General features: G+C 38.3%; 8 protein-coding genes, 1 long non-coding RNA gene, 2 other non-coding genes and 2 pseudogenes across 17 annotated transcripts; 5 read left to right on the forward strand and 8 right to left on the reverse strand.

Annotated features, from left to right (window-relative positions):
* Window positions 1–3724: 3724 nt before the first annotated feature.
* LOC131324164 (pentatricopeptide repeat-containing protein At1g63330-like) lies at window positions 3725–7397 on the reverse strand. Its single transcript, XM_058356012.1, has 2 exons — window positions 5462–7397; window positions 3725–5100 (listed from the first exon to the last, which is right to left on the reverse strand). The coding sequence occupies exon 1, from the start codon at window positions 7395–7397 to the stop codon at window positions 5502–5504; it is 1896 nt and encodes a 631-aa protein (XP_058211995.1). The 3' UTR covers window positions 3725–5100; window positions 5462–5501.
* Window positions 7398–12156: 4759 nt separating this feature from the next.
* LOC131324922 (small nucleolar RNA snoR100) lies at window positions 12157–12264 on the reverse strand. Its single transcript, XR_009199507.1, has one exon. It is a non-coding gene; the product is annotated as a small nucleolar RNA snoR100 (small nucleolar RNA).
* A 7702-nt stretch (window positions 12265–19966) lies between these two features.
* Window positions 19967–27052, reverse strand: LOC131323979 (uncharacterized). Its single transcript, XM_058355812.1, has 2 exons — window positions 24477–27052; window positions 19967–20051 (listed from the first exon to the last, which is right to left on the reverse strand). Exons 1-2 carry the CDS (start codon window positions 27050–27052, stop codon window positions 19967–19969), a joined length of 2661 nt encoding a protein of 886 aa, XP_058211795.1.
* A 14725-nt stretch (window positions 27053–41777) lies between these two features.
* Window positions 41778–46344, forward strand: LOC131323980 (disease resistance protein RPV1-like). The gene is made up of 5 exons (XM_058355813.1): window positions 41778–42346; window positions 42708–43809; window positions 43913–44347; window positions 44432–45334; window positions 45430–46344. The coding sequence occupies exons 1-5, from the start codon at window positions 41778–41780 to the stop codon at window positions 46108–46110; spliced, it is 3690 nt and encodes a 1229-aa protein (XP_058211796.1). The 3' UTR covers window positions 46111–46344.
* A 2208-nt stretch (window positions 46345–48552) lies between these two features.
* On the reverse strand, window positions 48553–49571 carry LOC131324165 (pentatricopeptide repeat-containing protein At3g22470, mitochondrial-like; annotated as a pseudogene).
* A 2477-nt stretch (window positions 49572–52048) lies between these two features.
* Window positions 52049–58107, reverse strand: LOC131324170 (transketolase, chloroplastic-like). Of its 2 annotated transcripts, XR_009199248.1 has the most exons (5): window positions 56326–58107; window positions 54717–54865; window positions 54476–54629; window positions 53945–54160; window positions 52049–53847 (listed from the first exon to the last, which is right to left on the reverse strand). XR_009199248.1 is itself a non-coding variant. In XM_058356020.1 (4 exons), exons 1-4 carry the CDS (start codon window positions 56326–56328, stop codon window positions 54065–54067), a joined length of 402 nt encoding a protein of 133 aa, XP_058212003.1. In that variant the 5' UTR covers window positions 56329–58107; the 3' UTR covers window positions 52049–54064. The 2 variants fall into 2 exon arrangements, 1 of the variants encoding a protein (XP_058212003.1); XM_058356020.1 differs by having other exon boundaries at window positions 52049–54160.
* On the forward strand, window positions 55527–55634 carry LOC131324912 (small nucleolar RNA snoR100). Its single transcript, XR_009199498.1, has one exon. It is a non-coding gene; the product is annotated as a small nucleolar RNA snoR100 (small nucleolar RNA).
* A 249-nt stretch (window positions 58108–58356) lies between the features above and the next one.
* Window positions 58357–83124, reverse strand: LOC131324167 (pentatricopeptide repeat-containing protein At1g63330-like). Of its 5 annotated transcripts, none has more exons than XR_009199246.1 (2): window positions 78535–83124; window positions 58357–60892 (listed from the first exon to the last, which is right to left on the reverse strand). XR_009199246.1 is itself a non-coding variant. In XM_058356018.1 (2 exons), the coding sequence occupies exon 1, from the start codon at window positions 83080–83082 to the stop codon at window positions 81250–81252; it is 1833 nt and encodes a 610-aa protein (XP_058212001.1). In that variant the 5' UTR covers window positions 83083–83118; the 3' UTR covers window positions 72592–73178; window positions 81208–81249. The 5 variants fall into 5 exon arrangements, 3 of the variants coding, with proteins under 3 accessions (XP_058212001.1, XP_058211999.1, XP_058212000.1); XR_009199247.1 differs by lacking the exon at window positions 58357–60892 and adding an exon at window positions 72592–73122; XM_058356018.1 differs by lacking the exon at window positions 58357–60892 and adding an exon at window positions 72592–73178 and having other exon boundaries at window positions 81208–83118.
* Window positions 59815–76024, reverse strand: LOC131324166 (pentatricopeptide repeat-containing protein At1g63330-like). Of its 2 annotated transcripts, none has more exons than XM_058356015.1 (3): window positions 75883–76024; window positions 62277–64089; window positions 59815–60948 (listed from the first exon to the last, which is right to left on the reverse strand). In XM_058356015.1, the coding sequence occupies exons 1-2, from the start codon at window positions 75941–75943 to the stop codon at window positions 62294–62296; spliced, it is 1857 nt and encodes a 618-aa protein (XP_058211998.1). In that variant the 5' UTR covers window positions 75944–76024; the 3' UTR covers window positions 59815–60948; window positions 62277–62293. The 2 variants fall into 2 exon arrangements, with proteins under 2 accessions (XP_058211998.1, XP_058211997.1); XM_058356014.1 differs by having other exon boundaries at window positions 59815–60973.
* Window positions 72592–75402, reverse strand: LOC131324168 (pentatricopeptide repeat-containing protein At5g16640, mitochondrial-like). The gene has a single exon (XM_058356019.1). The coding sequence runs from the start codon at window positions 75088–75090 to the stop codon at window positions 74494–74496; it is 597 nt and encodes a 198-aa protein (XP_058212002.1). The 5' UTR covers window positions 75091–75402; the 3' UTR covers window positions 72592–74493.
* Window positions 83125–83493: 369 nt separating the features above from the next.
* Window positions 83494–86344, forward strand: LOC131324171 (uncharacterized). The gene is made up of 4 exons (XR_009199249.1): window positions 83494–83714; window positions 83848–83978; window positions 84126–84223; window positions 85663–86344. It is a non-coding gene; the product is annotated as an uncharacterized LOC131324171 (long non-coding RNA).
* A 4755-nt stretch (window positions 86345–91099) lies between these two features.
* On the forward strand, window positions 91100–103615 carry LOC131324172 (ureidoglycolate hydrolase). The gene is made up of 12 exons (XM_058356021.1): window positions 91100–91513; window positions 93258–93343; window positions 97056–97130; window positions 98357–98485; window positions 99784–99870; window positions 100174–100376; window positions 100735–100837; window positions 101418–101509; window positions 101659–101721; window positions 102218–102458; window positions 103063–103103; window positions 103413–103615. Exons 1-12 carry the CDS (start codon window positions 91301–91303, stop codon window positions 103508–103510), a joined length of 1431 nt encoding a protein of 476 aa, XP_058212004.1. The 5' UTR covers window positions 91100–91300; the 3' UTR covers window positions 103511–103615.
* An 8237-nt stretch (window positions 103616–111852) lies between these two features.
* Window positions 111853–117136, forward strand: LOC131324173 (protein WVD2-like 3; annotated as a pseudogene).
* The last annotated feature ends 10180 nt before the right edge of the window (window positions 117137–127316 follow it).

Below are 127316 nucleotides of genomic sequence, written 5' to 3' on the forward strand. Positions count from 1 at the left end.
GCTTGAGACCTTTTCCCTGTGAACTCAAGGCCATAGGTGACGTTTTCTTTAAGAAATAGGCCCATCTATTACTTGGGCCTAAACTTGAAGAGCATCATAGGCCTCTTCTCTTTGTAAGCCATGCGAGCCCAAGTCTGGAAAGAAAACTTGGGCTTTAACTGATTTAGGCCCACTTAGAAGGCCTTATTATCTCTAAGAACTGGCCTAGGCCTAGATAAAATACTCAGATCTAATGGGTCAACCCAAATCTTTGGCCAATCTCGGGCTTGGGCTTGAGATAACGAAATCTTAGGCATAAATTGGCCCAGGCCTTTGAAAACTCAACTCGATCAGTGGTGTTCAAATCGGCTCGATTTCGTGGATGACCGATTATGAGGCTTTTTAGCGCCTGAGACCTTCATTCAAGGCCTTCTTCTAACCACAAATTGATTTTCTGAATTTTGGCCAAAAATAGGTGTAAACACATGTAAATATTAAATACATGTGCATGGAGAGAGAGAGAGAGAGAGAGAGAGAGAGAGAGTCTTCTGGTGCTGTGAAATTGACGGGGAAGGCCAAATGGGTCTCTGCCGGAGACCTGTCTTTGGGTTTGGCTGAGCAACCCAGTACCATTTTGGAACTGTGAACTGTGAGATTTGGGTTTGGCTGAGCAACCCGGTACCATTTTGGAACTGTGAGCTGTGAGATACAGACGAGGAAGAAGGGGATATACATACACATACATATATGGGTTTGGTTTCGCTCACAAAACATTTGACACAACACTAATCGGAGCTCCACGCAAATAATCAGAACATACCGTTTAATTTGTTTAAAACATGTTAAGAAATCAACTCATTCGGATATTGTTAAAGACTTGATCAGCTCATTCAAAATTATGCTGTCAAATTTGACAATAACCAACTGAATGAACCGATCAAGTACTTACCGATATCCGAATGAGTTGATTTTTTATGAGAACTCTTAAAAATAGGTTTTAAACAAATTGAATGATTCCGATCATTTGCGTGGGACTTCAAAATAAATTCCTCAAAAAACTTGTGTCCAATATTGTGTCAGTAGAACCGGCTCCTACCCTACATATAATAGCCTTCAATTGGCAGTTGATGGAAGACATAAGCCCCTACCCTACATATAATAGCCTTCAATTGGTAGTTGAAGGAAGACATAACATACTGCATGGATAGATTTTGAGACCCCAAAATAAATAAGGCGTAATTTACTCGGGAACAATGAAAGAGACCATTTTTTTTGATTGAATCAGATCATCCCAATATTACTAACGAACCCAACCAAAGCAAACACAATATAATAAGAGGGAACACTACCGGTCCCAATATACAGAAACTAACAAAATAAAATAAAATACAACAAAATCAAAAAAAGTAAAGCCGTCTGAAACCATGACGCTGGAGCCGGACCCGTCGAACACACTCATGAAGAGGGGTTGGAGAGGCCGAAGTTTAGAGGCCATGTATGAACACAAAGCAAATTCTCTTGGATGACCCGTCGCCCCAACTCGATCTCGTCCCGCCGCAGACTGGATGTAGAAGCCGCTACAGATGCCATCTTTGTCACTGGTGAACTGATTCCAAAAAGCAAGGTCTAGAACCCCAAACCAGGCTCCTGAGTCTAAAAATGAATGGGAGAGTGAGAAATCTCAACTCCTAAAGGAAAGAGTCTCAACCATCTCACAACATTGGGCTCGGCAAAAAGAGAGAAGGAGAGGAGGGAGGCCGAAAGTGGAGGATTAAGAGAAGAGGAGGAAGGAAGAGGGTGGGAGAGAGGGCCGAAGGGGGGGGGGGCGGGGGGAGGAGGAACCCACCCCGACTCTCTCTCTACACTGCTTTCTTTCTACGCGTATCTACTCCCGAAAGAGACCATTTTGATTTCCCTGTTCAACTTTCAGTCTTTCTTTCATTTTTCTTCTGAAATTGTCCTTTTCTATTTCTTCCATCCTCCCTGCCTTACCCCTTTTACAATCTTGGGCAAAGAGATAAATCAAATGTTTATAATAGTTTATATCCTTTTTCCATGCTTCAATAGTTCAACTTCGAAATTTTCTTGCCAAAAAAACAAAAGAGTACATTATAACATGGAAAAGCATATAGTTTCTTTGCTCTTGCCAACATATGACAAAAAAAAATAAACAAAACAAAAGTTCCCTCCACAACTTCAAATACAGCTTAAAAATAACCAAAACTTTGAACATATGGCTTATCCAGGCGAATAACACTTGACTCGTCAACTAAGCTCAAAAATAACCAAAACTTTGAACATATGGCTTATCCAGGCGAATAACACTTGACTCGTCAACTAATCTCATCGCGCAACTCAATTGTTGCTTCAGAACACAATTGTTATTTGAGAACTCCACAATGCCATTAATTCTTGGGTGGAAATATTTCCCATATGCAAAACCTTCGACCTCAAATTCCTAACATCACTAATTTCATACTCCGTATAAGTTAACTTAAGAAAGAGAAACTTCTTCGACTATATTCAGAGAAAGACTATCCTTACACGTAACTGTTTCCAATTATAGTAGGTACAGTTGAAAGTAAAACGTACGTGAGACTGCCATGAAGTCAACTAGGTCTGAGTCATAATTGGTTAATGAAGATCAGCGCTAAGCCATTACCAACATTGCACGCCAGAAAACCACAATTATAACCCTAAGGAAACTCTCACAATAGGACACATATTGACTAGACATTCAAATAACAACGGAAGGGCTTCTTCCAGTTCTAGATTACTTTGGCTATAAAAATCGGTCTCCTGTAACCTATAGCTAGAAGCATAATTCAAGGTCCAAATTGAAACCCATTCAAAAAATGGGAATGCAGAAAATTGCAGGATTAAGGAGATTTGAGATTACATTTACTATAATCCGGAAACACAACTAGCTTGAATTCAAATAATGGATTCACCTTATTTTTCTTGTTGATCCATGTTACAAGAAATGATAGGTTCATGAAGCTTGACTCAAAAGATGAGGCACGCCTCCACTTTTTCATTTTTTGACAAAGAAGTGTCCATGCGGAAACTAACAACGATTTCAAATAATTTTTTTTTTTACCAACATGCAGTAACAGAGGCAGGAAAGAGGATGCCAAGAAAAACTGGAGAGTACAGTGGAATGTTCTCCGATTGTACCAGATGCAAACCTAGTCTTGACTTTTAGTCTACCTTAACAGCTTGATCCAACACCTCCCAAAGGGAAATCAACCAGAAATCTTCCAGATTTATTATTCCTTCTCCTCTTGACTTTCCTTCTCCTCCTGTACTTTCTGACTTGCTCGTCGGAGGGTCATTCCGCCAGACAACCAGATTGACCTTTAGGCGAGACTTTCCCTGTGTAGATCAGCGAAGAGCTAGGTGAACCCAGTAACCGAACCAGAGGCTTAGAGAGGTGACCAGATCTTGATCAACGACCCCACAAAAAGTACGCTTATATACTCCCCGAAAGTACACTGGACAAATCCACCTAGGGGCTAAGCGAAGCAGCACCCTGGCGCCATCAATGGGCCCTGGGCGCGCGACATGAGAGGATATTTTTGGGCTCACACACGAATAGAGCACGGAGCAGTGCCCAGGCGCCTCTGGCGTGCCAAGCGGACTGGACCATCTCTTCGAAAAATATCTTAGACAAAAAAACTGCTCTACCCAACCAATGCCTTGGACAACGAAATAGCCTTACTAAAGATCAAGCATGAAAGACTAGTGCAAAAATGCTCAAGAGATGATTATACCCTTTTCTCCAACGAATAAATTGCATAGCATCACAAACAATAAGGAATCTTCAATCAGTGGGCAGAGCATCTAAAGATTAAAACGACCTCCCGCCAAACCCAAATGAAACGAAGATAGATACAGACACCAATAGTATGTTTTGAGCCGGAAAAGTCCAACTAACTAACATATACAGATCAGGATGAGGGCCCAGTCCAACATGGTGTTGAACAGTTTCATTGCTTCATCCATTTAGCCTTGCTAGCAATATCCATCCATCAGAGAATTTTATGTGACTACATCAGGATCCACAATGGTAAGTATCTGGGCCCTTCAACAAAATGTCCTGCACCTTACTCTACAAATGGAAAATATCAGAAAGCAACAAAAAAACCAGGGGAGTACTCGGGCAATAATTGAATATGATATTCTCGAAGTGCATAAAGAAAGCAATCATACATTGACATTTATACCACAATCACAGTGAAATGGCCATACCAGAAGACAGAACATCAAAAAATTATGCTAGTATGTGCAACATGTGAATTACAATAGAGCAAAGTGCCATAGAAAAAAGTCCACAATAATATATACAGTAGTCTACTCGGACCAGAAATTTTCTAAAAAGGTAGCAACAAGTCTGAAAAAGACAGTCCAACACATTTGGAAACTAGAACAATAGTGTCTGCAAAGTCATCAAATTCAAAGATTAATGTGTCCATAAATATACAATGATCAAGAGAATTGAGACGAAATTCATATAAACCTTTCAACACTTCAACAATAGGCCATAGGGGTCAAAAAAGTTTCAAGCAATGGTCCAATTCGAAGTTTTAGCCAAAGAAGAGTCTGAAAAATCAAGTTTGCATTGCAAGTCTGAGGAGAGCAAAGGGAGAGAGAAGAGAGGATAATTGATGTTTACAAACTTTCATCATATGGTGCTCCAACTCCAACTATGATTGATTTACTGCACCAACTCTGTTGATGCTGCTAGTCTGTGCCTAAGGTTATGAATTTTGGAGGCTCCCTTTAATGTTCTGCTGCTTATGGAGGATTTCTGAGATTACTCGTTCAATGCAACGCTGGATTTTGCTATTATAATCCCCTGATGTTCTGCTAGATTTTGTTGCTGTGATTCCCTGATCTATTCTGCTGGATTCTGTGCTGGGATTCCCACTCTTTGCTTCACCTGGATTCGGTGTTTCTTTTCTCGTGGCTTTAGGCTCATTCAATCTTTCATTGGATGTTTTTTTTCTTTTCTTTTTCTTTTCTCTCCTTTTGACCTTTTACTGTGCCTCTTCCTTGTGGCCTGTAATTTGGTCTTATCCTCGATCTACCAATTGTTGAGTTTTAATAAAATTTTGTTGCCTATCAAAAAAAAAAAAAAAAAGTCAAAGGAGAGTAACACAGTGTCATATTGTAAGATGGACAGCGTACATCAATTTTTTGGTTCATTGGACGGTTTAAGCTAAAAATATCAGCAAGTAAAAAATTTAGATGAAGCAAGAGATGCAACTAATAAATAAGCAGAGAAGGAGCATCTAGAAAGTAAATACAAGGGGTGTCGAGGGTAAATATTGCTTATCCAGAGCTTCCCCAAAAGAACAGAGATATTTATGGATGTAAATTTTACAGTCAAGAAACATAAGATCATACAGTAAAATTACGTACAAGGCTATTTTTACTCGCTACAAGAGGTTCTACTTTCTGGTATAAACGCTAACTTTACCTTCAAAGCCGAATGACTAATTCCATCTCTGCATTCCCTATCAAGCATTTGGCATGAACCGCTTTATTACTTCTTGGAGAGAAGGATCTTGTCCAATAGTTGACATTAGATTCACAATCCAGGAAACTGTAGATACATCTGCTGAAAACCCCTTCGCAACCATTTCCTCGTGGAGTACCAAGGCCTCAGAGTACTTCTGCCTTGCAAGAAATCCTCGGATGAAAACATTGTAAGTGCCACCATTTGGAAAGCAACCATTTTGTTCCATTTCCACGAAAAATTCTTTAGCTTCATCCAACTGTCCTTGTGCACAAAAACCTCCTATCATGATGGTGTATGTCTTGACATTAGGATGTAATCCCTTGGAAGAAAGTTTCTTGAAAAGATCCCTTGCATGGTCCATCTTTTTAGCCTTGCAAAATGCATCAATGAGGATACTGTACTTAACAACATCAATATCAAACCCGTTCCTTTCCATTGTTTTAAATAAGGACAATGCCAGAGCAATATTACCATTTTTGCAAAGGCCATCCAGCAAGATACCAAAGGTTAGCGTATCTGGAATTATGCCTGCAGCTTGCATCTCATTAAAAAGACAGTGAGCTTGTGCACATCTACCAATTCGAAACAAACCCTGTAACATAGTGCTAAAAGTTTGAACATTAGGTTTCAACCCCCTCTGAGGCATTTCTCTAAAGAGCTGCATAGCCTCGTCTATTTTCCTCTTCTTGCAATATCCGTTGATCAATATACTATAGCAAAAAATGTTAGGCTGAATGCCCTTGTCCGCCATTTTATTGAACACTCTCACTGCTTCATCCATTTGGCCTTGCAAACAATATCCATCCATTAAACTACTGTATGTGACTACATCAGGACCCACCCCTCTTTCTATCATCACTTCAAGTACCTCCTCTGCTTCCTTTGCCTTCCCTTCCTTGGAAAGTGTATCCACCAACACATTGAATGTATAAACATTTGGATAAATGCCAGTATTTAGCATCTCTCTGAACATTCTTGTAGCCTCCTTCGACTTGCCAAAACTAAAAAGGCCATGAATCACAGAGGTATAAGTAACGACGTTTATAAGAATACCTTTTTCATTCATTTCTAAAAGGAGCCTCACAGCATCGTCGACCATCCTATCCTTGCAAAGACTGTCAATGATCATGGAAAACACTACAGTGTTAGGTTTACAACTTTCCTTTTCCATTATCCTGAGCAACCTAATAGCCGTGATAGTGTTGCCTGTTTTGCAAATCCCATTGATAATCGTTCCATACATAGCCACGTCCGGCTCAATGTCTCTATTCCTCACTAATTTCTTAAATAACTCGACGGCTTCAGCAGTTCTATCTTCGATAATAAGTCCATTTATGAGAGTGCAGAAGGTAACAACACTAGGTGTACAACCGCGTTTGAAAAGACCCCCTAAAAGTGAGAAACCAAAATCAGATCGATTGAGGTGGCAGTAGCAGTTAGTTGCAATGTTCAGGGTGTACAGATCTACCTCAATGCCCAGAAACTGCAACTTGTCGAAATGAGAAAGAGCCGTGATGTAATTACCCAATTTCGCAATGCTCCCTAAGGCTTTATTGATTTGGAAAATGGGTGGAAATGGTCGCATTTGGGTCATCCGATTGAGAAACTTCTCAGCGTCTTGAACATCACTGGGCCCCAAATTTTGGTGTTTTCTTGGCACCATTTGGTGATTTTCTTGGGTTGTTTCAGGAGGAGGAGAATTAGGGTTTCTAGATTTTGAGTGAGTATGAACCAAACGAAAGCTCCGAGTAGGAAAGAGAAGAAGAGTACCTTTCTTTGTGTGATTTTCAGATTTCACGCCTCTGATTAATGCACCAATCTTTGCCATCTTCTCTCTCTCTCTCTCTCCCTCTCTGGGTTTCACTGCCAAGCCAAGAGTAGTTGTTTGGAACATGAGGAAGTAACTAATGGAAGGAAAAGAAAAAAGGAAATAATTTTTTTTTTCGAATTGATTTTCACACTTTTTTTTTTTGAACTTTTGGTTGTTTAATCTCATTGACAAATTAATAGAATCTTATGCAATGAATGACGGTGAATCCTCAATCTTCTATTTTTTAATAAAACTAGTGTTTGTCTGTGCCTACGGCACTATGTACTCCGGTTAAAATTATCCGTATCTACGGCACTTGCTAGCTAATGGCTCAAACATTAGGGCCCGATTGGATGCCGTATAAGTTTTGGGTGTATTATTTATAAAAGGGATAAAATAGTAAGAGGTATTAGTTAAGAAATGATGACCCACATTGATGTGACATTTATGGAAGGATGATAAAATAATACTTGATTTGGATAAAGGATAAATTGATGGTATAAGGAAAGATGTATGATGTAAAAAGTTGTTAAATGACTCATTTGCCCTTATGCAGTATGAAATTAGATTATTCATTATACAATAACAAAATTCAGTAAAATTAATTTCTTTTCACAATTTAAGGAACAATAATTTAGGTTACAAATAAAAATAATTAATTTAATATTTATAAATAATAAAAAATCAATTTCAATTGTATTTAATTCAATTTGTGGTTTGTTTAATATGAAAAATGTACAATTGTTAAGTTGAATTAATTTTTTGTTATAAGTTATTTTATTTGTCAATTATTAGTACTGTATTACTTTTTCATAATTAAGCAATACTCCCACATGCACCAAATCATTTTTCTCTTTTTGGTCACACGACTCCACCTGCACCAAATCATTTTTCTCTTCTTGGTCACACGACTCATACCTGCGCCAAATCATTTTTCCTTCATCTCTTCTTGTTTTTATCGTCTTTTAAAAGAGAGAGAGAGAGAGAGAGAGAGAGAGAGAGAAAGAGAGAAAGAAAGAAACGGTAGAAGAGAGAGAGAAGAAGCTACTGCTGCTGCTCTCCGATCATGGTGAACCCTTTTCTCTCTCTCTCTCCCCGATCTGTTGTTGATGTTCGTCTTCTTCTTCTTATTTCTTTTCACTGTTCATCTCTCTGAAATTTAGGGTTTGAAATTCGAAATTGGGGGTTTGTGGTGGTGGCGGTTTGTGGTGGTTCTGATGGTTTGGGTGTGTATTTTTGTGTATGTGTGGTGGTGATCTCCTCTTCTTCTTCTTCTTCTCTGTTAACAGAGAAAGAGAGCCGTTGGGGAGGGGTATGAGAAGGGGTGTTTTGGTCAAAAAGCAGGTGTATTAGGCCGGCTAAATTATGGAGAGCTCAAGGGGTGGCAATAATTTAACACCTCATACACCGGATTGAGGTGTATAAGCGAAGAAGGGGGAGAGTCCAATACAGGTGGAAATTGGCTTGCCAAAGCAAGCTAAATCAGTCCCATCATCCCTTATCCGTGTGTATTGTGGAATACACCCAGTTAAAACAACATCCAATCGGGCCCTTAGTGTGTAATATGTGATCTTCTTCTTAGTGACAAGAAAATTTAAGAATGACAACATATGCAGAAATCAATTCAATCTCAATCTGAAGGATTTATTCAGCCCTTGCATTGTTGAATACTCCACAATCAATCTCAATAAATAAACTAAGTCGAACTCATGTGTGCTAAAATTTGATTGCAATATAGGATGCAAAATCACATGTCTTAGTCCATCTAACATACTTCTTTCTTAAGATAGGAAACCTATGTAAATCAATATGGTATACTTTAAGGAAATGAGAAACTGAAGTTTGTATTCTTGTAATTTAATCCCAATAATGTACCCATCTTTACCATAAAAATCAAATTAGGTTTCCTTCATTTTGAAAAAAAAAAAAAAGATTTTCCTTTATCTCCACCATTCGTGCCTCAATCAATAAGCTCAGTATAGTTGTTTTCCATTATTGAATAGTTAGCCCCAGGATTGCACACTATTTACAAAACATACCATTAGCTTGTATGTGAAGGGTAGAAAAATCTGGACCGTTGAATTTATTTATATGAATAGATAAAATGAGAAATCTGAACCGTTGAAGAGAATATTCCTATTCTCTTTAGGAATATTCTCAAAGGCCCTTCTGTTTTATAAGATAGATTATGATTATGATTTTCAGTATTGTATTTTGGTTTCTAAAACTTTTGTTAGTTTTCACATCAATTTTTTCAGATAAAAGTCTAAAATCTAAACAAATTCTAACCGAAAGTTAAAAAAAATTCACTACAAACAATTTAAAAAAGATAAGTTTGTTGCGTCTTTTTTCATTTTTTGTATTGGAGTGTCTTTTTTTCATTTTTTGTATTTTTTGATTTCTTTCAATTTCAATCGATATTTTACATTTCTAATTTATTTCAGTTTTCTTTTTATTTGCTGTAAGACATCTTCCACGTCAATCTAATAGAGGTCCCATCCATCCAAGCCAACCAATACCAGAAAATTAGAACCAAAAAAAAAAAAGGAATTTGGTTTGTTTTGATAAGCAAAGAAAGGTTTTCATATGATTAAAAATGATACAAAAAAGAAACCTTATAATGACAAACCAGGGAGCATCATACACAATGGTAGTACCTCACATATCACTACAGAACACCTAAAAGAAACCAGCCCAAACTGGATAATTAGAGAGAGAGGGGGGGGGGGGGGGGGGGGGGGGGGGGGGGGGGGGCAGGCGCCCCCGTCGCCCCCAGATGGAGACAGTTGTCGGAAGTTTTTAGAGAGAGAGGTCAGAACATAATGTTCTTAGATATTTAAAAAAAAAAGTAATTTGTTGCCGTTTTCTTTGTCCTATTAATCTTTGTAACAACTTCAGAGATTAATGAAATTTCTTTTCCCATTCAAAAAAAATTAAAAAGGATAATTTTAAGTCAAGATCAACAAAAAAAAAAATTTACCGAACCAACAACAATCCTAACCATGCACCAACAGTTTCCAAACGATGGCTTTGCTTTGGTCAAAATAAAAAAAAAAGATGGCTTTCCAAGGTCGAAACTTACATATTTTGAGACAAATGAGTTTCGGTTATGGGTTGCAATTGTATTTTTCAAGATAAATATGTTTCGAATTAAAATTATCTGATCAACTTGATTTTTGGCACATCTGATGTCGTTGATGAACTCTAAAAATCGAACGGTTCCGAGTATCAATGTTGGCCCGAACAAGGCTCAAATTGAACTGCGACCTTATCTACTTGAGAGGATTCAATTCCTTGCACTATTACACCAGCTTCTGTTCAATTTGGATATTGTTTTAATACCGTTCTCACATACCCATGCACAAAAAGGAATTTCCAGTCGGTACTGACAATTCAGTTCCTACGAGAACTGTAGGCCTCTGAAGCACACATAACCAACACACTTGCAATTGCCATGGAATTTCGGCAAAGGCTAAGCAGAATAAAATAGAGTAACATGCGATTTAGGGCTATAACAGTAAACAAGTTGAGTTGAGGCTTGGTTTTGGAAGTAAATACAGAAAGACAAGACTGTGCGAAATATCGGACGAAATCAGAGTTACTGCCATCTCGCCTAAGATCTTCCGGAACCACCGGTACTCTCCAATAAGCACAAGTATTGAAGCCGGGACAGAATTTGAGGGGCACGTTACTGGATACTCACAAAACCCGTATGGGATTGAAAACCTTGCAACTAGCATCCAACCATCCTCTACTGTATTGCAATAACGTCCCCATCCCAATTTCGAAATTACATTTGCAACTAGGAAAATTCGATTAGGAAAAATAGCCCCATAAGCAACTAGGAAAATAACACCATCTCAGAGAGCAAAAGCTTCAGCAACATTTGAGCTATGAATGCATTTCTGAGAATTGACAACCATTTGCACTACCCTTGCAAACCCCCAGTGGTGCCGCAATCACATAAAATAAATTACAGTTTCGGCATTAAAATTAGAACAAAAAAAAATACACTACACCCTTCCTCCCAAAAAATTGTGTATCTCAACTGAGCAGTTTGGAGGTCCGGGTGTCTGGCCGTGGGAAGATTGAAAGCTGCAGCTTGAATGACAAGGTTATAAGTGACCTTGAATGATCAAACGGTTTCTGTAGACCTGTAGAAGTAGATATAAGCTTCAAACTACATCCAATCCATTTCTGGTGTTCTTAACTCGAATGTATCCTTAATCAGGGAAAAAAGAAACACCTTGAACATATCCATCTCTTTTAAGTACTAATGAGCTTAATTTCTGAGGTTTCACGGGTACGAGTGATCAGAGGAACTGGCGGGGGACACGATGTCATAATTGATGTACATTGTTTCTAGGTGGATTTCACTGGAAGGACCCGACAATAATGAATTTTCGAGAAAATAGATTTCCAGTGCCAGAATATTCGATGATATGAGTTTTCAACGCCAACAAAATAGTATCTGGAATGTGAGAAGCGGGTATACAAGGCTCTAAGCAAGACTTTCAAAAGTAGGAGAGAAAGCAATAAAAAAACTTTTAACATCTATTGCCACATTCCACAAGGCAGTTGAGGAAGCTCTGAACTTATTTGACATGAAGATGTAGAGACCAATTGCGCGTCGCTTGGCCAACATGGCTTGTAAATCATCTAAAAATTACAACAACATAGCAAAACCCATCTAGTCTCCAATCATTGGAGATATGGGCGGGCATAATTTGAGACAGACCTAATTTTTGACAATATATGCATAAAGTGACTGCTTTCGGAATACTAGTGAGACAGTGGCCCTCTTAAACCTCCAAGAATCGAGGAGCTATAGAGCTATAGAGACATTTTTGTTGTAGAACCATGCCCCCAAATTAAAGCCAAATGACATCAAAGAAGGCAGGCCTAGAGACCCAAATCAATTTATGTGCACATTACCGTGCTTCCTTCATTGATAGTTCAGAGCATCGGGGGAGAGTTCGGATTTTACGGAGAAAAAAATTGAGATCTTGGGTTTCCATTTTAAGATCTAACCCACTAGGCTACCACCATCTCCTCCCCTCCACATGCAGCCGCAACTTTCCACTCCGGCTAGTCGCGTTCTCCCCCTTACACAGCACAGCGACGCCCCCAAATGCCCTCCTTGACCAGTACTAGCCCCCTTTTCGCACACCAAACCTCATCAGAGAGAGAGAGGGATGAACGTACAAGTGAGATTTGGGGAAAAGCTAGGTTTGGAGGCCCCATCAGCATTAATGGCATTTTGGGGGGTTTGTCGGTGTCAATAGCGTTTGGGTTACTTGGGGTCGGGGGTGGGTTTTTTTTCTCCCAGGTTGTGTTTTGCCTCCATTTTGAAAATTTTGGGTGGAGCCCCCTTCCACCTTAGGGTTGTACACCTTCGGTACAAAATAAGGTGTAGTACCCATAGCAAATTTGGGCTGACAGAAGTAGATGGTAGAAAATGAAGAGTATGAAAATGGAGGGAATCATTCATATTGTAAAAGAGAAATGGAAAGTGTGGAGGAATTCAAGATAAGTAGATGGTAGAAAAAAGTGTATGAAAATGGAGGGAAGCATTCAAAGTGTCATTTAGCCAAAGTGAAAAGAGGAAAAGTTTTCCAAAAGCAAAAGAGAGAGGTATAAATTAAGTTAAATTAAATTAAATTTTATTTATATATATATATATATATATATATAAGCAGGACCCTCTTATTAATTATTGGGTATTGGCCCATTTGCACTCAAGCTTTATAATTTCTTTCTAAACAAAATTATGAGCAATAATATAGTGATCATGACTAAGTATCACATTTTGGATACCATGTGAGGTGTTACCATTGCATTGGTAGAATGTGCTTTACTACATGACAAATAAGGCACATTCTACCAATACAGTTATGACACATCACATGGTACTCAGAATATGATACTTAGAGGTATGGTCACCAAAGCATCAGTGCACCACAATTATTGACATTTTTGTCGATATATGTAACCTTCAAAAAACAATGTCGTCCTTTAATCGCCAACATATTAGGAAAGTGATATACGAATTTTCTCTACTACAATGTCCTTCACTCTCGATTTCGACTCACTATCATTGATCGGTCCTCTAAATAAGTTCACGGTTTTTAATCGACTCACTATCATTAATCGACTCACTCTCGATTTCTCCCAGGTTGTGTTTTGCCTCCATTTTGAAAATTTTGGGTGGAGCCCCCTTCCACCTTAGGGTTGTACACCTTCGGTACAAAATAAGGTGTAGTACCCATAGCAAATTTGGGCTGACAGAAGTAGATGGTAGAAAATGAAGAGTATGAAAATGGAGGGAATCATTCATATTGTAAAAGAGAAATGGAAAGTGTGGAGGAATTCAAGATAAGTAGATGGTAGAAAAAAGTGTATGAAAATGGAGGGAAGCATTCAAAGTGTCATTTAGCCAAAGTGAAAAGAGGAAAAGTTTTCCAAAAGCAAAAGAGAGAGGTATAAATTAAGTTAAATTAAATTAAATTTTATTTATATATATATATATATATATATATATATATATATATATATATATATATATATATATATATAAGCAGGACCCTCTTATTAATTATTGGGTATTGGCCCATTTGCACTCAAGCTTTATAATTTCTTTCTAAACAAAATTATGAGCAATAATATAGTGATCATGACTAAGTATCACATTTTGGATACCATGTGAGGTGTTACCATTGCATTGGTAGAATGTGCTTTACTACATGACAAATAAGGCACATTCTACCAATACAGTTATGACACATCACATGGTACTCAGAATATGATACTTAGAGGTATGGTCACCAAAGCATCAGTGCACCACAATTATTGACATTTTTGTCGATATATGTAACCTTCAAAAAACAATGTCGTCCTTTAATCGCCAACATATTAGGAAAGTGATATACGAATTTTCTCTACTACAATGTCCTTCACTCTCGATTTCGACTCACTATCATTGATCGGTCCTCTAAATAAGTTCACGGTTTTTATGTAGTAAAATCTTGTACAAACATCCATGGTGCCTTGACATGCAGATACAAAGCAATGACTTAATTCGTCCCTAGTTCAGAAAAAAAATGTGGTCATTGAACGTCTTCCGAGTGTCTTCACCTCTAAAGCTCAAAAACACATGCATGATAACTACAAGGAGAAGATGGAGAGGAGGCTTCTTGGGATTTAACAGTAGTCATTGGAACAAAGCTCAAAAGAGGGACTAAGGAGACCAATCAAATAATTAACTTTTCATTCCTAGTTCTTAAGCTAGCTTTATCCTTGCTTATGGGTCTGGCTCTTCTAATGTGTGCAATTCTTTTTCTAAGTTTTTTTTTTTCTTTCTTTCCTCCCTAATCTATGGCCCTGTTAAAAGACTCAAAGTTTAAGATGTGAAAAAGGAAGGAGAAAGTGAGAAAAAAAGATTAAATCCCCATTCCACTAAGCACTAAAAGTATTTTTAGAACTTTTTTTTAAAAATTTTTGTCCTTATTTGAATTTTTTCTCTTTTGTTAGTTTTGCACCAAATTTTCTTGAATCTTTAATTCGGGAAAAATAAATTTTTTTATTTTTATCCAAATATTTTTGAGAAATAACCACTTTTAAGAAGAAGAAAAAAAAAGTCAACTTTTTTATTTTTTATTTTTTGCTAAAAAGTTGTTATTTCCCAAAATATTTGGGTAAAAGTAATTTTTTAAAGTTTTCCGATTCATCTCATCGAATCAATAATCTATAAAAGTTTGGCGTAAAACGAACAATCGCAAATTTTATTTTAAATAAGGACAAAAAGTTCTTAGCGAAATGGTTAAATCTGGACGGGGAGATTCATTACTTTCCCCTTCCTTTTTTTTGTTGTCCGCTACCAAACTCCTTCTCTCTTTCCTTTTTCTTCACATTTTTCTCTACTAGCTCCTCAATCCAAACATAGCATTAAGGCTTGGGATGAAGAATTTTGGAATGGAGCTGTAGATGGAAAAGAAAAGAAAGACGAGGGAATGACTAAGAGCATCTCCTGCAGAAAATTTAAGCAAGAAAAAATGCAAATTTTCATTATGGCTAGCCACTAAATCCATAGAGCTACCAACAGCCTCCTCAAACACTCTAGCCATTTAAAAAGAATAATAAATCATCTTGGTGGGTCCCTCCACTAACCTCAAACAAACACAACAAATTTTTTTCTCTCTCACCATCCCTGTCCGCCATTGTTACACACCTCTCTCTCTCTCTCTCTCAAACACACATACTCTCAAACCCACCAAACCTCTACCTCTCTCACACACACGCATCCCTTCTCACCCATTTCCAGATTTCCTTTCTCTAGACACCGGTGATTGATCCGTACCACCGGCGATCGGAAGACCCCCTATTGGAAAACCCACAACTGAAAAAAACCCACAACCAGGGCCGGCCGAGGGGTAAGCCCTGCAAGCCCGCCGGCTAGGGCAACCCCCGGGCAAGGGGCAACAAAAAAAAAATTGTATATATATTAAAAAAAATTGAAATCCAACAGAAAAAAATGTAGGGGCATAATCCAATTTTTTTTTTTTCAAATTCAAAAAAAAATTGTAAAGATGTATAGTTTCCAATAAAATTATAATACTTGAAAAAATTAGGAGGGCAAACAAAGAGTTTTCTATGCCTGGGGTAAATAAGAGAGAAAAAGAAAATTAAGAAGACAAAAATTAAGAAGGCAAATTAAAAGGGCATTATATACCAGATATAAGAAGAAGAAAAAAGAGAAGGGACGTGAAATGGGAATCAAAAGGGATGAGACTTCATTTGCCCCAAATCTTTCATACCTCGTTCAAACCTAATTTTCAAGAAGAAAAAAATACCCAAGTCGCTGACGCCAATCAAAGAGCCAAGAGCAAGAGGCAAGAACAGATTCAACTTCAATTTGCCGACGCCGAGTTGCCTGCTGATCAAAGTCTTCTCAGTTCTCATCTCGCCTTGGACCCTCTCCCCTCGGTAGTAACGACTAAAGAGTCTAAGACTCCAACAGTAAGTGAACTTCACTTCTTTCTTCTTGATTTGAATAATAATTGAATCGTTTATTTATTCTTTGATTTTTTTGTTCGGTTGAATTGGTTAGTGGAGGAGGAGTGGAGACTAAATTAATATAAAAATAGTAGTGGGGCATCAACGCATAATGACTTCTTTTTTTTCCATACCTATTTATGCATAATAAATTCAGAACATAAGTATAAAATGTGACTGTCTTTTTTTAGTCTCATAGTTGGACTGATTTAGTGATTTGGTAATTAGTAGGATTAAAGATTACTTGTATTGGGTTTTTGATTGACGAGGTGTACTAATATAGGTACCATGACGAACAACGAGAATGACAAGAATAGAGTGAGAGTGCGCAAACAAAAATCCGGGTCTCAAAATAGAAAAGTGAGGCAACGAAAAGATGAAATGGAAAAATCACTAGTGGGTTCAATATCTAGTCTATTTAATGCGAAAGAACAAAAATCTCTTCTTTCAAGTCAAGTTGAAGAAGCAAGTGATAAAGAATTTGGGAAGGATGATGTGAATAATGATCTTAGAGATAAAGGTGTTAATGAAGAAGCTAGTGGCGCAAATACGGGTGACATTCATGAGGAACATATGAGTGAAGATGTTGATGTAGCAAATGAAGAATTTAGAGAGGGGCATAATGAAGGCCTTACTCCTATGAATGAAAAGGTTGGGAATGAAGAACATGAGAGTATGCTTGACCTTGAGAAAGATGTTGATGTGAACTACGATCCGGAATTGTGGGGAAATTAATGATTCTAAGAGGATAATGTTAGTTCTACAAAGTCCAATTAAGATCGTAAGAGAGAATGATGCATTTCCAAAAGAAGGTACTCGTGGGAGACACTTTTCTTCCCATCTTTACATTTGTGATCTTCCAAATGGTGAGAAGCAAGAAAGGAAGTGGCTTGTGTATTCAAATGAGTTGAACAAGGTCTTTTGTTTTTGTTGCAAGTTATTCAAGCATAAAACAATGACAACTAGTTTGGCCGGAGAGGGAACTAATGATTGGTATAACCTTCCTACAAAGCTTAGAGACCATGAAAGGAATGTAGAACATATCACCAATGTCGTGAGGTGGGTGGACTTGCAAAAGGGACTTCAACAAAAAGCAACAATTGACAAGAAAATGGAAGATCTAATCGACAAAGAGAGAGAGAGAGTTGGAAGATGATACTAGTTCGAATAATTGGGGTTGTGAAGACTCTTTCTCGAAATAGTTTGTCATTCCGTGGAACTAATGAGAAGATTTATGAGAAGAATAATGGACTTTTTTGTCAACGTATTGAATTTGTTGCGGAGTTTGATCCTATCATGCAAGAGCACCTTCGACGTGTGGTAGATAAAGAGATTCAAAATCATTATCTTAGCCACAAAATTCAAAATGAATTGATAAGCTTGTTGGCGAAATAGATTAAAGATAAAATCTTGAAGAAGATTTTAAAAGCAAAGTACTTTTCGGTTATCCTGGATTGTACTCCTGATATTAGTCATGATGAGCAAATGTCGATTGCTATAAGATGTGTGGATGTTGAGGATGAAAGTAAAGTCAAGGTGGAGGAATTCTTTCTTGGATTTATTAAGGTTCTTGACACGTCGGGGCTTGAGCTTTCAAGCGATTTAAAGGAGCTTTGGTTGATCTTAAACTCAACATTGATGATATAAGAGGACAAGGTTATGACAATGGCTCAAATATGAAAGGTAAAAATCAAGGTGTACAAAAAAGGCTACTTGATGTAAATCCCAAAGCATTTTATATTCCATGTGGTTGTCATAGTTTAAACCTTGCACTATGTGATGTGGCAAAATCTAGTGCGAAAGCAAAAGACTTTTTTGGATATGTGCAAAAAGTTTATACTTTGTATTCGGGTTCAACACAACGGTGGGATATTCTTAGAGCATATGTGAAGGGTTTGACACCAAAGGCATTGTCAGTTACTCGTTGGGAAAGTCATGTTGAGAGTGTTAGAGCAATAAGAAATCAAGCACCGGAATTAAGAGATGCATTGATTGAAATTGCAAATGTTTCTAAAGAAGATATTGTGTTTTCAGAAGCTAAAGGCTTGTGCAAGAATGCTTTGGAGGATCTTGAGTTCTTGATTAGCTTATGTATTTGGTATAAAATCTTAGACAAAATTAATCAAGTTAGCAAAATTCTTCAACGAGAAGAGATGGATATTGAAGATGCAATTACAAGGATAAAAGAGTTGATTTTATTCTTTGAAGAGCTTAGAGAAGATGGTTTTGAAGACTTGATGAAGGAAGCCAAAGAACTTGCTCATGATATTGGTTTTGAACCGGTATTTGCAAAAAAAAGAGTTGTTCAAAGAAAAAAGCAATTTGATGAGGATGTGGTAGAGGATGCCCACGGCAGTCAATCACCGGAAGAGTGTTTTAGAACTTCTTATCTCCTCCTCATCATAGATCAAGCTCTTGCATCACTTAAGGACCGGTTTAAGCAATTTGAACTTTATGACTCAATTTTTGGATTTTTGTTTAATGTGAAATTCAATAGTGTTAGTGAAGAGCAATTGATAAAACATTACACTAAATTAGAAAGTTTATTGGAATACAAACAACGTGGTGATATTTATGGGAATGAGTTATTCCAAGAACTTAGACATTTGAAAACAATATGGCCGAGAGAAGTAACTAAATCAATCGACATCCTTGATTTTATAAAGTCTTATTGGAAAGATGGCGGTTTCCAAATGGTTTAGGTTGCTTATCGAATTTTGTTGACAATTCCGGTCACAGTTGCTTCGGCGGAGAGGAGCTTTTCGAAGTTGAAGTTGATAAAAACATATCTTCGGACTACCATGTCACAGGAGAGATTAAGTGGATTGGCTATGATCTCAATTGAAAATGAGTACTTGGATAAGTTAGAGTTCGATGATTTAATTGAAAAATTTGCTTTAAAAAATGCAAGGAGGAGTTGTTTTCTTTGAATTAGATTGTGCTAATCATAAGCACTATAACCGAGTTTTATTTTGATTTTGAATTTTTGATGTAATTGAAGCTAAAGGCACAATATAATCTTTTTTTTGTTATTGTAAGTTTTTTTTCTTCTATGGTTTTTTTTTACTTAAAATACTACGTGGGCAACCAAGCTTGAGGTCGGGCTTGGGCAACTCAAATGTCGGGGTCGGCACTGCATGTCAGAAAAAACCCATTCACCCCTTCCACTTTCTAGCTCTCTCTCTCTCTCTCTCTCTCTCTCTCACACACACACACACACACACACACACCCCAATCGAGCTCTCTCTCTCTCTCTCTCTTACTCTGTGACCAAATTAGTACATCATGCTCCTGTGGACGATGGCAACGCTGTTAAACTCAAGAATATCGTGGCGGCGACTGACCGAGTTATAAGCCCACATATCAGTAAGAGCTGGGTCATGTTTGGTGGGTTTAATTTTTGTCGAAATGTAAGATACAAGTCCATACTATGATCTGGGTCTCTCTCTCTCTCTCTCTCGTTGCGACTGACCCGGAAACCCAGTTTAGCAAAATACTGGACGAAATTCCCGGTAACGATATCTCGGCTGAGATTCACCGAATTTTCTGGTACTGACCGGCAAGCGCTCGTATTGGCGCCGAAACGGTATCAGATGGTCAACTTACTGGTTTCTCACAAATCCAGTATGTACCAACCGGTACGGAACGGGATTCGCAACCTTGACATAGCCATAGGACAGAAACAAACTGAAAAAGAAGATCACCGGGCTTGTTCGTTTAGAATGCTCAAAATTCATGTGCACAATTTTCAATAAATTTTATCTATCTATTTCTCTCTTCACTATTTACACTTTAAAACTTCCTTCAAAACGCAAACCAAATAAGATTCAAAAGAGCTAGCCATTCTGTTTGGTGGAGCTTTGATAAGCGCGTAAATGTTCACATTAGCGCCCCCTAATTTATCTTTGTTAAGTCCTATTTATATTATTACTTGGAGATTTATGCTTAACTTGTGTATTGTAGATATTTGAAGGATTTGGTACAAAAAGAGCGCAAAGTCGAAATATTAAATTGTGTTTGAAGTTGCTTTGTTTGGATTCAATCAAGTGGAGTGCCCGAATTGCAAGTCGAGAGTTCGGCACTGGATTTAATTAATCTATAATCGGAGACCCTTGTCTTTTAATGGGCCTGATAAGTATTTGTTATTGTGACCAAAGGTAGGCCTAATGCTTATTGCTCCATGGTTGATTAAAGTGGTGGGGCCAAGTGAAAGAAGGAGAAAAACCAATTCTCAGCAGTTACCGTGGCCCACGGCTCTCGGGCAGAATAGGGTTGTTATATTTTTACAAAAGTGAAGCTGATAGAGCAGCTTTTGGGGGACGAAAGAAAAGAAAAAAGGGGAAACGCAGAAACGACGACAGTGAAAAGAAGAAAAAGATAAAAAGGCTGCGGCATCTACACGGAGATCTGATCATCGGGGAGAAACGTAGCAGCAGTTTTTCTAATTGCGTCGTTATTGGAGAGTTCCTTTTCCTTTCAAATTTTATTTGAAGTTTCGTTCGATTACTTGCATTCCGGTAATTTATTTTAATTTCTGTTTTTTAAAAAAGTTATTCGTTGGTTTTTTTGTTTAACTTAGATCTTTTGTTTATTTTTCATCTCGCGTTATAAAAGCATGATTAATTATAGGGTTTCTTCTATTTTTTATGCAATGATTAGTGAGTAGTCGTCGGGGTAAGGTCGTGGGGTGATTAGTACACTGTGGCCGGATTGGATGCGTTCTGCTCCTATTTCGAAATAAAAAATGCAAGAAAAATAATTTTAGATGTGTAAAATACTTCCCGTGGACGAACCTGGGCATTGTCGGAGCCCATGTTAACGGGGGAATGAGGGTCCAAAACTCATTTTCCGCTGCGCATGGGTAAACGGCGACCATAAGGGTTTGCATCTTGCGGGGTATCTTTTCAGTCTAAAATCAAACGTTTTAAAGAACACAGATTGGAGCAAATGAGTCTGGGCCAGTTGCGAGTGCTATGAACCCTACGACCATACCTTCTTTTAATTATCTGAAAAGTTCAATCAATTTCTAAGTTTTAGTTAATCTCAATCAAAACGACAAGGGGTGGCTACCTAAGAGTCCGTTAAATTAGTAATAACCCGAGTTTTTAGTCAGCACACATCACCGTCTTTGTGGATTTGACTCCGGTCTTACCGGGTATTGTGCTACGTCGATCTCCGCCCTACGCTTGGGGCAACCCATTAATTTTTAGGACTAGAAAATCGGTCAAGCAAGCTTGAATTAATAGGTGTCCCCACTATAGGTTATATTCCTAGAGCCTAGAGGTGGTTCCATATTACAATTGGAAACCAACTACAATACCAGCAAGCAACAACCAGGAACGGATTCGAGAATGTAGCTTAGTGGGGGCACATATTAATCATAATAGCAAAAGTTTATTTTTTTAGTTAACCATAGTAAGATCATAAAAAATTAACATACGAATTACTAACTATAAAAATTTATAAGGCATACTTTAAGTTAAATTAAGTAAAGATGAGCACAAAATCTTAGAAAACAATTTAAAGTATGTTTTAAACGAACATCGATAAGTTTCAGAATGATCAAGCTAATATTGTTAATGATTTTATTTTAAAATCTTTCTCTCAGACAGTTAAAAATAAAGAGAATCAATAAAAAATTTGCTCCAAATAGACAAAAAGCTCGTAAAGCAAGAAGTATAAATACACCATATGATGAAATTCAGACATAAAACTAATTATACAAGTACATTTTGAGATATATGCAAGTGTGTATATTTATATAATAGCACACTTTCATAATTATGTTAATTTATACAAAATATAACAAATTTATTTTACTTTCGAATGGAAGCACGAGTTCTAGTGGGGCCACGTGCCCCATGTAAATCCGTCCTGCCAACAACAAAGTAGGAAACAGAGGAGGAGCAAGCAACATTAAAGATGGGCGCTGCTATTCGCAGCCCTTTATTTTCTCCCATAGCCCGTTAAAAATTTTCAATGATACTCGACAGTTAGTTACCGAAATTGAGATATATTTTCAGCATCTAATTACCGAAATATAATATTTTTTTCAACAACTATTTACCGAAAATGTATGTTCGGCAGTTGTTTACCGAAAGTTAAACATATTTTCGACATGTAGTAACCGAAATATAATCTTTTTTTCAATAGCTATTTACCTAAATGTTATTTATGATTTTCAACAATCATTTACCGAAATGTAGTGGGCTATGAGAGAAAATAAATGGCTGCAAACAGCAGCGCCCTTAAAGTTCCTTTTCACTTTGAAATCAAATCCATTAAAAAAATAAAAAGGACCTACCCATTTCGCAAGAGAGTGTGAAAAACAATAATGCTCCATTCACAAATTTAACGGCCAAGATAACCCTCCAAATACACACATTTAATTGTGATTTCCCTTAGTATTTGTCATGGGGCGGGCTTTGCACTAATTTTATTCTTTTTTTGTTTTTTTGTTTTTGATTTTTGTATTCTAAGCCCTTAGACTTGGAGGTTTTAAAATAAAATTTACTTATTTTGCTATTATTTTTTTGTTTTTTTTCCCCCTATTTTGGTAACCTGAATTTGCTAACATATGAAGCAAAAATATATTTTATTCCCTTTTTAAATTCTTGTAATGAATAATGATACTTTTATAGATCCATTTATAAAGAGATTTGCTTTGTTTGTTAATAATGTAAAATTTTCAACAACAAAAAAAATCATATTTAAAATTTATTTCGGTGTTTCAAACCACTTTCACACGTATCCATAATTTTTTTCAAGAATGTCGTCACTTTTCTTGCCTACCTATCAAGGATAACTACCCCTCGTTAGACGGATTTACTTTTCTTTTTCCTAATCTTCCTATTACATAAGGCGTCGAAACCTTAACAGTAGGCTTCGGCACGTCATGAACAATAGGGCTTGTAAATGAGTGTCTCTCTTCCGGGGTCGACAGGATCCTAAGCTCATCGTCCTTCAAAACCCCTATGGAGCTAGGGACCCTCGATCGATTCTTTCCCATTATCCACTCCAACATGGTCAAATTCAACCGGTTTTTTCAAAAGAATGAAGACTCATTGAAATTCTTTCGCTTTCTCCACATTTTCCGTTCCTGTTATATGTGAAAGCTATCCTCCATTTTCCAAACGTCCCAAAAGTCTCACGTGGGTTGGTATGAAACGGGAGAGCCGGCCTTGAGCTAAAACAAGTGTCGCAGCCGCTTGAGTCCTTCAAAAAATACTGAATTGTAAAGATCCCTCATTCTTTTTAATCTCTTATATTATAGTCTAATAATACAAGAGACAATGGCCTTGTTTGTTTAACATAGTTACTTTGTTTTAACTTTATTTTTCAATTATTACCCTATATCTTTCTTCAATCATTACCCTATTTCTCTAATTATTAATTTCATTTCTCTCTCTATCTCTCTCCAATCATTATCCTATTTCTCTCTCCACCTACTACCAAAACTAAAATACGCAAAGTTACTAAACGAACAAGGCCCTTATTTTTTATTTTCTCTTTAAGCCTCCGAAAAGTCAGAACTGACAAAAATGGTCCATAGTTAGAGCATCTCTAGGAGCCTCGCTCTAGCTCAGAATTTGACGAGATTGGCGAGAAAACCGTGAATTCTCAAACCCAGAAGACTCGCTCCAGCCTCGCCTATATGCTTGGGAGCTACAGTACCTAGCCCCACCGGACGAGGTTTTTCAGCCTCGCTTGGCTCTCTCTCTCTCTCTCTCTCTCTCTCTCTCTCTCTCTCTCTCTCTCTCTCTCTCTCTCTCTCTCTCCGCTGCAGCCTCGTCATCAGAAGACAGATAGGAGATCGGTGCTGGGTTGTGGGCAGTGCCGGCCCCGACATTTGGGTTGCCCAATCCCGACCTCAAGCTTGGTTGCCCGCGTAGTATTTTAAGTAAAAAAAAAAAAAAAACCATACAAGAAAAAAAACTTACAATAACAAAAACAAGATTATATTGTGCCTTTAGCTTCAATTACATCAAAAATTCAAAATTAAAATAAAACTTGGTTATAGTGTTTTATGATTAGCACAATCTAATTCAAAGAAAACAATTTTTCCTTGCATTTTTTAAAGCAAATTCTTCAATTAAATCATCGTACTCTAACTTATCTAAGTACTCATTTTCAATTGAGATCATAGCAAATCCACTTAATCTCTCTTGTGACATGGTAGTCCGAAGATATGTTTTTATCAACTTCAACTTCGAAAAGCTCCTCTCCGCCGAAGCAACTGTGACTGGAATAGTCAACAAAATTCGATAAGCAACCCAAACCATTTGGAAACCGCCATCTTTCCAATAAGACTTTATAAAATCAAGGATGTCGATCGATTTAGTTACTTCTCTCGGCAATATTGTTTTCAAATGTCTAAGTTCTTGGAATAACTCATTCCCATAAATATCACCACGTTGTTTGTATTCCAAGAAACTTTCTAATTTAGTGTAATGCTCTATCAATTGCTCTTCACTAACACTCTTGAATTTCGCATTATACAAAAATCCAAAGATTAAGTCATAAAGTTCAAATTGCTTAAACTGGTCCTTAAGTGATGCAAAAGCTTGATCTATGATGAGGAGGAAATAAGAAGTTCTAAAACACTCTTCCAGTAATTGACTTCCGTGGGCATCCTCTACCACATCCTCATCAAATTGCTTTTTTCTTTTAACAACTCTTTTTTTTGCAAATACCGGTTCAAAACCAACATCATGAGCAAGTTCTTTGGCTTCCTTCATCAAGTCTTCAAAACCATCTTCTCTAAGCTCTTCAAAGAATAAAATCAACTCTTTTATCCTTGTAATTGCATCTTCAATATCCATCTCTTCTCGTTGAAGAATTTTGCTAACTTGATTAATTTTGTCTAAGATTTTGTACCAAATACATAAGCTAATCAAGAACTCAAGAACCTCCAAAGCATTCTTGCACAAGCCTTTAGCTTCTGAAAACACAATATCTTCTTTAGAAACATTTGCAATTTCGATCAATGCATCTCTTAATTCCGGTGCTTGATTTCTTATTGCTCTAACACTCTCAACATGACTTTCCCAACGAGTAACTGACAATGCCTTTGGTGTCAAACCCTTCACATATGCTCTAAGAATATCCCACCATTGTGTTGAACCCGAATACAAAGTATAAACTTTTTGCACATATCCAAAAAAGTCTCTTGCTTTCGCACTAGATTTTGCCACATCACATAGTGCAAGGTTTAAACTATGACAACCACATTGAATATAGAATGCTTTGGGATTTACATCAAGTAGCCTTTTTTGTACACCTTGATTTTTACCTTTCATATTTGAGCTATTGTCATAACCTTGTCCTCTTATATCATCAATGTTGAGTTTAAGATCAACCAAAGCTCCTTCAAGTCGCTTGAAAAGCCCAAGCCCCGACGTGTCATGAACCTTAATAAATCCAAGAAAGAATTCCTCCACCTTGACTTTACTTTCATCCTCAACATCCACACATCTTATAGCAATTGACATTTGCTCATCATGACTAAGATCAGGAGTACAATCAAGGATAACTGAAAAGTACTTTGCTTTTAAAATCTTCTTCAAGATTTTATCTTTAATCTCTTTCGCCAACAAGCTTATCAATTCATTTTGAATTTTGTGGCTAAGATAATGATTTTGAATCTCTTTATCTACCACACGTCGAAGGTGCTCTTGCATGATAGGATCAAACTCCGCAACAAATTCAATAAGTTGACCAAAAAGTCCATTATTCTTCTCATAAATCTTCTCATTAGTTCCACGGAATGGCAAACTATTTCGAGAAAGAGTCTTCACAACCCCAATTATTCGAACTAGTATCATCTTCCAACGAACTCTCTCTTTGTCGATTAGATCTTCCATTTTCTTGTCAATTGTTGCTTTTTGTTGAAGTCCTTTTTGCAAGTCCACCCACCTCACGACATTGGTGATATGTTCTACATTCCTTTCATGGACTCTAAGCTTTGTAGGAAGGTTATGCCAATCACTAGTTCCCTCTCCGGCCAAACTAGTTGTCATTGTTTTATGCTTGAATAACTTGCAACAAAAACAAAAGACCTTGTTCAACTCATTTGAATACACAAGCCACTTCCTTTCTTGCTTCTCACCATTTGGAAGATCACAAATGTAAAGATGGGAAGAAAAGTGTCTCCCATGAGTACCTTCTTTTGGAAATGCATCATTCTCTCTTACGATCTTAATTGGACCTCGTAGAACTAACATTATCCTCTTAGAATCATTAATGCTTCCCCACAATCCCGGATCGTAGTTCACATCAACATCTTTCTCAAGGTCAAGCATACTCTCATTTTCTTCATTCCCAACATTTTCATTCATAGGAGTAGGGCCTTCATTATGCCCCTCTCTAAATTCTTCATTTGCTACATCAACATCTTCACTCATAGGTTCCTCATGAACGTCACCCGTATTTGCGCCACTAGCTTCTTCATTAACACCTTTATCTCTAAGATCATTATTCACGTCATCCTCCCCAAATTCTTTATCACTTGCTTCTTCAACTTGACTTGAAAGAAGAGATTTTTGTTCTTTCGCATTAAATAGACTATATATTGAACCCACTAGTGATTTTTCCATTTCATCTTTTCGTTGCCTCACTTTTCTATTTTGAGACCCGGATTTTTGTTTGCGCACTCTCACTCTATTCTTGTCATTCTCGTTGTTCGTCATGGTGCCTATATTAGTACACCTCGTCAATCAAAAACCCAATACAAGTAATCTTTAATCCTACTAATTACCAAATCACTAAATCAGTCCAACTATGAGACTAAAAAAAGACAGTCACATTTTATACTTATGTTCTGAATTTATTATGCATAAATAGGTGTGGAAAAAAAAAAACAGTCACAATCCCTATGAATTTATTATGCATTGATGCCCCACTACTATTTTTATATTAATTTAGTCTCCACTCCTCCTCCACTAACCAATTCAACCGAACAAAAAATCAAAGAATAAATAAACGATTCAATTATTATTCAAATCAAGAAGAAAGAAGTGAAGTTCACTTATTGTTGGAGTCTTAGACTCTTTAGTCGTTACTACCGAGGGGAGAGGGTCCAAGGCGAGATGAGAACTGAGAAGACTTTGATCAGCAGGCAACTCGGCGTCGGCAAATTGAAGTTGAATCTGTTCTTGCCTCTTGCTCTTGGCTCTTTGATTGGCGTCAGCGACTTGGGTATTTTTTTCTTCTTGAAAATTAGGTTTGAACGAGGTATGAAAGATTTGGGGCAAATGAAGTCTCATCCCTTCTGATTCCCATTTCACGTCCCTTCTCTTTTTTCTTCTTCTTATATCTGGTATATAATGCCCTTTTAATTTGCCTTCTTAATTTTTGTCTTCTTAATTTTCTTTTTCTCTCTTATTTACCCCAGGCATAGAAAACTCTTTGTTTGCCCTCCTAATTTTTTCAAGTATCATAATTTTATTGGAAACTATACGTCTTTACAATTTTTTTTTGAATTTGTAAAAAACAAAAAATCGAATTATGCCCCTACATTTTTTTCTGTTGGATTTCAATTTTTTTTAATATATATACAATTTTTTTTTTTGTTGCCCCTTGCCGGGGGGTTGCCCGAGCCGGCGGGCTTGCGGGGCTTACCCCTCGGCCGGCCGGCCGGCCTTGCTGACATGGGAAAGTGGGTTTTGCCCGACGGGTAATCTATTTATAGAGTGTTTTTCTTTTCTTTTCTTTTTTTCTTGGATTTGTAAGGAAAATAATGAATTTAAGTCAATTATGTGGATTTTGTTGTCTTAATATATTTATTTTATGATGAATTGCATGATATGGAGAATTTTTTGAATTAGAATTATACATAATTATTATATATATTATAATTGCGGTAAATTTGAAACGTTACTCGGTACCTGACCGGTACCGATATGTACTATACCAGTAAAATAACTGGTACTCTGTCCGAAATGGTATTCAGAACCTTGGGCGATGTGAATGGGAAGCAATCAGGCTCCGTTCCGGAACCAAAAAAAAGTCCTTATTTTTTAAGAAAGCAATTTCAAGCTCAAAAATTATAGGCTTATTGAAATATAAAAATATGCATTATGGATCTTGTTTGGAAGATCTCGATGAGATCTTTTATACGATGCAAAAAAAATGAAAAAAAAAAAAGACTTTTTAAAAAAAAAATTCTAAGAAGTTGTTATTTCCCAAAATATTTGGGTAAAAGTAATTTTTTTTAGTTTTCCGATTCGTCTCGTCAAATCAATAATCCATAAAAGTTTGGCGTAAAACGAACAGTCACGATTTTTTTTTTGAAGAAGGACAAAAAGTTCTTAGCGGAATGGTTAATCAATAGTCCTTTTTTTTTTGTTAATCAATAGTCCTTCTCTCTTTCCTTTTGCTTCACATTTTTCTCTACTAGCTCCTCAATCCAAACACAGCATTAAGGCTTGGGATGAAGAATTTTGGAATGGAGCTGTAGATGGAAAAGAAAAGCAAGACAAGGGAATGACTAACTATATATGAACTGTTTTTTTCGGTCTTGACTTTTCGGAGGCTTAAAGGCGAAAATGAAAAATAAGGTCACTTGAGTTATTAGACTATAATAAGGGATTAAAAAGTAGGAGGGACCCTTACAAATTCAGTATTTTTTGGAGGACTAAAGCGGCCGCAACACTTACTTTAGCTCAGGGCTGGCTCTCCCGTTTCATCTCCCGTTTCATACCAACCCACGTGAGACGTTTGGGACGTTTGGAAAACGGAGGATAGCTTTCACATATAACAAGAACAGAAAATGTGGAGAAAGCGAAAGACTTTCAACGAGTCTTCATTCTTTTGAAAAAAACGGTTGAATTTGACCATGTTGGAGTGGATACTGGGAAAGGAATCGATTGAGGGTCCCTAGCTCCAAAGGGGTTTTGAAGGAGGACTAGCTTAGGATCGTGTCGACCCCGGAAGAGAGACACTCATTTACAAGCCCTATTGCTCATGACACGCTGCGAAACCTTATGTAATAAAGAGTCGAGGTGAGGCAAGCGAGATCCACACATATGAGGCTTCTATATCAAAGATGGAAAAGAGGATCAATAGATGTAATAGGAAGATTAGGAAAAAGAAAAGTAAATCCGTCTAACGAGGGGTAGTTATCCTCGATAGGAAGGCAAGAAAAGTGACAACATTCTGAAAAATATTATGGATACGTGTGAAAGTGGTTTGAAACATTTGATTTTTTTTTTTGAAAATTTTACATTATTAACAAACAAAGTGAATCTCTTTATAAATGGATATTTATAAAAGTATCATTATTCATTACAAGAATTTAAAAAGGGAATAAAACATATTTTTGCTTCATTTGTTAGCAAATTCAGGTTAACAAAATAGGAAAAAAAAACAAAAAAATAAAGTTTAATAGGTGTAAAATAAGTAAATTTTATTTTAAAACCTCCAAGTCTAAGGGCTTAGAATACAAAAAACAAAAACAAAAAAACAAAAAAGAGAATAAAATTAGTGCAAAGCCCGCCCCATGACAAATACTAAGGGAAATCACAATTAAATGTGTGTATTTGGAGGGTTATCTTGGCCGTTAAATTTGTGAATGGAGCATTATTGTTTTTCACACTCTCTTGCGAAATGGGTAGGTCCTTTTTATTTTTTTTAATGGATTTGATTTCAAAGTGGTAAGGTTCTTTAATGTTGCTTGCTCCTCCTCTGTTTCCTACTTTGTTGTTGGCAAGGACGGATTTACACGGGGCACGTGGCCCCACTAGAACGCGTGCTTCCATTCGAAATTAAAATAAATTTGTTATATTTTTGTATAAATTAACATAATTATGAAAGTGTGCTATTATATAAATTTACACACTTGCATATATCTCCAAAATGTACATATATAATTAGTTTTATGCCTGAATTTCATCATATGGTGCATTTATACTTGTTGCTTTACGAGCTGTTTGTCTATTTGGAGCTAATTCTTTCTTGATTCTCTTTATGTTTAACTGTCTGGGAGAAACATTTTAAAATGAAGTCATTAACAATATTAGCTCGATCATTCTGAAACTTGTCAATGGTCATTTAAAACATTTGATCATTCTGAAACTTGTCAATGTTCATTTAAAACATACTTTAAATTGTTTTCTGAGATTTTGTGCTCATCTTTACTTAATTTAACTTATAGTACAGCGTTATAAATTTTTGTAGTTAGTAATGCATGCCTTAATTTTGTACGATCTTACTGTGGTTAACTAAAAAATGAACATTCGCTATTATAATGAATAGGTGCCCCCACTAAGCTATATTCCTGAATCCGTCTCTGGTTGTTGGTTGGTATTGTAGTTGGTTTCCAATTGTAATATGGAACCACCTCTAGGCTCTAGAAATATAACCTAGTCGGGGCACCTATTAATCCAGGCTCTAGCAAACAGAATGGCTAGCTCTTTTGGATCTTGCTTGGTTTGGGTTTTGAAGGAGGTTTTAAAGTGTAACAAGTGGAGACAAATAGATAAAAATTATTGAAAATTGTGCACATAAATTTTGAGTACCCCAAACGAACAAGCCCGGTGATCTTTTTCTGTTTGTTTCTTTCCTATGGGCTATGTGGACGGGAAGCAATCAGTCCGTCTTTTCGGGCAACCCTTTCGGGCGAGAAATTTTTCAGTGCCGAGCGGGCACCAGCTACGTGGTGCCGAGCACACATTTTAGGCGTCCAAACGTGTTTTGGACGGTCCAGATTTGTTTGGGCTTGAGGAGGTATTTTGATAATTTTACACTTAAAAATTACCCAAACAGATCTGGACCGTCCAAAACACGTTTGGACAGTCGAAATGGTGCTCGGCATCACGTGGCCGGTGCCCACCCGGCACTGAAAACTTCTCCTTTCGGGCCTTTTGCTTTTGGGAAAATGACGGCTAAGGACGTGTTTGATAATTAATATCAACCAAGGACATTTTCAGTATTAACAAATGTTCTCAGCATGTCCTTGGCGGGTATTAATTATCAAAACACGTCCTGGGCCGTAATTTTCCCTTTGCTTTTTGAATTTTGCCCTGTCCACGTTAGGGATGTGTGGGCCATTGGTCATGAATCAACCCTTCGACAAATTAAGGTGGTTGTTACAATTAATTTAAGGTGGTTGTAAAAAACAGACAAATTAAGGTTGTTGTAAAAGAAAAAATCGACAAATTGACTGGCCGGTTTGAAACTTTGAATCTATTGGCATTTGGTGTTACTATACCCTTGACTCATTGACCTGGACTCAAACAATACTAGATAGTGCTCAAGTATTCAAATATATAGCACAATTGTTCGAAAGAATCAAAGTTTAAGATGTGAAAAAAGGAAAAAAGGGAAATTTTCCACCGCACGTTCTGTTTGACCAACAAAATTCGCAAACAATGATGGAAAGAGAGAATTTTATTCGACTTTCATCTAGGAGTATTTGATATTAGTAAGACCGGAGGTGAAGTGTGTTGTGCGTGTGCAAGTAGATCGAGACTATGAAAGCATATTTTCTGATTACATAAATATGAAAAATATAAAAGAAAACATCGATCAATTTGAAATACCTTAATTACGTCACAATCTCTATATTCTTAACTAGGCCACCCATATCTGTGTTTATTTGGGAACTCCATTTTCAAACACAAAGGAAAATGCCTGGAGTTTGTGTTGAGTGTTTTTTTTTCAAGCAAGAGAGATATGAGGGGAACAATGGATATTCTGATTCTGATGCATGCAATTGGATAAAAAAATCTGGAACCGGTTAAGAGTTGGTTAGTTATGAAGGGAGAGAGAGAGAGAGAGAGAGAGGGGGGGGGAATGGGGAACGTGGCGTGGAATGTGGTTGTAATTCTTCTACTATTTGAAATAGGTGTAATAACATTTTTTGAGAGGGACGAAAGTGAAAACCACTTTTGTGACACGGCTTCACAAAGATTACATCAAAAGGGATTCTCTCTTTATATATTAAAATTAGAATAGATAGATAGATAAGTAACTGTGGGGCCCGTGGCAACTTGAGTTATTTAGAGACATATGTGCACTATGTAATTATTTACGTATGCCATTGTCTTTGTATATGCTCCCTCTGTCCCAATTTAGTTGTCTAATATTGAGAATCTAACTTATTTAGAGCATCTACAGTGGATAGGGGGTGTGTGCTGTGCAGCTTCGTGCTGCACAGCGTGCTGCACGGCCTCCGGTGAAGCTTTTCCGGCATCGGTCCGACGATCGGACACGTTCATCGCGTAGAGCTCGTCGAGTTCTACATGTGCACCAAAAATCAGCTTGATCAAATATCGTTAAGGTTCTCATCCGAACATATATAACTTCAAAAAAATGGATTTAGTGGTTTTTATCCAGTGTTCGTATCCATTAGGATTCATTTTTTTTCAAGTTATATATGTTCGGATGAGGCCTTTAACGATATTTGATCGAGCTGATTTTTGGTGCACATGTAGAACTCGACAAGCTCTACGCGGTGAACGTCTCCGATCGTCGGACCGATGCCGGAAAATCCTCGCCGGAGGCCGTGCAGCACGCTGTGCAGCACGAAGCTGCACAACACACACCCTCTGTCCATCTCCAGTGGTATAATCAAAACAAAAAGATTTAAAAGGTTAGCAACATTTGCTCAAAAAGAGCTCACATTGAAATAATCAAACTTAAAAACATCTTAGCAACTCATCAAATTTTGGCCTTTGGATAATCAAAACTACAAGCTTTTTGCCAATAATGAAATTTAATTGTCTTCACATTTTCTCAATCAAATACACCATCATTACACAAAACTTTATTTCTTTCATTTTCAACATGTTTATAACAAAAATACTTTTAAAAACAGTTTTTATTTTTTTGCAAAAACAGTTTTTTTATTAAAACTGTTTTTCCCAAATTTTTTAAACAGTTTTATTTGAAAATAGTTTTTTTATTAAAACGTGTTTTCTCAAAAACTGATCTTTTGAAAAGAAAAAAAAATTCTATTCAAAAACTGTATTTTTTAAAACTTTTTCCCGAAAACTGTTTTTCTTTAATCAAAGTTTTCAAAAAACTATTCTCTCTTTTTCTACTAACCTATTTTTATAGTTTGAAACTATTTAAAAAAAATTATTTTCTATGTCACAATTTCTAGATTTTTATAAGTTAAAAAGGTGATATGGCAAGTTTTGGTTATTCAATTTAAATTGTACCATTGTAGACCTCTACATTGCTAACCTTAACAACCCCTCAAATGAATAATCAAAAGATAATGTGGCAACTTTTGATTATTCCACTATGGATGCTCTTAGGGAGCATAATAATTACACTTAAAAGTAGTTTACTTTCCAACATTTACCCTTCACCTTTTTTTAAAAGTGACTTTATTTCAAAAAAGTAAGGGCAAAAAGAGAATTTTATCCATTTGAAAGTTAAATGGACAAACAAATTGGGACAAGGCAAAATTAAAAAGTTGACAAACAAATCGGGACGGAGAGATTATTTTTAAAAAGCATTTTTGGGATAATTCAGTAATTTGTGATTGTGGAGGTTATTTGTCCAAAAGCTGCAGAAATTGCAGTTGTTACTTGTGACGTTATTGTAGGATTACACGTTTATCGCGCGATCAATAGCTCACATCTGCTCGGTAATGGACGGCTCAGATCTTGCATCTCGGCTGTTGATTGCATGGCATGAACGGCCCAGATAGAGCCCATATGCATATTGTCCCCCAATTCGTGTTTATTCCCGGTAAACAAAGAAAAATTATCTGCAAGTTTCGATGATATATTTATGAGAAATCCGAGCGTGACACCTAGCTAGCTAGCAAAGTCTCAATGCCAAGACATGCAGTAGTCTATGTTTATCGCGGAGGATATGGTAGAAGCTAACCAGAAAAGAAAATTAAGGCAAAAGGAAGAGGAAAATGAGAGCATGCATAAATATATACTAGAATTAATGTATTTACTAATTTTGTTGGCATGCAGACAAATTAAAGTATATGCCATATATATGCAGGCCGTGTGAGACGATTGAAAAGAAGGAGAATTATACGTAGCATTCATATTGTCCAGAAAGCTATGTGGAAGCAGATCGAGGATTCTTTTAGGCATCCATGCAGAAGTCAAATTAAATACTCCGTACTACGTAATTTGGTGGCTGACTGTTGTGAACACGTACTGTACTAACTAGCTAGGAGGTGATGAAGCAGTGAACACTCCCGATCCCTTGTGGCTTTGCTTGCCTATATAAAGACTGGCAAACCTCACCTCATTTGCACCTAAGATCATTGTAAGAAACACAGAGAGAGAAGAAAGAAAGAGAGTAACGAAAGAAAGAAAGAAAAAAAGAAGGTAATTAATGAGAATATATTCCAACTATTCTGGAAGAACATATATATTTATTTTCACGAGTATTATTAAGTGTTCAATGGAGTATATATTTGTCTTACTTTCGTGCCAACTTTTATTAATTGTATACGTCTTTTATCTGTCTTAATTTTATAACAGAAAGAAATTAAAGCGAGAGAGACCCGTTGGAGGGGGCATACATTCTACTACTCATCACCTCGAAGGGTTAGTACGTACCTAGATCTGATTTTTGCTGATTTGGTGTGGGTTTGCTTCCTAGCTAGAGGTACTTTAAATTGCTCGTTTATCCTTTTTTGCTAGCTGTGCTTTGCTGGATTATTTGTTAATTTGGTTGATCTGCTAGCTGTTTTTGTTACAACTATATATTGTATTGAAAATCACAGAAATATTCATCATCAACGACGGATCGATGATAGTATATTATGAAAATATATAGCAAGTAGCTAGGAAATTAAGTAAGAAGATCTCTCGCCTGTGAGAATGAGAGGCGTACGTGCATGTTAAGAGCACTATCCTAGATAAGACTAATGTTCCTTGTGAAGGTTCAAACGGAGTGCACTAGTCCCAAGATACAACATCCCAAGCACTCGATCACAAGTCTTTCTCATCCAATGTTCATGACCACTGGAGGATTTGAACGACTCATGCACGAACCAAGTTGCCAACATTAATTAGAAAAACCAATGTAAAGCAATCTATTCCAGAAGCTCTTTCCATCTATTTTATGATTAATTTCCAATGTATCTCTATCTCTAACTCTCTTGTAGAAAAGAAAATTGAACGGCTCCGATCATTAGCGTGAAGATCCCACGAAAATGTTGTGTTAAATATTTTGAAAGCGGAACCAGTCCCATATATGTAATATGTATAGTAACCAAGTATATCTCATTGTAATTGTAATGGTCAAATTCCATAATAATATATACATGCACACTTTTAATTTTGTAACGAAAAGAGATTAACTATTCAATCATTTTGTAACATTCAAATAATTAGAGAATAATTTCAGTCTGTATTTTATTTTGATTAAAAATCTCCAACAATCCCCCACTTTTAAATAAAAATAAAATAGCCTTTCATTTGGTTTTACATATATGACAAGACTTTTCAAAAATATCAAATATAGGAAGAAATTTGGGCAACTATATACTACGTGATAGGTGTAAGAGTCTTTCGGACTTGAACCACCCTTAGTGTTAACAGTTTTCCTGTGAAGGATCATAGAAGGCCTATACCTTGAACTAGACCTTTTAAGCCAAAGTTTAACCCCATCACACACACAATACCAGTGTTGGACATTAGTTAGCTGATTAGTGTCATTAATGGCCATGCACTAGTAGCGGTCAGCCCAAGCCTCATAGTCGCGGCCTCACGACGACCCCCACTTGGGTGAATCCTCAAGGGTATCGCAACGGAATGTACCTCGCGAAAGAAAGCCCGCCTTGAATTCATTCAGGGTTACACTCTTCCTCAAAACACTCACTTTTCCTAAGCATTGTGTCTTAGTGATGAGCAAGAGAGCAACTCTGTAGTGGTTTCTCTGAATAAATTGCTAGAATCAAGTCACACAATATGAATTTTTTCTACCCGTTGAACCTCCTTCGTGGGATCTCCAGTCACAAGCAGACGGGTGATCTCCTTAGGTGAATTCCTATGCGCTGAAGCTCATCTCCCTCAGCAGATAAAGGATCTAGCTAGCCTCTGCGCTAGTCCAGCCCCACTTGTAAGGTTTCTTTTAGTATGGATCTAATCTCAGGACTAGTCTGGGGCAATTGCTTGAGCATAAGCAGTTGTAATTTGGATCTAAATTTTTGATCCAACTCTTTAAACCGAGACAACATGAAATATCGGTATATTATTATATCCATTAATTACGGGTCTGCCACAAGAATTTACTCAAGCCAACATTTTTGCATTCTACGCAGCAACCTTGCTACTAGGAATCACAAGTTAGTGACCAATAGCCCACCACTTAGAACAACGTATGGTGCCCAGTTGTCTTGTTAGAGCATCTCCGATCAAGCTCTTAAACTTCAAAATGGAGAATGAATATGATATAGTGAAGAGAGATTCCGGTAATTTATCCTCTCTTTTTTTCATTTTTTGGAGAAATTTTGAATTTGGGATATAAGGCTTGGTTTGGTTTGGAGAAATTTTGGAGGCACCCATTATCCTTTTAAGGGATTTGGTCTCTAAATTTACTTTTGGGTCTTCAAATATGAAGATCACACTTCTATTTTGGAGGCCAAATCTTCAAAAGGGACGATGAATCTTTTCAAAATTCTCTCAAAAAATAAAAAATAAAAAAATGAATAAAATAAAAAATAAATTACAAAATCTTCTTTTAATGTCATACCCATCCTCCATTTTAGAGTTTTATATAACTTGCCTGGAGATGCTCATGATCCACTAAACCACTTTGTTTGATTTTATGATCTTGAAACCATCGCTTTCAAGCAGGGTCTTCTACTTTTCATTTCGCTAGTGGTCTCAAACCCAATAGGAGGAGAAATTTTTCGGTGGTGGGTATGTCTCGCGTAATATCCGTTCGGCACATCTAAACCATCCAATATACTTTTGGATAAAGATTGTGATTTTGATACTGTAAAAATTGATTGAGGAATTGCAAAATTGAATTGTGTTGATACATAAAATAATGTTATTTTGAAACTCCTCTATCAATTTTTAAAAGGAAAAATCTAACATCAGCCTTTAGGGCTGACAATAGTGGGTGCACGCGCGAGTCCACGCGCCCATTTGAGAGCTGTTTGTGAGTTCCAATGCATGACGTTACCCATTGAAACTGATTGAAATTTTTGGGCCAAACGACAATGTTAACCCTCATCCCACTTCTCTCACGCAGACCAGTTTCCAGAACCAAAAACCTTTTTAGATCGAAATTGCAACCGACTTGCAAATCCATCGCCGGCTGAAAAAATCGGCAACTCCGTGATAGCAAATATTATCGTGTACTGATTCTAAGACAATTCACTCACAAAAACCCGGAAACCCCCCTCTCTCTCTCTCTCTCTCTCTCTCTCTCTCTCTCTGGCTTCCCCCTCTTTGAAATTTTGTATTCTTCAGTTTCTGAACTTCGATTATGAGTCAATGGCAGAGGTTGAAGACAAAGCAGTGTTGAAGAGAGAGAAGAGCGCGTGTCTCATCCTTGGATGGAAACCGAACTGTAACAATTTGCCCAATATTTACTGACCCTCTGTCTCCTCCAAAGAACAAGTCTTTGAGCTTTTTTCAAATACTCTTCTTGTTCACTACAGTTTGGTGGGTTTATCTATTTTTGCTCCTAGTTTTCTCTTGATCGGCTTTTTTTTGCTCCTAGTTGCTTTCGGAATTACCTACTAGTATTTAATTTAATCACCCCTTTCCGAGTAAAAAAACAACAGCGAAGAAACCCATTTTCCCCCAATCACACACACACACACACACACCATCCGAGGCAATATAATTTTTTTCTAATTGTTTTCCGATTTGCTAGTCGCAATTATGAACTGATTGTGGGCAATTTAGCTCTATAATTCGACTATCTCACAGTTCTGAAAGGATTTGGGGGGAAAAATTAGAATTTAATTTTAATTTTTGAAATCTAAAAGAATCTGGGAAAAGAGAGCTAAGAGGTCAATTTTTCATCAAAAGCGGGAGAGGAGAAAAGGGTTTTCCTAGAATTGGGAGAGATTTTGCTGCCATTATTGTGGAGAGAGAGAGATAAGGTTATTTTTGCCTATTTAAGAAAAAAGAAAAGAAAAGGAAGGTTAAGATTGTCATTTCGGAGAAGGATGACAGACAACAGTACAGAGGAATACAAAAGCTGACTTCAGAAAACAAGGAAAAAGCAACACGTGGTTTTTTCTTAATTTAAGGCATCCGCCCATTTGGCGTATTTTAGAAGGACCGATTTATTAATCTTTGAAAATAAATTACAAAAATTAAAAGGATCCAAAGCACAAAGCATCAAGTCGGAAAATTGAGATCTTTTTAATTTTTTTTCGTTTATATTATTTTTTAGTTTAAAAATGTGAAATAACCTGCTTATTTTTTAAAATGATTTTTGGAACAATGATGGTCCAATACATACATCTTTAGGTTCTAGGGCTGTTCAACGGATGAACCGAATCCCTCAATCCGCCTGATCCGCACCAAACTAAACTAAGACATGCTATGAACGGATGTCGATCTAAAAGTACTAATTTTTACGGATCCGGATCGGATCGGATTCGCCCAATCCGCAATGTTCCTATTTCTCTTTCAAATATTATAGATGATGTTGAGTAATTTGAACAAAATTTCACAAGTAATAAAGTAATAAACATGTATTCTAGGATAGTTTTATGTTTTATGTTGAAAATGTTAATAATCTCCTCTATTTTTTTGGTACATTAGAATTTGAATCAAGTTCATATTTTAATCGAGTTCCAAGTTTGAGTGTTATTGACGTCTAATAATTTATCTTTATATATTAGGGTGGATGAATGTAACGTAATCCTAAGTAATATTGCTTTAGACTTGTTTGAATTTGTGGCGGACTTGATTGAACTTGAAATTTTGAGACTTTATTTTTCAATTTTTTGGTGTATTTAAAAAAATAAATTGCATGCTCAAATCTGCTGAAACCGCCCAAACCGCATCCAAACCGAACCAACCCAACAACGCTACGGATGGTTGATGGATTAAGGAAACGACAATCCGTCGCGAGCGGATCGGATTGAAAACCAGACCAATCCGCATCAAACCGATCCGCGGGCAGCCCTAATAGGTTCAATCTGGAGTTAAGTAGACTTTTTGAAAAAAGTACCTAATCTCATGACTAGGAACAAACCGGTGAAAAAATCCATAATTATTCTGAACCCTAATTAATTAAAAGGATAAAATTCTCCCACCTCAACTAAAACTCTAGGACAATTAACCGTTAGTACAGATTTAATTGTTATCTACCTTTCCTTCCCTCATGTCGCAAAGCGTGACATGAGATCTATCTCTCAAGTGGGAGAATTTGTGTAAATATGTGTATTTGTCTGAGATTGTTAATTTATATATTTTTTCCCTTCCCGGCCTCGTGCCGTAAATCGCTCATGTCATCTCAGGTGTGAGCATTTTTGCTAATGTGCCCCCAAAATTAATAGACTTCACGCGATTAATGAATTAAAACTTGACCATGATTGTACCCAATAAAAGAAAACCATTCAATGATCCTAGCGGCCAATAATAATTAACGTCTCACGATCATATTGAAATACATAATTAATCTCCTGTAATTGGATTTAATTTTTTTTCTTTTTCTTTTTTGAACGTAGTAATTACGAAAATCGGCCTTTTGAAAATCGACCTTTTATAAGCAAGTTTCGATTTAGCTTTTAATATGTCGAAAATAGATGAAGGTAATGTGTTCTTAGTTTTTAGGGTAATTTGCACTTACACCCCATGTACTATCACCGATTTGAAGATACACCCCTTTATACTTCAAATTTAAGCACTTACACCCCTGTACTTTGAAGTGAAAGAAGAGAAATTTGCACTTACACCCACTGTAATTTTTTACGTATAAGGAGTGTAAGGGCATGTACACCAGGCTAGCAAAAGCCACCTTTACAGCCATTTTACCTAGTTGAAGCCTCCAAAACAGTTTGCAGCAGGCTCGGAGAACTGGAAGGTATTTTCCCTTTTGAAAAAATGCTCTCCATTTCTACCGAGCTACTATTCATGAGCAAAACTTTAAAATTAATATTATTCTTCTTCTCTCTCCTTCTTACCACTCCCTCATTCTCTCTCTACCACTCTGTCTGTCTCTCTCTCTTTTTTTATATTTAATACGGATAAAGAGGTATAATAAAGAGAATTGGTGTGGGGTTAAGAGAGATTTGAGTAGGTAAAATGAAAAAAATGGATTATTGTGTAGGTAAAATACCTTGTGTAGGTGTACATGCTCTAAGTGCTTAAATTTGAAGTACAATGGGTATATCTTTAAATCGTTGATAGTACATGAGGTGTAAGTGCAAATTTCCCTAGATTTTAGACCTGTTTCTAATGTCGTAAATTGCTCACGTCGGCTCTTTTCCCACACAATTTCTTTCTTCCTTAACGATTTCACATCTCGGTCGTTGTTAAGGTCGGTACATTGTCGGGGGCGACGATATTCTACGGGTGTTTGTCATTCTGAAGTAATATCCGTCCATGGTAGTAATTTTTTTCCCATGTCGACTTAATTAGTGCTCGATATCTTCGGGTGTTAGGACTATTGTTTAAAAAATCACAGAAATATTCATAATCAACAACGGGTAGTATGTTATGAAAATATCGCGAGTAGGAAAGTAAGATCTCGCCTGTGAGAATGAGAGGCGTACTAAGGGCATGACTATCCTAAGGTTAATGTTTTTCCCCTCGTGAAAGTTCAAACGGAGTACTCCACTAGTCCCAAGATAAAACCCAATTAAGCGCTCACAACTCACAAGCCTTCCTCATCCAATGTTCACGACCGCTAGGAGGATTAGAACAACTCACAAACTGAGTTGCCCTGAGTAAAAAAACCAATGTAAAGCGATCTCTTACAGAAGCTCTTTCCATCTATCTCATGATTAATTTCCGATATAATGGATCTCTATCTCTAACTCTCTTGTAGAGAAGAATAGGGATATATAGATGAGAGTGTCTCATTTTCGGTTGTGTTGTAAAAAGCTTGTTTATAGTACCAACCAATCACAGCCGTCTATTCACGCAATCAATGTCTGAGATTCGTTTTCAATTATGACTGATCACAATTAACTCTTCTCCGAAAAAAATTCATTAACATCTTGACCATCCAAATCACCTTTGAAAGGTCACAATTGAGTGTTGTAAACACTTGTTTACAGAACAGACGGAAATAAGATTTTCTCTATATAGATATAGAGTAACGAGGTCTCAATATTGTAATTGTAATGGTCAAATGTAATAGACCACAATAATACACTTTTAATTTTGTGACGGAAAGAGATTAACTATTCAATCAGTAAAGAAATTAAGTATAAGAAATGAGTAAACAAATTAACCATTAATTAATTTCCATGGTGTCTGGAGTCTTCGCAGGTAGCAGTGATCTCTTTGCATGGCACTTGAGTTGACACCTCTTGAGCTTTCTTCAATGACGACTGTGAAGTCCCAAGAAGCCGCCTCCTCTTCCATACCTCAATGCCATTACCATGTGTTCTTGAGCTTTAGAGGTGAAGACACTCGCAAGACTTTCACCGATCACCTCTACACGGCTTTGGTGCGTGCTGGATTTCGCACCTTCAGAGACGATGACGAGATAAGAAGAGGAGAAAATATGATGGCCGAGTTGCAAAAAGCGATTCAGGAGTCTAAGATTTCGATAGTTGTCTTGTCAAAGACGTATGCATCTTCGAGCTGGTGCCTTGACGAGCTTGTGATGATCCTCAGAAGCAGGAAGACCTCAGCTGGAACCGTGGTTTTACCTGTCTTCTACGACGTGGATCCATCCCACGTGAGGAAGCAAATGGGAACTTTCGAAGAAGCGTTTAACAGGCATGAAGACAGAATTGAAGCAGAAACTGGTGAAAGTAAAACAGAATGGAAGAGCAAGGTGGAAGAATGGAGGGGGGCACTCAGAGAAGTGGCAGATTTAGCAGGGATGAATTTACAAAGTCAAGCTGATGGGTAAATTCCTTCCCAAGTACTTGTTTGTCAACTTTTTTTCATTTGTGATGTCCCAAATGTTTGTCCATTCTTAAAAGTCAAACAACAAAATTCTGTAGAATTGCCCTTTCTCTTATGTAACAAAGCAACATTCAAAAAAAAAAAAACAAAATATCAGGGGCAAACTTATAGAATTTTTAGTGGAAAAATTGTGTTCTTTTAAAAGTTTTGGATTTCTCAAAATGGACAAGTAAATTGGGATGGAGGGGGCAAATTTTCAGCTTAAGTGCTTTTCCTTTGAAAAGCATAATTTGTTGATTGGTACTATTCAGCCATGTAACATACTCATTGTTTTGGTTTTCATCTTGATTGCAATTTACAGACACGAGGCAAGATTTATCGAGAAAATTATACAAGTGGTTGGAGACAAATTACGTCGCAGTGTCTTGTACGTTGCCCCCCACCCAATTGGAATACATACTCGAGCCAAAAGCATTCAGCTTTGGTTAGAAGATGGGTCCACTGATGTTGGCATGGTTGCAATTTGCGGGACGGGCGGAATAGGCAAGACAACCATTGCCAAATTTCTATACAACCAGAACTTCTCAAAATTTGAAGGTAGTAGCTTTCTTGCAAATGTAAGGGAAATTGCGAAACAACAGGATGGTTTCATTCGTCTACAGAAGCAGCTTCTTTCAGATATTTTGCAAGGAAGAAAGGAAAAGATATACAATAGTGATGAAGGAATTGTTAGGATTAAAGACGCCTTATGTTGCAAAAGAGTTCTTGTGGTTCTTGATGATGTCGATCGACAACAACAAGTAGAAGCAGTACTTGGAATGCGAGATTGGCTTTTTCCGGGGAGCAAAATCATCATAACCACTAGGCGTGAGCGGTTGCTATGGGCTCACGAAGTTCGCAAGGTACATCGGGTGGAAGAACTGGATTTTAACGAATCCTTGGAGCTCTTTAGTCGGCATGCCTTTGGAAAAAGCTATCCCGTGAGTGACTATGTAGAGGTCTCAGAAAGGGTGGTACAATACTGCGGAGGGATTCCATTAGCTATTAAAGTTTTGGGTTCTTCTCTGTCTGGGAAAAGTTTAAACGTATGGAAAAGTCAATTAGAAAAATTGAAAGCAATTCCTGACAGAGAAATCCTTGAAAAACTCAGAATAAGCTATGACTCTTTACAAGATGACCACGACCAAAAATTATTCCTTCATCTTGCTTGTTTCTTCGTTGGGATGGATAAAGATCAGATTGTTACAATCCTTGACGGATGCGAGTTTTACACCGTGGTTGGAATTCAAAATCTCATTGATAGATGTCTATGTACAATTGATGAACGTAACACACTGGTGATCCATCAATTGCTTCAAGATATGGGAAGGGAAATTGTCCGCCAAGAATCACCCGATGAGCCAGGAGAACGTAGCATCCTCTGGAGTCATATGGATTCCTTCAATGTTTTGAGAGAAAATACTGTAAGAATCAACTTTTCTCATTTGAATTTGCACAGGGATGCCATATATCTACTAATCTATGTTCTCACCCCGTCCTTCGTCCCTCTTTTTCATTCTTTGTCAGGGCACGAGCAAAATCGAAGGCCTTGTTCTCGATATGCATTTGGTGAACAGAGATAATTCTTCCAGGACAATCTCGAATGTCAATAGAAAGCGTCGCTTCGAAGAATTCCTCGAGCCATTATTGTCAAACTTGGGCAATGCAGTCAAAAGATGTCGTTCTAGCATCTTCCCCTCTCACATGGCAGCCACTGCTCCAGAAAATTCAAATCAAGTGGCTTTGGACACTAATGCATTTGCAAGGATGCGCAAACTGAAACTTTTACAGCTCAATCATGTACGTATTAGCGGACCCTATAGAAATCTTCCCAAAGGATTAAGATGGCTGTATTGGCGTGGATTTCCTCTTAAATCGATACCCCGTGATTTTCCTATGGAGGACCTAGTTGCTCTTGACATGCACTATAGCAATTTGAAAAATGTATGGGATGGAACCAAGGTATGTTACTCATGTTTTCTCTTCTTCCCAATCACTTTGTATAGTTATTTGGAGGCCTAATACCCAATTCTTCTTCTTTTCCAGATTCTCAAGTCATTAAAAATCCTCAATCTAAGTGATTCTCATAACCTCACCAAAACTCCCGACTTCTCAGCACTCCCCAATCTCGAGAGGCTGATGCTTAAAAATTGTTCAAGTTTGTATGAGGTTGATGAATCCATTGGATGTCTAGAGAGACTTGTTTTGTTAGATTTGGAAGGCTGCAAAAATCTGAGGAAGCTTCCGAGAGGCCTCGGTATGCTGAAATTTCTGGAAACTCTTGTAATCTCTAGATGCTCAAATCTCGAGGAATTGCCGACAGAGATCGGGAATATGGGGTCGCTAACAGTGCTCCATGCAGACGGGATTGACATAAATCGAGTACATTCTACCACCGGGGAAGCGAAAGCAACGCAATCTCTCATCCGGCCTGGGCTGTTGAAGCCAAGAAAGAGCCTACAAGTTTGTTTACCACGGTCCTTGGTAAAATTGCGTCTTGCAAATTGTAATCTTTCCGACGATGCTTTCCCCAAAGATCTTACCAACCTAATCTCATTGAAGTTGTTAGATCTGAGCCAAAATCCGATTTGTAACCTCCCCGAAGGCATCAGAGGTCTTACCGGGCTCGAGATCCTTCACTTATCATCGTGCACAAGTCTCCGGACGCTCATATTGATCCACAAGTTGCGAGAACTGTGGATCGGACGTAATCCGCTGTTGGAGAACATAACCGTTCCATCGGCTTCTCACCGTCCGACCACCACTTATTTCTCAAGCAGTCTGGACAATCTAGTTGGTTTCAAGGGCCCATTCAAGTTAGAACCCATAGGAGATGTCGACACCGAGATTCTTACCAATTTGGGCTTGTCGAACTTGGGATCCATGGAAAACACAAATGCAAAGCTGATTACAACCAATATCAACAAACCAGAGACGCTTCCCATCCAGGTGCTCTCTCTCTCTCTCTCTCTCTCTCTCTCTCTCTCTCTCTCTCTCTGTCTGAATACATGCATAATGCCTAAATTTTGCTCTCTGTGGAACAGGGATGTCACGAAGATCATATATTCACCACTTTCCTTCCGGGAAGCAAGGTTCCGCTCTGGTACAATTTCAGGTGTCAAGGATCCTCGATAAGTTTTACCGCGCCTTCGCATCGCAATTCCAGACTACAAGCCCTGAGTGTGTGTGCTATTTATAGAATCTCCTATGACAAAAAGTACTCTCGGATTCAAAAGTACCCGCATACTACAGTCAGCAGCACGAACAAGGGCGTGATGTGGAGCTACTGCCCGCGTGTCTTTGGAATTCCAGAAGCCGGCGATGACATGATGTGGTTGAGTTACTGGAAGTTTGAGCAGCTGGAAGGCGGCGATGAGCTTACGGTTTCGGTGGATGGAGGTGAGTTCATGCAGGCAATGGAGGTCGGAGTCTACCTAGTGTACAAGGACGTCGAGCATGACGAGAAGAGCACCCGATCTGTCCGTGGCGAAGAGATATATCAGCGTACCACCGTGTACGGAAACGTCGTTCCGGGAATCGTGTCTGCGCATTCGGTGGGCACAAAGCTCTACCAAGTCGGTCACCATTGGGATGGTTTCAAGTGCGAGTATTGTCCTCGCGGTGTGGCCCCTCTTCCTTGGACCCTCTCCGCTGCTTATGATGATGAGATCAAGGAGCCATTTTGTTTTGCTGATATGAGCAAGGTCAAATCTCTTGGCTGTTGATTTGGTTTGTGTTGTGTTGAAAAGTGAGCTTGATTAGGATCGAGCCAGATAAGTTTCAAAGGACAAGTGGATGATCGGGAGAAGAAGAACGTGGAACACTGTTCCTTTATCAAGCTTGAATAATATGGAGCTTCCGTAATATATTTTGGGATTTGCAAAATAAATGAGATTATCTAATCTTTGTTTTTGTTATTGTTTTGCCTATATATATGGGTTATAATTTGCATTGCAAAAGTGTGGGAGTTGAGTAAGAGAAATTAAGAAAGAGAGACATGAGTGAGCTTTGTAATTGTTTGTGTGCTTTGTCAATAAAAATGTGCTTATTATTGTGCGTGAGAAATCTACTCCTTCCATCAGTTTGGTGCTACAGTTTTTATTCTTTGACGATCTATGTTTACTAGTACTTGATCTAATTAGTACCTTTTATTTTCATTTGATATTTCTTGTCGTACCTGTAGCATATGAGATAATTGTAGTTTATCTATATGATATATGCAAAATATAATCAATTGAAAAATTACATGGATTTCCAAAAGGGACTAAAGAATGAAGATAGAGGGAGTACTAAATTTTGTGTTGGTAAATGTTCAACATCAAAAGTGGTGATCATGTCGCCCGCGCAACACTGTAATTTTGTTATAAAGGTGCACAGTTTTGTAAGAGTTTGTGGTTTTGTTATGAAATGTTACACATGACCATTAGGAAACATCAAAGAAACAACAGGTCGAGATACTGCAGAGAGAAAAGATAAGTGGAAAATAAAAAAATTTGAGGAGTCACCGGCCATCGTGCAAAAACTATCAAATAGAAGCTAATCTGTGGAAGCAAAAGCAGAGAAAATGCAAATGAATTACTACCTTGTTGTCCAAACGAACAGATAAATATGGACTTAAAACTTCTTGTCTAAGAAAGGCATGATCATACGGTACAATGATTTACTCCCTCCGTCCCAAATTACTTGCCCCTTTTGGGGAAGCTAAATATTAAGGGGGCAAGCAATGATTGCACCAAATTCAAATTGCGAGGCATGACTTTACTATATTGCCCTTGTATTCTATCTTTTTTAACACAATGATAACTAGTTTTTAGGGACAATTTTGGAAAAGTAAAACCTTTTTAGTTTGACTTTTCAAAGGGACTAACATTTTGGGACATCCAAAAAAGGAAACAAGAACCAACAATTTGGGACGGAAAGAATACTTACTTTCAACAAGTATATTAGGTTGCACTTTCTGGTATAAACGTAACTTTACCTTCAAAGCCAAATGACTAATTCTATCTCTTGCATTCCCTATCAATCCTTTGGCATGAACCACTTTACTACTTCTTGGAGAGCAGGATTTTTTCCTTTAGTTCACATTAGATTCACAATACAGGAAACTGTAGATGCATCTGCTGAAAAACCCTTCGCAACCATTTCCTTGAGGAGTACCAAGGCCTCAGAGTACTTCTGTCTTGCAAGAAATCCTCGGTTAATGACATTGTAAGTGCCACTATTTGGAAAGCAACCATTTTGTTCCGGGCCCTTTTACAAATGCCCTGCACCATTCTCAGAAGAGCCTCTCTTCAATCTTCAACTTTGTGAAGTATCTAGAATAATAATGTTACAGTAAACTGCAAAGTTAGACGTGAAACTACATGCTAGGTAAATTGCTATAAACATGGCAGACTTAACTAATGTCTAAAGCATCATAAATACCTGAAATAAGACTTGCTCCCTTGAACCTTCTGAAAACGAATAGCAATTGTCAAAAACTAACAAAAAACAAAAAGCAGTACTGAGGCAATAATTTATACCAATATCCCAGAGATATGGCCATACCACCAGACAGAACATCAAAAGGAGGAAATAGTCTACTGTAACCAACAATTTTCTAGGAAGGTAGCAACAAGTCCTAAAACGATGAAAGGGGAGTAAAAGCCCATGTGTGCATGAAATGCGCTCAAGTCCACCACATTTAGAAATCAAAATTATAGTGTCTGACAATGTCATCTAATTTCGAAGATAATGTGTCCACTAAATATAGTGATCAAGAGAATTGAGAAGAAATTTATATAAACCTTTCTCCACTTACACAATTAGCCATACAATGCAATTCTTTTCCAACCAATGGTTCAAGCCGAAGTTTTAGTCAAAGACGAGTCTTGAAACTCAAGTTTGCATCCCAAGTCTCAGGAAAGCAAGGAGAAAGAGTAGAGATGTTAGTTGATATTTACAAACTTCCATCATATCGAGGCAAAGGAGGAGAGTATCAAAGAAGAATTCAGGGATGTAAAGCGTACATCAATTTTCATAATCCAATGGACAGTGTAGGCTAAAAATATCAGCAGATATAAAACTTAGACTTATAACAGTAATCTACACAAGAGAGGTGTCTCGTAAATAAGAAAAGGGAAAGCATCTAGAAAGTGATACATGCTCAATCAGTGCGTTCCCAAAAGGACAAAAAGTGTTTATGGAATTAAATTTGATAGTCAAGAGCTGCTAGATCATACGGTAAAATTGTTTACCAGCCTATACTAACTTTGAACAAGTATAATAGGTTGTACTTTCTGGTATAAACATAAGCCTAATGACTCATTCTGTCTCTTGCACCCCCTAAAAATCCTTTGGCATTAACCGCTTTATCAATTCCTGGAGAGCAGCATCTTGTCCTTCAGTTGACATTAGATTCACAATACAGGAAACTGTAGATGCATCTGCTGAAAAGCCCTTTGCAACCATTTCCTCGTGGAATACGAAGGCCTCGGAATACTTCTGCCTAGCAAGAGATCCTCGAAGACTAACATTGTATGTGCAACCATCTGGACAGCAACCATTTTGTTCCATTTCCACAAAAATACTCTTTAGCTTCATCCAACTGTCCTTGTGCACATAAACCTCCTATCATGATGGTGTACGTTTTGACATTAGGATGTAATCCCTTGGAAGAAAGTTTCTTGAAAAGATCCCTTGCAGGGTCCATCTTTTTAGCCTTGCATAATGCATCAATGAGGATACTGTACTTAACACCATCAATATCAAACCCGTTCCTTTCCATTGTTTTAAATAAGGACAATGCCAGAGCAATATTACGATTTTTGCAAAGGCCATCCAGCAAGATACCAAAGGTTAGAGTACTTGGAATTATGCCTGCAGCTTGCATCTCATTAAAAAGACTGTGAGCTTGTGCACATCTACCAATTCGAAACAAGCCTTGTAGCACAGTGTTAAAAGTTTCAACAGTAGGCTTCAACCCCCTTTGAGGTATTTCTCTAAAGAGCTACATAGCCTCGTCCATTTTCATCTTCTTGCAATATCCGTTGATCAAAATATTATAAGAAACAATGTTAGGCTGAACCCCCCTCTTCACCATTTTATTGAACACTCTCATTGCTTCATCCATTTGGCCTTGCAAATAATATCCATCCATCAAACTATTGTATGTGACAACATTAGGGTCCACACGTCTACTTATCATGACGTCAAGTACCTCCTCTACTTCCTTTGCCTTCCCTTCCTTGGAAAGTGTATCCACCAACACATTGAATGTCTAAACATTTGGATAAATGCCAGTATTTAGCATCTCTCTGAACATTGTTGTAGCTTCCTTAGACTTGCCAAAACTAAAAAGGCCATGAATCAAAGAGGTACAAGTAACGACATCTACATGAATGCCTTTTTCGATCATTTCTGAAAGGAGCCTCACAGCATCGTCGACCATTCCATCATTGCAAAGACTGTCAATGATCGTGGAATACATTATAGTGTCAGGTTTACAACTTGCCTTTTCCATTATCCTGAGCAATCTAATAGCCGTGATAGTGTTGCCCGTTTTGCAAAGCCCATTGATAATCGTTCCATACAGAGCCACGTCCAGCTCAATGTCTCTATTCCTCACTAATTTCTTAAATAACTCCATGGCTTCAGCAGTTCTATCTTCGATAATAAGTCCATTTATGAGAGTGCTGAAGGTAACAACATTAGGTGTATAACCGCGTTTGAAGAGATCACCTAAAAGCGAGAAACCAAAATCGGATCGATTGAGGTGGCAGTAGCAGTTAGATGCAATGTTCAGGGGTACAGATCTACCTCAATGCCCAGTAACTGCAACTTGTCGAAATGAGAAAGAGCCGTGATGTAATTCCCAATTTCGCAATGCTCCCTAAGGCTTTATTGATTTGGAAAATGGGTGGAAATGGTCGCATTTGGGTCATCCGATTGAGGAATTCCTCAGCGTCTTGAACATCACTGGGCCCCGAATTTTGGTGTTTTCTTGGCACCATTTGGTGATTTTCTTGGGTTGTTTCAGGAGGAGGAGAATTAGGGTTTCTAGATTTAGAGTGATGTGAATCAAACGAAAGCTCCCAGTAGGAAAGAGAAGAAGAGTACCTTTCTTTGTGTGATTTGCAGATTTCACGTCTCTGATTAAAGCACCAATCTTTGCCATCCTCTCTCTCTCTCTCTCTCTCTCTCTGTGGTGCTAGTTGACGAAGATGATGTGGGTTTCACTGCCAAGCCAAGAGCAGTTGTTTGTAACACGAGGAAATGATGCTTCGAAAAGAAAAAGGAAATACTGAAAGGAAAAATGATAGAAATGCAGCATGAGAAAAAATCGGTGCGGGAAAATCAAAATCCAATACTAAACTCCATTTTCTTTCTTTCTTTTTGTTTATTTCCCGAAAGAAATTAGTGCTGTTCAAGAAAAATCGAAAACCGTGAAATCGGTTTGGACCGAACTGATCCGTACCTTTTGGATTTTGTTCGTAGATTAATGATCCGGATACGGATTCAAAAATTAAAAAACCGTGAGATATGGATTAGGATTGGATTTTCGTTCAAAAAAACCGTGGATTAACCGAGAGATATTTAAAAAATAAACCAACTAATGCAAGAAAACCAAAACGAAAAAAAAAAACAAAGGAACCGGAAGAAATTGAATTTTAAAAAGGATAAACAGTCAAGATCAGCCCTATTACAACCTGTTTGGTACCAAAGCAATAACAATCCTAACCATGCACCAATAGTGTCCAAACGATGGCTTTGCTTTGGTCAAAAAAAAAAAAAAAGATGGCTTTCCAAGATGATCGAAACTTATATATCTTGAGACAAATGGTTCCGATTATGTGTTGCAATTGTATTTTTCAAGATAAACATGTTTCGAAATAAAATCGTACTACGTACGATATCTGATCAACTTAATTTTTTGCATATAAATGATGTCCTCGATGAATGCTAAAAACCGAACAGTTCCGAGCATCAATGTCGGCCCGAACAAAGCCCAAATTGAACTAGGACCTTATCTACTCGAGAGGATTCAATTCCTTTTACTATTACACCAGCTTCAGTTCGATTTGGATACTGTTTTAATACCATCCTCATATACCCATATGCCGTCCTTGTATACCCATGCACAAAAAGAAATTTCCAGTCAAAATACTCTTTTCAGTTCCTATGAGAACTGTAGGCCACAGATAACCAGCACCCTTGCAAGCAGTGCAATTTTGGCAACGGCTGAGCAGAATAAAAAACAGTAACACGCGATTTAGGGCTATAACAGTAAACAAGTTGAGTACCAGACTGTATGAAATACCGGATAAAATCAAAATTACCACCATCTCACCTAAAATCTTTTGGAACAGGCGGTACTCTCCAATAAACACAGGTATTGAAGCCGGAATGGAATTTGGGAGGCAGAGTACCGGATACTCACAAAAACCGTATGTACTGGCCATTGCAGGTATGGGATCGAATACCTTGCCACTAGCATCCAACCATCCTCTAGCGTATTGCAATAATGTCCCCATTGCAATTTGGAAATAACTAGGAAAATAACCCCATCTCAGACAGCAAAAGCTTCGGCGCTTAGAGTGAATTTCTGAAAATTGACATCCATTTGCCACACTTGCATAAAAGAAATTATGAACTCAATTAGGTATTGCCACATTCCGCAAGGCATTTGAGAAAGTTATGAACTCATTTTACGTGAAGATGTCAAGTCCAATTGCGCGTCACTTGGCCAACATGGCCTGTAAATTATCTGAAATTTCCCGTCAACAAATTAGGACGCGATAAAATAAAACAGCTTTGTACAAGGAACATTTCAGAGAGTTTTCACGATTACATGTAGCTAATCTAGTGAAACACATAAATGTTGTTACCATCACCATGACTTGAATGTCTGAACCCTCGCAAACAGAGCCCTTTCTCCATCTGGGGCTACGCTTTCCTGCATTGTAGATGAAGTTCTTCAGTATAATGCGCGTTCCGCTCCTGGATAAACAGGACTTCCCTAACTTCAACAGCGCATGCTGGATTTTCTGAACCTCAAACTGCAATGTCCGATTTTTTCAGACCCACTTTGATTTTTTCAGACACACTCTTCCATCTCAGGCGTCCATCTGCAATGGAACCACTTCGATTTTCCTTGTCCGATGACCCTTCTCCTCCGCCAGCTGTAGAATCGTTTCCTCAACTTCTTCTAACTGTTCCTTAACTGTCTCAATCGTTTCCTCAACTTCTTCGAACTGTTCCTTAACTGTCTCAAAATCAACACCCTTCAACTTTTTCTTCTTCTTGCTTGCTTGTTACCAATTTCCTTCACAGTTCTTCCACTGTGATCTGAACGGTGTTCAACTTCTAGGCATCGGAATCAAGTCTCTCCAAAATCTCTCTCTTGTTCCACGCTTGATTTGGCCTGTTAAACTCGTGGGTACTGCTAATTTATCGACACCCAATTCCTTTTCCACTTCTAACTCTGAAGAGGGATGATGCTCCCTCTTCTGCTCCACCTCTTCAAATTGATGGACCATAGGGTTTCTTCTTCTTGTGTGACACTCTCAATGTTTTGGTCATCAGCCCTATGCCAACTTCTCCTACTGAGTCCAAATATTGAAGCAATTGAAATGATCGAGTGGGATATCTTTCATCAGAATCCTATTTGTAACTTCAGAAATGTCAGGTCTTGTTGTCAGAAACTTGAGTTTGCCATTTAGCTCATTTCCAAAGTCCATCTCTCCCCTTTGTGGTTCGCAGAACCAAACCTGTGGCCATAGGCAATTAAGGGCTGTTAAAATACAATAATACGCAATTTTGGCAATGGCTGAGCAGTTCCTAGCCATTTTAGCTAGGAAATATGCCAGATATTAGTTTAGCTAGCCACCAATTCTTTAGGTCCCCCAGTAGACTAGGCATTAGGCTATGCAAAGGAGAAACTTCCAACAGCTTGCAAAAAAAAGGTAACCTGGTAAAACTTCCAACAGCTATGTTTTCTCCACTAGTTTTCTTCCCACTTCCAAGTTCCAACAGCTATATCTCACTTTTCTAACTACTAGTACTTTTTTCCTTCATCTATGAGTAAGTTCATATCTTACATTTCCACAACCATCTCAACTACCATTTGATAGCAGTTTTTTTTTTTTTGACTGGAATAAAAGGCTCGATGGCCATTTGAAATTTGATAGCAGTTTGAAGAACTATTTTACTGCTAGGCTAGTGTTCTCCATGCCATTTTCGGTTTCATTCTTTTGGTATAACCAGTAAAGGGACAAGATTACAACTCTTTGAGCAAATATCTGCAAGTCCACTCCTAGTGAGACATTATATTTGGATGACAAAGTTCCTGATTGAGAAAGAAAGCTCCTCATCCAGCCAATTCACAAATGTCACCAAATCATTTATGTATTCACTCCTCATCCAGTTCCTGACTGCTGACTGCACAAAATCACCTTGAGTTTCTACGCCAGCTTTCACCTGGACTAAAAAAAATACAGTTTTAAGCAGTCAGAATTTGCAAAGAGCCAACATACTCTGAATGCGTGAAGTTAACTGCAATATAAAGAAACAAATCCGTACGGCTAAGAAGAAAGACGATCTGTTCTTAATCTCCTCAATCATATTGAGATGATCAGGGATGATAAGCTTTTGGAATATACAGCATCCGTCCAGCTCTTGCATTTCTGTTCCCTAGTAACGTCATATTTGGAATTCAGAGCGAACCTTTGTAAGGGCATTGAGGCATTGTTGAGAGAGGTTTCTGGTGGCATCAGCTGGGTTCTCTGGAGTGTATGTCTGAGAGAACACAATATACATGGTTTTAGCATGTAATATCAAACTTTTTGTATAATTCTGCATGTTTTCAGAGATTTTGCTTTAACTTACGAACCAAACAAACTGAGTACTTGAGAATTGCAGTCAAGATGGTAAATTTGACTTTGTTTAAGCATTAGCATCTAATTGTGTATTAGGCAATGCTTGGCCATTACTCCAATCTAACGTGAAATGTCAGCACAGAACAATTTTGCTTCCTCACAAAAGTTGACATTTTACACAGGCCCACTTAGACAAGATAAAAGGGTGACCGGAACTTATTAATACTCTACTCACCGGGAGAGCTTTCACCCAACCAGCTGGTAGTTCACCGGTACTAATAGACTTTAACTCTGCAGCTTCCTCCTTATATTTCTTTTCATAATCCGCAAATTTGGCATTCCACTCAGTTTCAAGAGCAGCACCATCAGGGACATGGCGGCTCCAGTGCCTCTGGGATAAGGTAATCAAATTCGTTGAAAGAAGAATACTTTTAACATTCATATCAATTCTAGAGCAAAACAAAAAAAATCCATACTTGTTCACATCCTCGGGCACATAGAAAGGTTCAAATGGCCAACCAAGGTTCTTCCTTGTGGCATCAACTTCCTTGGCATCCAGTGAGCTCCCATGTACACTGTACAAATTCGCCTTGTTAGGAGAGCCATACCCAATTGTAGTAGTTACCTGCTCAGAAGAGAAGTTGGTTTCAGAAGGCAGCAACACCAACAAATTTAAGTTGGACAGACTTAGATGTACTGCTTGAATGACTCCAAAAGGCATAATCCACGAAACTGTGAATTGTCATATCTAAAGAAAAGAAAGGGGGAAAGTGTACGTATAGATGATAGAGCATTACTAACTTCTAAAAACATTAAAGAATGAGTAGTTGTATGTCAAATGGAAACAAAGGGATCTGCTAGATCTATAATTCACGGTGAATTATTCACCTGGACAATAATAAGCCCTCAAAACTCGTAGGTGAATCAGCTCTCAATCTTGCGCATATCCTTCCAGAATTTGCCAATACAAATAGGTCAAGAACTAAATGTTGAAGCAGCTATATAAACTGGCACAAGAAAATAAAGTAACCATAGCAATGAGCCATTGAAAAGGAGAATTTTCAGTTTCCCCACACCTGGTTGAAGTCTAGTACCAATGGCTAAATTGTAAACACAATCCCATCCAGTAGGCAGGCCCATCTTTCATAATCAAGCCAAAGATACATATATGGCCAGAAATCGACCAATTTACAGTATTGCCAAAACTCCAACTAAGCAATTCTATCAAATTTCCATGACACAGCCAAGTATTTTTGTACTGTGTGCATACCGATGCTTTGGACTATCGATGAAGGAAGCATGGTAATGTGCACATAAATTGAATTGGGTCTATAGGCCTGCCTTCTCTGATGTCATTTGGCTTTGATTTGGGAGCACGGTTCCACAACAAAATAGGTATAAGGGGCCACTATTTCAGTGGTATTCTGAGAGCAGCTACTTTATGCAAATTGCCCAAGGTTTGGGCTGTGTTCAATCCTCCCCCGCCCATAACCCCAATGATTGGGGACTACATGGTCTCTGTTGTAGTTGTTGTACCGTGTTATTCTGTGAAAAAATGGATATGCAAGACAACCGGCATAGATCCATGGTGAATGATTTTCACATTACCCCCTCCTATGGCATCATAGTCTGTTCAGCTAAAGCAATAGATGACTAATGTAAAGCTGAAAATTGAGAGAAGATCAAAAATGCATGATCATGCTGTAAGTCCAAGTCGCCCAAAAGAGAGAGAGAGAGAGAGAGAGAGAGAGAGAGAGAGAGAGAGAGAGAGAGAGAGAGAGAGAGAGGCTACAACTCCGATTATCTATTGAATAGTTATTTTAAGGAATGTTCCTGAACACATCTCTGAAATTCATTAGCTCCACTGGAATCTCCATATCCACCCTGATAAAGAAGCTAAGTTCCACCGTAATCAGCTCAAAAATCTTCTCCAATTTCACATTACCAATTCAATAATTATGATCTAATTCACACCAAAATCTTCTCCGATTTCATACCTCAATTGAAATTGATGAACAAATTACAGAATCTAAAACCAAATCATGAAGTTGAAATTAATTTTGAGAGAGAGAGAGAGGGGCATACCATGTCGATGTTGAGGATGATGAAAATTCTCCACAACCCTAGCGTTTGCTCCTTGTTGAAAGTGAGAGAGGTGACAAAACTTCGCGGGGGAGATGAGAAAACGAGGGAAGTAGAGAGGGAGAAGAGGATGAAATTGAACCAAGCGAGGCTAAAGTACCTCGCCCGGAGGAGTGAGGTCCTGTAGCACCACGCTATTCCAACGATCTTGAAGCAAGTCTGCTGGGTATGCCTTTTTTGTGCTTCAGCTAGCTATTATAGCTAAAAACTCCAATTGCTTAGGCAGTTGGAGATGCTCTTACACTAAACAAGTTGAGTTGAGGCTTGGTTTTGGAAGTAAATACGGAAAGACCAGACTGTGCAAAATACCAGACGAGATCAGAGTTGCCGCCATCTTGCCTGTGATCTTCCGGAACCGCCGATACTCTCCAGTAAGCACCGGTATTGAAGCCAGGACGGAATTGGGAGGGCAGGGTACCGGATACTCACAAAAACCGTATGTACTAGCCATTGCCAGTATGGGATTGAAAACCTTGCCACTAGCATCCAACCATCCTCTACTGTATTGCAATATTGTCCCCATTCCACTTCGGAAATGACATTTGCAACTACGAAAATTCGATTTGGAAATTTTCCCATAAGCAACTAGAAATAACCCCGTCTAAGATAGCAAAAGCTTCAGCAACATTTGAGCTTTGAATGCATTTCTGAGAATTGACAACCATTTGCCACACACTCGCAACTCGAATGTATCCTCAATCAAAAAAAAAAAGTCTCAAACTTATCCACCTCTTCAAACTAATGAGCTTAATTTCTGAGGTTCCACAAGTATGACCGTAAGAGTAATCAGAGGAGCTGGCAGGGGACATGACGTCATAATTGATGGACATTGTTTCGAGGTGAATTCCACTGGAGACAACAGATTTCCAAGTGCATGAAGATTCGATGATATGAGTTTTCAGCACCAACAAAATAGTACTAGGAGAGAAAGCAATCAAGAACTTCTAATAGGTATTGCCACATTCTGCAAGTCATTTGAGGAAGTTCTGAACTCATTTGACATGAAGATTGAGAGACCAATTACGCATCTCTTGGCCAACATGACCTGTAAATTATCTCAAAATTCACGTCCACAAATTAGGGCGCAATAAAATAAAATGGTTTTTCACAGGAAAGAACTGGAGGAAGAGAGATGAAACAGACCACCTCATGGTCTACATGAATTCCCAAGGCCAACTACAGCAAACAAAGAAACTACTCACAAGGTGGCTGGTCAGTAGTAATGCTGGAGAGAGAGAGAGAGAGAGAGAGAGAGAGAGAGAGAATTCAATGACAAAAGAGCCCCAGCAGCAGGAAATACCCCCTTGAACTAAATGCCTAAAGCATCATAAATACCTGAAATAAGACTTGCCCCCTTGCACTTCTGAAAACATAATAAGGTCAAACAATTTGGAAGCACCACGTATATCTACTGATGGCGATTATCAAAAAGATAACAAGTAAAGAAAACAAGAAAGAACATCAAAAGTAAAGAAAGCTATTATACATTGATATTTAAACCAAAATCACAGTGAAATACCCAAACCACAAAACAGAACATCAAAAGGATATACTAGTATGTGCCACATGTGAATTACAACAGAGCAAAGCTACAGAGAAAAATGTCAACAAGAATCTATTTAGCAGTCTACTCTGACCAACAAATTTCTGAAAGGTAGCTACAAGTCCTAAATGGACTTAAGTCCACCACAGTGAGAAAATAAAACTATAGTGTCTGCAAAGTCCCCAAATTCCCAAATTAATGTGTCCAAATATTGACAATCTTTCCTCAAAATAAATTTTAAAAAAAAATTATTGACAATCCGTTCACATGAAATACACTACCATCAACAAAGAGGACAAGTGTAGAATCATAAGTGCAAAGCACAAAGCCCAAAGATGCGGGATTTTGATACTTGGGAAATTCAGGTGACCCAGAAATGTCACAAGGGTACAAAAATAAATGCAAAATGGCTCAGATTTCATCCTACAGGGAAATTATAACAGTAGCCTGAAATAGATAATTGTAAAAGGTTCTTGATCATCCAAGTTCAAACACATTTCAAAGCACAAACTAACATAGAAGCCTCACACTACTAGTAAAATAGTGTTTACGTTTTTGGCTCAACAGAGCACAATATTTGCTGCCAATCTCACTTGAACGCTAAAAACCGAACGGTTCCGAGCATCAATGTTGGCTAGAACAAGGCCCAAATTGAACTGGGACCTTATCTGCTCGAGAGGATTCAATTCCTTTTACTATTAAACCAGCTCCAGTTCGATTTGGATACTGTTTTAATACCGTCCTCACATACCATATGCCATCCTTACATACCCATGCACAAAAAGGAATTTCCAGTCAAAATACTCTTTTCAGTTCCTATGAGAACTGTAGGCCTCTGAAGCATAGATAACCTGCCCTTGCAATTGCCGTGGAATTCTGGCAATGGCTGAGCAGAATAAACTACAGTAATACGCGATTTAGGGCTATAACAGTTAACAAGTTGAGTATCAGACTATGTGAAATACCGGATGAAATCAGAATAACCACCATCTCACCTAAAATCTATTGCAACAGGCGGTACTCTCCAGTAAGCACTGGCATTGAAGCCGGGATGGAATTTGGGTAGCAGGGCACCGGATACTCACAAAAACCGTATGTACTGGCCATTGCCGGTATGGGATCGAAAACCTTGCTACTAGCATCCAACCATCCTCTAGCGTATTGCAATAATGTGTCCCCATTCCAATTTGGAAATGATATTTGCAACTACGAAAATTCGATTTGGAAATTAGCCCATGAGCAACTAGGAAAATAACCCCATCTCAGACAGCAAAAGCATCAGCAACATTTGAGCTTAGAATGAATTTCTGAAAATTGACAACCATTTGCCACACCCTTGCAACCCCCATTGGTGTCTGACCGTGTGAAGATTGAAAGCTGCTGCTTGAATAACAAGTTTATAAGTGACCTTGAATGATCAAATGGTTTATGTAGACCTTTAGAAGTAGTTATAAGATTCAAACTACATCCAATCCATTTCTGGTGTTCTTAACTCGAATGTATCCACAATCAAGAAAAAAAGAAACACCTTGAACATATCCACCTCTTCAAACTAATGAGCTTAATTTCTGAGGTTCCACAGATACGAGTAATCAGAGGAGCTCGCGGGGGACATGACGCCATAATTGATGTACATTGTTTCGAGGTGGATTCATTGAAAGTACCCGACAATAATGAATTTTCGAGACAATAGATTTCCAGTGCCTGAAGATTCGATGATATGAGTTCAACCAACAAAATAGTATCTGGAATGTGAGAACACAATGCTCAAAGCCAGACTTTCAAAAGTAGGAGAATAGGCAATCTAAAACTTCTAATAGGTATTGCCACATTCCGAAAGGCATTTGAGAAAGTTATGAACTCATTTGACATGAAGATGTAGAGACCCATTGAGTGTCGCTTGGCCAAACATGGCCTGTAAATTATCTAAAAATTTGCGTCAAAAAATTAGGACGCGATAAACTAAAACAGCTTTGTACAAGGAACATTTCAGAGAGTTTTACCGATTCTATGTAGCTAATCTAGTGAAACACATTAATATTGTTACCATCACCATGACTTGAATGTCTGCACCCTTGCAAAGAGAACCCTTTCTCCATCTTGGGCTACGCTTTCCTGCATTGTAGATGAAGTTCTTCAGTGTAATGCTCGTTCCGCTCCTGGATAATCAGAACTTCCCTAACTTCAACAGCACATGCTGGATTTTCTGAACCTCAAACTGCAACGTCCGATTTTTTCAGACCCGCTTCAATTTTTTCAGACACACTCTTCCATCTCAGGCAGAAGAGCCTTACTGTCCATCTGTAATGGACCCACTTCGATTTTCCTCGTCCAATGACTCTTCACCTCCGCCAGCTGTAGAATCGTTTCCTCAACTTCTTCCAACTGTTCCTTAAATGTCTCAAAATTGACACTCTTTGACCTTTTCTTCTTCTTCTTGCCTGTTACCAATTTCCTTCTCCGTTATTCCACAGTGATCTGAAGGGTGTTCAACTTCTGGGCATCGGAATCAAGTCTCTCCAAAATCTCTCTCTCATTCCACGCTTGATTTGGCTCGTTAAAACTCGTGGGTACTGCTAATTTATCGACACCCAATTCCTTTTCCACTTTTATCTCTGAAGAGGGGTGATGCTCCCTCTTCTGCTCCACATCTTTAAATTGATGGACCATAGGGTTTCTTCTTCTTGTGTGACACTCTCAATGTTCTGGTCCTCAGCCCTATGCCAACTTCTCCTACTCAGTCCAAATATTGAAGCAGTTGAAATGATCGATTGGGATATCTTTCATCAGAATCCTATTTGTAATTTCAGAAACGTCAGGTCTTGTTTTCAGAAACTTGAGTTTGCCATTTACCTCATTTCCAAAGTCCATCTCTCCCCTTTGTGGTTCGCAGAACCAAACCTGTGGTCAGAACTCAACTCTCCAATCTATGGTTAGTATCTGGGCCCTTCAACAAATGCCCTGCACCTTACTCAGAAGAGCCTCTCTTCAATCTTTTACTTTGTGAAGCACCTTGAATAATCCTATACAGTAAACTGCAAAAGATCACTTCCAAAAAAAAGGAAAAGAAACATGTGAAACTAGATGCAAGTTGAATCGCAATAAACATGGCAGACTAAATGCCTAAAGCATCATAAATATCTGAGCTGAACCTTCTGAAAACATAATAAGGTCAAACAATTTGGAAGCACCAACCAAAATACTTAACTTCCCAAAAAAAAATATATATATTGGAAGCACCACGTATATCTACAAATGGCGATTATCAAAAAGTAACAAGTAAAGAAAACAAGATAGAACATCAAAAGTAAAGAAAGAGATTATAAATTGAGATTTATACTAAAATCACAATGAAATGCCCATACCACAAAACAGAACATCAAATGCATATACTAGTATGTGCAACATGTGAATTACAACAGAGCAAAGCGACAGAGAAAAATGTCTACAAGAAAATATTTAGTAGTCTACTCTGACCAACAATTTTCTAAAAAGGTAGCAACAAATCCTAAATAGAGGAAAGAGAAGTAAGAGCCCATGTGAATGAAATGGGCTTAAGTCCACCACAGTGAGAAATTAGAAATATAGTGTCTGCAAAGTCCTCAAATTCCAAAATTAATGTGTCCAAAAATATAATGATCTAAGAGAATTGAGAAGAAATCCATATAAACCTTTCTCCACTTCAACAATTTGCCATAGGGGTAAAAAAAAAGTTTCAAGCAATGGTCCAATTTGTAGTTAGCCGAAGAAAAATCTTTAAACTCAAGTTTGTATTGCAAGTCCAAGGAGAGCAAGGAGAGAGAGTTGAGAAGATAATTGATGTTTACAAACATTCATCATATAGAGGCCAAAAGAGGAGAGTACCACAATGAAATATTGTAGGGTGGACAGTGTACATAAATTTTTTGATTCATTGGACAGTTTAAGCTAAAATATCAGCAAGTAAAAAATTTAGACTTACAGGGTAGAGCCTAGGGTAAATATTGCTTAACCAGAGCTTTCCCAAAAAAGATACTTATGGAATTAAATGTTATAGTAATCAAGAAACACAAGACCATAAGGTAAAATTATTTACTAGACTAATTTTACTTTCAACAAGTATAATAGGTTGTACTTTCCGGTATAAACAAACCTATGCATGCTTTTTGTTGTTTGAAACTCACTCTCAGTAAAGGGAATGTTTTATTGGTAGGTGAAACTCACTTGGCAAGTGGATGTGCATTTAACAATGATGGTAATTTTATGGATGATAACATATGCTCTTCACTTTTACATATTTTCCTAGAATGCCAATCAATGTAGACCATTAGATTGAGAAGAAAATAATTGACTAGTATAAAAGTAGATTTACCTTCGTAGCCTAATTACTTATTCAATCTCTTGCACGCCGTGTCTATCGTGTGACATAAACCACTTTCTCAGTTCCTGGAGAGCAAGGTATTGTCCTTTTTTAGACATTAGATTCACAATACAGGAAACTGTAGATGCATCAGCTGAAAAACCCTTTGCAACCATTTCCTTGAGGAGTACCAAGGCCTCAGAATACTTTTGGCTTGCAAGAAATCCTCGAATAATAACATTGTAAGTGCCACCATTTGGAAAGCAACCATTTTGTTCCATTAGCACAAAACACTCTTTAGCTTCATCCAATATTCCTGCTCTACATAAACCATGTATCATCATAGTGTACGTCTTGACATCAGGACGTAATCCCTTGGAAGAAAGTTTATTGAATAGATCCCTTGCATGGTCCATCTTTTTATCCTTGCATAATGCATCAATGAGGATATTGTACTTAACAACATCAATATCTAACCTGTTGCTATCCATAGTGTGAAACAAGGCCAACGCCATAGCAATATTACCATTTTTGCAAAGGCCATCCAGCAAGATACCAAAGGTATGAGTACTTGGAATTATGCCTGAAACTTGCATTTCATCAAAAAGTCTGTGAGCGGAAGCACATCTACCAACCTGAAACAAGCCTTGTAGCACAGTGTTAAAAGTTTCAACAGTAGGCTTCAACCCCCTTTGAGGCATTTCTCTAAAGAGCTGCGTAGCCTCGTCCATTTTCATCTTCTTGCAATATCCGTTGATCAAAATATTATAAGAAACAATGTTAGGCTGAACCCCCCTCTCCACCATTTTATTGAACAGTCTCATTGCTTCATCCATTTGGCCTTGCAAACAATATCCATCCATTAAACTACTGTATGTGACAACATCAGGGTCTACACCTCTTTCAATCATCACTTCAAGTACCTCCTCTGCTTCCTTCGCCTTCCCTTCCTTGGAATGTGCATCCACCAACATAGTAAATGTATGGACATTTGGATAAATGCCAGCATTCAACATCTCTCTCAACATTCTTTTAGCCTCCATCCACTTGCCAAAATTACAAAGGCCATTAATCAAAGAGTTATACGTAGAAATGTCTGCAAGAATACCTCTGTCCTTCATTTCTAAAAGGAGCCTCAAAGCATCATCGACCATTCCATCCTTGCAAAGACTGTCAATGATTGTGGAATACACTACAGTGTCAGGTTTACAACTTGCCTTTTCCATTATCCTGAGCAATCTAATAGCCATGATAGTGTTGCCCGTTTTGCAAAGCCCATTAATAATTGTTCCGTACATAACCACGTTGGGCTCAATATCTCTGCTCCTCACTAATTTCTTAAATAACTCCGCGGCCTCAGCAGTTCTATCTTCGATAATAAGTCCATTTATGAGAGTGCTGAAGGTAACAACACTAGGTGTACAACCGCGTTTGAAGAGACCCCCTAAAAGCGAGAAACCAAAATCGACTCGATTTAGGTGGCAGTAGCAGTTAATTGCAATACTCACGGTGTATAGATCTACCTCAATGCCCAGTAACTGCAACTTGTCCAAATGAGAAAGAGCCGTAACGTAATTGCCCATTCTCGTAATGCAACCCAAGGCTTTATTGATTTGGGAAATGGGTGGGAAAGGTCGCATTTGGGTCATCCGATTGAGCAACGCCTCAGCGTCTTGAACATCATTGGGCCCTGAATTTCGGTGTTTTCTCTGCACTATTTGGGGATTTTGTCGGGTTGTTTCAGGAGGAGGATAATAAGGGTTTCTAGATGTTGGGTGAGTGTGAATGAAACGAAAGCTCCCAGTAGGAAAGAGAAGAAGAGTACCTTTCTTTGTGAGATTTTCAGATTTCAGGCCTCTGATAAAAGCACCAATCTTTGCCATCTTCTCTCTCTCTCTGGTGCGAATTGACGAAGATGATGTGGGTTTCACTGCCAAACCAAGAGGAGGTGTTCTTTGGAACACGAGGAAATGATGCTTCGAAAAGAAAAAGGAAATACTCCGTACAGACTCATTATTTTCTTTAAAATTCTTTCTTTCTTTTTGTTCTGTTTATTTCCATCGGTGCATGTTATTTGTTTGGTTTGAATGATTTATAATGCATTCATGATCGTAATTTTGGGACGATATTTTCCAGGTAAGCCTATCTTCTTGTTTTTTTCCCCTTTTATGGTATTTAATTCCATTGGCAATTCAGTAGAATTTTATTCATATGCAAGTATGCAACGAATGTCTGCGAATTCTCACACCTCTCTTTTTTAGGCAAGATTATTTGCCTATTTTTTCATAAACTAAGACTTATCAGTTTTGTAATTTGGTTTCTAAAAGTTTTTTTAATTTTCGTGTAAAATTTTTATGATAAAAATCCAAAGCTAACCAAATTGTATCCAATCCAAAAGCTAAAAAAGAATCACTAAAAACAAAACGATTTCAAAAAATACAAGTTTGTTGGGTCCTTTTTCATTTTGTCTTTTTATCGGTCTTTCAATTTCAATTCGTATACTACATTTTTTATTTATGTGGTCGAGACAGAATTCTTAATCCAAAAAATGAAAGTATTTTTTTTTTCAGTTTTGTTGTTATTTTGCTGTAAGATATCTTCCATATCAATCCAACAGGAAAAAAAAAAAAAAAGAGGAACTGGAATTGGAAAGAAATGACTATTAAAAAGGATAATCAGTGAAGATCAACAAAATAAAATAACAACAGTATCCAAACGATGGCTTTGCTTTGGTCAAAATAAAAAAAAAATGGCTTTCCAAGATCAAAATTTGTATATCTTGAGACAAATGGGTTCTGGTTATACGTTGCAATCATATTTTTCAAGATAAATATGTTGCGAAATAAAATCATACGATATCTGATCAACTAAATTTTTTGACATAGATAATGTCCTCGATGAACGCTGAAAACCGAACGGTTCCGAGCATCAATGTCGGCTAGAACAAGGCCCAAATTGAACCGGACCTTATCTACTCGAGAGGATTCAATTCCTTTTACTATTCCACAAGCTTCTACTATTTAATACAGTCCTCACATACCCATATGCCCTCCTTACCTACCCATGCACAAAAGGAATTTTCACTCAAAATACTCTTTTCAGTTCCTATGAAAACCGTAGGCCTCTGAAGCACAAATAACCAGCACCCTTGCAATTGCAGTGGAATTTTGGCAATGGTTGAGCAAAATAAATTACAGTAATACGCGATTAAGGGATATAACAGTAAACAAGTTGAGTTGAGGCTTGGTTTTGGAAGTAAATACAGACAGACCAGACTGTGTGAAATACCAGACGAAATCAGAATTACCACCATTTTGCCTAAATTTTTTTGGAATAGGTGGTACTCTCTGGTAAGCACCGGTATTGAAGCCGGGAAGGAGGGCCGGGTACTAGCATCCAACCATCCTCTAGCGTATTGCAATAATGTCCCCATCCCAATTTGGAAATGACATTTCCAACCATGAAAATTCGATTTGGAAATTAGCCCATAAGCAACTAGGAAAATAACCCCATCTCAGTTTGGGGGTCCGGGTGTCCGACCGTGTGAAGATTGAAATCTGCAATAAGTGGCCTTGAATGATAAAATGGTTAATTCAAACTACATCCAATCCATTTTTGGTGTTCTTAACTCGAATGTATCCTTAATCAAGAAAAAGAAAAAGAAAACACCTCGAACATATCCACCTCTTCGAACTAATGAGCTTAATTGATGTTCCACCGATTTGAGTAATCAGAGAAGCTGGAGGGGGACATGACGCCATAATTGATGTACATTGTTTCGAGGTGGATTCACTGGAAGTACCCGACAATAATGAATTTTCGAAACAATAGATTTCCAGTGCCTGAAGATTCGATGATATGAGTTCAACCAACAAAATAGTATCTGGAATGTGAGAACACAATGCTCTAAGCCAGACTTTCAAAAGTAGGAGAAAAGGGAATCTAAAACTTCTAGGTATTGCCACATTCCGCAAGGCATTTGAGAAAGTTATGAACTCATTTGACATGAAGATGTAGAGACCGATTGTGTGTGTTGACAATTGGCATCAATTCTCCACATGGGCTGCTGAGAGGTGCAGCCTTTGTTGAACCACATGGGCTGCTGAGAGGTGCAGCCTTTGTTGAAAATGGCATGACAGCCATTCTTTGAATGGCCTATAAATGGAGACCCTTTGGCTCAAAGTTTTGTATCAGAAATCAGAGAGAAGAGAGTGATACACGAGTAGATTGTGAGGCAATACTGTGTGAGTCTGAGTGATTGTTGTAATCCTCCTCCAGTAAATATAGTGAATCCGCTGCCCCTCCGTGGATGTACCCGATTATTGGGGAACCACGTAAATCCTTGTGTTTCTCTGTGTTGTGTGTTTGTGTTTGCTTGGTTTGACTCTGGTTTAGCACTACAATTGGTATCAAAGCACGTAGTGTAGAACCAAGAACACAAAAACCACCATAGTTTCCGACTCTGCTTCTCAGTCCGTGTTCTGTCCGAGTCACAGAGCCACGTTTTTTTTTGATCCAAGAATCCGTTTGACCACTGAGTCTTGTGCGTCCTTGCGAGACGATTCCAACGCACCAAGACCCATCGGAAACGGAGTAACAACGAGGTCACACGCTCCGTTCGACGGTTGAGCGTGAAAGAAGCTGCTGCTCGCCGGATCTGTTTTTTTTATCTTTTCAGAAAACAGAGTTTTTTTTACTTTAATATCTGTAAGGAGGAAAACCAGGTGCTGGTTTTTGACTAGTCAAAGCCAGGGAAAATTATCCAGTGCTACTGGCTCCCCTAGAGACGCTGATGTCAGCTTGACATCATCGATCCAGAAGCTTCAGAAGGCCAGAAGGTTACGCCCAGTCAGCACGACACGTGTCACCCAGTCAGCAGACACGTCATCTGCCACATCATCAGAGAGGCTGAGTCATCAGCCACGTATTCAGCCACGTGTCTTTCCACATCAGCGCCAGGTGTGCGCCACATCAGCAAAAAGGCCCAGTCATTAGCGCCCAGTCAGCATTTATTGCTGAGTCAGCAGGTCCAGTCAGTCCTAACCAGAGGGAATATTCTCTGATCCAAGGAATATTCCAGAAGGTGTTATTTTGCGTTTTCGGAGCCGTTTCAACTCTGATTTGCGCAAGTGAGTAGTCGTTCCTGACTATTCTCGACGTTCCGGATCCAACGCCGCACTCCGTTTTCCGTAACTCAGCTCCGACATTGGTGTTTTGTCCGTTGGTTGGCTAAAAAGCGCGTTTTTGGTGTTTTTTATGCACCGGATATTCACGTGGGTGGAGTTTAAGGAGTTCTAATGGCGGAAGAAGAGTTTAAGGAGACCTCGGAAGTTTCTTCATCTGCAGAGAAGAATACCGAGCATCCCAAGGTCACTTCGAGCAGTTATGGGCAAAGGAATACGGTTTCCAATGCTAAGTTCGAGGTGGAGAAATTTGACGGAACAAGTAACTTCGGCATGTGGCAATGCGAAGTTTTGGATGTTCTGTATCAACAGGAGTTGGATATTACGTTAGAGGAGAGGCCGAACGACATTTCAGACAAGGATTGGATAAAGCTTAATCGCCAAGCTTGTGGCACCATCAGACTTTGTCTTACGAAGGATCAGAAATACTTCGTGATGAAGGAAACGTTAGCTAAAGAGCTATGGGAGAAATTGGAAAACAAGTACATGACGAAGAGTATTGAGAATCGGTTGTATCTCAAGAAGAAGCTCTACGGGTTCCAGTTCGTGCAAGGTACGACTATGAACCAACACTTGAACAATTTCAATAAGATTTTGGCTGATTTGCAAAATCTAGACGTTTCCATAGAAGATGAGGATAAAGCTTTAGTGTTGTTAAATTCATTGCCTGATACTTATGATCATTTGACTACTACTTTATTGTACGGTAAAGAAGAAATCAAGTTTAATGACGTTTCAAATGCTTTGATGAATAACGAGGTACGGAAGAGGGATCAGCAAGCTCACCGTGACCCGTCCGCATCAGCTTTGACAACAAGAGGCAGAACCGACACTAGGAGGACTGGTGGTGGAGGGCGAAGGAGGTCTCGCTCAAAATCAAGGGGGAAGTCTGTAGAGAGAAGATTGGGGAAAGACGAGTGTGCCCTTTGTCGTCAAAAGGGGCACTGGAAGAAAGATTGTCCGAACAAACAACCAGCTGCAAATGTTGCAGAGGAGACAGAGGATGATCTAGAGTCAGCACTATTAGTTTCATCATCACCTGACCATTCAGATGAGTGGATACTAGATTCGGGATGTTCCTACCACATGTGTCCCAACAGGGACTGGTTCTCGAGTTTTCAAGATCTCGATGGAGGAGTTGTTTTGCTAGGCGATAACACCGCTTGCAAAGTCCAAGGGATAGGTTCAATCCGTTTGAAGTTGCATGATGGGACGTTTAGGGTGCTAACAGACGTTCGGTATGTTCCGGACTTGAAGAAGAATCTCATTTCGCTTGGAGCCTTTGATGTGAAAGGATACAAGATTACGATGATGGGTGGAGTGCTAAAGATAGTTCGAGGGGCGCTCATTGTCTTGAAAGGTAGCCGAAAAGGAAACTTGTATTTCCTAGACGGTTGCACAGTCACAGGGAGAGTGGCCGTTACTACTAGCTCAGACGAAGACGATGCATCCAAGCTATGGCACATGCGTTTAGGGCATGCTGGCGAGAAGGCCTTACAGGGTTTAGTAAGGCAAGGCTTGTTGAAAGGGGCCAAGACAGGGAAAGTTGGCTTCTGTGAGCATTGTATATTGGGCAAACAAACTCGAGTCAAGTTTGGCACTGGAGTTCACCGCACAGAGGGGATTCTTGACTATGTTCATTCAGATGTTTGGGGGCCGACCAAAAATGTAACTTTGGGAGGCAAACGATGGTTCGTGACATTTATTGATGATTTCTCCAGACGTGTCTGGGTTTATACCATGAGGCACAAGTATGAGGTCCTTCCAATCTTCCTTCAGTGGAAGAAAATGATGGAGACGCAGACAGGAAGGAAAATCAAGAAGCTGAGGTCAGATAACGGTGGCGAGTACAAGTCAGATCCTTTTCTCCAAGTCTGTCGGGAGGAGGGGATAGTCAGACACTTCACAGTTGCGGGGACGCCGCAGCAGAATGGAGTAGCAGAGCGCATGAATCGTACTTTGGTGGAGAAAGTTCGGTGCATGTTGTCAAATGCCGGGCTTAGCAAGGCGTTCTGGGGCGAGGCTCTCAAATATGCCTCCCATCTTGTCAACCGTTTACCGTCAGCAGCAATCGGAGGGAAAACTCCGATGGAGGTATGGTTTGAGAAACCAATTACAGATTATGATTCATTACATGTTTGGGGTTGTTCTGCTTACTATCATGTAACTGAGTCCAAGTTAGATCCACGAGCCAAGAAAGCTGTTTTCTTGGGTTTCACTTCAGGTGTTAAGGGATACAGGCTCTGGTGTCCCGAGTCCAGGAAGGTGATTCTAAGTAGGGATGTTACTTTCGACGAATCTGCTATGTTACAGCAGGTTCCTTCCAAGGAGAATGTGGAGCCGAATGCCCAGCAGCAGGTGGAGCATTCAGAACAGGTGGAGGTTGAGACTCCCCTTGTTCCAGCCAAGACTGTTCAGACAGTCAGCCGTCCTGAGGATCAACCCGTTGATCAGGATGTCATTATTGAAGAGGAGGCTTCATTACAGGAAATACCACAGCAGCCAGAATCCATTGCAACCAGCAGACCGAGGCGGGAAATCCGGAAACCTGCTCGATATGCTGATACAGTAGCTTATGCACTTCCAGTGACAGACGATGATGTTCCCTCCACTTACCGGGAGGCAGTGCAGTGTACAGATAGTAACAAGTGGAAAGAGGCGATGGATGAGGAGATGGGTTCACTCTCCAAGAATCAGACTTGGGATTTGGTTCAACTTCCCAAGGGCAAGAAATCTATTGGCTGCAAGTGGGTTTATGCAAAGAAGGAAGGTACAGGATCTGAGAAAGTCAGGTTCAAAGCAAGATTAGTAGCCAAGGGTTACGCACAGACGGAGGGGATCGACTACAACGAGGTGTTCTCCCCTGTCGTCAAACATTCGTCGATCAGGATCTTGCTTGCATTGGTAGCACAATTTGACCTTGAGTTAGCCCAACTCGATGTCAAGACCGCTTTTCTACATGGAGATCTGGATGAGGAGATCTATATGGCTCAGCCAGATGGTTACAGAATTGCAGGAAAGGAGAATTGGGCTTGTAAACTGAAGAAGTCGCTATACGGGTTGAAACAGTCGCCGAGACAGTGGTACAAGCGCTTTGATCGGTTTATGATGGAGCAGGGGTACACAAGAAGTCACTTTGACCATTGTGTTTACTTCTGCAAACTCCCAGATGGATCATTTGTCTATTTGCTCTTATATGTAGATGACATGTTGATTGCATGTAAGAGCAAGGTGGAGATTGACAGACTGAAGGCTCAACTCAGTAAGGAGTTTGACATGAAGGATCTCGGGGAGGCAAAGAAAATACTCGGCATGGAAATTCAGCGGGACAAGGCGAAAGGCACAGTTTGTTTGACTCAGACGCAGTATCTGAAGCGAGTGTTGCAGAGATTTGGGATTGACAGGAAAGCCAAACCTGTCAGTACACCTTTGGCCGCTCATTTTAAACTTAGTGCATCGATGTCGCCGCAGAAGGAAGACGAACGGAAGCAAATGGCTCAAGTTCCTTATGCCAATGCTGTGGGAGCTTTGATGTATGCTATGGTTTGTACGAGGCCGGACATTTCACACGCAGTTAGCATGGTCAGTCGATACATGCACAATCCAGGGAAAGAGCACTGGCAGGCTGTGAAATGGATTCTACGGTATCTTCAGGGTACTGTGGATGTTGGATTGAAGTACGAGAGAAACAGAAAACTTGGTCAGCATTTGGTTGGTTACGCGGATTCCGATTATGCTGGTGACCTAGATAAGCGACGGTCGACTACAGGGTATGTGTTTACACTTGCTGGAGGGCCAATCAGTTGGAGGTCAACGTTACAGTCAACGGTGGCTTTGTCTACTACAGAGGCAGAGTATATGGCAGTGACAGAGGCTTTCAAGGAAGCTATTTGGGTACATGGTTTGATTGAGGACTTGGGAATTGTTCAAGAAAACGTCGAGGTTTTTTGTGACAGTCAGAGTGCCATCTGTTTGGCGAAAAACCAGGTTCACCATTCCCGCACCAAGCATATCGATGTTCGGTTTCATTTCATCAGGGAGATTGTAGAGGAAGGGGATGTTCTTCTTCAGAAGATTCCGACTGCAGATAACCCTGCGGATATGCTCACCAAAGTGGTTGCAGGGATCAAGTTCCAACATTGCTTGGACTTGATCAACATCTCTCGAGTAGTGCGCGCCTAAGGGCGCAGAGGGGCAGTGTTGTGTGTTGGGGGCAACATCGGACCTTTGGAGAATTGTCGTCAAGGTGGAGATTGTTGACAATTGGCATCAATTCTCCACATGGGCTGCTGAGAGGTGCAGCCTTTGTTGAACCACATGGGCTGCTGAGAGGTGCAGCCTTTGTTGAAAATGGCATGACAGCCATTCTTTGAATGGCCTATAAATGGAGACCCTTTGGCTCAAAGTTTTGTATCAGAAATCAGAGAGAAGAGAGTGATACACGAGTAGATTGTGAGGCAATACTGTGTGAGTCTGAGTGATTGTTGTAATCCTCCTCCAGTAAATATAGTGAATCCGCTGCCCCTCCGTGGATGTACCCGATTATTGGGGAACCACGTAAATCCTTGTGTTTCTCTGTGTTGTGTGTTTGTGTTTGCTTGGTTTGACTCTGGTTTAGCACTACAGTGTGTCGCTTGGCCAACATGGCCTGTAAATTATCTAAAAATTTGCATCAACAAATTAGGACGTGATAAACTAAGACAGCTTTGTACAAGGAACATTTCAGAGAGTTTTACCGATTCCATGTAGTTAGTGAAACACATTAATATTGTTACCATCACCATGACTTGAATGTCTGCACCCTCACAAAGAGAACCCTTTCTCCATCTTGGGCTACGCTTTCCTGCATTATAAATGAAGTTCTTCAGTATAATGCTTGTTCCGCTCCTGGATAATCAGGACTTCCCTAACTTCAACAGCACATGCTGGATTTCTGAACCTCAAACTGCAACGTCCTATTTTTTCAGACACTCTCTTCCATCTCAGGCAAAAGAGCCTTACCGTCCATCTGCAATGGACCCACTTCGATTTTCCTCATCCGATGACCCTTCACTTCCGCCAGCTGTAGAATCGTTTCCTCAACTTCTTCTAACTGTTCCTTAACTGTCTCAAAATCGACACTCTTCGACTTTTTCTTCTTCTTGCTTGCTTGTTACCAATTTCCTTCTCAGTTCTTCCACTGTGATCTGAAGGGTGTTCAACTTCTAGGCATCGGAATCAAGTCTCTCCAAAATCTCTCTCTTGTTCCACGCTTGATTTGGCTCGTTAAAACTCGTGGGTACTGCTAATTTATCAACACCCAATTGCTTTTCCACTTCTAACTCTGAAGAGGGATGATGCTCCCTCTTCTGCTCCACATCTTCAAATTGATGGACAATAGGGTTTCTTCTTCTTTTGTGACACTCTCAATGGTTTGGTCATCAGCCCTACACCAACTTCTCAAACTGAGTCCAAATATTGAAGCAATTGAAATGATCGATTGGGATATCTTTCATCAGAATCCTATTTGAAACTTCAGAAACGCCAGGTCTTGTTTTCAGAAACTTGAGTTCGCCATTTAGCTATTTTCCAAAGCCTCTCTCTCCCCTTTGTGGTTCGCAGAACCAAACCTGTGGTCAGAACTCGACTCTCCAATCCATGGTAAGTATTTGGGCCCTTCAACAAATGTCCAGCACCTTGCTCAGAAGAGCCTCTCTTCAATCGTTAACTTTGTGAAGCACCTTGAATAATACTATACAGTAAACAGCAAAAGATCACTTCCAAAAAAAAGAAAAAGAAACATGTGAAACTAGACCCAAGTTCAATAGTAATAAACATGGCAGACTAAATGCCTAAAGCATCATAAATATCTGAAATAAGACTTGCCCCCTTGAACCTTCTGAAAACATAATAAGGTCAAACAATTTGGAAGCACCACGTATATCTACAAATGACAATTATCAAAAAGTAACAAGAAAAGAAAACAAGATAGAACATCAAAAGTAAAGAAAGCTATTATAAATTGAGATTTATACCAAAATCACAGCGAAATGCCCATACAACAAAACAGAACATCAAAAGAATATACTAGTATGTGCACCATGTGAATTACAACAGAGCAAAGAGACAGAGAAAAATGTCTACAAGAATATATTTAGTAGTCTATTCTGACCAACAATTTTCTAAAGAGGTAGCAACAAGTCCTAAATAGAGGAAAGAGAAGTAAAAGCCCATGTGAATGAAATGGGCATAAGTCCACCACAGTAAGAAATTAGAACTATAGTGTCTGCAAAGTCCTCAAACTCCAAAATTAATGTGTCCAAAAATATAACGATCTAAGAGAATTGAGAAGAAATCCATATAAACCTTTCTCCACTTCAACAATTTGCCATAGGGGTATAAAAAAAAAAGTTTCAAGCAATGGTCCAATTCGTAGTTAGCCGAAGAAAAATCTTAAAACTCAAGTTTGTATTGCAAGTCTAAGGAGAGCAAGGAGAGAGAGTTGAGAAGATAATTGACGTTTACAAACAATCATAATATAGAGGCCAAAAAAGGAGAGTAACACAATGAAATATTGTAGGATGGACAGTGTACATAATTTTTTTTGATTCATTGGACAGTTTAAGCTAAAATATCACCAAGTATAGAAGGAGATTTACCTTTGTATCCTAATTATTTATTCAATCTCTTGCATGCCATGTCTATCCTGTGGCATCAACCTGTTTATCAATTCCTGGACAGCAGGATCTTGTCCTTTAGTTGACATTAGATTCACAATACAGGAAACTGTAGATGCATCTGCTGAAAACCCCTTTGCAACCATTTCCTTGAGGAATACCAAGGCCTCAAAATACTTCTGCCTAGCAAGAAATCCTCGAATAATAACATTATAAGTGCAACCATCTGGAAAGCAACCATTTTGTTCCATTTCCAAAAAAAACTCTTTAGCTTCGTCCAATAGTCCTTTATAACAAAAACCCCGTATCATGATATTGTACGTCCTGACATCTGGATGTAATCCCTTGGAAGAAAGTTTATTGAAAAGATCCCTTGCATGGTCCATCTTTTTATCCTTGCATAATGGCATCAATGAGGATATTGTACTTGACAACATCAATATTTAACCCGTTGCTTTCCATAGTTTGAAACAAGGACAATGCCACAGAAATACTACCATTTTTGCAAAGGCCCCCCTGCAAGATACCAAAGGTTTGAGTACATGGATTTATGCCTGCAACTTGCATTTCATCAAAAAGTTTGTGAGCGGCTGCACATCTACCAAACCGAAACAAGCCTTGTAACATAGTGTTAAAAGTATCCACAGTAGGCTTCAACCCCCTTTGAGGTATTTCTCTAAAGAGATGCATAGCCTCGTCTATTTTCATCTTCTTGCAATATCCGTTAATCAAAATATTATAGCAAAAAATGTTAGGCTGAACCCCCCTCTCCACCATTTTATTGAACACTCCCATTGCTTCATCCATTTGGCCTTGCAAACAATATCCATCCATTAAACTATTGTATGTGACTACATCAGGATCCAAACGTCTTTCTATCATGACTTCAAGTACCTCATCTGCTTTATTTGCCTTCCCTTCCTTGGAAAGTGCATCCACCAGCACAGTGAATGTGTAAACATATGGATAAATGCCAACATTCAACATCTATCTCAACATTCTTTTAGCCTCCTTCCACTTGCCAAAACTACAAAGGCCATGAATCAAAGAGTTACAAGTAATGATGTCTATAAGAATGCCTTCTTCCTTCATTTCTAGAAAGAGCCCTTACAGCATCATCGATCATTCTATCCTTGCAAAAATTGTCAATGATCATGTTATATGTTATCGTGTTAGGTTTACAATTTCCCTTTTCCATCATCCTGAGCAACCTAACAGCTGTAATAGTATTGCCCGTTTTGCAAAGCCCATTAATAATTGTTCCGTACATAACCACGTTGGGCTCAATTATCTCTATTCCACATTAACTTCTTAAATATCTCCACCGCCTGAGCAGTTCTATCTACGATAATAAGTCCATTCAACAGAGTGTTGAAGGTAACAACATTTGGTGTATAACCGCGTTTGAAGAGGCCACCTAAAAGCGAGAAACCATAATCAGATCGATTGAGGTGGCAGTAGCAGTTAGTTGCAATGGTCAGGGTGTACAAATCTACCTGAACGCACTCTTCGAAATGAGAAAGAGCCATGATGTAATTTCCCAATTTCGCAATGCTCCCCAAGGCTTTATTAATTTGCAAAAATGGGTGGAAATGGTCGCTTGTGGGTCATCCGATTGAGGAACTCCTCGGCGTTTGGAACATCACTGGGCCCCGAATATCGGTGTTTTCTCGGCACGATTTGGCGATTTTCTTGGGTTGTTTCAGGAGGAGGGTTTCTCGATTTAGGGTGAGTGTGAATCAGACGTATGCTCCCCCGTAGGAAAGAGAAGAAGGGTACCTTTCTTTGTTTGATTTTCAGATTTCACGCCTCTGATTAAAGCACCAACAATCTTTGCCATCTTCTCTCTCTCTCTCTCTCTCTCTGGCGCGAATTGACGAAGATGATCTGGGTTTCACTGCCAAGCCAAGAGGAGTTGTTTGGAACGGGGGCGGGTCCCCTCCAGTTTACTATGGATTAGTTTGGTACATTTGTGGGCTCTTTTCCCCGACTCGCAAAAATAATTGGAAACGTTCAATTTTCAGATCTCGTCGATTTCATTGACACGCCAGAAATCATGTTGGTTGATCGGATATGATTAGATATTATATGGAAAATACATTTATCTTCGTGTAATTGTGTCAAATAAATTGCAATTCAGTGTTTCACAATTTTTTTCTTACAAACTTAATACACTTAGAAATCATATCAAACAATACCCGATTAACGTGATTTTTGGCATGTTTACTGTTCTGAACAAATTTTAAAAAGTAAATGGTTCCGATCATTATTGTATGCCCGAAAAGAGTCTACAAAAGGTCAAAAACCGTTTTCATAGTGAACTGAACAGAACCAGGAAATAGTAAGTAGTACTCCAGGAGTATTTGTTTTCTTTCTTTCTGTTTATTTCCCGAAGTTAAAATTTATCCCGGAACACAACACAAATACTCCGAACCGAGCATAGAACGACATGCCACGCACGTCGCACCTTTCTCTAGTTTCTTGTGGACAATGCTTGCAAACAATCATAGAGGATCTAAATCCGCAAACAAAATTCAACTCGTAGAGCAAATAGTAACATTTTTAGGGAAAAACTACGATGTCCCCTGTGTTTCCATGTTATTATGCCTTTGTGTGATTTCATGTTATGTCTTTGTGTGGCTTCATGTTATCCCATTTTGCGGTTACTTATTAAAAAAAGGTATAATGGAGGGATGCCAAAAAAAATGAATTAAAAAAATATAAAATGTTGGGAAATGCTACTGTGTCCACTCACCGTTTGGGGACACCGTAACTTTTGGCATAACCGACCATTAAAAGCATAACAAAAACCAGTAATGTGTATAACCAAAACCTTATAGAGGCATAACCCCCAAAATCTCCAAAATTTCTGGGGATTTTGAGGGTTATGCCTGTGTAAGGTTTTGGTTATGCACATCACTGATTTTTATTATACTTTTAATGATCAGTTAAACCAAAAGTTACGGTGTCCCTAAAATGACCGGGGACACCGTAGCATCATCCATCATGTGCCATTTTTTGATTTATGTTATGCCATATTATGCTAAGTGGTAAAACAACATAACATGAACCACATAATGGCATAACTGATTTTGTTATACCGGTGTCCCCGAAGGAGAGACACCTTAGACTTATCAAACATTTTAGGGAGATGCTACGGTGTCTACCCCTTTTGGGGGGACACCATAATTTTTGAGCATGACAGAACCATTAGAAGCATAACAAAAACCAATTAACCAAGGCATAACAAAAAAGTGGGATACCTATAGAAGCAGTCACTGGTCCAATAAATAAATAAAAAAAAACAAGTGGGGTATTGTTATGGTTCTAGGTTATTCTTATGCCTTTTGGGGGTTATTGGTTATGGTATTTTGTAGTATTGTTATGCTTCTACTTTTGGTTTTAGTTATGCCTTTTATGGTTTTTGTCATGCTTTTCAATGGTTTCCATTATGTCCATATTGTTATGACTCATCAGTTATGTCATTTAATGGTTTAGTTATACGTAATTTGGGTTTAGTTATACCCGTTTGGCCCATGTTACGCCATTAAATTCACGTGTTATGCCTTTTTGGATTATTTAGTGGTTTTGTTATGCCAATTCGTTGACCTGTTGGGGATACCGGTTTAATTGGTCAATTTTGGTCAACTTGCATGAGTGGCTAAATCTCATCCGTCGGATTGGGGAGTTCTGGTTATGCTTTGTAATGGTTCTATTTATGCCTTGTTATGGTTCTGTTATGCTTGTAATAGATTTTGGTTATGCTTCTAATAATTTTGTTATACCAAAAGTTATATTGTCTCCAAAAAGAAGGTAGACACTGAATTATTTCCCAACATTTTATAAAGGAGAATGTATTAAAGGTTTACTCCTCTTTTGTGTGTGTTCACCCGGTTCAAGATCAACAATGTCTAGAAGCCTCCCTTCTCTCAACTTCCATATCTGTCAAATACTTTTTCCCTTCAATCGAATAAGAAGTGAATGAAAAAAAGAAAGAAAAGGGAGTGAATGAAGGGAATGACTTCGGTGTCCCTGATCGTTTTGGAGACACCGTAACTTTTGACATAACAAAACTACTCCGTATTATGAGTATAACCAAAACCCATTACAAATATAACAGAACCATAAGAAGACATAACTTGTTTTTTATGCCTTGGTTGAGTTTAATTATGTCTTGGTTAGTTTTTTGGATATTTCTTGATTATGCCTTGTTTGATTCTGTTATGCTTGTAATGGATTTTAGTTATACTCATAATGGTGAAGTTATGCCAAAAATTATGGTGTCCCCAAAATGACTGGAGACACCATAGCATCATCCGTGAATGAATCGTGAATCATATTTGGCCATGAAGAGAGATGCAACTATTGGACTGCAGTGAATTTACTATTGAAGTGTCTCAGGACCACTTTCATTATCCTTGTGAATTACACCTATAGGCGTGGGTAAAGCCTAAACGTCAAAACCCCGTAATATGTGTTAGTTTTGAACAAAATACAAATATGTAGGTCAAACCTTGCCAGCCCGAGGAAGGGTTATAATTCCAACAAAGCCATGTAATTTCTGCAGCTATATCCAATTCTACAGTACAGACTTACGACGAGAATGTAAAAACTCTGGCACTTATAAACCACCTATGCTTTCCAGTCCTTCGGTTCTCCTCCGAGAACTTGTTAGCTCAACTTTCTAAAGTAACGCGGAACGCCCTCTCCAAGTCAAGCAAATAACATCATTTCCACTCTTTTCCATGTTTTTTGTAAAACCTTAGAAACAAATCATGGATTTGCAGCAACTCAAAAACCTTCAGAAGTTGCAATAAGCTTCCAGCAACCATTTGAAGCACCAGCCGCGCCACAAATGCTCTAAGTTGAATTCAAGAAACACAAAACAATCATCAGCACAGAGTAGATGTGACTTCAGAGGGGCAACTTGACAGATTGCAATCCCTTTACAAATAGTCATGTATCCCATGTTGGAAAGAGATCGAGGAGGAGAGGGCCTGGGCTGCTAAGATATATTCTTCCCAAATTGACTCTGGCGTAAGGTTTATTCATGTATAAAGTTCCAAAGCCAAAAATGATTTTCGACCTGTCTTCTTTTTAGGAACAAAATCTAGGACTTTATGGGTCAAAGCTGCTGGAATCCCACCACTCGGTCCAGGCAATATCCATCTTCCCATTTGGAACAAAGCTGTTTGCATTTCCATAGCAGAGAAAAGGCTTGTCACCTACAAACCCTCTCTGTGATTGAAAAGTCAAATCTCTTTGGTATCAAACTAAATGTAACTGCAGCAGAGCAATCCACTTGCATCCTACCATCCTATACTATGTTCCATCAATTTCCGAATTCCAATTTGGAAATTGCAATTGCAGAAGCAAGGTGCAAAGATTCAATTAGAAAATTAGCCATACTCTAGCCGATGAGCAACTAAGAAAAACACAACATCTAACAGAAACTAGAGCAACACCATCTCAGCAATACTTCAGTTTTGAATGCATTTCAGAAAATTGACAACCATTTGGAGGAAAAAGCCACACCATTGCATCACCCCTTGGTGCTATACTCATCCAACAGAAATTACAGTTTCAACTTCTGGCATTAAAAAAGAACAGGAAAAAAATAATGCACCCCACCACCCAAAAACAATTGCGTATCTGGAGCTATTTAGTCGGCCACCATCATAACTGAGCAGTTCAAAGGTTGGGGTGTTCAACTGTGTCAAAATTCGAATCCAGCTGCAGCTTGAATAACAAGGTTATTAGGGACCCAATTTTAATCCATTTTCACAACATAACTTCATCTTCTCCCAGTAGGATGTTCACAAAGACCTTGAATCATCTACTATTGTATGCAAACCTTTAAAAGTTGCTATGTTTCACCATGTCAAGCATCTTGCATAATCATCTCAAAAAAAGAAAAAAGCATCTTGGATAATACTGCAGTAAAGTGCAAAAGATACACGTGAAACTACATGCGAGTTGAATTGCTAAAAACGTGGCAGACTAAATGCTTAAAGCATCATAAATACCTGATATAAGACTTGCTCCTTGAACATTCTGAAAACTTCAATAAGGTCAAACAATTTGGAGGGTGTATATCCATGTATGTCAGTTATCAAAAAGTAACAAAAAAACAAAAGTGAGGCAATATAAATGAATATGATACTCTCATCGTGCATAAAGAAAGCAATTCTACATGGAGATATATACCAAAATCACAGGGAAATGGCCATAGCACTAGAGTCACTAGACAAAACATCAAAACGATATACTAGACTCTGCAACATGTAAATTCCAATGAACCAAAGTGACTGAGGAAAAAGTCACAAGGACATAGTAGTCTACTGTGACCATTGACCAACTATTTTCTAAATAAGTAGTAACAGCCAACAAGTCCTAAATAGATGAAAGAGAAGTAAAAGCCCATGTGTGCATGAAATGGGCTTTAGTCCACCACATTTAGAAATCAGAATTATAGTGTCTGACAATTTCATCAAATTGCAAAAGTAATGTGTCCACTAAATATAGTGATCAAGAGAATTCAGAAGAAATTCACATAAACCATCCTCCACTTAAACAATTGGCCGTATGATTCAATTCTTTTCCAACCTATGGTTCAAGCCGAAGTTGTAGTCAAAGAAGAGTCTTGAAACTTGCTGAGCAAAAAAAAAAAAAAGAACAGTCTTGAAACTCAAGTATGCATCCCTAGTCTAAGGAGAGCAAGGAGAAAGGGTCAAGATGCTAGTTGCTGTATACAAACTTCTAGCACATCGATGCAAAGGAGGAGAGTGCAAACAAAGCATTACATAATCCATTGGACGGTTTAGGCTATAAATATCAGCAGGTTCAAAAGTTACACTTACAGTAATCTAAACAAGAGAAGCTTCTAGTAAACAAGAGAGGCAAAGAATCTAGAAAGTCATACAAGTAGTGGAGTCTAGGGAAAATATGCTCAATCAGTGATTTCCCGAAAGGACAAAAAGATGTTTATGGATTTAAATTTGATAGTCAAGAGCCACTAGATCATACGGTACACTTATTTACTAGGCTATACTAACTTTCAAAAAGTATAATAGGTTGTACTTTCTGGCATAAACATACTTTTACCTTCGAAGCCGAATGACTAATTCTATCTCTTTGCATTTCCTATCAATCCTTTGATATGACCCACTTTATCATTTCTTGGAGAGCAGGATCTTGTCCTTCAGTTGACCTTAGATTCACAATACAAGAAACTGTAGATGCATCTGCTGAAAACCCCTTTGCAACCATTTCCTTGAGGAGTACCAAGGCCTCAGAGGACTTCTTCCTCGCAAGAAATCCTCGGATAATAACATTGTAAGTGCAACCATTTGGAAAGTAACCCTTTTGTTCCATTTCCACAAAAAACTCTTTAGCTTCGTTCAATAGTCCTTTATAACAAAAACCTCCAATCATGATACTGTATGTCCTGACATCAGGATGTAATCCCTGGGAAGAAAGTTTATTGAAAAGATCCCTTGCATGGTCCATCTTTTTAGCCTTGCATAATGCATCAATGAGGATATTGTACATAACGACATCAATATCTAACCCGTTCCCTTCCATTGTTTTAAACAAGGACAATGCCAGAGCAATATTACCATTTTTGCAAAGCCCATCCAGCAAGATACCAAAGGTTAGAGTACTTGGAATTATGCCTGCAGCTTGCATCTCATCAAAAAGTCTGTGAGCTGCTGCACATCTACCAATTCGAAACAAACCCTGTAACATAGTACTGAAAGTTTGAACATCAGGTTTCAACCCCCTTTGAGGCATTTCTCTAAAGAGCTGCATAGCCTCGTCTATTTTCATCTTCTTGCAATATCCGTTGATCAAAATAGTATAGGCAAAATTGTTAGGCTGAACCCCCCTCTCCACCATTTTATTGAACACTCTCATTGCTTCATCCATTTGGCCTTGCAAACAATATCCATCTATTAAACTACTGTATGTGACAACATCAGGGTCCACACCTCTTTCAATCATCACTTCAAGTACCTCCTCTGCTTCCTTCGCCTTCCCTTCCTTGGAATGTGCATCCACCAACATACTAAATGTACGGACATCTGGATAAATGCCACCATTCAACATCTCTCTCAACATTCTTTTAGCCTCCTTCCACTTGCCAAAATTACAAAGGCCATGAATCAAAGAGTTATACGTAAAAACGTTTGCAAGAATACCTCTGTCCTTCATTTCTAAAAGGAGCCTCACAGCATCGTCAACCATTCCATCCTTGCAAAGACTGTCAATGATCGTGGAATACAATACAGTGTCAGGTTTACAACTTGCCTTATCCATTATCCTGAGCAATCTAATAGACGTGATAGTGTTGCCTATTTTGCAAAGCCCATTAATAATCGCTCCATACATAGCCACGTTGGGCTCAATATCTCTGTTCCTCACTAATTTCTTAAATAACTCAACAGCCTCAGCAGTTCTATCTTCGATAATAAGTCCATTTATGAGAGTGTTGAAGGTAACAACATCAGGTGTATAACCACGTTTGAAGAGGCCGCCTAAAAGCGAGAAACCATAATCAGATCGATTGAGGTGGCAGTAGCAGTTAGTTGCAATGTTCAGGGTGTACAAATCTACCTGAACGCCTAGAAACTGCAACTCTTCGAAATGAGAAATAGCCGTGATGTAATTACCCAATTTCGCAATGCTCCCTAAGGCTTTATTGATTTGCAAAATGGGTGGAAATCGTCTCATTTGGGTCATCCGATTGAGGAACTCCTCAGCATTTTGAACATCATTGGGCCCCAAATTTCGGTGTTTTCTCGGAACGACTAGGTGATTTTCTTCAGTTGTTCCAGGAGGAGGAGAATTAGGGCTTTTAGATTTAGAGTGAGTCTGAATCAAACGAAAGCTCCCAGTAGGAAAGAGAAGAAGAGTACTTTTCTTTGTGTTACTTTCAGATTTCAGGCCTCTGATAAAAGCACCAACAATCTTTGCCATCTTCTCTCTCTCTCTGGTGCGAATTGACGAAGATATTGTTTCACTGCCAAACCAAGAGGAGGTGTTCTTTGGAACACGAGGAAATGATGCTTCGAAATGAAAAAGGAAATACTCCGTACAGACTCATTTATTTTCTTTCTTTCTTTCTGTTTATTTCCATTGCCGCATGGAAAAAGTCTTCGATACATACTAAGGTGTGTAATATATGCACCTATTATGTAGTTTATATAGTGTCACCTCATATAAAATTAGTTATAAGACTTGTCATTCATAATATCTATATAATAAAACAGAGCTGTGTTTGAATCCAAAAGATAACCAACGCTCCAGATTTATCCTTTCCTTCTACATAAATCTCTGTCCTCCATTCTACAAAATGGCAAGTCTGTAAATACTTAACTTTTGGGAGACATTTTAGCGAGGGAGGAAGGAATCCCAGAAAATATTCTCTCTCTCACACACGTTGATTTTGAAAATCCAAAATCCAGACCTCATCTCTCCTTTTCCTCCGTCTAAGTCTCCTCCCCTCTATCCATTCGAAGTCCAAAAGGCAACAAGAGAAAGTGGGAGAAACCAACGAATTGGGGGAAAGGTCAAGTTTCTCTCAATCTCTCACTCTCCATGTTTTCTTGGTTAGTTCTCTCTCTCTACCATCTTCTTCTTCAGTGAGAGGTCCTTCGATCACCACGAGAGTCTTCTTGAACCCTAATTTCTCTCTCCCCTGTTTCGTGTATTTACTTTTCTAATTGAAGGTTTAACTTGCAGATCTGACCAATTGCACGATGGCCAAAGGACGTACGAGAAGAACAACCAGAAGACAACGATCCTAGATTTCTCAACATCAAAGTGTATCCCGATCTCGATATCCATCTTACTGTTCCCAGGGGTAGATGATGGTAATTTTTTGGGTTTTTGATTATATCTGTTTATTTATTTATTTTTGTTATTTCATTCATCGTTTTTTTTTTCTCAAAGAAAATTTGTGGTGGGTTGATGATTTATGTTTTGATGGGTTCAATTATGGACTAATTTATATTTGTCAGAGTCAGTGGTCCTTTACTTGAAACGAGAATCATAGGTCACCAACACATGATCCGGAACAATATACGAGGCAACTTCTCTATGTACATAAACAGCCTTTGTAAGTTCCATTTTTAATTCGTTCAATACCCTTTTCTGTTTTGAAGTTTGCAATTATTGCTTGTTTTTGGTTTCTTATTAATCACACATAACATACGTTCATTGCATTCAAGGTGTTTGTTAAAATGCGTGGTAGAAATAAAATTATAGAACTCCATTCAGATACCTAAAAAATAAAATTGTAGAACTGAATAATTAGCATCAGGGGGCAAGGAAACAAAAGCAACAAAATTTATGGGCTTCCTGATATTTTCTGTTGGTAACTTCTTAAATGTTTCTTTTGGGTAAGTTCTTCTCGAATATTTTTGTTGGTAACTTACATAAAATGCTTCGACCACAATTTATATGCTTTCATTAGTATAAAGTTGCGTGTGGATTTTCTTCCTTAATTTGTGCACTTCCAATCGAACTGCTGTGAATGTGATTGTGCTTTAGTTTTTTAGGAAGGTTATGAAAAGAAGAAAATATATTACAAAAATGTTGAATAAATATTTAGTTGCAGTTACGTGCACGTAGTTGTAGGTGCCCATCTTCTATGGGTGACTTTCTATGGCAACGGTCAGGTGGTGAGATGGTGAACTGGTTGGCAGCCTGTCAGTGAGGCGGTGGTCAGTTCCATTGGTGTATTCTTACAACTAAGCATTGACAGTCACCGTCCATACCTACTACTCACACCTACACTCATAGATTGCTCTAAAGCTCTGCCAATACTGTCCACACCTGCTACAGTCACCGTCCAAACAAGTTTACGTCTTGCTAAATATGAATTTCCACTTCATTTTTATTTCATTTGCACGTTGCATCTGATTAAGCTCACAACACACTCTTATAGAGACGATACAATATCAGCCACAAGAAGAGAAACATTCAAAGAGCCTCTTTTTGATGTTATCAAAAACTACTTACTTTTCCACATTTTAGGTTTTTGGTATATCTATGATGGGGATCAAATTATTTGCATTGTTGGTGAGGTGCAGTACGTCAGCAAGTAGAATGCTAGAGTCTAAGTGAATTGACTTTTGCTTTACGATATGGACATTTTAAATCAAATTCGGTATTCTTTATATGTAATTGCTCTTCAACTGTATTTTTTTTATGTCAATGACAAAGAAGTGTCTGCACACTGTTGGGTCTCTAGGCCTACCAAATGATAGGTCTATCTCCAATCTTATCCTTCCTATACCCCCAATGATTGGGGAATACATAATAATTTCATGGTTAGTTCTCATACTTATCAACTAGCATGTTTTAATTAGAAACTCTTATCGTCATATTTTTTGTTGCTTTTTCTACGTATGGTTTTGATAACTATATGAAGGTCCATTCATTGGCTTCCTTTTGGTGATATGCTATCATTTAGTCTTCTTTTTCTTCATGGACTAATTCAAGAATTGGTATGTTCAAATTGCTCTGTGTTCAGGTTTATGTTTGTTTTTTCAGCGATTACCTTGATACTGCTTAACACTATAGTCACTGAACACAGTCAAATAGCTGCAAAAGAAGGTGGACAATTACTTGGATAATTTAAAATGATCTGTTCTTTGTTCTTTTATGAATCCACTTTTAAATAAGGATGGGCCCTACGAGAAGCCTATTTTTTCAGCAGACATTCACAGGAAAGTCAACTTTAGATTTGTCAAAGGTGGTCAATAATCGCACGGGTTTTGTTACCATGAGGTTGCAAGGGCCTTTAGGGGGGAAATAATCGTATTGGTGTACTCTATAGCTCATTACGGATCTAAATGTATTTTGAATGGTGTTGTGCACATTAATGATCTTCCTTTAGTCACTATTAGTTTTTTATAGTACTCCGTAATTAATGCTCATTTCATCTTTACTTTGTTGACATAAATCATCCTTATTTTGTTGTTTCTCTTGCCCCATTTTCAGGTTTCAGAGAGGTGAACCCTAATGGAATACAATATAGTAGTATTTTGTTAGTGTTTTGCAACTGTGTTAGATTTGTGTAAAATGATCTTTTCTTTTATCTCTAATTTTGTTGTTTTTTATTTATGCCTTGATAGCAGCAAGGGGTGAATGATAGTAGAAAAGTTATTGAGATTGAATGTGATTCAACAATGCAAGGGCTGAATAAATTCTTCAGGTTGAGATTGAATTGGTTTCTGCATATGTTGTCACTCTTAAATTTTCAGAGTCGTAATTTGTGCCAGTGCGATTTTGGTTGGAGTTTCATTATCGTGGAGAGAGTACTTTTAGGTATCTCCGATTCCACATGCAATTTTTTTATTGGCATGAGGGGTTGTTTACCAGTGGAATAATTCGATCATTAGTCTCATGAGTCATGACTAAAAGGGTGTATGGTAGAAAATCTATTCCCAGGTTTACTACTGGGTTTTTGTTGCGTTTTTATGTTTTCATCGTTGTTTTGAATAGGGAATGATTCATGATAACTCTGAATTTTATATATACAGAATCAAGTTATCCAGATCAACGGGTATGCTTGCTATTTTTTTCGTAGTTGGAACTTGGAATCGTTGGACAGGGGGTTGAGATATTACATGTGAGCCCATTATTGATTTGATGTGTTGAATGTTTGAGCCGTGCCTTCAGGCACGGGCATTCACTAGTTTTATTTCGTATCGTAACTTTTATACTAAAAATTCATAATTTTTCATCAATATGATTCGTAAGTTTTTACCAATAGATTCATAATATTTTGAGAATCAAAACATTTTGATGTGTTTTAACGAGGGTACATATAATACACACCAAAATAAAAAGTGTGTATTGTAGCACTTCCCGGTGCATGTTACAAATTGGTTTGGTCATGGAAAGGGTAAGATAGTTCTCCCAGCAAAATTTTCAAAATTATATAACTTGAAAAAAAGGGATTTAGTGGTTTTGATCCAGTGTTTCGTATCCATTAGGATTCATTTTTTTAAAGTTATATATGTTCCGATTAGGTATTTAACAATATTTGATCGAGCAGATTTTTGGTGCACATGTAGAACTTGACGAGCTCTACGCGGTGAACGTCTCCAATCGTCGGACCGATGCCGGAAAAATCTCGCCGGAAGCTGCGCAGCACGATCATAAATTTACAATGTAAACAGCAAATGGAAATTTACATTTGCAGGGTCACTTTACAATGTAAACAGCAAATGGAAATTTACCGACACCAGGGTAAGGTCGTAAATTTGTACAACTAGGAAAAGATCGTTTTGTGCTCATTGCTCATTGTTATGCCTATGGAGTCGTCAAGAAGAATGATTGTTGGGGGATATATTTTATTTTAGTCCGGTATCAGCATGGGAAATTAACGCTCGATTTATACAAGGGGCATGGATTACCATTTCACCAAAAGCCAAATATCAAGGCCACTTTACTGAACTATTTTACATGACGAAACTCGCCTCGCTTCTAACTCTTTAAACTGGCTAGATTTAGTGCAGCTATGTCTTCCTCGCTTCAATTTATTCTAGAGACATTACGCCAATAAGTGTCATTTGTGAACCAAAAACACTGCAAGAGCATATCGGATAAAACCTTTTATCTTTTTTACTTCTAGTAAATGTTTTTTTCTGTGTCCATTGCGGAAGAGATAATGAGAAGAGGCTTGCCAATTACGAAAATTTCAGGATTCACAAATTTTTTTCCCGACAATGTCCAGAAAAGTTAAATTAATTATTGAGATTCACTTTGACGTATATAACTCAAGCATCAATGTGAATCTAAACTATTCATTTCTCTATCCCGGGTATTTTCGAATTTTTTCCATCATCCCTAACATGGTTCTACCAATTATAGTAATCGTCAAACTTTTGAGCCGTGAGAATCTTCAACCTATGTCTTTAAATCTCATATAGCAAAAAAAGGGTAATGTTTGACGTTCTCTTAAGCTACACGTCATTTGCTTCAAATTTATCTTCTCGTGCCCATTTAGAATTCAATAAGTAGTAAATATTTTGTACTTTAATACTTAGAATTTGACATCAGAGTTTGCTGATGTCGATGTAACGCCCCGAAAATTCGGAGACATTAATAAAATATTTAAAAGATTATTTTCACAAAAGAAATTCATAAGTTTACTTTATCACCATTTCAAAAGCATATGTCATTATATTACAACCGTTTCGAATAAATCAACTATTATAATTTCCAAATAAACTTTGAAGCATTAAAATCCCAAAAGTTCTGTCAATTCCAATCAAATTGCAACGTATCGACCTTAAAATATTTTGTTAGATTCTCTTACTGTACAATGGAGTATTAAAATAGTTAAATAGAAATTACAGAGCAACTAAGGGTGTAACCAGAGTTCGATAATATCTTCTTCGGTCAACGTCAAATCATTCTTTGCTTACGCCCTTCTGTTCCGTCTTCAATACCTGGCGTTCGAGTTACCAGGGCAACATAGTACCATGAGCGATGACGCTCAGTAGCCAAAACCCACCCAAACCCATAACTTACAAACAATAGGAATATAATTGACACGCATTAAAAATAACATAAAAAGAGAACAATCAACCTTTCTTTCATTACTATCCTTTAACTTAAGTGAATTCTAGGGATCTTCCCCACAAGATCCTTTCCTCCCATACCACTAACTCCGCCCGTTTCATAGGACAACACACCTCTTGCTTGTCCTGCACCGGGGTCTTAAGTAAATATGTTTCACTCAGACCATAGCAAGGGGTTAAGTTACCCATGACGTAACCGTCTGTTAGGGTCGCACACAACACATCACACACTGGGCCTTGATTAGCACCCTGGGCCCTACCTGGTCACCCATAATAGTACTTTTGAGATCACAATGGCCCTACCTGGTCACCCATTTCAGATTTCCACAACACACACCCTTTCCACACATTATTTGATTTCCCTCAACTTAACGTCTATCAGTTCTCTCATCGTAAACCACCCAGGGAACCTATTTGTCTAATCTATCAGTACAACAACATTTCACATAATCCACATTTCTACAATACAGGCCATCATGCTAATAATGTTTAATTGAGCTATAAAATAAATCTTACTATAGAACTAATCATGCCACAAAAATAATCATGCGATAAATTTTATCATGCCATAGAATTAATCATGCGATTAAAATAATTTAAGTGATCCTTATTATTTTTTCTTTTCTTTTTCAAAGCTCAAAATCCCCGTTTAGTCTTAATCATCTCGGGGTATTGACGGTATTAGAAAGAAAATCATATTTGCAATCAAACTAGGATTGCCTCGAAACTAATTAATGTTGGGACTTATGATACTAGATTTTAATAAATCGGGATTGAATCTATAAGTTAATCAAACTCAAGGGTTAAACTGTAATTGTTCTAAAATCTTTTTTTCTTTTTTCTTTTTTTTTTTTTCAATTTCCAGTGGCTGTTTTCAACGGAAAAACAATGAGTTTCGGCCCACTCAACCGGCGACGTTGGGTTTAGTTATTATCATACCGAAACACGAAACAATCAATACGGAATATAATTTATATTTAGGGAGGCGAGTTCCGAATTACCTCTCGTCCGGCGAAACAGTTTTCGGAGAGATTTCAGGACGGGTCGGAGTGGCGGCGGCTTGGTCGAAAGGTGGTAGTGTACGGCAGTGGAGATGCCTCCGGTGGTGGTGGCTGCTCCGGATGGTGATGAGAGGTGGCGAAGCTCGGCTGCTTTCCGGACTGTTTTGCAGCGAGTACCGGAGCTTGAACGAGCAGACTTTTCGAACCGTTTCGGAGAGAAAACGAAGCTATGTTTCGGAGCCGGAATGGGGTTGATTTCAGAGCTCGAAAGGATTGATTAATAGGTGGGTTTCGTGACTGGGATGGGCTGGTTTTGGTGGTGGGCTCGGTGATCGGTGGTGGTGAGCTCGGCAATGATGATAAGAAGGAGTGGCCGGTTGATAAGGAGGAAGTGAGAACCGGTTGCTGAGGGTCAGAGGAGTGGCTGGCTGTTCTTCTCTCTCTCTCTACAATTCTCTCTTTCTCTCTGCCGAAGTGTGTGTTGGTGTTCATAAAAGAAGAAAGGAAAGAAAGAAGAGTAATATGGGGAGGAGTATATATCTCTTGGGTAATATAGTGCAGGTTGAATACTTTTGTTTGGGAGTTAAAGGAAGGTTTCTTAGGTGGTTGTCGACTTCTTACTGGTTAGAGAAAAGGAGGTGACAAAAATGGTTATACATTGACAAGTTAGATGGAAGATGTTTAAAGGAGTATTTTGTTTGCTTCAGTTAGTTTAGGATTGTTAGGGAAATTGGATGGGTAGTTCGGTGGAACAATTGAGTGGAAAAGGGCCACGTATAAGGAAAAATGTGGCTGGGACAAATAAGTTTTTGGTTAGGAAAGATTACCTAGTGCAACCAAAGTCCCCACAAGGAAAATTACTCGTCAAGCACGCGCGCACACGCAATCGATTACGGAATAAAATTGGTGTGACGACATAAATAATTTTTCGCATTTAATAAACTAACGAGCAAAAATAATATTTTTGTTTTGATGATTTTTATTATTTATTAAAAATACCGGGTTTTTACAGTTGAATTTGAAAACGTCAAAATAGTACATGAGCCTTAAAAAAATTTGACATTTTTAATTTGAAGACATGGGTTGAAGACGTAGGCTCCCCCGATTTAAGATACTCCTAATTCTACTAATTTGATTCAAATTGCTAATTTTATTTGACTGCTTGAATTGAAAATTCATTCCAAAATTTTTAGCAGTATCGATTAGATATTGATAGTTAGAGGAATAAAAAATTAAATTGAATATTTTTTCCCATTTTTTAATGGAAGATGATACTACAGTAATAAGTAAAACAAACAAATACAGGCATGGAGAGAGAGAGAGAGAGAGAGAGAGAGAGAGAGAGAGAGAGAGCATTTGTCTTTTTAACGTAGGACAGAGAGAAAGAGAGAGAGAGTCAGCATTTGTCTCTTTTTTTTGATCCGCATCAGCATTTGTCTGTTTAACGTAGGACTCCCACCCCTGTAATCCCACCACTATTATTCGTGGATTAAAGTTGGATTTGTCCCTTATGAAATACCCCTACTATATCTATCACATGTGACAGCCACAATTCCACAGTGTCATAGCTAACCAAAACAACGATACACCAAATTGATGAAAACAGTTATGGCTCTGAGATTCTCTCTCCTCGTTCTCTCTCCTGTATTTCTGCTCTGTTGCTGCCATGGAATCAAAGCGCACCAAGATGGAGAAGACCCAACAACGATCAAGACTATGCAAGATTTCTCTGGGTACCCAATTCAGGAACCCCATTTCCCTAACTCTTTATCCTTGCTATCAGTGGACACCCTAAGCTTACAGAAACAGGTACTTATGCAAATTGTCTCAATCATTTCGTTTTTCCCTTTTTCTTGTATTATCTGAAGTGGGTTGAGCCAGAAAATATTGAATACTGATGATGTACGCTTCTCAAATTTCTAGTGATTCCCCGGTTGAAGAGGATGGTTTTGATGTGGTCTCGCTGTGCAAATGATTCATTAGCCCATGAAATTTATCTAATCCACTATTGTTCTGTATGGAATTTTACTTGGTCTACCGGGAATATATCTTTGTTTTGATATTTTCCAGCAGTGCATTAGGATGAGTGGATTTGAGGTCCCTTTTTTTAACCAGATACAAGCATTGGAGTAGACCATATTTGATGTTTGGTTAAAATTCTTACGGTCCGGAGGATTAATCATGCATCAGATGTTTAATCCCACAAAGTATGGGAAATACGATACCATGAGAGTGTGGTTTATGAATCCCATCACTTTTAGTCCAATGGGATTGCATATCTTATGAGGACCTGATTGTTTGACGGGATTATCAAAGGGGTGGAGGGATCATAATCAATCTGGAAATTTGAGCTCAAGCCCCCTTATTTCATGTGTAGTCATCCTAAAGTAGTGTTAAATTTTTTCTCCGCTCCGAACTAAGGACTTTTTAAAAGACTTTAGGGCATGATAGAAATTGTGAAGTAGAACTCAACTCACCCATTAAATTCGCCTTGCTAGGATAGGGTGTCCAAGAGCTTCTATTCATATGTTTAGGGCTGCTTAGAATTGATTGGGGATTGTGACATACCACCATGCGATGCCCACTCCATCAGCATTTACCGAATGGTAGCCCTTTCTCTTTGGGCAGCGTCACTCACCAATTAGTATGCAAGGACGTAGTACTTACCTTATTCAATTCCCTTCTCAAACTCTGTTGGGCACAACATTTTGGCCTTCCTTGAACTTAAAAAGCATTTTCTGCCCCGGCTCCATGGAGCTGCTAACGCGCCACTCATCCGAACACATAACTCGAATCAGTAGCATCTGATCCAATAATTTATCTCGTGACTTGCTCTTATACCAAGTGATACAAACACTCGGGGCTTGTGTTGAACTCACCCTTGAAAACCGGCTCGCAAGGTAATGGTGTCCGGGAGCTTATAGGTATATGTTCAGGACCCTTGAAAACTATCAACTTTTGGTGCCATTTAGAAGTTTAAGCCACCACAACCGCCAAAAGTCAAAAGAAAGTCTTATGGGGTTATTTCTCAATTCTCATATATTTTGGAAAGATGACACTCAAGATTATTGACGTCAGATATCAGATGATTAAAGTTTCCACTTTAGATGGTATTTAAACTCCACATGTCAAGTGAAGGAGGCATGATGCTACTCCAATTCAACAAGCATTTAGACGGATCTATATTGCATGCTTTGATGTATCAGTGATGATTTTATGAAAGTACAGAGAGCCTATTTATAAAGCAGTAAAACAAGTTGAACTGGTGCAATGCCAGGAAAACATCCAACTACCTATTGGCATAAGTTTCGTCCTTTTCTTTACCTTTTGGTAAATAAGCTTCGATTGAAGAGAAACGAAGAAAAATTTCAAGGAAGGCGTATCCCCGAACACTGAGATAAGACTCCCAAAAGCTGGTAATCAAACAAAACTAAAAACCTACTGATGGGCAAAACAGATTTGGAATAGACCAGTTCTTTTTCAAATAGACATTTGTCGTTGTCTTGCGAGGAATTGTTACAAGTTTCATTTCTGACTTTGCTTAATGGTATAGATTGATGAGCTGTCAGCATTCTCGGATACACCTGCACCGTCAGTTACAAGGATCCTGTACAGTGAGAAGGACGTATTAGCTAGGAGGTATGCTCTAGAAATTCTCTGATCTATACAGTGCTTTGATTATTGGCCTAGGATTTTGAGTGGGAAACATAATTAACAAAGACATGACAAACAATGACTACTTTTGTTTAAATGAAACTGGATCCAACAATAAACTAGATTAAGAGGTTTCAAATGGCTCATGGGTGGAGCGGATGTTACTAAAATAGGTGTTACAATATTACACAGTTGGAGATATTTTGGTTGAAATTACCATCATGGTTATATAGGGTTTCAGTGTTAGATTTGTTCTTTTTGTTTTTTCCAACAGGTAAGGACTGAAATTTTTTTTTTTTTTTTTTGATAAGTATTTATATTAGAAACACAGCATTAAGGGAATACCGCCCGTATACAAAAAAGGCCACCAACATAAAAAGCCTTATACACCACCCCTATTTGACAAAAAAAGCTCAAACCAATCTAAAAATTGATCAATAGAGGGATTACATTCTCCCTTGTCCCAACTATACAAACTGCTAACCGCAGAACTTTTGATTCTAAATAAAGGCTTTTCAACCCCTTCAAAGCACCTCAAATTCCTTTCACGCTATATAGTCCACATCAAGCAGAGAGGGATCATGGCCCACACACGCTTCCTTCTCTTGTCCACTCTAGGCCTGTTCCAAGCAATCAAGAGTTCAATAACATTCCTTGACATGGCCCATTTAAACCAAACCAAGAAAACACCACGGACCAAAGCTCCCAAGCTACTGGGCAATGAATAGGAAGGTGATCCACCGTCTCCGCATCCCTTTTACACATGCAACACCTATTATCAATGATTCTCTGCCTCCGACTCAAATTATCGATGGTGAGGATCTTGCCTTGAGCCATGTACCAAGTAAAAAAACTCACCTCAACAGCGCCACTGTCTTCCAAATCGCTTGCCAAGAGAAAGAAACATTTCCACGTCCACCTAACGCTTGATAATAATAAGATTTCACTTGAAAACATCCTGACTTAGACAGTTTCCAACGCATCTCATCCTCCCCTTCTCCCATTCCTTGCATGCCATACACTCTAGCATAAAAAGCCATCAAATCCTCTTCCTCCCCATCTGGGATCATGGCCCACACACGCTTCCTTCTCTTGTCCACTCTAGCCCTGTTCCAAGCAATCAAGAGTTCAATAACATTCCTTGACATGGCCCATTTAAACCAAACCAAGAAAACACCACGGACCAAAGCTCCCAAGCTACTGGGCAATGAATAGGAAGGTGATCCACCGTCTCCGCATCCCTTTTACACATGCAACACCTATTATCAATGATTCTCTGCCTCCGACTCAAATTATCGATGGTGAGGATCTTGCCTTGAGCCGTGTACCAAGTAAAAAAACTCACCCTCAACAGCGCCACTGTCTTCCAAATCGCTTGCCAAGAGAAAGAAACATTTCCACGTCCACCTAACGCTTGATAATAATAAGATTTCACTTGAAAACATCCTGACTTAGATAGTTTCCAACACATCTCATCCTCCCCTTCTCCCATTCCTTGCATGCCATACACTCTAGCATAAAAAGCCATCAAATCCTCTTCCTCCCCATCTTGAACTTGCCTTCTCAAGCAGATGTCCCAAACTATAACCCCCTCATCAAAAGAAAGATAATATGCAATGGTTGCATCTCTATCACATGCTAGAAGGTAAATGTTAGGGAAAGCAACTCGCAAGCTCACATCCCCACACCACACATCATCCCAAACCCAAAACATCACCCTTCTCCCGTCACCAACCGCCTTATAAGTGTTATCTACAAAGGCATCCCACCTGTTCATGATACCCCTCCATAGCGCCACCCCATATGGTAGCCTTACATTACGAGTAGACCACCCTCCCCTCCCACACCCATTTTTTGCTACAATCACCTTCCTCCACCATCTTTCTCTTTCGCATGCAAATCTCCAAAGTCATTTCCCCAACAAGGCTTGATTGAATAACTTTGGCCTTCTCACTCCCAACCCTTCTTTTCTGCAGACTGATGTACACTCAGTACGAAGTTTCAGCCACATATCTGATAGCATCGTCTTATTGGTTTACCTTTTGGAGAGTTCACGAGGTTGTTGTTATAAACTGGTTTGACTTCCATTTGGGTCATTTCTTTGAATAGATGCAGTCTTCTTGCCGTTGTACTTGAGCACATGGTCCTTATTCATGGAAGGGGCACATCAGATTATTTTACGGCTGTTTAGTGTATCATCAGGTTCATTCATGTAGGTGAAGGGTAATGGATTTCTTGGTTCATGAGCATGACTAAGTTCATGAAGTTGGATCCTATTAATATCGTTGGACTTCTCAGTGGATTGGAAGAAGTGTAGGTTTATTGGAATATCGTCGTTTTGGAGGCCCCCCTCGGAGGGGCTTCCAAGGTTTTTGGCCATTTGGAAAATCTACACCAGGTTGAAGACCTTTGGGTCCTTGGTAAACCCATTATGGGTTTTTGTTAAGATCTTGTTCAGGGTAATAGGATTTTGAGAGTTGAATTTAGGTTCAGTGAGTTTGTCTATTTGTGAGAGTTTGTTCTATCGACTTTGTAGTTCTTCGGAGCATTCATTCTCTCTGCATGAGTGGCATCCTTTTCTCTTGTGTTTGCCTGTGGACTTAGGCAATGTACCGAATCATGTAAATCTTAATCTTTCCTATCATTGTGTTTTTTATTTGGTTTCTCCATTGGATTGGCACATGCATTTGTTAGTTTTTCTCTTCCGTATGTTATCCATTATCAATCCTGGTTGTGGTTGGGTCTTTAGAGGGATTCAACAAAACAAATGGGCATAGAGTTTTAGTTGCGCACAACATGTGTGTGTGTGTGTGTTGGGGGGGGGGAAATTGTTTGGTTTATCTTTGGTATACTTTTTTACTGTGGTTGTATCTCTCTTCAGTGTTTTCCATTCATCAATTACACTTTGAATGATCATTCAGAAAAAATGAAGTCACAATTGTTTTCTTTAAATCATTAGATTAGGACTAGCGAAATTTGACTCTCTGTACTTTGCCTGGGATAATACGATTGTATTTGCACTTATTAGATGAGAAGACAGGACCTGCTAATTTCATTTTCAATTTCAACATTATCAATGTGCTCTTAAAAGATAGTACTTGTTTAGTGCCAAGAAATATTGGACAGCCCTATTTATTTGGTCAACAAGGACTTGTTATTAATCTCCCCCATTCTCCAAATTGCATGATCCAATTCGACTCATGAAATTAAATGGAGGGAACTAATTCTTGAACATAAACAGTCCCCTTGCTGGGCTAGAATGTTCTTATCTGTTCTGTGGAGAAAAGCTTAGCTTTCTGTTTTATGGACTTGGTTCTTTTCGGGCCTTTTTTCCCAATTACCTCTAGTTTGATGGATGCACAATCATAACGAAACAGAATGCAAAAGAAAGATTGATATAGTTACTCTCTGGGAGTTCTGGGATTTTCACATTTCCTTATTCTGTTTTGTTTTCGAAGGGCCTCCTGTTTTTCTACTTCAATATGTCAATATATAGGTGTGAGAGAGAGATGCAACTTCTTGGGTATAGTGTCACCATTTTTTCAGGGTTATTGTTATTAATTCCACAGACATGCAGTTGGGTATCAAGCAGTTTTATGTCATTGGTGAAGTTCAATAACACCTGATCTAGCTAGTCATTATGTTGCTTAGCCATAAACCATTTTAATAATAATATTTATTTTCATATTTTTTGCAGTTTTATCAAAAACTTAATGGGGTTTGCTGGTCTCTCTGTTAGAGAGGATGCTGTCGGCAACATATTTGGTCGGTGGTAAGTCTATGTCTGAATATTTTGGTTCTTATCTGATGGTTTAAATTATATAGGGGTTCTTGTTACCCGGGTCAAATTATTCCACTTGTATTTTCACTAGGATCTAGTAATCTCCTTTGTTCCTTATAGTATATGATGAGACAAATGTATCCATGGTATCGTCTTTCGTTTGCTCTCTTTTCTTTTTAATGAAACCTTTTTATTTTGCTACCTGTTACTTTTTCTTGTGGGTGATTCTGTTTCAACAGATGGTTGCATGTTTATTGTTTTGATGCACCGTGAGACAGGAAGCAACACTTATTCCAGTCATCCTTTCATGGAGTTGCAGTTATATGGATGACAAAGTTTTTTGTGTTTTTCATAAAGCTTTTTATTTTGTGAGCTAATTTGCTTTCTTTGACCCACAGTTGAACGTCCAGAGAGAAAGAGCTCCAGGCATAAATAAATCACAAAACTGGATTTTCTAAGTCACAAGACTCACAACTCACAATGTAGGTGGAATGCTATCCTCCCTATGTGGACACCGTTTTGAAAACCCACTTAGCTTCCATCTTCAAATTGCATAAACAAGTATGCAATTTTCTTTCGCATGACATTCCACCTCTGATCCCCAAGAAAAGAAATCACATAAAGTCTGCTGATATGCCAATTCCTCTAGCACTAAATGGCCATTTCCCAGTGCTACTGTGATAACCAAGGTGTGTAGGGATGGTAGAATGGGGAAAACTTAACACCGGGTATAACCTGCACAAAGTGGCTGCCTTAGACTTGAGCTGAACTCTTACCACTGCACGAGGCAATGGCCTCCTGCATGGGAAATATTTATCTTTTTCTGGAGTTATATAAAGGTACCCTGCACTTATGCACACTAAGTTGTGTGTCACGTTGCATCACAATGAGGTTTATCCAAGTTTCTGCCCTTCATTATTAAGAGTTTTTATTACAGACTTCGCAATAATCTTTGTTCTTCATTACTTCATAGAAGCAATGGTTACTTCATCATGCGTATTCTCCTTCCACAAAGATTTTTATCCTTAAGAGGTTAGTTATGGAAATGTGAAGTGTCTCAACCGCGTCATATTGTGCTCACAATTTACTGTTGAGATACTTTAACTCTGGGAACATTTTTTCGTCATTTATTGTGGCAACATTGTCTGATGATTCTGCTGAACGGATACTATAGTCATTAGTGTTCAACCACGTTTGTCTCCTTTGCTGCTATTCAGGGATGGCTATGAACCAGAGCTAGCTGCAGTTTCAACAGGTTCTCATATTGATGCAATTCCTTACTCTGGGAAGTATGATGGAGTTGTTGGTGTTTTGGGTGCCATTGAAGCCATTAATGTACTGCAAAGGTGTGCAAGTGGGCTTACAGTTGCAAATGAGTGTATTCCAACAGACATGATAGAACTTTCAAAATACTATTGTGTCATGGATGTACTAAGATAGATGCAATTCAGCTATGATACACGTTTTCCAGATCTGTGGGGGCTTTAGTTGACTCCTTAGAAGCTCATATCCTGACCCAAGACACCCCAATTTTTTACAAAATTTGAGGATTTGACATGACAAAATTTGTTATTTGTTTCCTACATTGTATACACGTCCAGATTTAACCATATCAAGGTAAAATGAAGTTCTTTTACATTGAATATATTAGAAATGAAGTATAAACAAAATGACTATTATGCATTTCACAAATTATCGTTGTAATCATATTCCAAGTTTTTAGTGGCAAGTTATTTCAAACTAGTAATTTGTTTTAGATGCCCCCCATGTGTCCAAAGTGTGTTCGGTTCTAAGCAGCAATAACAACAACAACAGAACCCACTCTACGAGTTTATTAGTTGATTCAGCTATAGAAAATGACTTTGTCACTCTATTGTTTATGACAATCCGATTGAGTAATCTTATGGGCTAGGTAAGTAATACTTTTAGAGATTTGACCGGAAATCATCTTGTTTTGTGCATAAGCTCCACCATTATTGAGCTGGGAGTGATTAGAAGCGCTAAAAGATCATAGCATAAGTTGCTAGTTGACATGCAACAAAAGAAGAGATGTATAGCATGTTTGAAGAAGAAAGAATAACCCCGTAACCTAGCATATTATCTATTCTGTGGCGAATCTCTGTATCCATTTTGTGGTTCTTATACACTGACGATAAGTGACCGTATAATTATTGAATATTTTTCTGTGCGACGAGAGTCCGTAAGGCTTTGCGTCAATAATAGAGGCTGCGGTGAAGCATAGTTGTGTACGTTCCCAAATGCAGTGTTTTTTTTTTTAACATGTGCAGCCATTGGTTTCACCAGATACGAGGTGTAATCTGATTCACGAGGAAGGTGTTATTACAGTAGGAAAACCCCTTGAAAGTGACCTAGGTTCAGATGGAGTGAAGGCACATGGCTTCGTGATTAGAGAGAGTATATAGTCCTGGGTATATAGCTGAAATAGGTGGTCTGAAAAGAATGGTAGCCTGGTAGGCAATTTCATAGAGACAGGCTTTTGGATGTTGGTCAGTTTAGAGTTCTCTTTTTGCAAGTGGCCACAATATTTTGCTTCTACGAACATTTGTTATTAAGTTATAACACGGAAGACAATAAATCTATTTCTCCATAGTAGTTGTATTTCGTTGATTGGGGCTTTTCACAGGTCCGGTTTTAAGCCAAAGAGGTCCTTGGAAGTGATCATGTTCACCTCAGAAGAGCCTACACGTTTTGGGATCGGCTGCTTGGGAAGGTTAGATAGACATCTCATAGTTGCAATATAATCACCTCTTATGCACCTGTACAAGTAATTTTTTATTTTTATTTTTTTTCCCTTTTTGGATTGATATCCCTGTAATTCTCTCATAATCCTTTGTGATCTCATTTTGAATTACCTTTTCTGAGGGTTTGTTTCAGCTACCTACCAAAAACTGGTTTGTTTTAGCTGCTTACGTGCAAAAATGGTTTATTTCAGCTGCTTATGTTGCAAATGATACAAAAAGGAAATTTGAAGTATCTATGTTGAAGTTTCTCACATGCTAGTCGAATTGTGCAGCCGTTTAATGGCAGGGAGCGAGGCACTTGAGAAAGCTCTCAAGAAAACAGTTGACAGTAAAAATATATCTTTTCTTGATGCTGCAAGATCTGCTGGCTATGCAAAAGGTGAAGAGGACTTATCCAGTGTTTTTCTAAAGAAAGGAATTTACTCCGCTTTTGTGGAGTTGCATATAGAGCAAGGTCCTATTCTTGAGGAAGAAGGTATGCTGCTGCTCAAAATAATCTTATTATGTGTTTACTAACTAACTCAAAACCCTGCATGGTTGCAGTTTTCAGAATCTGTTTATCATATTCATTTGGCGGAAATTATGTAATACTTGTTTGGTAGATGGTTTTAGGAGTCTTGTTCTTTGGAAACTTGCTGAGATAAACAATATCCAATGTCACGAAGATGCTTTCGTATGGTCTAAAACCAATTTCCTCTTAAAATAAAAAAAGATTTTGATAATTGTTTTCGTATTTTCAAAAATAATTTCTGCAAAACTGATTCTGAAAACGGCAATTAAACTGGTTATTTTTCTTTTACTGCTCATTCTTCTTCTTATTTCTTTGGATCCAGGTATTTCTATTGGTATTGTGACTGCAATAGCTGCTCCTGCAAGCATCAAAGTGGATTTTGAAGGCAACGGTGGCCATGCAGGCGCTGTGCTGATGCCAAATAGGTGTGCATTTCTAGCAGTACAAGTGCATTTCATCTTGTTTTCTTTAAATCAGTACAAGAGGTCCATTGATAAACCAAAATTGGATTTAATTGGATCATGAGCCTCAATGGTGTGCACGATTTTGTTTGTTCACGTGTGAGATTAACACAATTTTTTTTTTTATTATCACATTTGAGGTTCTTTACACTTGTCTCCCTTTCATGTTTGCACATCTGTTTTTCCTTCTTTTTTACATTTTAAGTGCAGATTTTGTTGTACTCGAGGATTGGTTTTCATTTGAGTTTCTTTATAAGCCAGATTGAGTTTGCCCCTACTCTTTCCATAAACATCATGCGTTTATACTATTCTGGTCTATTACTCTATGAGCTGCGTACATAGGAATATAAGCTTGTATCTATCTAAATAGGTTAGTAGAATAGTCCCTTTATCTAATTTGTTCCTGTTTATCGTTTTGGCCCTTTAACTGTCAAACTTTTTACTCTCTCTGTCTCTGTGTGTGAGGCTTTGCGTGTGTGCTTGTGTGTGTCTTCTAGGCCAGCTCTATACATGTAAACCACAGTATCTAAACCAGTTTGAGCAGAAATGATGCAGGTCTTGCTGCTGCAGAATTAGCACTAGCTGTGGAGAAACATGTGTTGGACTCCGGGTCCATTGATACCGTTGGTACAGTTGGTAAGCCACTTTTTTACCTTTGTAATGAGATGTGGTTCTGTTGTCATATAGCAAATTCTGTATAAATAATGACCAGTTGTTTGCTTTTTACAATCTTTTTCATCTTATTAGTCTTAACATACTTCCAAACCTTCCCCTCTTATAATAAGGTATCCTTGAGCTGCATCCTGGAGCAATCAACAGCATCCCAAGCAAGTCGCACCTGGAAATAGGTGCGTTGATCAGTGGATAACATCTTTCTAGATTCTAGTTCCATATGAGTAATGTGTTTGGATCATGGCTTTGTAAGGGTACTTATCAAGGGAAAGTGATAGGGTATAACATGTCTGGTGAAGTTTGTTTCGGTCTTTTGTTTCTGTTTACAAGAAAATCTGAATAGCTGAAACAAAAAGCATGTTTGATGTTTGTTTTCGTATCCACAACAAAGGGAAACAATATTTTGATTTGGGAAAATAAAGAACAAAAGAAGAAGAAAGAATAAGGTTATTTAACTTGTTTTCAAGGCAAGTTTTCATCCTCTTGCCGGTGACCCCTTTGGTGATTGAACCACCTCCAGCGACTGCCCTACCTCTGACCACCATCTACATCTCTGGAAATCCATCTGGCAAACTGCCCCAGCCTTTGGTTGCAGGCCACCACCTATGGCAACACCATTGGTGGCCACAGTTTAAGCTTCCAGAGACCGATTTGTTTTTCTCTGTGTCGCAGATACACGAGACATTGATGAAGACCGAAGAAATACTGTGATTGAGAAAATACATCATTCTGCTTTAGCCATAGCCCAAAAACGGGATGTCAAGCTCTCAGAATTCAAAATTGTCAATCAGGATCCACCAGCCCTTTCTCATGACTCGATTATTAAGGCAATGGAAGCATCATCGCAAGAGCTAAAGTTGGCTCATAAGTTGATGATAAGCAGAGCTTACCATGATTCCCTATTCATGGCCAGGTAATAAAGAGGCAGAACTTCATTTTAATGCTCTATGAGTACTCTACTCTTTGTTGGTGTGGTTTGCAGATAGAAGATTGGAAAAAAAAAAGTTGTGGTATTTTGTCCAAATTGTGGATTTTTAGAGTTGCCCACTTTTCTCATGGGTTGTGACATAAATGTCACCCGAAAACAAAAAGAAAATATTAGAGACATTGGTGACGAATTGCCATTGGGTCTCCCAAAGGAAAAACAAAATTTCATGCGGTCCATTATATATGATTATTATCCACCGTGGACATAATTTTTTGCTTTATTGGGCCACCAAGAGGCATCCTGCTGTACGGAAATGCCATTTGTGAAGTTAAGGTGCCGTAGAAACTCTGCTTGCGAACGTGGTTGAATGAGTCCTCTGGAGAAAAAGTTGAATTTTCTTGCTTTCTTTCCACAGATTTGATTTCTTTCTGTTGAAAATACTATTTTTCATTTGGCACTTTAGTGCTTCATTGTTGTGGTGGTAGTTAAGCATTAGCATAGAATAGTCTTGTAGCGATTAAATGATTTAGCATCTACTGGTATCTTACTCAATATTAGCTACTGACCCTACAGTTTCACTTCCTTGCAGAATATCTCCAATGGGAATGATATTCATTCCATGTTACAAAGGTAGATCTCTCTCTCTCTCTCTCTCTCTCTCTCTCTCTCTCTCTCTCTCTCTCCGTGACCAACACCTTACTTTTGTTTCGGTGAAACATGATTTATTTCCTCAATAATCCTTTTAACTGGTCAAATGTGCAATCAAAGATGTCACTATGATAGACTTGAGTTCATTCTTGAACCAACTATGCATATAGTTCTACTGAATTCATAAGAAACACCAAATGCACATTTGCACGCTCATAAAAATAATTGCAAATTTGCAAAAAAGGGAACTAGAATGAACCAAATCTGCATTTTGTCAATTTGATTTTGCAGGATACAGCCACAAGCCTGAGGAATTTTCCTCCAATGAGGATATAGCAAACGGAGTCAAGGTTTTAGCATTAACACTCGCCAAATTATCCCTGTACTGACGTTGCTCAAGCAAGATGAATTTCTTTTTCCTTTCATCATCGTTCACATCTTCGCACTTGTATAAGAGCATGTTTTCGAGACAATGAACCTGTATCTTGTTTTCATATACGGTGTAGTTGCAAGTACTAGTACCTTGGCCAAAATGAACAGCCAGAAGTTGAAGTTGAGGTCGTCACTCTAGGACAAAAGGGACGACGTAGCATGTACAGAAGCAAATGTCCAATTAAATCTACCGCTCATGGTCTCTCCCTGTCTCTGTCTGTCTCTCTCTGATTCATTATCATGTAATAACAGCAGCAGCCATTAAATGGCTTTGCCTCTTGCTTATCTTGCTCTCAGATAGAAATCTATCTCCTAAATGGCGCTAATTTTTAATTTCTGGATCTTGTTTCTTATCAGCAGTCTTCTCCGGTGTTGTGCCTGCCGTGGTTTCCTGTTCTACCTTCACAGTTTCCTCCAGGGATCTTCTGTTTTTCGTCATTCTCAGTCTGGGCCATCACCGGGGTCTTTTGTTTTTCTATATTCTCCTGTCCATCTTCTAAAGGGTATTCTGTTTTTCGACATTCTTGGTGTTCTCCAGCACCTAAATCAATTAGTGCCTGATCAAATCACTCTTTCCAACCATCTATTTCTTCGGAGGCAAGAGTCATAGATGGCTACATATAAACTTTTTGTAGATGATTTACACATCCAGACTTACAATCGAATTGGGTGAATTCTCCTCAAATAAAGAGCCCTGACGGGTCCTACTGTTTGGGCTGTTCTGCCCTACGCCTTTCTAAACGTCTGTATTGGCAACACATTGTCTCAACTGGTGTGCTGGTCTCACGGGCTGTGTCTTTTAGATGTCCCGGGTTTACAATGCCGGGCAGGTCCACATTAGACCTGCCGGTGTGGGTTCGTAGGCTACCAAAATAAACAAAGACTTGACGGCTTTAATGAAAGGATACATCAGCCATTCCACTGGTCTTTCAGAATCCCAGCAGTTGTGTGGAAAACTTGCAGAACGGATGTTACCAAGTGCGATAGTGTAAATACGTTCCCAAATAGCCTAGTGAATTTCAGAAGTATTTCCACGTTACCAAGGGAATGCGAGAGGTTCAAGGACACGTACCGTACCCAAGGCAGAAAGCATAATGCTCCGGCCTCGTGGAACGATTGTTTGGTGCTCTTGGAGCAATGCTCTGGCCTCTCCCACCGCGCACTTGTGTGGCATCCAAACACTTCGGGGTGGGTTCGAGACAAATGTGTGGCGTGAGAGGCCCGTGGAGCATTGCTCCAAGAGCACCAAATAAATTTTTTTTCGTCATTGTGCTGCTTAATGTACTTCGGCAGCACATACAAGACTTGCACACATTCACAAAATTCAAGAAAATACAGCAAGCACTTGAGTCTACTCAAATCAGAGTGACGGTTTGATTGTGTTTGAATTATAAATTTTCTCATTCTTCTCCTCAAGCTGCTTGTTGATAGTGGTGTTTCAAACTGCAATTGACTCCATGACTCCCTCTCCCGCCTCCTCTCTCTGTTGTAGTGACAAAAATTATGCCATGTGGTGCCCCAGAGCCTTCCAACAGTACCACACATTTGCATGGGGCTCACAACTAACTGTACGGGCTCAATGTCAATGTGTGGTGTCAAAGGGCTTTGGAGTACCAATTGATGGTTCCTCAGGAGCACCGAATTGCTACCGGTTAAAGCTTTGTTTTGGGAATGCTACGCCGAGAGTAGTAGAAAGTCGCGGACGGGCTTATGAGCTGATCAATAGGTTGTTTAGCACTTGGTGGCCTAGAGCAAATGCCGCCCGTTCACCTGTTGGTGTCAAAAATGACTTTGCCCCCATTTGAGGCTTTTTGCTAGAGTGTCACAAAGTTGGACACAATATAGGACAGATTGATACTTGGTTTTAGTTGTAGTTGATATGGGTGGATACAGGGCCGGCTCTGAGATTTTGGGGGCTTGAGACGGACTTAGATAATGAGGCCCTTAATAACATTTACGATAATATTATAACAAGTAGTTAAATGATTTTTTCAAAGCCAAATGCATGTAATCGACAAGGAAAAAACCCATACAAATACTAATTTCTGATCTTGTTTTCTCTTCTTTGATCTCTAATTCATCTTCTTCCATTTTATTGTGTGTTCAGAAGATTAGAGCTGTTAAGGGTAGAATATGCATAAAATTTATATAGGAACCCACCACATGAGATCATTTTCCAAGGGGCTCTGCATGAAGACAGCCGCATCTGCATTTTCTTTTTCCTTTTTTGTTTCCTTTGATTGAGCAAGTCAAGTTGGGCCCAAAATAATAGGAGGCCCTAATTTTTACACATTCTTGGGGGCTTAAGGCGCCGGCCTCTTGGGCCTTAGCCCAGAGCCGGCCCTGGGTGGATAAGAATGGATGAATAAGACTAAAAAAAAGTTTGAGGGCTAATTCGGCCTTTCACCATGTCCCTCACTTGTTTCTTAATCCAGCCTCAATGTACATAAGTATAATTACACAGTTTTCCCGTTAAGAGGCAGTGTGATTGATTTTCAAAATTAATCGAAGTGCGCTTAAATTAGGCTGGACACTTTAGTCGTAGCCAAAGGTATAAAATTAAAGTACTAAACAACCTTTAGATCAACTACCCGATGAATCGTGACTACTGGCACGCACAATTCTGGACGAGGGACCCCACACTGTTGCCTTAGAGTTGAAGAATTAAAATAAAACCCTTGATTTAAGGATAGAATTGGGGTCCATCCAATTATTAGTGGGGCAATCATATGTATTTGTGGACTTAATTCTATCTTGCACTCCACTCACGTCTCCCCCTAACCCAGACAAAGTCACAGCTCATCACTAGTTCCACATCTTGTGATCTTTTTACAATAACTCAGGTGGTCGGGTCAGTCTTGATTCTTTCAATTACTGCTGTGATTGCTAGTTAGACGACGCATTTTGGGTTGTGGTGGTGACCATGCGAGCTTACGTATACCTCAACTAATTCTTCGAGATACCAAATCTACCGTCTATTGTTGAGGAGTTCAATTGAAGCTGGGACAAAGGCAAAGACCCATATAGACCGGGCCCCTAAAGGATTTATAGCACACGTGAAGTTCAAACATAGAACTTGGGAATAAGTAAGCTCCTAAGCAAAATTTGCTCTATTTTACTCCCTTCAGTGGCAAGATTAAGATATGCTCAACTCCAATCAATTTGGCACTATACTGTTTTAGGCCTAATTAATTTCTCTTAATTTGCAACGGTAATATTAACGTTCAGTAATCTTTCTGTTTTTAGCTTTTTGTTGGAATTTTTGGATTTAGTCATTCGTCTCAATGAGAATTATTAGAAGAGTATGAAAATACAGACCGAAATGAGTTTAAGTCCATATCAGAAGAACATATAAACAAATAGCCCTTGCAAACTCTTTTTTCCTCAGTTTTTAGCGAATTTTCGGAACTTTTGGTTATAGCTGTATACCCTCTTTTTTTTTTTTTTTTTAAATTCCTGTAATCGAGACCACTTAATATAATCCAAAAATAGACGTTAATTTGACCAAAATTCAAGAAAAATAAGCAAAAGTCAGAGACAATAATGCTGAAAAAATTATAGTACCAAACATGGGTGGGTGTGGGATCTTTCTCTCTTTGATAAGTATGGTTGTATGGGATCTTGATAAGGACGAATCGGACTGCTTAAGACAAAATATTAATAGTAGCTTATACGTATATCCCATCACAGGGCCATTTTGGAGTGCTTTATTTTAATTTATGGTTAACCTATCAAGGGGTGCTGTTTAATTGATGGAGAGTGCAGTCCATAGGAATACGGGCAGGGACTGAACCATGATTTTGTAAACGCATGGCTGAATTATGAACAATAAAATTTTGAAATTTCAAGGTTTGGAAATTTAATAATTTGTTTGGTTTATGTTTTGAGGAAGGTCTTTTTGGGTAATAATTGAAGGAAAAGCTTATGGGAGATTGTGCGCGCGAGAGAGAGGTTGGATTTTAGGACCCAAAACGGACACGTTCTTAGAGCATCTAAATGTCTAAATAACACCCAATACAAAAACACAATATCTAGGTGTTCTTAACAAATAAAAAATAACTAATATTAATATTGAAATAAAAAAATAAAAAATAAAAACAAAACTGCGTAGAGGCCTTGGCCCCCATACGTCGAAGTTTAGTTCCGTCTCTAAGTATGGGAGACAATGGATGTAAGGAGAGGGGGTGTTAGTCGGCCCTTTGAACTATGGGGACCTCACCTAGTGATCGACAGAGTCAGGATTTAGGTTTGGCGGCGATGCTGTGGGTCAAGGTTTGGTGGTGGTGACACTATTCAATGAGAGTCTACTGGTTTTGTTACATATTTTTAGTAAATTATGAAGAAAAATGCTAAGTGCAGAGTCAGGTTTTGCTGGGCTTTATTTTCCGTTAAAATAAAAATAAAGGCTTGATTCAGTTCTCCCGTGCCATTTAAATGAAAGTTTCTTGAGATAATTTTTACAATGCAAACCCTTAAATCTTTTAAATCGCTATATTTTTTCATGTTTTGTGTTGAAAAACCAAGTTGTTTAGATACCGATAGATTTCTAATCCATTAGTGTAAAATAGAATCTATTTCGGAAACGGGGATGACACGTGTCACCCCGCCCTGCCTACTAGCTCCGTCCCTGACCCCATCGCTCGACTCCATGGCCAAGGCGGAGCCAGAAACATCGATCGGACACGGGTTAATACCATAAAACCTACTTTCATCTTCTTCGTTAATTAAAAGCCGAAGGTGTATTACTAACAAGAAATGAGCCCACTAAATAAAGGATTAATTAACATCTTACACAGTGTATGCTCTAAGACTCCATGATGCAAACGAATTGGGTGGCATTATAAATCTTCTCTAATCCTTTGGTGTGAAGGGATTGAAATTTATAACTAGATCATCATGTCTGTTATCCATCGCGACATTTTTGCTCTTTTGTTTTTCTTGAATAGATAGATGATAGTTTTTGAAAATGAAACAAAAACGTGGTTGTATGGCTAGTTTAGCGGCTTCAACATGGTTGTTCTAAGATTTTAGTTCGGAGTTGACAAAAATATTCAGAGCTTTAGCCTTTAGTGACTCCGCATATTTTAGATTGCAAATTTTTTTTTTTGGGCTGAATTTTTCTTGGTTTTGTTGGGCTATTCCATTTATCAATATAATGTGTAAAATAAATTAGTAAATTTTTTGAACCAAGAGGGTTCATTGGCTGCCTCTGAAGTCTGACCTCCAGGTCAACACTTCAAACCTATGATGAAGAATTTCATTGGACTAAGTTGTAATATCTGTAGTGCTGCGAAACCTCTCAGGAGATATAAATTCTTTGGGAGTGAGTCCATAAAAAGGTTCCGCTTACTTTAAATGGAGCTTCCGTTAGTGGATGGTGGAATTGGACCGAGCTTCCATTAGTGGATGGTGGAATTGGGCCGCCCGACTCAATTAGTCCTGTTGGATTAGTTATTAGTTGGTGTGGAGTTGAGGCGGCTTAGATAAACCAACTCGATCTGGCCGTTGCCACTTGATCACATTCTAAATTATGAAATTATTATTTCTTCTTCAGGGCCATCCAATGCGTAAGATTAAGTTTGATATTTAAAAAGTATGGTTAAATTATCAGATGTGATGTCATGTCATGAAAGGCATGGAATTGAAAGTCACCTAGAAAAGGGTTTGCCTGTTAATCAAAGAAATTAGCAATATTTGGAGAGAGAGAGAGAGAGAGAGAGAGAGAGAGAGAGAGAGAGAGAGAGAGAGAGAGAAAGAGAGATGTACATGAATGTTCCTGCAGAATAAAGATTGACATGGCCTATTTTTGATGCTTAAGGACATTTTAGTTGGGCAGATTAGGCATCCGATTGAATTTCGAATTTCGTAAAATCGCAATGCCAATTTTTTAATTTTTTTTTGCACAAGAAATTAGAAAAAATTAGTGGATATTTGTTGGACAACTAATACCACAAAATTAGGGAGACATGCAATGCTTTGGTTACCTATCAAACATGATCCAAAGTTTAAACATGCAAGTCAATAATGAGAGAAAACAGTAAATTAAGTAACTGGTTCAACAACAAACCCCATCTCTGTAAGGGCTTTTATGTAAATTACGGAGTTTCAGCAAATGCAAATCGGATAGGGAAAAACCCCGCATTGGCCTGGTAATAGCTCGAGACTTGGGGGTTTGGAGCCTCCTAAGGTCTCAATTTCGAAATTTTTCAGGTACTATTAACTCCTTTGGGCCAGTTCATGATACAGAATTTTGTCCAGCCTTTAACTGGACCCGCTAGTAGACGATGAACTTAATCTTTCAGAATTAATTGATGTGCGGTAAGGTGGGCCAGGCTGAGTTATCAAAAAAATTTATATGTGGGGAAAAAGTGGAGGTGTTTTTTGGTATTAATGGGGAGTGGAGGTGGGTTTAGGTTACTTAATAGGAGGTTGTTAGGGCTTTATCAAAAAGGGTTAGCAGGAATAATCAAAGATGGGCCTAAGTAATGATGGGAATGACATGCAATTTTAATTTTTTTTGAATTTTATACCCAAAACTTTCTGGTGGGGGATGGTACAACAACTTCTACCTGACAATTTCACACCTTAGTATTAAAGCATCAAATCTTGATTTGAGATCCAATAATATAAGAGAATATTGCATAAATTTCTAGATTAGGCTAGTACTAAGTATGAATATTATACCTATTATTACAAAATAAAATATGGAATTGGCTTGGAAAACAAGATATATGCATCATACATTAATAACCATGGAAGGCCAAACCGGATTTGGAGGAATATCAACTTTTGTCCCTTCTTAAAAAAAAAAAAAAAAAAAACCTTATGGTACAAGGTATTGGCCTCGGCATGAATTATATGCCCTCTTTATTCTTTAAGGTAAAAAGGGTGCATGGAGGAGGGGACGATGCCCTCTTTATTCTTTAAGGTAAAAAAAGGAGCATGGAGGAGGGGATGAGTCACAACAGGCGTGGCGATCTTCTTTGGGTATGACTGTTAGAACTTCGAACCTGTGGCGAATTACGAAAGGGATAAGTCGTCTCTTTAGATTTCTGCAGCCCCACCAAGGCTCGAGAAAAAAATAAAGTCTCATTCACAAAGCATTTAGTTCATATGACTAATAGCGTAAACGATCTCGACCTTGTAATGTGTGGAAAAGACCGAAACTAACGTTCAGCTGCGTTGGCAATTTCACATGGAGATATCTCTAAAATTCAAACTCCCATCGTGTCCTAGAAAGAGTTGGTAGTAATTACTCAATTCTATTCTATCACTCGGCTATCATGAATAGCCATTAAGGACAATGCCAAAAAAACAACAAGATGAAGCACACTTTCCATTTTCAAAGATAACATAAATCAAATTCAAACACACTCAATCTCATGCACATACCTCTATATCACATTGGTGGTCGTGCTCTTAGACAAATCAAAAGTCGTGTTAATTTAGAATCTACCATTCCAAATGAATAATCTATAAAAATAGTTCAAAAGCGTCCAGACGACGAGAAAAATAAGAAAAGTAATATAATAACAAAATTTGAAATAAACTAGAAAAATTAAGAACAGTAGCAAATTTGGTGCACTTTCGCTCAAATTTAAGTCAAAAGTTTGCTTTCAGATTCCTTTGGTCAATGAATCAAAAGCACGAACAATTTGACACAAAACTAGTGAAGGCTCAAAAAAAAAAATGAAAATAAGTATGGAAAAGTAATTTGGTCAAACAAATCTATCACCCTCGATCACATTTGGACGTCCTTTCGAAAGATTAGAAGTGCAAATGCGCCAATGTGCAACTCTTGAAATCTCGTAGACAAACTGTAATTGAGACTAAATTGCAGGGGCGAAGTGACATTACTCAATACGCCACGGAAATTCAAAATTAACGTAAAACCGTCAACTAACGCCGTCTAACCAGACACGACACTGTGTATATATAATGATCAGTACAGACAGATGCGTATTGATTCGCGCATTTCTTTCGATAAGGCAAAACCAAAACAGAGAAAACTCTCTCTCTCTCTCTCTCTCCTACGCGGATCAGAGTCAAATGTAAGCAAATCTCTCGCGCATTTTCATCGAATTTCGACTTTATTTGCCTTTTCGTGCCTGCATTGTAATGTGCTATCTGTTTACTTTCAATTCGTGAAGAGATCTGTGCGTTTTCTCTTTTATTGTCGTGACTACTGATCTGACCGTGTTGTTTTGTTTTTCGGTGAGTTTTTTTTTTTTTCGTTTTTTGTTTTGGTGAATTTGATTTAGTGAGTTTGGTTCTGAGTCATGTCTTGGTAATGAACACATTTGGGCTTTATTAGCTGGGTTGATTTCAAAACGTGGGAGGGAGCCCTTGGCCAAGGTTCGATTACTCTCCAGGGTTGGTACCGCAAATTACTCGGTGGGTCAGAGCGGTTGTTTGCTTCGGGTCGTCCAGAGGTTTACGCTCAACGGGTGAGTCCAATTAGTGGCCCTCCTTGGGTGGTTTCTTCGTCATCACAAAACAAAAAGGAAATGAAATCATGAAATTCTTATGTTCGAAATGGAATTAGAAAACTTTCTTCGCCAGGGAATTGAAGTTATGAAGGAAAATTATAGGGTATTGGTGCACAACCTGTACAATGAACAAAGTTACATGGTTTTGTTGGTGTATTTATCGCGAATGGTTATCCTAAATGAGAAGTTGTAATCAAGAAAAATACAATAGAAAGTGAAAATGAGAGAAAGTGAAGTAAAAGAAAAGAAAAAGAAAATGTAATTTTTTTGTTTGAAGATCAATCATAAGATTTTGCAGTGTCTTTGGTATAATTTTTGTGTCCTTAATTAGGAATATGGCGATATAGTTGCGGAAGGGTAATACAATATGTCTCCTTCCTTTTTTTTTTTTTTTGATAAGTAAAAATAAACATATTCTTGTTACTTGTGGTGTAGTATCTCAATATTGGACCAGCAAGTGGTTAGTTCAGTGGGTAAGTATTTGGAGTTCCTCGCTCAATGCTTGGATTCAAGTATCCCTAGTTGCTTGGTGGGGCTAAACATATTCTTTACTGCTCGTAGGCTCATAGCACGCTGTGGAACCTTAGCTTCAGCCCTGATATATGGTGGGTTTCTGAAGATGGCTTTATGGTGCTGAGGGCGTTACTCCCTGGCGGATATGGTTGGAGTAACCTATCTGTATATCCATTTGTCTACCTATATAGAAAAAGTAGTATCTTACTATCGGATTTGAATATGAATGTTAACTTTTTTAGGTCTTTAATAGCACTATGTGGTTGAGTTAGGTTGGGTGGGTCTTTCGTGTGCTTATAAAAAAGAGAGAAAACAAGGGATGAAAAATTATTGGTTTTGTGTTCTAATTTTTAAATTACCTAAGCTTGTATATGTGGTTCTTCTTGCATGAGGTTTTCTTGTACGTTTATTTTCCTATTTCGCAAGTGTGAATTCATGTGAGGCTGAAATTAATGGGTTTGTCTTGCATTTGAGGTCATCTTTGCATTATTATCTGATTTGTTGATTTAAAAATTGAATGTTAGAAACAGGAAACATGTGCAAATTAACACAAAAAATGCTCTTTGCTTTTTGGTTTTTTAATCATTGGCAAATATTTTTTTTTGTCATTTTAGGCATTTTCTGTTCTTAGTACAGTTCGTGGTTCATTGTGTTCAAATTTCTAATGCACCTCCAGAAACTGTGTACCCATGTGTGAACTTGTGATTGTAAACTAATAAGAATAGCGTGTTAGTATATCACGTGGCCCTCTATAAATTTTATCGGGGTTTACTTGTACCCACTTTTGTATTGAAAAATAGAGAAGAGAGAAAAAGGAAAGAGCATTACCACCTTTTTGGTTCCATAGTAACAGTCTCCTGGAATTGGAAAACAAAATGGGTTTGTTCGCTCTTTCATTGCTGTACTATGATTTGCCTTATGATTTTAGCACTATTGTTATCTTCCTTAAGCTTTCTCATTCAGTCTTTACAGTTTGTTGTAACCGGAGTATTGTAATCCAGCACTGTGGAGTGAACTCCGGGTTATGTCTGTATGTTTGTCATATATGCTTCCACATTTATCTCTCATTCTACCATTGTAAATGCTTGGATCGCTGTGGAAAATTTGGAGTCTGAGTAGAACCAATTCAACCAAATCAAATATATGACCCCATGTAAGTGCATGTGAATGACCAACAATAAAGGATAACGATCCAGTCTATACAAAAAAAAAAATCCAGTCTAACTTGAACTGCATGTGCCTCTTACAACTAATGGCAGCATTGGTGTTTTTCTTGAATTTGGATCACACCACGTTTGACTGACTGGGATTTTATATTGCTATCTGATCACTCATCTTGTGACAATGAATGGCTGTCTAAAAATCAACCTATATTTGACAATAAAGGGATCGGTTGAATTTTGTTCTACTGTTACAACCTGAAAGACTAGCCATACTAGGACCTGTTATCTACCTATTTGAGCTGAGGTGTTTATCGATCTATACGTTATTTCCCTATGGGTTTTAACTTTTCCCCGGTTTTTGTTTTCTCAGCCAGTCATTATTCTATTAGGTCTCTATTTGAAAAGTCTTTTGCTTACTTGATCAGCAAGTTGTTTTCCTGAATCCAATTAAATGAACTCATCAGAAAGTTAAATTGGGAAAGTGAGAATGATGTTTGTTGCAAAACTGATCTGTTATGAAGTGCATTTGTAATGCTGAAACGATGTGATTGTGATACTTGTGTTTCTACTTTGCAGTCGATGGGAATGGAAGTCACTGATATTTGCATGGACAAAGAGTCAGACCATGTCACAACTTATTCCATTGCGGTTGCGCATGATTCAGAACACGAGACTGCTCAATCTGATCTCAATGCCACACAGTCATATGACCACATTAATGGGGATCCTGTACAACATGTACAGGTGTTGGAAGAGAATGCAGAAGTTAAAGAGTGTGAAGTAAAGGAATGCACTGCTGAGAAGTCTATTGAGATTTCTGAACTATGTCAAGCAGAAAAAGGTGAGGAAGTTGTACTGATGTCTAATTGCGAGGAAAGCTCACCTGATGAGAAGATGAAATTGGAAGATCAGACAAGAAAGGACGATAAAAAGAAGTCTAAATCCTCTGTGAAACCTAAATCCAGAACCGGTTGTGGAAATGCTCGAATGAATTGCACTGTTCCGCAGCCATTTGCCCTGGCTACTGAAAAACGTGCTTCCTATGGGACTCGTCCCATTGGAACTGAGCCAGATGCTGAAACGTCTGTGAGCAAAACATCTAATGTGAACAGTTTGCAACACCAACACCTGATAAGTAAGAATCAGAAGCAGGTAACTGCACTAAAAACAAGGTTCTTATGATTTTCCTTCTGTTATTTTTTGCATATTTTTTGGATCTCAAATTTTCTTGCAAACAATCTCTCTCTCTCTCTCTCTCTCTCTCTCTCTCTCTCTCTCTCTCTCTCTCTCTCTCTCTCTCTCTCAGAGCTTCTTTCAAAGTCAACCAAGGGACGCTTGCCCTTTCACTTGGCTAGGTTGCTTGTTTTGTCCATTTACCATTTTCCTGTTGTATTCACCCATTTACCATTTTCCTGTTGTATTCACAGTATGCTGTGAAATTGGCATAAGTTGATAGCTCTTAACTTTTTTTACTTTCATGTACATGCGAACCGGTGTAAAAAGAATAAAGATTGGGAAGTTCTCCTCACGACTCTGCCCCCTAGCCCTGCATCCCATTATTTTTTTGGTCTCGTCTCCTCACCCATTCTCAGGATTTTTTTTTTATGAATATGTGTTTATAGAGAATAAATTGTCAAAATAGGTAGTATTCATGATTCTTGAACTTATCACCCATGCCAGTAATGTATTGCAATATGTACGTTCCCATTTATTGCTGATCACTCCTATTTACCTTGCAGATGGCCTCAAATTTGGTTTCAAGGAAGCCACTGCAGCCAGATAATAAAAAACATCTTGATGAAGAAGATTCTTATTCTGTTGATTCCTCGTATCCTGTTATTGGAAGCATCTAGCTTGATTTCTCTTAATTTGCCTTTAATGTTCTTTTTCTTCTATTCTCCATCTGTCTATTTGACTTTAACCTTAACGCTCAAAGTACTGCAGCATCAGCCCCGACGACAAAGGCCAGGGCAACTAATGCATCTGCGCCAATTTTCAGATCCATGGAACGTGCAGAAAAACGAAAGGAGGTTGTGCTTTATCAATCTTGGCATATGCAATTTGCTAATTCCATAATACAATAGTAGTGAGGTCAAAATAAAACTCAGAACTATTAGTTGTGCTCTCATTTCTTGATATTACTGCCTCCTTTTAGTTTTATTCAAAGTTGGAGGAGAAGCAACAAGCACTAGAGGCTGAGAAAACTCAATGGGAGGCAAGGACTAGGGTACATTTCTATACTCCTTTCTATACATCAGTTTCATTGGCTATTTTCAGTAGAATTACCGCCCTTTTTCCTGGATACTAAATCCCCTGAGATATAAATTTTCATTTTTTGTCCTACTCTTGTGCACTTTACCACCCAGTCTCTCTTTATGTTTACGTGTCCTCTTTTCCTTTGCCCTGCCCTGAATCTTTGAAATTTTAGGAAGAGCGAGAGGCAGCTCTCAAGCAACTCAGGAAAAATTTGATGTTCAAGGCAAGTCCAATGCCAAGTTTCTACCATGATGGACCCCCACCCAAGGTTGAACTTAAAAAGGTAATCCATTGTTTTCGGCGCTAGTTTTTTTTTTTCCTTTCTATTTTGTAACTTTATAGCTTTCTATGATTTTCTTTGAGTACACATTTACCCTAATTGCAGAGAATGGCAAGTACCATTACGAACAATGTCTTGGTAACCAAATCTTGAAATGAGATGAACAACTATTTCAAAGCTTAACTATGGCCCATAGGGCACTCATTTTAACAGAATTCTTATTAGCAGCCAAAAGAAGATAGTGGAAAGATTTTCCAAGTTAGTTTAGTTACATTATTGATATCTAATACCATGCTTTGGCTTTGGAATTTGAATATCCATTGCTCTATTCGGATGGCAGCCACCACCAACTCGTGCTAAATCACCAAAGTTGGGTAGAAGAAAGAGCTGCAGTGATGCTGTCGGTTTGCCTCAGGGAAATAATGGTGTCGTAGCTCATGGTAGAGGAACTCGTAACAGTCTAGGTAATTACAAAGACAGTTCTGCGACTACGACGAATGACACGAAGGACCGGAGACTGGTAATGCTGCCTTCCAATTGAAGGATGAACCCAGACGGGTCAGAGAACAGCCGATTTCAGTCAGGATTAACGGACAGGGGAACATAGACGTTTCTATGATGTCTTGAGCCTCTGGTGAGTTTTTTCTTATCTTATTTAAATGAGGGAAAAGCCTCTTTTCTCTTGTTCCCTTGTGACATGTTTAAGTTATGCTTATTTATTCCGTTCACCTGCGAGGGCTTGTTACAAGTCGTTTGTTGTCTGTTGGTGTTCTGATTGTAAATTGTTTTGTAAGTTATGCCTTCACAAATATGTATAAAGAGTTCCGGTTGATCATAAACGATGTTCTTTGATACGGAGGAATGGGCCTCCGTCTTTTCTGATTCTGGACATTCCTTCAATTTTGTATTCTTCATTTGGATTTGCTACTGTGAAAGTCATTTGCTTCTTGAGGCCAAGCCGCAAGAGAGAAATCTCTTGTGAATCTCCTAATCCTGGCGTGGATAGCTTGCCTTTGACTAGACCGGCGGGGGAATAGTCAATGTGTGCGTAAGTTGGCCGTGTGTGTAAGTTGGCTTGGACACCTCTGGTCGTCCATTCACGAATCAAAAAAGAAAAGACTGTCTTTTGCTTCTAAGGTTTAGTTGGTGCATATTTTATTGACAAAGAATACGAACTTCATTGATAATAACTATTACAAATCACAATGTATATCTATAAGTAATAAGAAAATGAATGTATTGCACACGGATGGGACAAATAACACATTCATATCAAAAGGAAACATGGTGAATAAAACAAATTTTACAATAAAGGATGCACTAACAAGCATTTGGTAAGATGGCCGGATAACCAGACTTTCTACAAAAATTGACCTATACCGACCAAGTGACTTTAGCACCCTAGGTGCATAACTTGTAGTTTTAGGGAACATTTTTTAACTCCAATTGAGTACAAATTTTGTCCGGATGTCTGTCGTAATTGACTGTCTTGTGCATTTGGTATGAGCTCACTTTCACATTTCCATAATTTCAACTGCCAGTTGTTTTTTGGTTGCCCTGTCTAGCTCATGCAAGTTGAAACTGCTGGTGCGAGGTCAAGCCATGCGTTATGTTCGCTAATGCATGTCAAATTTTTGAATACGATGGAAATATAGCCGTAGGTCGTACGTATCATCTTAGTTGTGTGAGAAAATTGAACTACTAATTGATTGTTTCTGGATGCCAACAGCAGAATGTGCTCATGCCTTTGGAGTTAGAATGCAGACCACATTGTTTATCTGGACACAGCAAATAAGCTAAAAATAACTACAGGTTATGTAACCTGAATCCTTTGGCGTAAATGTAGCTATGCGGAAGTCCTTTTCGCCTCATTCGTTTATCATAAGAACTACAGGTTATGTAACCACATTGTTTATCTGGACACTAGGCGACATTCTCATTTGCACGCCAACTACAGTGGAAGTCCTTTACTCCTCCTAGAGAAAAAGGGCTGAAACAGTATCACAGGACTCGGTTTGCATATTATTTTGTTTATCGTTTACGTAGTCTGTAATTTCAGTTATGTTAATGAAATTGCGCTCTGAAATTTCGCGGGTTCTATTTCATTTTTCCAACATCTTGATCCTGGACATATATGCAGTGAGTTATCCGAGTCTACCAAGAAGCCTATGTCGTCAGTTTCCATTTTATTACCAATCGAAACTTCGTCCACGTTCACATCTTTGATGTCTTTAGGTTACATCAAGCCACTGAATTCGCAAGTCGATCAGTTTCTGGATTCAAAGCAGATAGAAATTTCCACATCATAAAAAATGAACGAACTTAAGCATGGTACGTAAGCTCCATCTTGCACAGTTATCAGCATCACTTCTTAACACACTTTTGCTTTGGCCCTCCTACTTTTATCCCAATTCTTCTTTACTCTGTTTGCTCTGCTCAAGCTTTAACTATCCAACCTGTCTTCAATTCCTTTCAGTTTAAGCTTGGAATCACACTGTTTCATGGGGTCTTTCTCATTGATGAAGGCTCCCCCACCTCTCCTCTCTTTCCAAAAGTGGAAAAGAAAGAGACATCCTTTTAACGTCGTGCCAATTGTTATCTAAGGTTAGTCGAAGTGCACATAAACTAGCCTGAACACCTGAGTTATATACAGGAAAAAAAAACATCATGTCAACTGTTAAGTGCTATATAGTAAAGTATTGGATTTAGACACTATTTGCTTTGAGAATTCAGGGATTGTGAAGGAAAAAAGAAAATATGAAAAGGAACCACCTGGGGTGGTGGCCTGGTGGTCAGCATGTCTTTGGTGGGATCAGTAGGTCGCGGTTCGAGGCGTGCTATAGACACCCTCTCGAACCTTGGGGCGGTGGCCTCACGGTTCGGGTCTTTGGACCCCTCTAATCCCCCCTTGTTGACCGCTTTGGCCCCAGGTGGTGCAGTGCTCATCTTTGGGCTTTGGTCCTCTTTCGGGGACTCGTTGCAGGTTTGAAAGGCTCTATGGTCACGCCTAGGAGCAGGTCGCCATGCCTGGTCACCCCCTTCAGCCCTTTTGGCTTAGCGAAAAAAGAAGAAGAAATCTGAAAAGGGAAAACCATATAAGTTTAGCTTCTTGCACATTTTTATCTTTCAATGTTTTCCTTTTTCCTTTTATTGGATATGCTTACGCTATATTCCATCCATGCCAACAGAAAACACCTTGAAATAGAAGGACCTACAAAAGAGAAATGCCAACTTTAACTTATAATCCTTGAAACGTGGTCTGTTTCTGAACGTACGTAAGGATGTGTTTGGTTTTGCGCAGTCGATGTTTGAGATTCGCTCAGCCGTCGGTAGTTGGAATTGAAAGAATTTCCATCCGTAGGAAGTCAGCCAAACACAGCCTAATTCGTTAGTCCATGTGTGGAAAGCATGATAAAGAAAGTTCAGGCAGTTTTAAGGACTTCATGGCATCTGACTCGCCAAAGAAAATCTCATTCTCACGTATATAAAGGCCCATGAAAAAACAATGCATGTCAATCAAAATGATCACCAGTCCCCTTTCTCTCTCTCTCTCTCTCTCTCTAATGAAAGGAAAGCTGAGGGGGATGTTGTCTGGTTCGAGACCGTTCATATGAAGCACCACCCATCATGCATCATCTGATTGATCTCGGACCAGGCTTCATTCCCCTCAACTCGAGAAGTTCAAATTCTTCACAATGGCCACACCACTCGATTGGAGAGACCCCTTCATTCCCCATTCATCTTCGATCAACAACCTCTCTCTCTCTCTCTCTCTCTCTCTTCTGTGTGTGTGTGTGTAGGTCCTCAATTCTGTTCACACCAGCGGCAATGGAAGGAGGCAGTCCACGTACTGAAATGCAGCAAACTAGCTAACAAGGTACAAATCATGGCCTACTTTGAATAAAGTCCATGTTATTTGCAGTTTATAATGTTAATTTCCTCGTATACTAAAAGAATTTGAAGCAACTTTGAGAATAGCAAGGACAGATCACAGATTCACAGATGCGTGCAGCAAGTTTATAATGTTACATAATCCAATAATCAATTTGTACTATCTTCATGATTTCAAGAAATGACTGCTGTCTTGGCGAGGTTTTCTCGTTAATCCGAGTAGTTTTGATCGATCAGCAATCATATATTTTCTAGCTAGAATCACTTCAGAGGAACGTTTTTACGACGAATTGAGAAGTTGATATAGCAGCTCCTTTTACAGAAGAGCTTTGGTCGTTTTTTAAAATCGTCTTGATCCTCGCCCTATCCGCAGCCCCCTGTATCCAGCTCCGTTTTATTCCCATATTTGCTTAGTGGAATAGTTTTTTTCTATTTCTATATAATCTACTAGTTAATCATGATTTGACATTAATTAATAGTATATTGCCGATTCGGTGGCTCGATCTACGATTTATCATTCATGGGCGTTGATAAGATCCTTCCATTTAGCAGTACATTAGGATGACATAGCCTTAAATTTTCATGAAATATAAACATTGATTCATAAAAATAAAACCAAATGGTACAAATGACCCAAAAAGGTAGTAGTAGTTATGAAATAAAAATCAACCAAAATTAACAGCCGCAATGTTGGAGAAACTTGTGGTGTGTACCTATGCAAATTAACGTGGTTTCCTCATGGATGGTATGCAGTTTTGAAAATCATGCCCCATGTGGCGATTTTTAGAAAACTTGTTTTAGTTGACAATTTCCGAACTTACTTTTTGAGATTTTTATTATTTTTTTTTGGAAAAGAATAAATATGGATTTGGGTTCTCGAAGTGGCGTCCTCTAAAAGATGAATAAGATATTAAAACGACGAGTATTTGTGTTTTTTTTTTTTTTTTAAAAAGAAAGTTCTGAAATGTAACGTTTCTGAAAAACTGATTTTGAAATGTATCCAAACATGTTTTTTAGCTTTTTTTTTTTAATTTTTGCCAATAATTATATGGAAGCCATAAGAACGGTAAAATAGTTTCCATTTAGGAGAAGGACGCCAGCAAAATAATTTTCAATGGATGTCCTTTAACTTTTTGAGTTTTTTAGCCATAAGACCAAAACATGTTTAGACACTTTCATAAGGTTTTAGGGTGCACTTTCCTAGGGCTTACTCCCTTTGGGTTTGGGCGAGGTAGGGGGTACCAAGTTCGAGTTGTGCCAGCGGCATCCCTCTCGAATTTGATCTTTTTCCTCTGTCTGGCTTTGGCCTTCTAACCCTTGGTGGGATGGCAGTTGCTATGGCTAGCTCTTTAGTCTCCCTCGGGATCCGCAGCGGGTCTGGAGTCCTTATAGTCACGCCCAAGGGAGGGTTGCTATGCTCGGTCGCCCCCTCCTCCACCATTTTTAGCATAGCAAAAAAGGATGCACTTTCCTACTATATGGATTTAGTGGTTTAAGTACTTTCATAAGGTACCTTAGGGTTTTAGGCACTTTTATATATAGAGTACCTTAGGGTTTTAGGTACTTTCATAGGGTACTATAGAGGTTTAGGCATTTTCATAGACACATTTGTTCTTATGTTTGATTGCAAAAGATGTTTGTCCTTGAGCTCAAAAAATATAAATATAAGAGATTTTTTGCTAAGTCTTCATCAACAGGAGTTAAAGGAGAATTAGTGGGTAATATCCAAAGTGGTTCAACGATTCACGATTGTCCACAGAACATAACCCAAGACCTCCCCCTTGGAAGCCAATTAATGGATACAACGACATGCACTAAGAGCCACATCTTGTTACTTTTTAGTATGCTTATCTCCTTTTTCGCCAAATGTTTGATAAACCAGTGATGGGGTAACTAGGGTTTTTATCTTTTAGCAGTTGAGTCTTTTTACCAGATGGATTACTTTGCTTGCAGAGAGTTACAAAGAATCTATGCATAAGGTGATCGGGGGGGGGGGGGGTGTGTGTGTGGGCTTTCACTTTAATTAAATTGCTCCATGTTGGTAAAAATCAAAAGTTGAGAGCTTTGAATTTGCACCCTTTTCCACCTTATATAAGACTGCCATCATGACATTTTCCTTGATAATATTCTTGGCTCATTCCTAACTTTTAACTACCGTGTGGGTCTAGCCTGAATATGTGGTTCAGATTTTGCTCAATGTGGGTCAGACGTATCGGAAAAAAATCAGTTTTGTGGAGCTTGATTCGGTTTAGTTCGCGTTTTGCTCGCTATTCGGAATTCAACCTACCCGGTCAGGTTGTAGGAGTAATAATTTATTTAGTGGTGTTATGACGGTGCTCTCAACACCCTAATCCATCACACATTTCCGTGGGGTTTATACATTTAGTACGGGGCTCCACAAAAATGTATGGTGGATAAGGGTGTTGGGATATCACGTGGCGGTGCCCCAAGACCATCAAATAACTTTTTCAGGTTGCACCACACCCACTGCGTGGGCTCAAGGCCAGCGGTTGTGAACTTAGACGGGGTATTATAGTAATCAGTGATGCAATTCTGAGGTTATAAACTTATAAATATATGTTACTCGTATCTGATATAACTTGTACTACATTCTTATTCGACATGTGGTGAAAATTAATGTGAGTCATGAATGTACTCAGCTATACAAAATTGAGAAATCACAAAATCTTCGTATCTTATGCTGATTCTTTTTCTTGATTGTTCTTTTGCGTTTTTCTTTGGTTTGACCATCTCAACAAAACTTGCGTCACCATGGCTCTGTTTGAGAAAACTTATGCATAACCCATGCCTTAAAGTTTTTGTTATTACCTGATGCGGATTTAATCCATGTGGGTGATCAAATCTAAATGATAAATTCTCTTAAATTCAACGTCTAATTCTTAGTCACATAATCCTTCGAAATACTTCGTGTTTCCACACTTGATCCTCGCATTGTGGTTGTGCTTTGAATCCTCGTTATCTTGGCCTTTAGTAGTTTGAGATGCAATTCGAAGTTGCACTCGGTAGTTGCAATTCAAGGTTTTTAAGAGTTGGTGATTAAAAACCTTGAAAATGTTCGAGAAAGACTCAAAATCCCTTCGATCATTGAATGGATAGAGAGTTGAATATGGAAATGAGGACTTTTAACCGTTGGATGAAGAAGGAACCATTGGGGTAGTATTATTTCATGTGATAAGTAATCCGGTGCTATCAAGCCTCCCCTCCATACTATGCATGTAGGGCTGTAAACGAGCCGAGCCGAATCAAGTTTTATTGAGTTCGAGCAATGAGTCAAAAATTTGAGTTCAAGCTCGGCTCGAGTCTGAACAATCCGAATTTAGTCATTTACTAAACATGTCTCTTTAAGTGAGCCGGGCCTCCCTTAACAAGTCGAACGAGTTGGGTGGAACAAGTCTTTTTAAGCGAGTCAGGCCTCCCTTAACAAGTCGAACGAGTCGAGCTTCACCAAACTTGTTTACTGAGTGAGCTGAAATCTCGAGCTCAGCTTGTTTACTAAACGAGTGAAGCTGAGTTGAGCTCGCTAGCTGTTCGGTCCATTTACAACCCTACGTGCACGTCAAAACTCGAATTACAAAGAAAGGGGAACATGTGAATCCCCACATATGTTCCCCTAATTCCAATCCTCACTTTTAGCCCCTGCAATCAAACAAAGCACATGTAAAATTGTAAATTGAAAAAAAGGCACACTGACACTGACACTGGTTGATTCGGTCATGATGTTTTTTGGCAAATCCCACCTGAATCATAGCGTTGTTCAAACAAACTACTACTCATTGATTCCTCATTGATTTTTGCAACCATGATTACCTCGATCTGTAAGTAGTATCCAAGGAATGACATCAGATTGTCGATATTGTATGTATGGATCACGTAAGTGAGTTACACACAGTAAAGTGAAGATCAACTCACCTCTCACCTGTGGTCAGTACCAATAGAATAAAGTTTTAGATACCGGCCCAACTGTAGTTTCCGGTGACTTGTTACCGGTTATTAATTGATTGTCCCTTTTTTTAGATTGTAGTTTTTTGCCTCCATTTGGAAAATTAATATGCTTCTTGTTTTGTCGAACCTCCGTTAGGTGGGAGGTCGTTGTTCTTTGGTTTGTCCTGTCTCTATGCAGGTTTTTCTTCTCCTTCACGGAACTTTCTCACCTCTTTCGGGGATGTGTAAATTGTTTTGATGTGATGGTAGTAAGTTTTCGGAGTGATGGTAATTCTGTGGCGCATGTTGTAACTCAGAATGCAGTGGCTTGTATCTTCCTTTTATGAGGATGCTTGCCTTTCCTGATGTCCTTTTTTTTTTCCCTATCAATGAAACCTTCCTAAATTTTGGAAATAAATAACTAAGGATGTCAAAATCCCAAGGGATTGGCCTAGTAGTCAAGGCCTGAGATTTGGGGATTTGCTCCCTCCAAATGTCTCAGGTTCAAAACTTTTCAAGTGTTATCAACTCCTTTAGGGTCAGTCTATATGGTGCTTTAATTTGCTCCGGCTTTAATTGGGCTCCCCGCAAGTGGGCGATGGATTGAGCCCTCAGGATAAGTCGAGATGCGCCTAAGTTGGCCTAGACACATGAGCGAAAAAACCCAATGATATCAAATTTGACATGGCATGCAAAGTGGATGAATTGGCATTTGAGCCAACTCTAACCAAGATGCATATTATTTAGATGTCCATTGATATCTCCCCTCTCATGTCAAATATGACATGTGCTGTCAAATTTTTTTTTTTTTTGAATTGAGCATCTCTAACCCATGGTCTCATAGGTGATGTCAAACTTTTTTTTAAGCCTTATGTGAAATTTTAGCGTCTCCAAATTTGACATCAACAAACCTCAATCTCCAACTTAATTTGATGTCAAATTCTAAACATTAAAATACAAAATACCGAATTTTTGAATTCCACTATGTTAGAAATAGATTTGGCATTAGGAGTCAAATTTGAAACAAGTAGCGTGGAGCCAAATTCACGTTGTATTTTACACTCTATGTGATAAAGGTTACAATTTCTATGCCATGTAAGATTTGAAGCCATATATGGATTAGAGATGCTCCTAAAAACTACTATTTTGAGTAGCGGAGATGTTCCTACAAACTTAACATTAATCCGAAAACATACTTAAATACTTGTAAGAAACTTGGCATATTAGTTGGGAGTGGGTATTTTAGAGAAGAACATGTCAAATTGCCATACAGGCCTCCAAAAATTTTGGCATCCGCACATTTGAAGCTAAGGTTGGAGATCTTTCCTGTCTTGTGATTTGTTCATGTTATTCAGTTAAAAAAAGGTGTGCTTACTTTAAGGTTTTTATAGAATTTTTAATTTGAATTGTACGGTCAAACGTAAAAGTAGAGATGATCAGATATGTGTGGATGAATGGATAAAATAAAAGTGTCCAATAATAACTGTCCAATAATTGTTTAGGTAGGTTTGGCCTAACTTCATTGTTAGATTGTTTAATTTCGTCCAATGTAAACTTTTGTCACTGTTGTTTCAAAGTTTTATAAATTATTGTTATACATTTAGTTCGTCACGACGATAAAAATTCTATAAAGTACAAAAGTATAGGAGTAACCAAGAGATAAAAAAAAGTTTACTACAATATTGGATTATCTTTGTGTTTAATTAATTAGCTTTCTTAAGTTTGTTTGTAATATTTTTTTATTTTTAGCTTCTTCTCATCGACACGAACGAATAATCTACAAACTCCAAATTAACAAAAGCTCACCACAAGATAAGAAATTTAGGAAAATTAGTAAAATCAATAAAGTTAGGCCAATTTATCTTGTTGTCATATCATTGCTTGTGGAATTCTTTCATAACGAGTTCAATTAAAAAGGTGTCCCACCAGAATTATTATATATATTTTTTGGTAAATACTTGAATTATTATCTTAGTCTCATCGACACGAACGAATAATCTACAAACTCCAAATTAACAATATATAGCTCACCATAAGATGAAAATTTTATGAAAATTAATAAAATCAATAAAGTTAGGCCAAACTTTATCTTGTTGTCCTTGCTCGTGGAATTCTGTCATAACGAGTTCAATTTTAAAAGGTGCCCCATGACCAGAATTATTTCTTGAATTATTATCTTCTTCTTTTTTGGGTAAATATATACTTGAATTATTATCTTAGTATTTTGTGATAAGTATGTGGTCTTTAAAAAATATTTGCACCTAAAAATACTCTATTTTGTGATCCCCTATTGGAGTCAAAAGAAGAGAAGGGAACTTGAGTGTAAGTATAGAAGAAAGCAATTCCATCCTCAATAAAGCCATCCCAAAGTAGGAGTTTGGATTGCTGAAACACTTTAGAGCACTTTTTCTGACTTGACCACATGCATCCTCCAAAATTCTAAAAGTGTTCAACCCAAAATTTGGGAAATTTCGAAAGTCCATTTGGGAAAAAAGATTTTTTTTTTTTGATAAAAAATTGGCTATGTGGGAGAAAAAAAGAGAAATTTTCTTGGGCGACCAAAAGAAAAAAGTACTATGTGAAAAATATAATGTTTGATTTACCTTCCTTGCACAAGAGACAATTTATAGTGGTAGTGGTGCTGGTGGAGATGGATGTGGTGGTGACAGAAATGGTAATGGCGGCGGCGTGGAGGGTAGTGGTAGAGGAGGAGCAAAGGGTTTAATGTAAGCATTTATGAATCCAGTCAAAAATATATAATTCAAAGTTACTTAATTTTTATCAACCTTTTTAGCCTATATTCTAAGAGGCACTTAATCTTTTAAGCAACATGGTTATCAAGATTCAAAACTACATAAATCACTTATTAATTAATTCATTCAATTTTAAGTATTGAATTTAAATTATCAAACAACCCTATAATTAAAGTTTGTTATTTTTAAGTACTGATATAGGAACAGCCTTTCATCGATTGTATTTGACAAGAAACGAAAAAATTTCTTTAGTAATTTGTAATAAAAACTGACTAATCTATATAATCACGTTATTAAATCCTTATAAATAATAAAAGGCAATTCAGGCTCTACAATATTGGTTAATATGGAATTATAGAAGCTGATCAAAAAAACAAAAATGGAATTACAAAATAGAAGGGAAAATGACGGCCCAATGTGATTGATCTGCGCCCACTAAGGCCCAATAAATATGATTTATCTTGGGCCTTGGCATT

This window comes from Rhododendron vialii, chromosome 4a, assembly GCF_030253575.1.
Source record: "Rhododendron vialii isolate Sample 1 chromosome 4a, ASM3025357v1".
Classification (NCBI taxonomy): Eukaryota; Viridiplantae; Streptophyta; class Magnoliopsida; order Ericales; family Ericaceae; genus Rhododendron; species Rhododendron vialii.

What these genes read in the sequence shown, in the direction of transcription:
- LOC131323979 (XM_058355812.1), bottom strand. Translation starts at nt 27,052, where the DNA reads ATGACGAACAACGAGAATGACAAGAATAGAGTGAGAGTGCGCAAACAA. An exon ending in GAAAATGAGTACTTAGATAA is followed by an intron (nt 20,052 to 24,476) that starts GTTAGAGTACGA and finishes CTTCTTTTTCAG; the next exon opens with TTTGTTTCTGTCCTATGGCT.
- LOC131324166 (XM_058356015.1), bottom strand. Translation starts at nt 75,943, where the DNA reads ATGGCAAAGATTGTTGGTGCTTTAATCAGAGGCGTGAAATCTGAAAAT. An exon ending in TGAAAATCAAACAAAGAAAG is followed by an intron (nt 64,090 to 75,882) that starts GTACCCTTCTTC and finishes TCACAAAGAAAG; the next exon opens with GTACTCTTCTTCTCTTTCCT.
- LOC131324164 (XM_058356012.1), bottom strand. Translation starts at nt 7,397, where the DNA reads ATGTTCCAAACAACTACTCTTGGCTTGGCAGTGAAACCCAGAGAGGGA.
- LOC131324170 (XM_058356020.1), bottom strand. An exon ending in GTGCCCGAGGATGTGAACAA is followed by an intron (nt 54,630 to 54,716) that starts GTATGGATTTTT and finishes CTTATCCCAGAG; the next exon opens with GCACTGGAGCCGCCATGTCC. An exon ending in GTTGGGTGAAAGCTCTCCCG is followed by an intron (nt 54,161 to 54,475) that starts GTGAGTAGAGTA and finishes GTGTTCTCTCAG; the next exon opens with ACATACACTCCAGAGAACCC.
- LOC131324168 (XM_058356019.1), bottom strand. Translation starts at nt 75,090, where the DNA reads ATGTTGAATGTTGGCATTTATCCATATGTTTACACATTCACTGTGCTG.
- LOC131323980 (XM_058355813.1), top strand. Translation starts at nt 41,778, where the DNA reads ATGGCACTTGAGTTGACACCTCTTGAGCTTTCTTCAATGACGACTGTG. An exon ending in ATGTTTTGAGAGAAAATACT is followed by an intron (nt 43,810 to 43,912) that starts GTAAGAATCAAC and finishes ATTCTTTGTCAG; the next exon opens with GGCACGAGCAAAATCGAAGG. An exon ending in CAGAGACGCTTCCCATCCAG is followed by an intron (nt 45,335 to 45,429) that starts GTGCTCTCTCTC and finishes TCTGTGGAACAG; the next exon opens with GGATGTCACGAAGATCATAT.
- LOC131324172 (XM_058356021.1), top strand. Translation starts at nt 91,301, where the DNA reads ATGAAAACAGTTATGGCTCTGAGATTCTCTCTCCTCGTTCTCTCTCCT. An exon ending in CCCTAAGCTTACAGAAACAG is followed by an intron (nt 91,514 to 93,257) that starts GTACTTATGCAA and finishes TTAATGGTATAG; the next exon opens with ATTGATGAGCTGTCAGCATT. An exon ending in TCCTATTCTTGAGGAAGAAG is followed by an intron (nt 100,377 to 100,734) that starts GTATGCTGCTGC and finishes CTTTGGATCCAG; the next exon opens with GTATTTCTATTGGTATTGTG.
- LOC131324167 (XM_058356018.1), bottom strand. Translation starts at nt 83,082, where the DNA reads ATGGCAAAGATTGTTGGTGCTTTTATCAGAGGCCTGAAATCTGAAAGT.